The sequence below is a fragment of the Salarias fasciatus genome, chromosome 5 (assembly GCF_902148845.1).
Source record: "Salarias fasciatus chromosome 5, fSalaFa1.1, whole genome shotgun sequence".
In the NCBI taxonomy this organism is placed as follows: Eukaryota; Metazoa; Chordata; class Actinopteri; order Blenniiformes; family Blenniidae; genus Salarias; species Salarias fasciatus.
In genome coordinates, this window is record NC_043749.1 from 18,120,349 (window position 1) to 18,264,527 (window position 144,179).

Genomic DNA, 144,179 nt, shown 5'->3' on the forward strand with positions numbered 1-144,179 from the left:
GGGAGATGAATAGAAGGGGAGATGAGGGCTACTCTGAGTAAACGGCTGAACCTATTAAGCAGCTACCTTGTTGCTCTCAAAATAGCATTAGCATCATCATGAGTGTTTTCATGTGAAAACGTACCTGCTGAAGGCTGCAGAAATCATAGGTTCTAAGAGACAACAGACTTTTGTCCTCAGTAGTCGCAGACCTTCTCTCTAAAGGTTGCTCATAATCGGTTTGGAAAAAAAAAAGACATGTAAAAATGTTCTGGATGCACATGTCTTCTTTTTCACTAATAAAAACAGAAAACTTAGGATAGGCCTCTATTCTGCAGTAATTTTCCTGGATTGAAACCAATGGAAACCAAATTTTCCAGTGTGTGACCTTTGAACTGAATGAGTTCAACACAGTTGATGTTAAATGATTAGAGATGCGTTTTGGTTTTGAAGCATTAAGAAAAAAAAAAACAAACTTTGGGGCTGGAGAGATAAGTTCAGTTGTGCTGGTTTTAAACTGGATGAGTAGTTTTTTTTTTTTGTAATCATCCGTATCTGTCTTGTGGCTGTGATAGAACGCTTTGAAAAGGCCATTGGTTTAGTCTAAAGTACCAAAGATAAGTGACTCTTTTAAATTTCTTTTTCCTAAATCTTCAGACAGATTCTTCCATTTTCATTCTACTTTTAGCCAATAATGATCTGTTTTTGTCCTTGTCTTAACACTGTTGTTTGAAATCCATCTCTGTACCAATACTGCTGATATTTTTCTCTTTTTTTGGATGTGAAAAAGTTGTTGAAAAGTGATAAAATAAATGTACGCTCTATAATGGGGTGAACAGCCTCTTCTGTGTTTGTTTTCCTATAAAGACGGCCTTTTGTTTGAGGCTTATCTTTAAAGTCTCATCTTATTATAACAGTAGTAAAAAGACACACATTTGAACCCATGGTCTCTGAAGCTGCTCAGTGAAGTCCTTTGTCTTGGCTGGAGCACTTTGGCTGCTTTTAAAGCTCAATGTCTGCAGACTCACGCTGCCGCTCGCTCGTCGTCAGAGGCCAGTCTGGTACACAGCGGGAGGGAGGAACACGGTACATAAGCAACCAGTGTTCAGCTGCTTCACACACTCCCACACAGAAGACACACACGGGCCCGGCTCGGGAAGCTTTTCTCCACATTCTGGAGTCTTTGTTTAGTGGGTGTTGCGAGACATATTTTTTTTTTTTACTTTGTCGCTGCATTGGTCTTTGTGGCTGCTGCTCTATTAGTCTCACCATCATGTACTCCACAGTCGCGTGGCGTTATGCAAACTTTAACTTTGCTAGTGATCTGAATGTCCTTTACACTTTCCGGTACTTAAAAACCCATTTTTCCTTTATTCTTTTCGCACTTTGCTTGCTCATCGTTTTCATTCTGCCTCGCCGTCGCCGTCCTTCTCATGTGTCCATCCATACTCATATTTTACCTCTCCAGTCCAGCCAGCTTATTGAAACACTCGCACACACACCGCTTTGCAGAACGACCCTATGAAGTCCTCAAACTGAGTGCAGGCCGTCAGATTTTTCATCACACTTAAGCCTTGTGCATAAATGGCACAGGGCTTTTTAAAAAATAAAACTCATGTAGCAATTCTGACATAATACACTAATTCAAATGAGTGAGAGCTAAATCACAGCGTTAGAGAGGATATATGGAGTTGGCATTAAAAGCGTGAAAAAATAAAAAAATGTATCACACAAGCATCACGGAGGCTGATCTGAAAAAAAAAAAAAGGTGTTTCAATTTTTAGAAACACTATTTTGATCATCTACATGTCGTCCATTCCTACATCCCTCTATATCCATCTATAGGATCACATCAGTGAGCAATGCAGTGTCACCAAATAACATCAAACACATGGTTTTTGATAGTGGGAGGTAAAGGGTGTGCTCTCAGGAAATACATGCAAACTTCACACAGAAAGCTCCGGGCTTGTACGGGGGACAGCCTGGGTGTGAGACCGGAGTGCTAACCCACTGTGCAACCTCTCTATGTAGGCCATTAATTCTCAAAATCCTCTCATTGCATTGCTCTCTGCGGTGCTAATCGGTTGCCTAAATTTAGTAATCCTGTTGGCAGTGAGGGCAGAGGTTCTGCAAGTTTGGCTTCTGTGACACTTGTGGGAAGCCAACAGAAATGTTTCTGGTTTAGCTCAAATAATACACTGAAATAGAAATACAGATATAAAGATAGCGAGTGTTGATTTATGTTTTTGTTGATTTGTTGTTTATTACTTTGTGGCTGTAGTTTTGATGCTTGCATTTTTCTTTCTATCATCCCTGCACATAGCAGATAGATAGATAGATAGATAGATAGATAGATACTTTGCGGCGAATAAAACATCACCAAGCAATAATGCAAACTGTACGTGAGGCAAATTTTGTATTCATGAAGTCTAATTCTGTTTGACATGGTGTTACTGTTTGAGGTTTGCACAGTATGCTTTGGGACTACACTGCTGTTTATTCAGTGTGATCATTTTTTAGGAAGTGTTTGTTCGTGAGGGGTGGAAAACACCAGGAACAACTTGCAGCACATTGTGAAAACATAAGCTTTGAATTCATTTTGACTGTATGTGTCAATGACGGCACGGCGCTTATTAACACGAAGCAGCTCATTACAGCTGGAAGCGCTTTTTAACACGTTGCTGGTTAAATACGCGTCCAGTTCTTGGATTTCATGTGATTTAAATGAATTTCAACAAGCCAGTGTGTAGGATTGAGTGGATCTGTTGGCAGACGTCATGTTTTTATATGTGTATAATAACATGCGACGTGATTAGCAGAGTCAGTCGTACACATGTTGAGACTCCAGCTTTCCAGCTTTTGATCTAAAATAAAGTATTTACTGCTCCTGGAGAGTTTATTGTGCAAACTTTGTGGCTGTCTTACGTTATCATGCACACTTGACAGGAGATGATGACACGAGATTGTAATTTGTCGCTGTCATCTTCAAACTTTTCCACAGATAAAAAAGATTTTATTTTTCCTTCTCTGAACCTGTTTGTGTTTGTACCTGCCCTGCCGATCATTTTAATTCACCGTCTTTATCACTACTACCTTTCTCATGCTGCCATTCATGCTCTTATTCTAACTCTTTCTATTTCAACAAGATTGTAATTTGCCACTCCTCCAGTATATAGGAACTCATCCTGTAATTGTGTGCATGCAGCTCCGCGTCGTGTTTCCCTTATGGAGGTGAAATCGTGGTGATTCGTTTAATATCTCCTGCGCATCCGTGTGCAGAGCCTTCGCATTCTCCCATGTGAACCAAATCAAATGTTAATTTCCTAAAACGAGAAGGCTGTATATATCACCTCTCTGGTGTTTGCAACCCACCCCCACAAGTCTTCATCATTTTCCACAGCGCTCTAAACGCCTGTGTTTACCCTGGCGCCAATTAGTATAGAATATTATTTGCATATCCATCACGCAAAGTCTTATCTGCAGCACTGAAATATGGAAAAAGAGAAATGAATTGAGTTATCTCCCTCCGCAGTCGTTTCCCCATACAGCCAGTGAACTTGAGTCCCTGACCTCTCATTTGGACTCTTATTTAGCCCTATAGCCTCCATTAGCTTTTTAATGTTTTTTCTCGCCGTTGCTTCTATCCTCCTTCAGTTTTATGTGTAATGTTTTTTGTCTTTTCTTAGCATTACTGCAGTAATTAATCCTTTTCCATCTTGTTTTTTTTTTTTTCTTCTTTTCCTAATATTTTCGGGCCACCTCTCGGTGTCCCTGTGTCTCTGTCTCTCTTCCCTTGTCTTTGCCTCTGTTCCTCTTTTCTCCCTCAGCAATGTTTTGTGATTGGCAGCTGAAGCTTGACTGCAGCAGAGTTAATAGAGAATAGAGAGGAATACCTAGAGGATTTACAGCTGAGTGGAGACGCACAAATAAGATAATGACTTGGGAATAACAATTTCGCCGCACCGTTTGGGAAGGCAGAGCGGAGAGAGAGAGAGAGAGAGGGGGGGGGAGGAAAACGTGAAGAGAGAAAGACAAAGAAAGTCTCAAAGACAGTCGGGAAAAGACGGAAATGTAAAAGAACAAATTCCAGGGGCGTTCGACTTAACACGATTTTTGTAAATTGGAGAAAATAGTCAGAATCCCTTTGGGTTCTTCAGAAAAGATAAAGCTTTGTGTTTTTAGACGAGTCACACTGATGAACTAAAAGAGTTATTTTCCTTCCTGATACGTGAGTTGTGATAGGAATTCGGTTGATTGCTGACAATATCTTTTGTTTCCTAATGGAATACAAGAGACCTTTTGAATAACAGTACCTTTGTGAGTGTGTGTGTGTGCGTGTGCGTGTTTAGTGTGGGACGTCTCTGCATTCGTCTTTCATTTAGCTTTGTTTATGTTGTTTACATTCCTCATCCGACACAATGGCCGAGCCACAATATGAAGCCATTTCTTCCCACAACAGAGTGGTGCCTGGTGCAGGGAGATAACCCACTGGAATTCATAATGCCTCAGCATCCCTTTAACTTTGCCAGACAGGAGTGGGTCACCCATCAAAACCATAATCTATACTCATTTGGTTGTCAGAGTTGTTAGTTGAGTTATGGAGGCTGGCGGGACTCAGAAGGCCCTCTTAAGGGACCTCATCTCAGTCTGGAGACAAGGGCTCTCTGTGATATCATTTTCCCCCTCTTGCTTCACTGCTCTGTCCCTCCATCAGCTCTTTGACATCACTCAACGCTCAACAAAGTAGCTAATGAAGCAGAAGAGGAGAGAATATTTGCCCGGTAATTAAGAAAAATGAAAGGAAGTGGAGTTTGAAAGCTGACACGGATGCACGCTATAATTGTCCTCTCCTTGACGTGAGAGTACGGCGTGTGTTCGACTTTTTCACTCCCCCTTCCTCACAATACCGGTTTGCCTCATGAGTTTTTCTCCTCTGACCCCGTCTCAAGTCCCAAGTTTGCATTAATGTATGTCATTTTTTTAAACAAGTAATGCATCCAGTCGATTCCTGTTTCCATCGAGCTGTCAAGACTTTTTAATCAACATGAGTTTCATGTTAGCAGTAATTCAGAGGTGTAACTGTATCTATAGGAATCCTAAAAAGGGCTCTGTATTATCTCCTTAAACCAGCTCACGTTAAACTTGAAACATTTTGACCGCCGAATATTGGTAATATACCGCTGAGTGTATTTGATGTGAAATGCAGGAGCTTGGAGGTGCGCCTGATTGCTGGTTCACAGTATAGGAAACTTCCTCCACTCAAGGACGCAGCTGGAAGCTCGACAAATGTTAAGAAATGTGCTAAAGTGGACCCCAGGTACCAATTTTTTACCTTTTCTGAAAAAGTGTGGCTCCATTATACATGAATACTGACTCATTTTATATTTATCCACACCCACCAGCCTACAGAAACCTGATATAAAATGTGGCAATGCTAAAAATGTATTCAGCAACACCCAGCAGGACTGCTTTTGTTTAGATTGCAGTCATTTTTTTTTCCTCTCTTCTAATCAAAAGCTATCCTTTAGAAATCAACCTGACGTTTTAAAAAGCACAAAAGGCATGTCTTTATCTTATCTGGGATTCATTAGAAATATATTGGAAGCATTTTTCATAAAAGTAGAGTTAATGGAGCTGTAATATACATGTTAATGATTGCGGAACAAAACAAAGGGACTTGACATTTAAGCTTTTGTTTTCCTTTTGTGGCATTTTCTGAAGTCATCTGCAAACGGAAAACAACATTTTAAGATCTATTTTATTACCTTGACATTTTGTTGAGCCTATTTTTAATGTACATTAAATATACATCACACCCACAGATTACCGGTTCTTCACAACTCCAGTTCATTCCATTCAAATGTTCTTTTTTTTTTTTTTTTTGGCATTTTAAAGAGTCAGAACTAAACTGCTTTCTAAATAACATGGATCACATATTTTTGTTAGTTAAAGTAGTCTTGTTCTGTGTATGTAGTGCTTCTTTTGTGAATCGTCGGGGGAGAATGGTGCTATAACAAAGCTGCCATTAGTCGTTAGGTAATCACAGCAATTAATAGTAAAATCCTGAGCACATTATTATGTCCCAAAGGAAATCGTTTGGCGTTGTGAGCTCTGTTTTGAAGAGGTTTTAAAAGGATGACTAATTCTCCATGGAGTGCGGGTTTCGACCTTTGGTTTATACAGTGATTGAGCAATATGTTCACATCGTCGTTTAGTTTCAGTTTGCTCACTTCAGGCTGGCGGTTTGCAAATCATGTCTTTCTGTTTCCGAACCTGATGCGACCAGATGTACTTCGGTTATTTCAGCAGCTTGTCTCGTCCACGTTTTACACGTAATTTCATATTCTTCTCATCACACAGACCAGCGAAATGTAATATCTTAACTTGTGGATAAAGTCCAGGTACCTACCGCTGCTGAATTTAACCCCCCCCCCCCGTGAAGAGAGCCACCATCCTCATGCTGGTCCACTTCTGGCCACATACCGGGATTCTGATTGACTTCTGATGGACATTATTCTTTTTATGACGGTAATAATAACTTCAGTGGTGTCCTAATGATAGTGATCATGATGCCGGGAACCGGCTCGTCCCGATCGTGCGGCGATAGCCGCGCGGCCGCCTCCGCGGGGATCGAGCGGTCCGACTTCAAAGGTGTGATTTAGCTCACAGCGGAGCGCGGGACGCTGCGGTTCATGTGGGCAGCTGTCATTTCCATGCTGAACCTTTACTTTTTGATCCTGTTGTCCACTATTAGTGCTGCTCGCAGGCGCTTGAAGAACTGAGGGGGAAAAAAAAAAGCTACAGATCTTCATTGTTGTTGTTGTTGCCCCCCCCCCCCCACTCCCCTTTATTTCTGTAGGCTCTCCAATACCACCATTAGGCCAATCTTGGCCGTGCACTTTATTGCCAATTTGGATTAGACAGAGAAGGAAAGTTACACACAGCTCATCTTGACATTAATATTGATCATTTCGCCAGTAAACGCGGCTACTTTACTCAGCTGCAAATTGAACCCTAACACTCAGCCTGCTCCGCCCCGCCTCCCTCCACTCCTGCTTGGATTGCTTCCTGCGGCGTCCCCGGTCATTTTCATGCAAAAGATGGCCTTTTCTGCCATGAGAAGAATACAATGAATAGATTGATTAGGCAATATCGTAATGGGGATAGGGTAATGAGGCTGTCAATCATACAGTCTGTGAGAGAAAATACGCCCAGGCAGCAGAATTACTTTGCAAACAGTTCAGACAAGGGAGGGGGGAAGAAAAAAGAAAAAAAAAAGAGCTTTTAGGGTCTATCACGGACAATCCCTGAAACAATCACTCTGAAAAAAATGGGTTCTATTTTATTAAATTGTATTTATTCAATTAGAAAAGAACCTTATTAACTTAACCTAACGTTAACTTATTAAATAATTAAGATTGTGTCTTTATGAAATGGATTTCAATCGGTCTTTCATTCTTTTGAAACGTTAGTGTCCACACAAATATCCAAAGCTGCATATAAGAGCGTGCATATTTTGCATTTGATATTGGTGAAATGAGGAGCTTCTTCATGGGAACAAACAGAAACTGACACAAGTGAACAGCGGTGTGATTATTTACTGGCAGTAAACTCACAAGTAGGAGTGACATTATGTTGATTTTCATATCACTTGGCTTGTTTCTGAAATATGAAGCCGCCCGAAGGACTGGAGTTTTAAATTTTTGTCACAATAAAAAAACTAATATCCCAAGAATAAAAGAAAATTGCATGAATTTCTTAGTATTACAAAGGTAGATGGGATAGATTGGATCTATTTGCCTGTCAGTGAGATTACAGCGAGTGGATAAACTTCAGTCTCGCTCTTCACCAGTAGGCTGTGTTCTCAGTCTGAGCCAATAACAAGGAATGTTTTTACAATATTGTTAGCAATATTGCATTGATTGGTTTCGCTCTAACTGCCTCTTTCACTATGCCAGCGCCATGCTGACTCACAATTGTGTTCAGCATTTTAAAAATACAAGCATAGCAGGCTTGTGTATGATTTTATTGTGAGTTCAGACTTTCAACAATTTCTTGCTTTTCAATTTCAGTTTTTGTTGAATCCATCGGATTTGATTGACACAGTGACACCTATTGATTAATGAGGGGTCACGTGTTGCTTTTAATGACATCTCAGATGTGAAATATGAAAAGTTTCACAGACGGCAAACACACACGACCGGTATATTTGCTCTCTCATTGTGCCAAGTCATTTTACAGTGTGAACGAGTACGTTACAGAAACCTAAAGGGAGGGAAACCTTCACAGTGCCATCCTATTTGTTTTGCTGTTAGGCATGGAGAGTAAATTCCCTTGTATCTGAAGCGGAGGCAATTTGTTTTATTTGACTTCTCGCCCCATAAACTGTCAGCTCTGGTTCTGCTAACCTGGAAGAGTTTCGCTGCGGAAAACAAATGGCCGTCGTAATGGCCCTCACCAGCAGAGTTCACTTTTGGGGCTTGATCTATGTATTTATCCAAGAACGTTTGCTCAGTTTATCTATGACTAGGAGGATAACTAGCGAGTTTCTCCCTGTATGCCTCAGTGTTTGTCCTTATATATTTTCACGGATCCCATTATTTCCTTAGGGGATTGTTAGAAATTGGTTACAATGTAAAATATTTATTGGGATTTAGAAAAGCTATTAAGGAATTCAGGACACCTTCAAAGGTATGTGTGTTTTGTTTTCTTTCAGATAATAGTCTGGGTATTGGGGCGTATTTGTGTTTGTGTGTGCTGCGGAAAGACAAAAAAGAGAGAGAGAAAGGCATTTGTGCCCGTGTGCGTAACTATGAAGAAGTGAATGTTCAGCCAACTATTGATTTTGGAAAAGGCTCTTACTGAGATGATGAGGAGGTGTGTCCTGTGAAGTGGCTATTATGTGAAATCAGTTGCCGTTGGCTGATTTTGTGTGCTCTATATTCATTGCTTCCAGCCCTCCAAAACAGCTTAGGCTGCATCTCCTTAGCATGCACCCGATTGCAGACAAATTCCCCAGTTTAAAGAACAGCCAGCTACCTAAACGTGCAGCTCGCCGTTGCTTCCAAAACTATAATTGTTTCTGCTCTGAAACAGATTTGATTGTCCTGGTTATTTGTAGGTTTTTAAGTCAGATCAGTGTAAACACTCCATCGGTTTGTCTGTGTTCTATACTTTGTCATCCAACTTAAGGACACAGAGGCTGGAGTTGGCAGTTTTATAACAACAGTTAGCCGAGAACTCGCATTTTGGACATTAAGAGAAACACCATGGAGCAGCCAGAGAGCGCCACACACAGTGAACATGCAAACCTTGGTGCACTCTTATTGAATAAAGTGTCACAGCAGTCCACTGCGGGTCGCAGTCCTGACCTCAGAACGACAACGCAGAGCAGAAATTGGCTGCCATTTCTCAATAAAAGCAGCAGCAGCCATAGTAACCTGAAGTTGTAGTGTTTTAGCAAGATTAGCAGAGGATTCGGACTAGAAGTGGAAGTGAAAGCTCGCTCCCTTATTGCAGGCAAAACAGCATTACTACCCAGAGTGGGAGTTTGGCTGCTTGATTTCTTCAGTAATCTCGTTTGAGAAAGAAGCAACAGGCTTTAATCAAGATCAATCCAATGAGAATCACTGTGGTAACAATTGTCTCAGACTGCTCTGGAAATAAATGTCATGTTTCTTCTGTGAAGTTTCATAAAAGGTTCATTAGATGTGAACATTTTCAGGAAGTAATTCTCTGAACTAAAGCCAATGGTAACGGTAGCGTAATCAATATCATAATAATTTATGCTAATTTTTTATGTAATAAAGTTAATGATTAATATTTTGTTAACAGTGTCAAATTGAACTATTGTGCTCTTGCCTCACAGCAAGAAGGTCCTGGGTTCAAGTACCGGCTGGGGACTCGGGGCCTTTCTGTGTGGAGTTTGCAGGTTCTCCCTGTGTGTGCGTGGGTTCCCTCTGGGTACTCTGGCTTCCTCCCACAGTCCAAAAACATGCATGTCAGGTTAATTGGTCACCCTAAATTGCCCTTAGGTGTGAATGTGAGTATGAATGGTTGTATGTCTGTATATGTCAGCCCTGCGACAGACTGGCTACCTGTCCAGGACGTACCCCGCCCCCGCCCGCAGCAGCTGGGATTGGCTCCAGCCACCTGCGACCCTGAAAAGGAGTATGCGGTATAGAAAATGGATGGACGTTTGAAATAAATATATTATTTGGCTTTTTGTTTTTTACAATTTTCTTGTCAAAAATAGTGGTTGATTTTGTCATTCTTGATCAATTCTGGTTTTCTTTTCACTTTTTTATTACATTTTTGGGAAGGTGTTATGATTCTGGCCATTATCGCATTATTGGCTTCTTCCACAAAGCACAACTCATGGGATTTATTTCGTTATTTTTTTGGAATGAAAGGATTTTTAGGGTACTTAGCAGATCTGTAGTCGAAATACAGTGCCTTTGGGCCGCGAACATATTTGTAGCTGTCAGAAAAATCCTCAGTGGATCTTTGTCAGTCCAGCAATGCTTCAGAAAACAACAAACAAACAAATAAAACTAGCAAGAAAAGCACTCATGTTTGCCTAAATATCTTTTTTTTTTTTTTTGGTAATGTCATCAATGTTTAAATGTAAAAAGTCTGACTGTATTACATAAAAATTCACACAAAACACACTGGAAAAATATTCTGATTCTGAAAATATAACAAAGTAATTTATTATGAATAGAACACAATGCAATTATTTTAATCATGCATTACAAGTTTTAATGTAGCACAAGCAGATTCTTACTCAAACCTGTTCAGCGACCAGACATATTTCATTTTTATATTTTTGAATATGATATACAAATGACGGACAAACACTGGTCTGGCTTTCATGAAATGAAAAACCCGATTGCCCAATGGAGTAATCCCTTTTAATGAATTACTTTTGGTGAGTAACTTTCTGAGCGCTGACATTTGAAACCTGGTAGATAAAGATTCAGACCGTCTGTGTCCTGGCTGTTGACATTTGACATGAAGTTCCCTCTAATTCCTGAGAAGCTACATAATAATTACAGCAGTTACACAACCTGTCCCCAGGCTTGGAGGCTTGACCTTTCTGCAAATAACACGTTCATTTCCCTTAATGTGAAAACAGGAATGTCAGTTTCTATTGTGCACTCCGAACACCGCGGCGCAGATGCCATCTCGCATCAGCCGCATGAACCAAGAATCTGCATTACACTGCGAGGGCGTGCATGTCTTCAGATGTTTGTGAAATGTTCTACATCAGACAGCAGTAATTCCACTTTCTTCACCTCAAGTGTGTTTTTCATTTAATGCTTTCTATTTTGAACAATAATTTTCTGTGATTTTGAATGAGAGCTATTTGAGGAGGTCTTCACACACACAAGGCACACACAAAAACACTCACACACACACTACAAATCCAAACAACCATCAGAGTCACAGAGGGTGAGAAGAAACAGAGGCAGGTTTTGGTCCGTTCTGACCACATTGGGTCCTAATGGGAATGGCATGGCTGAGTGCACCACACAGCACACGCAGCCAGGATGTATGGCCGGCCAGAGAAAGCATTTCCTCTGCAAAAATGAACTTTACTAAGAAGAAATACCACATTATGATCGAATGTCAGGCTGGTGATAAAACGATCAAGTGTGTTTCTTTTCTTTTTATAAGCCTAAAGAGTTTATGACCCAAGTTTTTCTTCTCACAACCATTTTTACTTTTTTTTTTTGTTTTAACTCCTTACCCGGGGTCTGCAAACCGTGCAAGACACGGCTGTGAAACATCATGCTCCTCTTTATTGGTCCCCTTGTAGCTTTATCTGAATTATATGACAAGATTTTTTCTATCAGGCATAGCTTTTATGTTTATCTTCACTTTTTGATGTAAAATGTCACTTTTCCCAAAAAATAAATGGTTATTTATAGTAATAATAGTAATTATAATATGAAATCTGCACCACATGCTACAAGTCACCAAACAACAATTGTTAATCGTGAACGTGCTTCAAAGCTAAAATGATTGAAAATGCTTAAAGAACTAAGACACCTCCAAAAACCAGTTGAAATGACTGAATAGCTTAAGCTACATCCAAGAACACAAAAGGCAATAATGGATAAAACAGCTTGTCACAATCAGTAACAAAACAATTGCAATGAGGACAATAAATAAAGAAATAATAAAATATCACCATCATTGACCGAGTATGTTGCTTGTATCCTCGTTAAACTAATATGATGAGTAATCCATCCATTTGGCTTATTTTTGAAAATACACAATAAATAAGTTTACAAGCTGTGTTATGTTCATTTGGGGATTTAAACATGTTTTTTTCCTTCAAATTTATTTGAAGTCAGTAAAATGTGTCTGTGTGGGGAAGCTTCTGCTCAGTATAATCATGGCCAGCGGTTTGAAGCCACATACTGACATTTGTCTTGTATATTTTTGGCACAGATCATTATTTTAGATTTGGTTTGCACGCTAAGTTTCAGTGCACAGCGGAGGGGGAAAGCTGCATACAGTGTGTTTCTTGTTCTCCCTTTGTACATATTTGCTCCCCGCTTTGAGGTTTGAGACCGGCTGTTGTCACAACATGCAGTATCGCCTCTCCCGATTCATCAAGTGATAACGAGGAAAGTAAAATAAACATGTCCTCGCTTCTGAAGTCCTCTCGAAAACGTGTATTCCTCTGAATATATTAAAGGATTTACTGATTGTATGTAGCATGATTACAAACGAAGAGGCTGAAGTGTGATCAAAGTGAGCAAGGCAGTCAACACAAACCACACGCTCGCTCTGACAGCCACAGGAGACGGAGAAGGTGAGGGATAGACAGAAGTTATGAGGCGGATTAAGAGATTACTCCAATGCACGATTTATTTTTTTTCCCATTAATGAAAACAAAACATTAGCGACGTGCTTTGTGACGGCAGACACGTAGAACCCGGAGAAACATGTCTCCCTTTTTTTTTTGGAGGGGGGATTTTTCAGCGACGAGCGCTCCGCTTCATAAATTAGCAGCAGACTCCTACTGATACAGCGTGTTTTCAGTCTGCGGTGCAAGCATTCATTTAAGTGTCAAAACATGATATGCTTGACAAACCGTAATTAACTGTGTTGTTTCTCTTTTATCAGTGTGTGTCATTCCCAGAATTAGTGTACTGCTATATGTAAAATACCATATGCTTAAAAAAGATTACATTTAAATACTAAAGCGAAATGATCAAATTGCTTCATGCAGTGGTTCCCAGAGTTTTTCTAACGGACGCCCACTTTCGGAAATGCCACCGTATTCACATCCACTAAAAGTGAGAACATGCAAACCCCACACATAAAGTACACACACTGCAGTTCAAGCTGGGCTCAGTGCTTCTTTTTGTATGTGTGCGTGTGTGCGTGTGTGTGTGTTCTGTTTTTTGTTGCCATGGGGAAACCATTATCTGGGAGAGGTTTCATTTAAAGTAGAAAAATCTATTAGAATCGAATCCCATCGTTGTAGACTAATTACGAACATTGTCGGCGAATTGTTTTGATCTCTCGAATTCCTTCATGTATTATTTACACAGTAAATCCTGTAAGACTATTCATATTGTTAATCAAATACTATAATTTGCTTTATTTTATGTTAAGACTACAGATGAAGTGAAGTCTCCATTGATGCATTGCCAGACAGTCGGGAGCAGAGAGCTGGATTAGTCTCATCAAGGCCGTTAAAAAAAGTATTTTATCTTAAACTTCTCCAGGCTTATCCACACTGAGTAAACTGAAGACTGATTACGGGACTTCAGTTAAATCCCTAAATGGTTTTTTTTACAAACAGTGTGTCTAAATAATCGGAAAAATGTGCTCTGTGATTTCTTGAACACGGTAAATGTACCAAATGCTGTTGACAAATTCTGATTGCTCAAAGAAGGAATAAGGAATAACAAACTGCAAAAAAGGGAGCCAGTGGGATAAAATACTGAGTAACGCTGCATTTGCACTCCTTTACTGGCATGTTTATTTTTAGTACAGTCAGGAAATGGGCTAAGAAAATTACCTACGCATGTTGTGGAGTATTTGTATTACAGGGCTTTGAACGCTACAACAGATTGCTTGGGACACCGCTGCCCATGGCACAATGTAACTGTTTACAGGGAGTCCGAGCCAAGTAGACCCAAGGCAAGAGTACAATAACGCACCACTCCGTTGCTCTGAATCACTCTTGATCCATTATGCATCAAGACTCCTTTCATAAAAAAAGAGCAAAGAAAGCTGTCATACAAGATGCTCAGCTAGATGGCGTCGCGGCAGGTCCATCAAACTTACTCAGGTTTCAATTCTCATTGTCTGAAAGGCACCAGTGGTCTCCGGCCGTCCTGAGAGGGTCCTGAGTGTAGTGGGCGTGAGGCTGAGGGCAGAGTCGGAGCGGCGTGTTGACAGACAGCGGCGCTCCTCCGCCGTCCCGGCTCCATCTGCACTGACAGCTGTCAGTTACCTTGGCCATCACCTGTCTCTTATCAGGAAAACACACACACACACACACACACGCGCACCTATAGATGCACTCGCGCTGACATGCATAATATGAGCCCTGCACACACACGTATGTAAATACAAACACACAGAGTCACGGCAGGCTGAGCTGGCTCAGACCCTGGAGTCTAGTCGACCCGTTCATTTTATTTGTTTCATTCATATGCTACTTCTCTCTCACTCCACTTTTTTTTTCTCTCTCTTTCTCTCTCTCCCTCCCTCTCACTCTACTTGCCAAAGCCGGGGATACTGAGCGCCAGCCACCCGTGAGATGAGCGATTTAGTAATTGTGCAGCTGGCAGCCTTAGCATGGAGGCCTGTGCAGCGGTAGTGGACACTGTGGCATTTATGGGCACAAAGAGTTGTCCAATGGGGGCGAGGAGAAAGAGAGAGAGAGAGAACCGCAGGAAAACAAAGCCAGGTAAGCACAGGTAGACAGTCATAGGCAGAGCGATTTCAATGGAGCGGGGTCGTTTTTTGAAAAATGAATTGAAGAAAAATAGCGGATGTAAGTACAAAGTGAGAGAGGAGCGAGTGGGTGCATGCTCATCTTGGTGGTGGGTGGAAGCTTTTTGAGTTTTGAAGAGTAGCAGCAGTACTGCCAAGGGAAAGAGGGTACAAGGAGGATGGGTGGGGGGGTTGCGGGGGGGCAGAGGTTTGAAGAGAAAGGGAGGGAGTGAGGAACGGGGGTGGAAAAGCAGCAATTAGTGTAATTAGGAGACCAGCTTTAGCGAAGGCACTGACAATATGTCACCTCTCATTATAACCCCTAAGCAAACACAGCGGCGTAATTCAAGGCAGCACCCATTCTCCAGACAGTTCCCTGTGTCAATGCAGATTTTGTTTTCCCCCAGTCACGCTCGGCTGCATATCATTGGCTTGCCAATATAACATGGGGGCTCGGATTCCTGAGCGGAGAGTCCGCCGGAGGAGAGAGACCTAAACAATAGCAAAGGTTCATCTGGCGTGCCGCTGAGGTAAAAGATGTTTGGCAGCCAGAGAGGAGGGAGTCCCGACCAATCGCCGCACTACAGTGGGAATGATTAATTCAGATCGATGCCATGTGTTAGATGTTTATGCAGCGGTGGCGTGAATAGAAGATAAGTTTGGATGACTTGGAATTAATGGTGCGCAATTACGACATGCAAAACGGATTGTACTTTAACTCATTCCTTTTATTCATCGTTTTATTTTCATGTGAAAAGTACAAGGGGAGCACAGAACTTTAAAGTTTAATCTAATAGGAAAAGTCTGCATGCCGGCGAAGCTTCTGTCACTATAGATGGTTTAACATGAGTAGCAGGCTCGTCACTTCAGTCATCTTCTGAATATTTATATAACTTTCATTACCCTTGTTTTCATGGCAACCGCACCGCGGTCCAAGGCAAGCTGTTTTATCCCATCTACTTATTTATTTTTTTCTTTTTATTGTTTTCCTCGTTTGTCAATCTCTTAGCTAACGGCCCATTAAAACTTTACCATCGCTGCATAAACTCTTCACAGAAACAGACATGTTTTCTGTTGTGTCTCTGGTTCTTTTTTTTTTTTTTTTTTTTTTTTTTTTCCCCGGCCCTCTGTGACATGACACGAGGCTGCCGAGCCAAGTGACTGTGACAAATTGGGATTGGAAATGACAAAATAGGCTATTTAATAAGCATGGCGGAGGGGATTGGACTCTGGTGTCGGGTTCACTCGAATAAGCAGACTGTCTGAACTCCTCCTGGGCCCGGCTTTGATGGCAGCTTTCATCCATCTGATGGGGAGATTCTGGCAATGGAAGATGGAGCTGCGTATGTCTCGCTATCTACTCTCCGTGTGTATTTGTGCCCAAGTGTGTGTGTGTGTTTGTGTGAGTGTGTTAAGCTGTGCGTTTGCAGAGGGACGGTTTTGAGTAAATGCAAAATCAGTGCACACATCAATCTCCGCCACAGATATAGTGTGGCGAGTGAGTCGGCCCGGGGGGAGCCAATGTGGCCATGTGTTAACCTCAGGCTATTAACTTCCAAATATAAACTCCTTCCCTCAGATAGTAATCACTTGTGCCGCCTTTTTTTTTTGTCACCGTGGTTCCTGAAATGAGAAGCTGTTATTAGAGGGAGATGCAGCGATGCTCCCTAATGATACTGGGCTCAGTTGAGATGTCTTTTTTTTGCAGTTGAATGCTGGTGCACAGATAAATATGTGCATCTGTAGGAGAGGAGAAAAAAAAGGGACCATGTGCTTTTGTGTTTACAAAACAAGCTTCAGTATGCAACATGAAAAAATTGGGGAGATGAAGAAATATTGCAAAAGAAAAGCTTGCAGATGGAGTTATGGTGAGACTAATGCAGTTAGAAGAAACAAACCAGACAAAAACCAGAGAAGTATTGCGAAGCGAGATCAACAAGGCTAAGCCAGGTCAAGGTCAGGGTTACTTTATTTGTGTTTGGGCCATTGCAAAACAGACATTGACACTGACAGTCAGGATCGTGCGACAAAAGACAAACAAACAAGTGCTCAGTGTTCTGAAAAACAAAAGCCTTGGAAAGGTGTAAGGACAGTGACAGAGGTAAAGTCAATTGGAGCAAAAAAAAAAAAAAGAAGAAAAAAAGCTCAACAAAATGGAAGAACAGTGAATGAAAGACTGAAAAGCAGTAGTTTTCAGAACTTGTTGACAGCGGGTTAGACGTAGAGGCACAAAAACTGAGAAGGCGAAGAGGTGCGTGGAATATAGAATATGATGGTGCAGGAAGAGTGAGGGAGAGAAGCCATGGCAGGATATGTGATTGGAAAGAAACTGAGTTTTTGTGTATGTTGCATACAGAAGCTGAATAAATTTCAAATAACGATTATGCTTCTGTGTGCGTGTACATTGTTTGTATTGTTCGTGTCGTAGCATGCATGTTTTCTCTTGCTGGCCTCCCAGGAAGCATAAAAAGTTTGAACCCAGCAGGAGCGTGCTCCCTTTTTGACCGACGTCTAATATCTGCAGAAACATGAATTATGAATTAAAGCGTGACATTTTTCTCACTCGTACACAAATTCAGTCCTGTGAGGAATTTTATTTCCGCGCTTCAAAACAGTGCGCGCGGTTCAAAATTTGGTTGTAGGCTATAACTCACAGCTGCGCTGCACTCTCGGACACATCCAGCTGAGCTGTTAGCGACTGTCATGTAGGAACTCAGACCCCCGCCTTCATGTAACGGAGGAGCTGACTGCAGACTCGGTGCTTTTGTTAAAAACGGGGTACAGATGGGCTGCCAGGTTTGCTCGCCAGTGAAACTCGTTAGACTCATGCGGATGCAACAGGATCGCGATTCAAGCCGCAGCCCTTAATCCTGGAGCGACACCACACCTGCAGCGTGTTTTCCTCAGCAGTGGGTGGATATAATGGATAGTTTGGACTCATTCACCTTCATCCCTCACTCTAATCGCTCTGGTTGTGATATCCTTTGGACTTTATGATATCCTTTATCTGTTGCTGTTAAAGCAACCTCCATTTTTATGAAGTCATTTATGATTATGATAAAGGACGGCTGAAGCGGAATATATACGGCCGAACTATAGAGTAGGAATTTACTTTATCTTAAAGGAAACTCTGCGAAGGCTTTGGTAGAATGGTTTGTGGTAACTATTAAGTCAGCATCATTTGCTCAATTGCAAAAACACTGAATGCATTTGCAGTTTTTTCATTCAACCAATTTCTAGACATAAAAAAAACAAAAACAAACATGTATTTAGTTTTTTTTATTTTTATTATTTTATTTGGGAAATGAGTTAGCAGAAAAAAAAAAAAAACGTTTAGTGTGTGTTTGCCCCTCAACAGATATAGAGTCGTTTCATGCAGATTCCAGAAAAAAGTTAGAAGATCACTCGTCTTTCACCTCCACATCTGAATCTTTACACTGTTATTCCAACCCATTGAATGGGTTTTGAATATTGCATCTAAAGCTAAAACTCTCTGAGTTATGATGAAGGAAGAGATATAAGGTTTTAATTTATTTTGAACACACAAAAAAAATACAATACAGATAACTGATCAGGTAAGTCTTTCTATTTTTGTCAGAGTTCAGAAAGATGATTTATTGGACAGACTATTAAACATAGAACAAAATCAAAGTTCCTTCAGTGTTCTGTACAAATTAAGAGAAAGTAAAAAAAGAGGCAGGGAAATCTCCGGTGCTCATAGGGCTTACTGCTCATCTATCCTGCCAGTGCATTAAAGGATCTGATGAGCCGTTGTCAACTGCCTGTTCTGCCAGCCTTTGCAGCAGCCACAGAGTGTGTGTTTGCAGTAATTGTGCCTGCCTTAAAAATAAGCCAGCCTGATCTGCTTCTCTGTGAAGTCCCCGACAAATACAAAATACAAATCACCGCGGAGAGTGATTCATCTTTCCCAGCCCAAGTTAAAAGGTGTTCTGGTGAGAAAAGAACAACAGTTTTTTGTTGTTGTTGTTGTTGTTGTTTTTTTCCCTCCACTTTTCTTTGTGTAATTCACAGTACTCATTTATGCACTCCACACAATTCTCTGTAGTGGCATCTAATCTGATTGGTCAGGGAAGACGCGATAGGGAGGGGAGAGGGCTAATGGCAGAGCACAGAGGCAAAGATAACAAGCTTATCACAGTGTGAGAGGGGGAAAAAAAGTGCTGCAAAACTTGTTTTGGACAAAAACTCAAATGAACAGCCTGCTGACTTGTCGGCCTCGCTGTGGCGTATTTCTACAGGTAAGCTGAACAGTTGAAATTACTCTTTGTTTCCCTCTCACGTCATCTTTCCCTTTGTGCATTGTGTTTCGTGATTTATTTATTTATAATGAATACATGATTCAGATTAATTTCATCATGAGTTTCTCACTTCATTACAGGCTTTATTAAGAGCGCACAGCCTCATTAGGGGCCCGTAAAGGAAAAAGTAAATAAATATGAAATTCAAAATGAGATATTAATTTTATAATATCTCTTCGTTTTAAACTGTTGCTAATATCAATTACAAACAATACCTCACAACCAACATGGGAGTTAATTTGTGAAGCTTCATTAACCTTACTGAAATATGGTCACCGATGTGCTTATCACAGCTAAATTCCATCAACAAACAGCCAGGAATGTGTCTCGGTAGATTAGTCAGAGATCTAACGTGTCCAACATCATGTGATAAAACCAGTAATCTGAAGCACACAAATAAGAAGGATGTCACGATGGGGGAAATCAGGTGGACTGAAACCATTTAGAAATACATTTTTTCATCCCTTAGAAATATGATTGACCTGCAAAATCACATAAAGGAACATATTTCACTTCATATTGACCTCCGAGCTTGCCAAATGAGAGGCTGACATGCTAATATACAGTTATTAGAATAAATATCAGCATTTTTCTTAGATTAATGTCTCATATTTCCATTGTATTTATTATATATTTTAGACTTTTGATCCACCATCTCCCTCATCAGACGTGATGCAACAGACACGCGCATTTTTGCATGATTGTGAACGTGCGCGCGCGCGGGGGGAAAAGCGCGCGTCACGGAGACGGAGAGGGCTGTCTGCCGGTCATTGGCTCCACGCCTATCAGTTTGCAGTGATCAGTCTTGCCTGGCTGTCGTCTGTCCGCTGCCAGCTGTCAGAGGGGCTTGCTCTGGGCATGCCCACTGATGAGAGGCTGCAGCCATGCTCTAGAATCAATCCAGCGCTCTAATAGGTCACGAATGGCTGCACAATGCTTGCCAATAGCTTTGGACTGGAGAATGAGTAGACGAGGGAGTAGATAGGGGGAAAAAATAAAAGTGGGAGATATTCAGGGTAAGATAGAAACATCAGCCATGTTTTTTTTTTCTTCTTTTCTTTTTTTTTTTTATCATGAACAACAAGTTTCACTTCCTGCTGCTAGAAAAGAGGAAGGGCAGTAATTGACGGGCTGCTAATTTGCCTCTGCGAGTAAAGGCGTGTGACTCGGCTCCTGTAGCGATGGCCAAGTTTGAGCGAAACCAGAGCACACTAACATAAATCTCTTTGTCTGTTTCTCTCTCCAACTCATTAGAGTTACCCACTTTTAGACCTAATTATAAGTAAATGTGTACACACTTAATGAAATTCCCTGAGCAGAGAAACAACAGAAGGAGAAGGAGATTCATGGAGGAGCGTAGTTTTTTTTTTTTTTTTTTTTTTTATTTTGTTTTAGATGCCAAGCAGTTGGTGCTGAGCAAATGTTTCAGTTTGCAAAGCAACTTCTGGGCTACTGGTGCACGCGGGAAAATATTTGATACAAATGCTCCCTAATTAAACAAATTCAAACTGCCTGTCATACTGTTAAGTCATCGACTGTAAGGGAGCAGGGGGAAGAGAAGAGAGGCAAAAAAAAGGAATTAATTCCATCTTCCCACTGCAGTTTGCCTTTGAGGCACTGAGGAATAAACAGTATGTTTTATTTCTTTGAAGTTATCACTTCATAGCTCAAACATAACTAATTGGAAACTTGAAAATACATGTTTTTGATCAATTTGAGTCAAGTGACTTGAAATGCGTTTCTTTACTGTCACTCAAAGACTATGCCACGCAAAAACATTATTCCTTTTTATTTCACTAAACATATAGGCGATAATTGAGCATCATTGAATTCTGGATTGCAGAGGAGTGTACGGTGTTCGGAAGCATTTAATTTAAGCTATGATCCCTCACGAGTCTCAAGTCTGACCTGCTATGGATTAAATGCAACATGGGGAATTTTTGTGGGAATGTTTTGAGAAGCTGGGAAAATTATTCTGACCTGTGAAAAGGGAACATTTACAGTAATGTCTATGATGGCCACCGTGGTTTGATCTCGCCTCTTGTTGGTAGGAGGCTTTGATAAATGAAATCTTTTAAAGGCAGCAGTTTAAATATTCCCCTACAGTTCAGTACCGTTTAGTCAAGTTCTGTTTTACTTGTCTTAACTTCATAATACATTTAAGTTGCTAAAAAGTTTCATCAAGGGTACCAAAAGTGTTGAATGTTACTCTGTTGTAGCCTTTATGACTCGTTTCTGTGGCACTCTGTAACTCTGTGAATAATGACAGATTTTGACATTGCACCCAAACAGATGGTAGAGGAACAGAGCATTCCGTATATATCTGCAAGTTTCTGAGCTTGAGCATTTTTTACATCTTCTTGTGGGAGGCAGCGGAGCAAACAGGTTGTGACCAGAAGATCAAACTTCGGCCACAATGATGACTTACGTGAGTTATCAAACTTAAACATCGGAATAAGTTTTTTTTTTTTTTTTTTTTTAAACATAACAGTATTGACTTTCACATAGTCACACTCTGCTTCAGCACATGATAAAAAAGAAAAAAAAAAGAAGAACATTTTATGTCAAACCTTTGCCAGTCAGCAGGGGTTGGTTGTCATCATGTGCAGGGCAAGTGGTGGAATTTAAAGGGGCACAGGGCAGAGGCAGACAAGCTTGGTCACATTCTGCCTCACTGCTGTCTGAGCAATGCTCCATCTGAGGAGAATGCTGGAAAATAAGCCTATCACTGCCAACAACCACACTCCTACTGTTAATGAATGCAGGCAGCCACATGCACGGTGCCAAGGCACTCAGTGTTGGACTACCATGCCAATCAGTCCGGGGCTCGAAGGGGAAAATCTGTTTGAGTTGAGACAAAGTTATCATTGACTGCTGCATCCTCTCTCTGGATTTTAGTCTTACGCCTAATGGCCAGGAAAAACTTATTGGGCTAAATTAACATTATTTCACCCGTATGGTTTGTGGCAGACTCACTATTGATCAGTGTGATTCTGCAAATTTCTGTTTATGATCGCTGTGGTCCGCTGTGGTTATCAGGCAGGTATTGAGGCTTTTAATGAAGCCCGCCTGAGTAACTTTTAGGTGTTAATTGTCATCTTAATGATGATAGGGTCGCCTGCGAATTCAGTTTGAATGGTACTCCATTGTACCTGCATTTAAATTATCTGAAAAAAAGAAAAGACATTATATTATTTAGAAAATAACCATAATTTAATTTGGATTTAAAGGCAAGATTTTTTTTCAGAAAATGCTGGCAGGATTTTTTATTATTATTCATTCATTTATTTATTTATTTATGTTTGTGGGGTGGAGTAATGGTTTATTCCCAGAGTAACACAGTCCAACATTTTAATCTACATTTTATACATTTCCCCAACTGTTTGGGATTTGGGTCATATTTCGGTTACATATAATGATTATGTAACCAAAAAATATGTCATTAAAGATTCATTATGCTCCCATGTTCTGCTAGAGGACGACATGTTTCTGGAGGAAAGCCTCACTCACACAAGGGGGCTTCGCTGGGGAGACATGTGGGTGCTCTAATTAAACGGATGCTCTAATGATGTTATCAGATTACATCATTGCACAGTGGGATCCATTAGTGTGTTAACATGCTAACACTCTAAGCTAAGACGCTGAGCATGGCGGGCATTACCTACTTAATAGGATATTTAACTAGAGTCATTCTTGTGCCTGAGAACGGCATAACAGATGTAACATTGTTCTTGCAGTTTGCTGAACTGAGGCACAAGTTGACAATTAAAATACTTTTTTCAAGGATTTTTCAAGAATCAAAACTCAACCCATCGCTATTTGAAATGACACAAGTAGCTAAATTGCAATATTGTGTTGTGAAAAATTATGTGGGAAAAGTGTGAAAGTTACCAATTATGTTTGAATGGAAAATATTCTTCACTGTAATACTGTGAGAATGTATAAAAAGTCTTTCAGAACCACTATCCTGTACTCTGAGGATTTTTTTTTTGTTTTTTTTTTTTGTTTTTTAACAAGGTTAAACCTGACCCCTATGTGTATATTGTCACTTTGTTCATATATGGTAGAACTATTCTTTATATGTAACAAGCAAGAGCAACAGATGTGAGAAGGAGGTGATTTTTAAAGGTGCAAAAAGACATTAGTGTTGAAGTACAAGTGTCATGTGTTTTCGAAGCGTCTACCAACTCATTATTGTTGTAATCATAGTTAGTTTCAAAGAAAGAGGAAGAAATGTGGTCTTTTCCAAGTGTTCATCTGTCAAATAAAGAGTTAGGTCTTGATCAGTAAAGTGCTACATTATGGTACATGCTCCGTAGCATTTCAGTTCCTGAATCACATGACTGAGTACACAGTAAAGGTAGAATCAGAATCTCAGTCGTGGAATCGCCCATATGGTTCCCCCATTAACGGTGTGGACAGCGTGCAAGCAAATGAAGAGGTACGAGCAGTTGAAGTTGCCCCTGGACTGTTTGCTCTGGAGATTGGACACCCTCAGAGCGGTTGGTTTCCAATACCACGGACATTGCCTTGACCAACAGTCTGAGAAGGAATTATTTCCGGAAGCTCCAAGCTTGCTACTGGGCAGAAGGAGAGCGAGATTAGAAGTCTTCTCCCAGCAAGCAGAAATACAATAGGTTAAACCACCTGCCGGCTCCAGGAGCTTTTCTTTAGCGACTGTTGCAATCTTCCTTTCTGGAGGTTGTAAGGCCAGAGACATACTAAATGTTATTGTTTCTCCACTTTTTTGTCATCCACCTTTTGTTGTGAATGTTTCAAAGGGGCCATTAATCACAGCCGCAGTCACACGCGGCACGGCGGTTTGTTTCATTCTGCCTTTTCACTCTTTGACTCATTTCATTTTTCAGGACTTCCTCTCTCTTCCTGTCATGCTCCCTCTCTCTCCTTCACACCCCTCTTCCCCCTCTCTGCTCCGTCGGCGCCGTCTCTCCGCCTAACCTCTGAGCGTGTTTCGCAGCAGCCAGAGAGCGTGTCCGCTACCCCCTCGCTCTCTCTCCACTGTTTGTCTGAAGTATTAGGGGGGTGTTGCCTCATTGGATGGAATTAATTGATTAATACTTTTATCCAATTAGTGTTCCCTCATGCAATTAATCAGCTCGCCGAGGTTCGGGCTGCTCCATCAGTCGGACGAAAGGCAGACAGATGCTTTGGGTCTGGTGTGTGATGAACAATGACCTCTCTCTCTCTCTCTCTCTCCCTTGTTTCGCCTCTTTCGTGTTCTCCTGGTTTGCGGTCCTGTTTTCCTCATTCTGTCATCACTCTCCAATGCAGGCAGGTTGTTACAATCTATTCTGAACACAAGAATCTGCTGTGGGAAACAGTTTTGAGCCCTGCAATGACATTTAGTGCTATTTCCTATCATCTATTCACTGATCTCCTCCACTAGCTTTTTATCCAGGGTGGGATCGTAGGAGCCTATATCTGTATCTGTTATCATGTAAACTGTATCATACAAGTACAGCAAACATGTTGAGATCCAGACTGAAACGAATCTAACTGCATTTGTCCTTTCTGTCTTCCAGGTTTGTCCTTTTCCCAGTCCATGAGTCAGTGATGGATCTGTCACGATGCCGGAACAAAAAAGAAAAACACTGTAAGGCCTTCGGAAGAATGAACTTTCCAAACCAATGGATTGTTCTGAAGAGGAAAGTGACCAAAGATCAGGCATAATCTCCAACAGTGAAATAAGTTGGCCTTTTCTCCGTTCAAGTTTTCTGCTTCAGGAGGTAATACCGGTTGTGACTTTTCAAGGAGCTGGACCACAAATACGCTTTCCCGTCGGAAAAGTTTAATTGAGTCATTTCTGGACGGCTTAGTAAGAAACTGCCTGAAACACACACCGGCCACTGTGGGTGACATGGCCAGAAGAGGAATTGGAAGCACAGCCAGTGGAAAAAAACGACGAAATCAGAAACGGATGGACATTCTTCATAAGCACTTCTTGAATAGCCACTATATCCGTTTCATCCCCCAATTTCCTTGCTGATCACTGAACCAGTCTAGTAAAATCTGTTGTTTTTGTTGCCTTCAGAAACCTTGAAAGACATTTTGTAAAGTCGGTTGTTTTCTCACTTTCAGGTCATACTTTGAAAAAACAATCAGAAACTCTGCAAGGCAGGGTGGATACTATGAAGAATCCGAATTACTGACCATGTTACAATACAAGCAGGTACTCTCCAGGTGGTACAAATCCAATACGCTCCATGACCTGCCCTGTATTCAGAAGATAACTTCAGATTGATTTGTGATCCCATGGATTAACTTTCAAGTTATTTCACAAGGACCTTTTAAGTTTGCCCTGCTGAAGTTGTATTTGATTTGAAAGTACGGCTGAAAAGGTCTTCCAGTCTGCGTGTTCCTGTGATACTACATGTAGACGCAGGCGGGATTTGGTTCCTTTTTTTCCTTTTTTTTTTTTTTTCTTTCTTCATCAAAATGGCTCCTATTTGGACAACAGAGGCTTTGACAGTCTTGGCAGCGATGAGTCTTCTGAGCTGCTGTAGTTTCACCTGGTGTGAAGCTTCAAGGACTAGTGACACAACCTCAGGAACCAGCAGGCAAGAACAAGGACCCTCGTCGCTCGAACGAGTGAAGAGAGGATGGGTGTGGAACCAGTTCTTTGTGGTGGAGGAGTACACGGGCACGGAACCATTATACGTTGGAAAGGTGAGATATGGATTCTTTTTATAGAATGAATGGCTCATCCTTAAACTTTTTGTTTTCCTGCTATTGTGTTGTGAATATGTACCTAACCTATCATATTCGACATTCATCTAAAAGATGCTGTAACACAAATTTTAAAATTGCGATTCTGAAAATATAAATGCTTTACTAGAGGATTATTTGAAGGGTTTTTTTCCCAATAGCTCCATGTAGCATCTGACATTTCTGTAATGAGCAGTTCATATCATTTCTGTTCTCGTCCTTGAGGAAAATACAACTCCCGAATCTGAATTTACATCTGCTTATGCGGAGTTAGATAACTAGTTACACACAAGTTGTTTTCATATTTTCATATTTCATCACATTTCATAATCTCATCTAATGAAGACATTCAAAAACTGACATAGCTCATTGCTCAAAACATATTTGGACTTCAGCTTAGATTTAGGAAGTCAATAAAAATAATGACAGATTATACCGAGTAGCACCAAATTTCGAACTAGCTGCAGATGAACATAATTACTGATTGTAAATAGAAACCTTGACGAGTTAGACCAATCAGGTTTTATGAGAGCCTTACACATTCTGAGTTCCATGTCCATTAATTCATAGTGAATTCTTGGTACTGTTCGTAATACAGGTGTCCAAACTTTTGCTCATACCACTCATATATTAGCAATTTCATCATAACTCATAAATTTGAGGGCAGTGTTTTGTTGAGTGGGGTTTGTCTTCACGAGGAGACAACAGACAACTTTTGGGGATGGCACAGCAAGGAAAAACTAGCTGCTTGCTTCTGAACCAGGTGGACGACAAGTGTCCACCGCTAAAATGAACAAATCAAGGAATTAATCAGACTCCTGTAATCAAACATGTCAGCATAGCTGACACATCATTAATTGCACACGGCCTTGTACATTTTATAAGAGAGTAAACCCCACAACATTTGTTTTTTTTTTTTCCTCCCTGCTCGTAAAGATTTGCAAATGCATGTAAAATTCTTAGAAAATTATTGAAAATTTAGTTGTAAAAGGTGCTGTAGGCAGGATTTTGCTAGTCAATGCTAATTTTTCTGTGTTTTCTTTGGATTAAATGTTAGAGTATCCATTGATAATCCTTTAGGAGTGTAGCATAACTGCACTACCACGAGGGTGCTGCGTTTCCATCTGTCTCTGTTCTGAGCTGAAAAGGAATCTCGACAGCTCCAGGTATCTTTGACCAATCAGAAGAGCCCCTGAGGCTCTAACCGTGATTGGTCGAGGGGCGTTCGTTGCACGTTCTTGTGGGAGGAGCTTAACTTGCGTAAGGGCGTGATGCCAGAGAAAACAGGACAGGATTGGCTGTGCTGGGTTTCAAATCGCCATCTTAGATGGGTCAAATCGCCATCTTGCTTAGGTAAACCTAAGCAAGATGGCGGAGATACGGAATCCTGCCTACAGCACCTTTAACTGGGTTCATTTTAATTTTTTTTTTTTATCATTTTCTTTTTTTTGTCTATTTATGATTTTCAGTAATGTATCTGGTTAAAAAAATTGCAAAACTCTTGATATAAAAAATATATATGTAGTTTAATTTTCTTTTTTTTCAGTTTTCGTCACATAACTCAAATTCATGAGAAAAAAATTCAAAACAAAGCCATTTATTTTTAATGCATTGAATTCAGTTGGAAATTTGGGTTAAACAATTAGAAAACAAATTCTAATGTCATGCATGTGCCTATATTTGCACACCGACTGTGAAAATAGCAGCGACACAGGATGTCAGGCATGTCAGACATGTTGTAGTTTAGACAAGAAAAAAACAATTGCACCGTAATGTGATGAATGTGTTTTTCTTTTGTTTTGTCAACTTGATTATTTGTTATTGATTGTGATGGTTACAAACATATGAGAGGATGGTCAATGTTGTTTGCATATAGGTGAAAAGCTCTTCAGCTATTTTGTCATTTTTGAATTTTCTAGATGCTAAGTGGAAGTTGTGGTAATATCAAACACACTCCTAAATCTGGCTTTGAATTGTTTCGATTAACACAATTAAATTGACTTATAAGCATAAACTGTACTTTAGATTTATGTGAACGTACAGATGAACAGATCTGCATGCGAATCACATAATAATGAGTCTGTGATGCAGTTTTGAAGGACATATTTCTATTAATCGGTCTTGAAAAATTTTAGTCATCAAGGTTAGGGTTAATCAAGACGAGATGAAGGCAGCTGGACCAGTTGAGAAGTTTAGCTGATATTGACAAGGGTCCAAATTGAAGCTTGCTTCTGTTACAGCACTAGGTAGAAAGGCTATTGATGTGTTTTCTGTAGTCATTACCCACTAATAATGCTCTAGGCATCTCTGCCTTGCCACTGAAGTTGAAAGATACAAAATGTCTAAAACTGTTAGCTTTTTTTTTTTCCACCATTCGGAACTGCTGAAACGCCGAGCAGGCACTGGCACTAAACAAATACTCATAATTACCAATAATTGTATTGCAGTGTCCTCTGTGGCCCGGCCAGCTTTTTCCCAGAATACAATAATAGTGACAAGATCAAGACATCGCAGGTTGAATAAGTAGGAAATAAAGATAACAACTTCCATTGTTATTCTGTTAGGAGCTGCCAGTGAAAGGAGGTGTATCACCGGTAAACAAGCACTTTTTTTTTCCCTTTTTGCTGGAAAGACACCGAGCATTTATTTTCGCTAACACAGTGCCGTTGCTTGTATTCTCCTGCTGTGGTAGGCATGCCATGCTTTGCAAATGACCTTCAGCAATCTGAGAAAAAAAAACTGGCAACTTTGAAAGAGCATACCTTGAGCTGTCAGTGGCTTTAGTGGGAGTGATTCTGAGCATTTCCTTCCAGTCCTACGCTTAAGTATTTGTTTTCAACCAATGATCTGAGCTTCATTGTTCTGTCTCGTAAAAATGGAAACAGCTGGATAAAAATTAGTTGCTTTCAGCTCATGGTTCACATGAAACACTTTTCAAGGATGAGCCATTCTAATACTTTGTTGTGCTTGGGAAAGAAGATTTAGTTTGTGAAACTAGTCTTGTGGCTATATCTGGACATCTGCGCGACAGATTTTATTTGAAAACAAATTAATTTCAATAAAATGCAGTCAGCACTAGAGAATAAGTTACTGTTGATATACCTTTCAAGGCATACTTAACTGCAATTATGGTGTTAAAATTTGCAGAAGTTGAACATTTTAGTAACAGGTGATGATTTAGTAACAGACACATGCTTGAAGAAACTTGAGTACAAACGGTTAAAGAAACTCATTAACCTTAACTGCTTCACTACCAGATGGTATAAATCTATTATATCTACCGGTTTCTCTACTTAAAAGTTTTTTGCTAAAGGGCTCGTGCGTTTGGATCACCATGGAAAAGATTTACAGCGCAGAAAGATGCTCATTTGTCAAAAGACTTGCCTCCAGGCTGCTAACTTATGGACAATTTCCCTCTAACTGCAGGCAGCGAACATAAATAAGACGTACGATTCTTTAGTACCGAAGTGTGATTACCTACTAACCCACACATAACTAGTCATAAACACTCAGCAGATTGCCACAGACACTCCAAACTTTTCACATTTCTTCAACTCCAGCCTGCACTTCTTTCCCTTTTGTGAAAAACAGCGGATGAAAAATTACAATTGCCCCCTTTATCAGCTAATATCTCAGATCATAACACTTCTTCAAACGCTCTGAAAATTTGTTGTTGTTCCCTCAACTCTTTAATTTTTACTCTCTTGTCACAAGGCGGCTTTATTTAGTCGCACCACCCTCAGCAGCCCCCTTCCGCTGGCTAATGATGACGGTTTCTTGACACCAGAGATGTGATCATTAAATGTTATTTTTCAAATGCAAAATACAGATGATGAGTTCATGTCAAGTCAAGTCTGTTTGGTATCGTCTCTGTGCCGTGGGAACATTTGGGAGAATTTTCACCCTCCCTTTTTTTTTTTTTTTGCCCATCTCCTCGCTCACATCCAATTCATCAGCTGTTTTCTCAAATGAACCTCGGTGAGCTGATGAGAGTGGACAGCGCGTAGGATCCGATAGCCCTATGTAGGACGTGATATGAAAAGACGGAACATTAATGCGGACAGGACGGGATTCAGCGATGAGTCACACATCAATCATGTGATCTCCCCGTTTCGAATCATTCCGACATGGCAATTGACCAGCTAATATTGCATATGCATATATCGATTTTTCTATTCCTACAAATGAATGAGGATGTTCTAGGTGGCGGCGCCCGTTGTTGGAGAATAATTGTCCTTTAATCGTGATTTGTCTCCAGTTGTGACCGTGATGCATCCCTCCTGGCGAGACCGGCAACATGGCCGACGGGCAGCTCTGTCTGTCTGCTGTGACAGCGTAACAAAAAAAAAAAAAAAAAATACAAACAAATGGGATGATACATGAGAGAAGGAAGGAAGAAAGAGAGAAAGCCGCAAAGGGAGATCTGGAAAGAGGATGATGCCTCATACACTGAGTTGTGATTCATTGCAGGACCGTGTGTCTGGGAAGGCTCTGGACTGATGGGAGAGTGCTTAGGGGAGTTTGAGAGAGTGGCACAGCGGCGGGGTGGGGGGGGGGGTGGGGGGGGGGGTTGATGAGAGATGGTTTTATTAGCAAAGTTATCTCAAGTTATTGGTCTTCATGTGACGAGGGCAGCGGGCACGGCTATCAGTGGTTTTAATGGCGTGTGTTCGTGTGGATGTGATTGTCCGGGTGTTACTCGCACACACACACACGCACACGAACTCTGGAGCCGGATTTTTTGCTATCAACACTTTACTTTGAGCAACAGAGGATTAAAGCCAGGCACTGTGCTTCCATGCTGGATAATTGCAACAAGCAGTTTTTCTTCCTTTTTTTTTTTTTTTTTTTTTCCAGTATTACTTTACCTCAACTCAGCACAGCTTGCCAAGTTTGAACTGTCTCATCCTGTGGATGCCACTACGCCGCCGCTACTCCAGATCAGTAAATCAATAACATGATTGCCCGTATTGATCTGGAACATTTAGTGAGGAGATGGACTTAAAGACTGGGCTTTTGAGAGCCTTTCAAGTTTGCATGTTCTCCATGGGGGCTTTCTCAAATCTTTCACTCATAGTTCATTGGTGACTTGAAGTGAACATGTGCGACTGCCAGTCTCTCTTTAATTTGCTATTACATGACCCACAGATGGATAAGTATGCGGAATAGTTCTATTTTTTTTATGTTTTCGTACTTAACTTTTTTATCTGAGACACAGTTTATTTTGCTGAGAGAAAGCCTTGAAGGGTTGTTGTGTGAGTAAAGTAAGGGAAGCGAAAATGACACACACATTCTCCTCCTGTCACATATCGTTTTCTTACATTTTGACGTCGGTCGTCAGATATTGTGAGGCTGTGCGCACGAGAGCTCTCTATTCTGGGACATGCACTAATTCTTTCATGTTGTGACAACAAAAAAAAGTCGACTTTGGAGTACCGTTACGGAGCCCCATCCTTACTGTTTTGTGCCACTGTAGCAATTTCTTGGTTCACCAGCATTTCTGTATACTTTTGTGAAGGATGTCATTTTGATTTATAGATTTGGTAAGATTGAACCTGCACGAAGTTGTAAAAAAATAAATAAAAAGTACTTAGTGATCTCTGAAAAATGATTAAATCTGCTAAATGTAGAGCGATTTCAATGGTTAGCCACCATTGATTTTTGTTTGTTTGTTTGTTTGGTTGGTTGTTTGTTATTGTGGCCAAGCATTCTTGAAGACCATTTGGGAAATTAGTCTGGAGCGTGTTCCCTATGCACGCCAGTCAGACCTGTCAGAAGGAATAAGAGGGAACACTTTCTCAAAATTAGCAACAAATTGAGCAATTCTATGCAATCGGTTACAACATAACGCCCCAGTTGATAGAGAGACCAGCTGTGCTTTGTGATAAACTTCTTAAGATGATGGTGGCGCCCGTCCTCCACTTAGGATCAGTGCCCCCTTTTGTTTTTCTTCTAAGAATTTGATATTTTTAAGATGTATAACTGGCAAATTCGATAAATAAGAAGTAAATCTTTCAAAATATGAGTGAAGTAAATTTATGTGGCGCTCAAGTGGTCAAAAGGGACTCTGGTGAGGTGTGCTGCGTGTTTGTGCGAGGTAAAAAGTGCTTGATGTGTTTTCAATCAGACAACAGAAAGGGGGGAAAAAAAGTCTTTAAAGTCTGTTATTGAAATTCTCTTTGTCATAATGATCCAGGATATAGTTACCTAAATTTGTGTCCACATGAAACAACACCAAAACACTCTCATCAAAGAGGAATAAAGCCGCTTAAGTCTTATGGAGTATATATACGAAAGGAAAAATATTCAGCCAGTGGCCTTGTGTGTTTTCAGAGCTACGCGTTTCCTTTCTCAGAGGATGAAGAAGAAAATTATTGCGTTTTAATGGAATATCTTAAAAGAATTAATGACCTTCCATGATGTATTCTTCTTTTTCTTTCTTTGGGTTTTTGACTTCTCTGCCTGTCTGAGCTTTCACAGGTCTGCCTCTTATTCTTCACCGTTCAGAACCATCACTTTCATTTTAATTTGTTCCTTTGACTTCTTTCTCTTTCTTCTCCCACTCCTCGTGCCGCGCTGCCATTTATCCCCCCCCCCCCCCCCCCCCCCCCCCCCCCCCCCCACCACCTCTCATCTCTGGCTCTGTCTCCCATAGCCTCTTCCATTCCTTCCCCATAGCTGTCTCCACCTAGGCTGTCTCTGATACAGTCACCTTGTTAACACTTTGAAGCTGTTAAGATCAGAGAGCTTGACAAGCTGCAGTGAAATGTGGCAGGTCTACTCCTGATTACACAGACTTAAATATAAGACAGCCAATTTGCTCCCGCTTTGAAACCCTCAACAAACTGAAGATCCAGTGCAGCTCACATTCTGCTATCTCCACTGCAAATGACAAAATATGCCCCACTCTGTTCTATTCTATTCTATTCTATTCTATTCTATTCTATTCTATTCTATTCTATTCTATTCTATTCTATTCCATTCTCTACATTATTACTTGTCCAATTTAGTTATTTTTTTCAGTTCCATTCAGTTTTGTTCCATCCATCCATCCATCTCCCCACCCTCATTGCTTATCCTGTTCAGGGTTGCTGGATTCAATCCCAGCCTACAATGGGCAAGGACAGGGTACACCAGGGTACACCTTACTCTGCTCTATACCCTAACCTATTCTATAGCGACTGTACTCTATCATCACCTATCCCAGAACGTGTGTTTGTTCCAGGTTATTCAGACTGCATTAAGTATGGAAATGCACCCAGTCAAAAAGAGCTGACTGCCAAATTTGAAGGAAACTTTGTGTCACCGCGTGAGTCATATGTCATCCCCCTCAGTAGGTGTAGCCTATAGTGACAGCTAGACACATTGTTATGACCCAAAGGTGATTCTGACAGGGCATCAACAACCTCGCTCTCCCCTGAGTCACCCCACAGCCTTCCACTGTAAACCCCAGGGCAGAACTGACTACCACTTGCATCAAGTTTAACTTAAAGCCAGACACTGAGTCATAATAACTGTTAGCTGCAATGACAAATTAACACTTTTTCAGTATGTTTAAAGGACAGGGTGAGATCATTTCTCAAATGTCTTGTGTACTTCCAGCCATCTTCTGACTGCTTTATATACATCTACCTTGCCTTGCATTATCCAACTCAGCGCTGAGGGGTGCTGGAGATGATTCCAGCTGACTGGGGGTCAGTCCCTACCTGGGTGTCAGTCCATCACAGAACAAACACAGATCAACAGACAGTCACACATATTCTCAAATATGAGCTACTTAAAGTCACAATTTAACCTTAAAGACATATTTCTTTAAGACTGTGTGAGAAAACAAAAGTATCGTCAAACGTAGAGAAAGGCCCTGAAGCCCGACTGGATCCAGAGGTATTCACACTGCGGAAGGTGCACAAACCAGTCCACAGTAGGGACTACATTGAGCTATTTATTCATTTGTTATTGGAAAATTGGTAAACTAAAGGTGATTTAGGGAACATCCGGCCAATAATCATAAGAACTGAACGTATAAAGAATGTGTGCAAACAGTAAGTTTATATTGTCAAAATATACCAGCTTGATATGAGTCACTCCTTTTTTTTTAATACTCCTTCCAAACACTGCACTTTGTGTAGCAATTAGTAAAGCATTTTATTTGTTTGTTTTTAGATGGCGATTAGTGATGCACATAAAAGAAATAATGGCACTGACAGAAAGCATGACTCACACTGAAGTTAAAACTCTGCGCACCTCGTTGCTCTATTAAGGTTTGAGTTGAGCTGTGGCTCAAAGGAATAGGGATTTTTTTTTTTTTTTTTAACAAATTAGTTTCAGAAGGCTTTGAAAGTACAGTTTATGCCATCACCATATCCCTCATCTGTGTGGTACGCCAAACCCGAGTCTGAAGAACAGCAGTTCTTCCATTTTCAGTTGTCTCATGACTCTCTCCTCATTTTGTATCTCTTCTAAAAACACTGACTCTTTGTTATTCTCACAACAGGGTACCTAAATCCTGTAAAATAGCTTCAATATCAGACTTTGTTTTGTTAATTTAAGAGATTTTACAGAAGATTCATACAGAGCAACACTGACGAACTGCATGCATGAAACAGATCCATGAAAAAAGGAATTGTCTGTTCTGTATAAAAACTTCCTTCCTGCTGTCCTGAGAGGTGGTTGTAAAACGTTTGTAGTTTTCTCAAAGACTTAGATCAGTGGCAGTGGTCGGCTTGAGTTCAGCCTTCGACAATAGACTCCCATGATGACCCATTTTCACTGTGGGGGAAGAAAAAAAAGTATCACACAACCCATAGAAGAGTCTCAAACTACAATTCCTACATTTCCTCCAGCACAATCCCTTTCTCCACTAACTATGTTCTCAGTATGTCCTGCACGCTCTTAGCTGTGTTAGTTTTGTCCTAACTGATAGAAGTGAATTATTTTACTGGAGTGGTTTTTGGAGGTCCTGTGGGCATTTTGATACTTTTTTTCCTGACTGGGAAAATAGGTCACAAACTGAATTTTGTGTTAGTGTCTGAACTTCAGCTGCCCAAAAGTGTGTTTCTTCAGAGCTGGGGGTTTGATCACCTGATTTTTCTTTCTCCTTTATTGCTGCTAAAGTAGTCCACCACGATCCAAATGGATTAAATCTACATTATATTTTCACAGATCTGCAATCTTGATCATATGAATATTGGCTATGCCCGGTGGTAATGGAGAATTTGCTTTCCTGTCTTCTTACAGTACAAACTCGTCAAAGATGGTTGCATGATAATTTTTCCTTCTTTCTCCTTTTTTTTTTCCCCCTTGCCAAGCAAGTGACGTCCTGGCTGTGACCTTTCATGTGCCGAGAACAACCTAGCTAGGCGTAGTGTGTGTGTTTTTCAAGCTGCCAACTTGAATCACTCCAGTGAGGGTAGACTGACAGAAGGATGGGCATAGCCAGCCGGAGGGGGGGAGGAAACGCATCATCCCAGCAGAATGATGAACTCACTATGCACTGTATGTATGAGTGTGTGTGTGAGAGCGTGTGCGGCTTAATGTGTGTGTGCGTGCAGGAATACTCAGTAGGTATATATGTGAGCTGTGTTGCATCCATGTGCGAGAGGCAGGAGCTCACATGCATGGTGCCAGCATTTGTGCAATTGAATTAACACATGATGACAACTTTACACACATACACACACACACACACACAGCCACACACACACACTTGTCTGCAGAATCTAATTTAGAAATACAGAGAGCGCGTAAGGGGGAGAGCGTCTGGGGGAAACACATCCAGCGGTGAAAGAGTGCGCTCGCTTTTATTGGATAACTCTTCACAGCCTGGACCAATGAAACTTTTTTTTATTATAACTGAAATATTGATACCACCAAAGTATCTGGCAGTATATTTTCTCCGACTCTTCGTGTATTTGTCTTCAGGAGGATTCAGAATAGAGAGAGAAGGCAAAAAACAGACAGATAAAAAAAAAAGGGAGGAGAGAATGGATGGGGGAAGCAATATCAAGGCACAGGCTTGCATTATTCCACGGTTTTACGACAAATACTTAATGAAAATCCCCGCGAGGGTGATAGAAGCCTCTATTTAATTAAGCCTTTATAAAATATTAACCAGGGAGGCCAGGGCGATTTCCCCTCTCCCCTGGTCTGTTCAGTAGATTGAACCACAGTTACACGGCATAGACGGCTCTGAATTATAATTTCACATAGAAGGTGAGCGAGTGAGCGAGAGGAAGAGAAAGAGAGAGAGCAGGTCTAGTGCTCACTAAAGAGCCAAAGGGGAGGCTGGGATGAGGGACCAATGCTGCGCCTATTGCTACCCCTTGAATGTCTTCTAATCACATTAGAGGAAAGTATAGCTCTGATTTATAAGGGCTCTTTTAAGTTCACTTTTCAGCCCCGGCACCTCTATGTCTCTACCTTTAACAATCTTTGAAATGACTTTGATCCCCTAATTTGGGCGTCACATCCTGTGAAGGGCACAATGTGCAGAAAAGGTGTAAATCATCACTGGAACTGTGGTGTCTTCCTTAACCTCAGTGATGACGGCTGGTCTGGAGGTAGGCTGTCAGGAGGCTTCACACTGCAGTCGAGGAATTAGACGAGGGAATGCATGGACCAATAATACCCGGTTTTTGGGTTATTGATGAAAATGAAATGTAATTTTGAGAAGGCTTTATGGCACAATCCATCATTCTCCACAATGGTCGAAACTAAATAGGAAATTACCTCCAAAGTGCCTGAAAAACAAAATTCCGATGAAAAGCTTTGCAACAAGGTTTTTCTCAGCTTTTCACAACCGCTAATATTATCAGTGTAAAATCAATCTCGTGCTAACGTGTGACCATGCAGCACTGATTTCTGTCTTGGTTGAAGGACACGTTTGATTTAATTGGCATTGATCTGTCTGCACGCTTTCCGTAGTCAATGACTTTGACCCTTTCTCCGTTGTGCTGTAGGCACTTGTCACCTTTGTTTCAGAGACATTTTATGACAAGCAAGTCAGATGGTTCATAGAAAAAACTTTGATCTTAGCCTGCTTTGATATGTGCTTATTAATTTCCATGATTGAAACTGTAGTGAGGTGTCAAAGTGGAAACACTGAATCATGTCACTAACCTCTGTGTATTTCCTAATCGTCACCCAAGTTAGTTTTTCTGTTTTCGTTTTTGATATATAATTCACCACAGACCTCCCAAAAAAAAAAAAAATAAGCAAAATCCCTCTGCTTTCTTTTCTACAAACCCTGATCACAAGGAACGCCTCAAGCTACAGTCCAGTTCACAAAATGAGGAAACACGTCAACAAATGCATCACTAATTAAACAGAAGTTCTTAATTTCATCTCCTGCTGTTCATCTTGTGAATCTGCACCAGTGTATGTACCTCAGCACACAATACCTCAACCTTCCCATCAGAGATAAATGTGCTTGTTTTTCAGGGGGACGCAGCGTGGTGCAGTGGTTTTGATTTGTAGCTTTCTTTGTGGAGTTTGCACGTTGTCCCTGAGTGCATGTGGGCCTCCACCCACAATCCAGAGATGTTTGTCATGTAAAAATCAGATTATCACAGCAGTTTGCAGCATTCAGAGATTTTTTTTTATAATCACCCAACATTCAATTAATTAAAAAAAACAGAATAAACACAATACATACACTGCAGATCTAAAACAACTCGGTTAAGTGAGGATAATTGATAGCATCTCATGGCTTGTATTGATCAGTGAAGGGTTGTCGGTTGCAACACATTTTCTTGTTTAGTTTTCTTTTGTTGAAGAATATGACATTCGCCATACATCTGTTGCAGATAATTAAAAAGAAATATTGCTTTTGTTTCACATTAGGAGACAAAAAAACAGAAGGACATCCTCTTTAATGAATTCACTGTATTTATGTTTTGCTCACATATATTTCCAGATCCATACAGACTCTGACGAAGGCGAAGGCAACATCAAGTACACGATCTCCGGAGAAGGAGCGGGTTCCATTTTCATCATTGACGAGCTTACAGGAGACATTCATGCCACAGAGCGGCTGGATCGAGAGGAGAAGGCCTTTTACACACTGAGGGCTCAGGCCCGGGACCGTCTCTCCAATGACCCTCTGGAACCAGAGTCAGAGTTTGTCATCAAGGTCCAGGACATCAACGACAGCGAGCCAAAGTTCTTGGAAGGCCCCTATATCGGCAGCGTGGCGGAGCTGTCACCCATCGGTAAGCTGACAAACGCGTTGCCGTGGATCGTCGGGCTTGCTGTTTTAGGCTTTGAGCTCAGGAGGGCCCAAATGTACCTGTGTAGCGTATGAAATCATTGGCCATTTTACCGCTATTTTCATGATGCATAAATAGGGTGTATAGGATGATGCTTTGCCGAGAGCTCAGGGGAAGCTAAAGCCCTGCCTCGCCGCAGAAATGGAGCATTCATTGTGGATTGTGGGAAGCAGAATGGTGGCACATCTACAGCTTGTTGCTCGGAATGAGATGGGAAATGAAGGAGACGGCGCAGGCATATAAAGAAAGGCAAGGAAAACAAATTGTATTACTCTCATATGAGTTTTGTGGCTGTGTGCTGACATACTGTTTTGAGACAAATGATACAGGGGGAATAAGAGGGAAGAGGAAGCGCAGAGGCGCTTCAGGAGAGTAGATAATAGTGAGGCTACAGCACACATCCAGCTAGGCTTTTGACAGTGACACCACGGTGCATTTAATCTCGACAAACATGTTTTTATTGTGAAGAACGGCACGAGCAGCACCCCAAGGCTGCTTAAAATTCCTTGCGAAACAGAAAAGACAGGTGAATGAGGGTGTCAGAGGCTTCATTAGCATGGTATTAATGTCAATGACACAGCTGATGTTTAATAAACAAAATTCTGTTTGGCTGCCAAGTGCTATCACAATACCACAACGGTGTGCGTGTGCGCGACTCTGCGCGCGCGTGTGTGTGTGTGTTCGTGCATATGCAGCCGAGGCGGGGGTGCTTCTTGTTTGAGTGACTCCAGGAGTGGTGCAAAATGGAATGGCTCTTCCCTGTTCAAGCCTGATTGGAATTAATTCCTGCTTCCTCAGCATGATCCAAACCATGGGCAGTTCTGCCTACAGTGCTCTCTAAAACTGAATGAGGGCCGTGTGGGTGTGTGTGTGTGTCCCTCTGTGTGTGTGTGAGACTGAGAGAAAGAAAGGTAGCGAAAGCAGGAGGGGGATAAAGAGGGTAGAAATAATGCAGCATTTTCGGATATGATACCAAACCTCAGGAAGCACGAGGGCTATTATCTCCTCAAGAATTTTAGACGGAGTCACAGAAGCCATGCTTAGTTAATGTTAGTTAATGCAATCTTAATGATCATGACCCGCCCCCACCTTGGCTGCTACCCCTTGTTCGACCCTGTCGCGCCTCAGTCAAATTACGCACTAAATGAGTGTGCAGTTCATGTTTTAAACATCGTTGTCGAGCACTACCTCTAATGAGATAATCTACCGCTTAGTCAAGCATTCTCCTGCCCTAGTCCTGTTTCTTTTCTTTCAGCGCTTCTCCTGTTTAACATCGGCCAACGTTGTGTTTCTTCAGTTATTTATTTATTTAGGCACGTGTAGAATAAGGTCAGCAACCGAAGGGACTGAAAGGATTTTTTTAAAGAAACTTAAATTGTGAAATTAGCTTTTCTTTGGAGATACCCCCTCATTTAAAGCATCGTTTAGTAATTAACTTAATCACAGCACAATATCACTTTTTTATTGTCATCAATTTGCAAGCTAATTTAAGCAATGTGTTTTTATCATTAGTCGAGTGTTGTATTGCTACAACTGGTGACATGCGGCTTAATTACAACTAGCATTGGTGTAGCACTACTGCTGTGACACTACTGCTTCATAGAAAGACCTTTCTGATTGAAAATTGCATGTTCTTCCTTGCACAAGTCTTTGTGTGCTCCAGTTTCTTCAGATCTTCAGCTCCAACCCCCACCCACGATTTTAGAAAGTGTTTCTGAAGAAGAACGAAGTGTTCATTTAACTCTATCTTATAACAAAGTGATGTTTCGGCCTCTCGTGTCTGAAACTATTTTAACCATAACATTGATTTAATAATAAAGAGAAAAAATAAAAGTATTAAGAGACAGCCAAAATGTTGATTTTAATATTCTTATTAGGTTGAACAATAAAGTGTTCACCTGTATAAATACCTTTCCCTTCTCTCAGCGTCCCTTGAGCCGTGTCAACCCCCTCTGCTGTTTATTCCAGTTTAGCCCAGCTGTGAGAAGCTCCACCGTTTCCTTCCACGGCTCCTCTGTGTATTGCATTGTCAGATGATTTTTGAAATGATGACTCAGGAAGTTTTTTAAAAGCACGCTGACATCTGCTGTATACTTAATTTAGTCTTCTTTTTCCCCCCCTTTCTTTCCTTGAATACGCCATATACCTGGGATCTGTTTAGAATCAGCACTTTTTTATATATATCGTAATTTGGACAAAGCTCTTGAGATGTGAAGTGCGTTTTATGCCGCGATACAAACGGGTTACGAGCATTAGACACACCAGTGATGTTCTCACTGTGCTGTTTTACAGCCGCCCGTACGGGGAAATCGCCTGAAAACACGTGAGGCCATAATAGTAAGAAAGTAATCAGTAGTCTGCTGCCTGAGGCGTATTCATCTTTACTTATCACTCCTGTCATGTCTTCCAGTGCCTGTCTTTGTCATCCCCTTACTGCCTGAATCCCCGCCTTCCTCCTCTCCCGTCTCCCAGTCGATCGCTCTGCCGCCTCAGCACATTAAAAAAAAAAAAAAAAAAAGTATCTGTGCTTTTGTGAATTGTCTGTTTGGTGAAGGTGGGGATGGGGGGGTAAATAACCGGACTGGCGAACTTGATGATGGAGTGTGTCAGCCGGAGCTCCGGTGTTGTCCTGTGAAAAATGTGTGGCTAATGAAATTGCAGTCCTAAATCAAATTTGTAGTGCATGGGTGACTGAACGGCGCTTTGAAATTCACGCATGTCTTTATGTTGGGACAGAAGAGGGAGCGCGGCGGCGCTCCGTGTAACACTTGCTCTGTCCTCTGACTCGTGATGATAAAGACTGTGAAAGATGGATTTAATCCAGAGTCTAGTTAGAGGACAATCAAAAAAGAAATATGAAGCTGACGAGAAAACGGCTCTTCATCCTCAGTGGTATTAATTACAGCCTGACCATGCTTTCAAGTTGTATTTTACTGAATACAAATTCAAAGATAAAGGACGCAGTGCCTACTTTACTTCGAGGAAACTTTGAAAACAATGCTTTTTTGTTGTTTCTTTCAGGTAGAGAGCTTTTATGATGAATGATAGTTTACTGTCTCACTTATCATCAACAGCGGCAGTGTATTTCCAACCCGATCTTAATGAATTAAAGAGATAAACTGATATTTTGAAAAATGCTTTGAAGGTAGATTTAATTAACATTTTGCATCATCAATCTTGTGCCCTGGATATTTTTAACTTCTACCCAGTTTTCCACATTTTACATTGCTGTATGGGAAGGCGGCGAGTTGTCGCCAAGCACTTTCTGCACAAGTTGAAAAGGTCTTTGGTGCGAACTTGAACGAGGGCATCTGAGACTTTGCCCTCCAGGCAGCCGTTTGCATTTTAAACTGGCCACCTGTCCAGCCCAGTCCCCAGTAACCCAGCTTGCATCATCTGCAAGTTACGGAAGCGTCTTTGCTGCTGTACTGTCGGACAAACAACTTTGAAAAGTGTTCATTTTATTTGCATGGTTTGGTGTAGGAGCACCAAAACCTCCATCTGCTATTTGTTTACCTCCTTTCTTTCCGTGGTGTTAAATACTAACACTGGTGAATTTATTATTATCTTTTCTGCTGAATTTCTGTGTGACGGATGAACGAGGGTCAGAAATAATGAACAGTTGCAGTTCAGAAGCGAACTCACTCTAAAGTAATCGCTCACTGCTATTAGTCTGTGACTGTAATTGCAGGGGAGTGACATTCCTCTTCTCTAAATAATAAAGCCCTGTATGAGCTACGCTGTCAGGCATTTCTTGACTTTTACATTAATGCTGTGCCGCGGTACTTCAAATTGCATGGATCAAAATAGGCTTTATGCTCTTCCTCAGGATGGTTTGAAGAGCAGGTTGAATTTTGTGCCTGAACTGTACAAACTGAGGAGTTCATTCCAGCCTCGTGAGCCTCAGTTTGAAGTTCTGTGCATCTGCATCCCCACCACATATTGCAGCTTCAGATGGCTCATCTTAGTAGTTTTCACCTGGCTTATAAGAGATAAAGTTGTATTGTAAACCTGTCCATTACAGGTCTATGTGATGAATGAATTCTCTCTTACAATACAAGAGGTCATATTTCTCTTCATGGCTTACCCTCCTCTTCATATTCTGAATAAAAAATGGATCCATTATTGATGTAAATCACCTGCAATGTTAAAAGCTAATGTTGCCTCGTTTCCATTTGCGAGGTAATGTTAGAGTTACAGGTCTGTCCATTTAAAACATCCATCCCTCAACTATAAAGTGCATTGTATTCGTATTTGCTGCAAAGCTCTGTGTGTCGTCCGAAACGTCCCGATAACAGGACTTGTTACATAAAAGGTTAAGCCACAAAAAACAAGAAGGTAGGCTGGAAAACCTTTGCAACCTATTAGTGATCTTTGTTATTTAAAGAACATAATGTAGAGTGCCACTATGGTGTGTATGATATATGTAAAATGTGTTATAATGTTCTAATATTAAAAGCTCCACCCCAACATATAAGATTTTTTTTTTTCCAGGAACAAATTCATGGCTTGACAAAAAATATGTTTATGTTAAAGATTTAAAAATCATAGTGTTAAGCTTTTATTGTGTGCAGTCATCTATTCTGAAGCAAGGTAAATGATCTCTACATCTACAGACTGCGTCACAAGTCAGTCTTGTTTGTACATTAATTTTTTTGCCATATAACAGACTCTTACACATGTAAGCCAAATGTTTGATCACAAATGAATGAGTTTGCAATAATGGCAACCTTTTTCTTGAAATTTCTGCCCTTTCCGGTTTTCGGTGAAACCTTTCCGCTTTTAAATCATACGGTAATGTTTGCTGAATAAGCTCAATCTGTCTTTTCACAGACTTTGGTGGATGTGCAGACATACTGCCGTTTTTTTTCATTGTGTAAATGACATATCCAAAATACCCCCATCACTGTCCCACTCCACCACACAGACTCACCGCTGCTGTGTTTTACAAACGTTTTGATAGACATTTAGCAGAGAACGGTGTAAAAAAATTACAACAGAATTAGCGCTGCACCAAAACAGGAGAGGAGGAAAATAGCTGGGACGTGTCCACGTTGTCCACCTCCCTTCACGCTGAGCTTCAGAACAGTGATACTCTTAGATAGCTTAAAGAATGGCCTTGTTATTTTTAAGTTGTCATCTGTGGTTGAGTCAAGAGCAACATGCAAAGCAAAGTTGTGTCGTACTTAAGTGTTTGAAATATAAGCTGATAATTTCTTTGTAAAGACAAAAGAAGATTTTGTAGAAAAAGTAATTCTCTGCAAACACAAATCCCTGATTTCAGTTCAAGATAAATAGAGCACATGTTCATGCTTTTGTCTGTAAAAGGGAATTAAAAAAAAACACTTAAGATACAACTCAGAGTCTTTGTAGTACATCAAAAGAAGCGTTGTTCTGACTTTACTGATATTTGTGTCATGGTTACTTTTTGTTTGCTTTCTTTTCCTTTCTGAAAGTCTATTAAAAAAACAAAAAGCTGTGTTACAGGAATGTTAATAGGAATCAGAGGAAAGCCATGGCGCCCTGGTGTTATTGTGCAGATGAAAGATATACAGTGAGGTTCAGCAGATGCGAGTTATGTTTTGATTCTGGTTACTTTTATAGAAGAATGTCACCAACCTCAATATCAATTGTGTTTATCTTTCGTATTGCTTTCATTCATCTTTCATTGTTCAAATAGGTCACGCTTGATCTGTGGGATAAGTGAGTAAAATCGTTCATTCTTCTGGCCTATTTTTCAATAAACGATAACAGTGCATTGTCTTAATAAAGATATTGTTGGACAGATTTAATGTTTAGAGAAATGTGAGTAGATGGGGCTCTACATTCAGTTCTATATGTGTAATTGGGTGTAAACAGAAATATATTGGATGTCCCATCTGTGGCTCTATTTTTAGCCATTGTTTTCCTCAGGCGGTTTGTGTCTCACAGCAGTAATAGATAAGATTTCAGTCTAAATATTTATTTTTCTATATAATCCTTTGCTCATATATCAACTGACGCATGGTAGTGTGCCGGACTAATATTTATGTTTTGAAAAGCCTCGTCATTAATATTTGAATCATATCCATCTCTTACTTTGGGTTCCCCAGCCACTGTAAGTTTTAAATATTTATGTAGCTTTGAGCTGTGCCTGAGAAAAAAAAAAAACTTTTAACAACCCAAAGGCTAAAGTAATGTCAACCCAGTATATGATGAGGACTGCATTTTTTTTTTTTTTTTTTTTTTTTTTTTTAGTTTTGTTTCCTCTACAGTTATGCAGGGAACAATAGGCTTCAAGATTCAGTCCGTGCACCTCACAGACGTTATTGACGTTGGCACCTCAAGCTTATGCTCATGCTCCACACGCCCAACCAATATTGGAGTAATAAAGACAGGCCTTTTCCAATTTGAATTGAGTATTACACCGTGTTACAACATGCATAGCAGGACGTCTGCGGTTCTGTTTTTAACTCCTGATGTGAGCAGAATGCCAAACAAGCTCATTTTGTTGCGTATGGAAGCATTTAGTCGCTAAAGACAGCCATCTTTCACTTTCAATCAGAGGCTGGATGGAAATGTGGCCAGGAGGGGCTGTTCTCCGTGGCGAGATCTCAACAGGGTGGTTTCCACGTAGGTTATCTGGTGATTGATGCGGTTCCATTAGAGAGGACCCGAGGACCTCTGAGTGGCATGGATGTGGCACGACATGACGCCTGTGCCGCAGCCTCTAACCTCAGGTAACGCTGACTGACAAGTGGCAGCGTTCAAAGAACAACAGGCAGGCGGGCAGCCGTCTGATAACAGACATTAAGCTGACCACTATCGTAGGCTTTTGTCTTTCAGTGACACAAACCGGCGGAGTGTAGAATTACCAAATATAAAGAACCACAGGGGGGAGTTTAAATAGTATAATAGCATCTTTAAGCTGACATTTATCCCACTCTCTATCAACGACACCATCCAATATAGGAGGCCAGGCAGGGGAAATTGACAAAACACAAAAACCATCCAAAAAAAAAGGATTTAAGACAATGCCCTGCATTTTCATCTGCCACTGCCTTGGTCTCCCTTTCATTTCTCCATCCTTCAAGGCATGCTGGCTCTGTTATTGCCCCAGCACATCTCAATGAGAATTTAAATCCTGTCTTGTCTTGTTGTTTGTTTTTCGCCCAAGCATTCATTCTGAAATAAACTTTTTGAGTTCAGCCATCAAGTGTATGGATTTTGTGAACATCGTGACTGATGCCAAGTTCATAACAGAAACAATATGTGTCTGTCTCGCTGTGTAGACAGATTTGTTGCCAACATCTGGGAGGCAGGTGTTCCATGAAGAGGCTGAACTGAGGCAATGAAGGAGAAGCATTGTGGGATATATTTCTTCAGTGACTCCTTGAGGGTCAGTGCCCTCCCTATTGTTGTGAACAGAAATAAAACAGTGAAGGTAGAATTACAGAAAATGCACAAAACAGCTGACTTGTCGAGGATGTCTGTGTTGACTGACGCGGTAGGTGATTAATATGTAAAACAAAATAACTTTAAACAGAAGTAAGAACAATCTTCAATATCCAAAATCGGCATCGCTGTTACTGCTGAGGAGGCTTTATGTGTGAAGAAATGGGCTGGGCACAGAAAAGCAACAAAACATTTCGATCGGATGCAAAAACTGGAAATGTCCTCAAATACAGGATGAGTCATCAGATATTTTACACTGCATTTTAAGAGGAGAGAAGGCAAGAGGAAATCATTTAATATTGAAAAACCTCCATTGACGACAGTGATTTATCAGTGATGGATGAATGAGATATTAACCCACAGAACTGAGACAATAGCTGTAAATGTCCCTTTTATTCATAAAGTCTTAAACCTTTTTTTCCTCTTGATCTATTGACCTTCATCTTTATTTCCTTTTTTTTATGTTTCCCACATATTTACACAGTTAGTGGAACAGATAAAGCCTCCACTTGTTTTGTATGTGATGCAGGAACTCCACAGGGGGATTAAAATAATAATCACCCTTCCTATTACTCTGGTCCGGAGAGATTGCCCAGGAGGCTGCAAATTGCTGCAGTCACCATTAGGATGCCTGAGCCCGGCACGCTCACAGTGGATGAAGCTTTTGAAGCTGCGGGATCAACAGCAGAGGAGGATGCGACAAGGTGGTGGCAACTTCCGATCAATACTTTCTGCCAATCACCTATATGTATATAACCACTAACATCAACCATTATGCGCTCAACCACAGAGCTTGACATAATTGATTTTGGTTGTTCTCTGTGTGTATGTGTGTGTGTGTGTGTGTCTGGTCTGAATCAATACATCCACAGGAAGTAGGTAGACCAGGAAAGGAGGGGTGATTCAGTTTGTGAAAAGCCGTGAAAGATATATTCGATGATAAAAGCATAAAACATCCCTGATTGTAGAATTGATGAAACTTTTCGCTTTTAACATTTAGTTGATAACAGGCCTGCAGGTATATCTTGTATTCTAAATTGACTTATATAGCGCATTTTGCTTTAAATGGTCCATCACATTCAACCAGTCACAAATATATTCTAATGCTGACAGTGACTGCAATGCAAGGAAGTTGCACACCATTGAGAGCAGCTTGGGGTTTAAAGTCTTGCTCAAGGACACTCTAACATATAGACATTGTGAAAAAGACTATCGAACTCTCAAGCATTCAATTAGAAGCCAACACACTCTACCAGCTGAGCCACAGCCGCCCTAATATAATCTAATTGTAATATAATCATCAAATCCTCTTCTATAGCGCTTGATCCTACGTAGGATCAATTGGCGGTGGAGCTTATCATAGCTTATTGAAAATTTGAGACTGTTCACACAGAGAAAATGATCACATTGATCATTTTTTCATGCCCCGAATTTCAACCAAGAGGTACAGATCGAGTTGCTCTTAAAAGAAGTTACATTTGACCACAAATACTGCTGTCTGCATTGAATAATGATTTCAGGTTAATTTTCCAAACAACAAAATCTTAAAAATATTTTCTGAAACAGATCAAAGGATTTTATAGAATATTTCAATGTCTGTATTGTAATTTACACACTTCTCTCATGACAAATGTACACTTCATCTTCATAGTACCCACTCGTTGTATGTATGAGACATGTAGCTTTTTCATTTTGATGTGCATTCTTGAAGCTTTCTCAACACAGCTGAGACTTAAGATGCTGTGAACAGCATTTTTTTATGATTTTTTTTTTTTTTTTTTTTTAACAGATCAAGTGTGATTTTGTAATTGCCAGAGGCCTCACAGTTCAAGTTTCAGGTCCGTATCTACGGTAGAGGCCAAGTGAGTGTAAAAGAGCAACAGAGGTCAAAAGGTCGTGATGTGTGGCATGGAAAAAATGGCCGATGCAGTCGTTGGACTTGGAGGGCTTGCTGGAAAATTCAGATGAGAAATCACTGAGCCCAGTCGTGTACCGCTGATATTCTTGCTGTGCAGCTGGAGTGCTAAACACTACGCCACAGTGCAGGCCTGTATATAGTTATTTATCTATAGAGAAATATTTTTTGTTCAATAATATAGCTGATTCTTTTGCTGTAACTTTAGTTCTTTTTTTTCCCCATGAGTATTATCATATCCAGAAACACTTTTGTGAAAGTTAATGACTAAAGCTACAGTGATCTCCGATATTGTCTACATGGCAAATAATGATCCCATCTATTTAAAGGCTAACAAAGATTGAATTTACAGTTTCTGTCATGACAGATGAAAAATATCTCTAAATCCTTGTTGAGATCTGGAAGAGGATCAATGTAAGCAGGCCATTGGCTTTTATGACACGGCAGATTTTTCTTCCCTTTATACTTCATTCTCTCTCTCCTGTCTTTCTTTGCCTCGCTCTCCCTCCCAGCCTTTCTCTTGGGGCATTTATGTGGATGAGAGAGGAATGAATCACAGTAGAAGTAGTGAAGAAATAACTTTTCATGTGAAAACACCTCAGCTTTTATGGCTTTACTAAATGATCCATAATGCGGGCAGGGAGCACTCAGTCCTACAGATTAAGGCGGGTCGGCGCGAGGAAGAGGCTCAGTGCCGCAGCCGTTAGACCCCTTCGCTGAGGCTCGCACCAGTACGGCACCAGCTGAGATAGGCACAAATCTCTTTTACGAGGCTGCCTCTTAAATAGCTGTCAGTCTAGTGTCTCACACGTGGCACACTCCTCCAGCTCCCCTCACAGTAATTGAACCATCTCTCCCAGAGTGCTGAAATGGTGTGGGAAGCCATTCCGACAGCCTGTGTTGATACCATTAAACCAAACTCATGCATAAATCTAACTATATAGCCATCGTCACCCACCCTCCCCCCAATCCTCCACGCCCCAGAAACAGCCCTCCTCTTCACTCCATTCCTCCAGATGTGCTTCCAGGGTTAGTTTTTATCTGAATAATATTTATCGTACACATCCAGGGATATTGTTCACTGCCTAATTGCCAGTCTCAACACAGACCGGAGCAACTGTTGCTTCTTTCATGTTGTGAATGTGAGGAGCACAGTGTGTTGAAGTTAAAAACAGTTGAATTAAAAGAGAGAAAGAATTGCTATACCGCTGGCACAATAATTAATATAACCGTCACCTTATTTACTTTACTTAATTAGCCGTTAATCCTACCTACCCTGTGGGATTTGAAGTACTTCAAAGAAGACAACAATGGTGCTATGGAAATATATTAACGATTAAAAAGAATAATAAAACGTGGCAAATAATGTGTAATAAATGGCTGCCATTCAACCTCAATTACTTTCGCAGCCTGCTGGAGGATTAAATGAATAACAACACTGTATCCTCTTTATTGTCCACTGCAGTGAGATGTTACAACTCTGCCTGCTCCTCCAACTGCTGATGCTTTCATGAACGGTCCAGTGAACTTTGAGGATAAAAAAAAAAAAAAAAAACGTTGATTTACTTTTGGAAACTTGCAGAGTAACATTTGATCTGTAATGTAAATGTCTGCAGGATGCAAACTTCTTAAAAGCACAGGCTCTAAAATGGCTACGGATAGTTTGATGCACGGGTTAGCAGACAAGCAGCAAATAACAAAGCTTGAAAGTGCCTTTCTTGGAAGTGATTGTGTATTTCAATGGACCTTTGCTCTTGACCTTGCCACATGCTCAGCGTGACCTGGAGCTTTCAGCTCCGATGTGAGAGCGTTCAGCAGCGATGTCTGGCTTGTGAATACCAACTCCTGAAAGAGAAAAGAAACCGATTCTCTTTAAATGCTGAGTTTTTTTTAAGATGGAAAAACAAACTAAAGTACTAGCGCTGGGTATAATTAAATGTGTCATTCAATTTCATCTCTGTTGGTGTAATTGCAAAAATATGTGAAAAGCACAATATAGAAAGTTTTGTAATACAACCCAACAAAGTCAAAGCAAACAAATGTGCCCACGAGGAGAGACCTGCATATTTTGGTAATTAAAATTGTTATTGCAACAGCGCATGCTGTCTCATCTGAGAGCAATTTGTGATTGAGGTTTTTATTGGTGAGAGAAAAACAACTCTTTAGATAATGAATATCTGGCGCTTCTCTCCATTAGACATACTTATTCTGATACTGCTATATGCATTACATATCAATCTGCAAAAGTCAATTTCTATTGTATTCCCACTAGTCCATCAACAGTCGATTCTGCTCAAGAGAAGCCAACATGTACTGTAAGTAATGACTTCCAACACTGAAAGTACTGGTGCAAGCCGGTGCTTTAATAAGAACTCACGTGCCAGACTCGCGGCTTCACTTTTTAATATAAACACAATAAAGAAGCATTTGCATTTATATAGTTCTTCCAAACCATCTGACGGCGCTGCCAGCCTGTATCCAGAAACAGCTGAGAGTCAAACTGATTGTCACCTGGGGAGAATTAAGATAAGGGAGTAATCCCAAGGATGAAAATGGCTTTGTTGGACCCACAGCAGTTGGGCCAGCCAGGTAGGATGAATTAACAAACCCCTGCCTGCTGCCAGTAATAAAAAAATAAAATAAAAAATATATCCTAGCCTCTGTGGACATTTATGTTTTCAATATGATAAGAAGAATATCGTATTCATCCCCCAACTGGAAACCAGCATATCTTGATTATCCAGAGATCAGACCGGGGTGGACTTTTGCATATTCGCAACAGGTAAATTGCTTGATATGAGTCAGAATATGAATTAAAAGCGAACTCCGTCCCAGTTAATATGCAGTGCTTTGAATTCACATGCGGTTGGAATACATCCAGATTTACCTGTGGAGCTTACAACGTCGATAGCGGAACAAGAATAAAACATGGACAGTCGGCATAACGTCAGCCTGCTGAATCTGTTCATGTTTATTCTTGTTTACACCCACCTTTTTTTGTTGTTGTTGTTGTTGTTTTTGAGATAACATATACATAGATACAAGACTGCACAAGCTAATTTGTTTTGGTCGTCTTCTAGACGTGATGGGATGACGCTTCATCCCACCGTGCGGTAGCTATATGCAAACGGGGCCGCTCCTATTGCCATACAGGGAGAACAAAAGAGTGTTACAGATGACACCGGCAGAATGGTGATCTGAGCATCTGATTTAATGGCTGGGTGACTTTAATGATAATCCTCCACCAGCAGCCCGCCAGGAGTTCCACTGGTTGACAGGAAACAAACAGGGCTCTGACACTTCCCGCTAATTAGCATCATTAGCATACGGTCATTATGTAGCTGGACAGTAGCATGACAGGGCTCCGAGAAAGGCTACGGCGGTGACCTTTAGTGGACAACGCCAGCTGTCAGTAATTACCCGTAGTACCGGCCAAAGAGATGGGGACAAAGACCGACTCCTCGTCCTTGAGGACCTGTGGTGCCTGAGAATGTTTTCCTTTTTCATCTTTTCCTTTCTGTAGGAGAATGTATTTGTAGTGGAGGAGGGGGGAAAATGCGGGAACAAGTATGTAGAGAAGTATGTAAAACCCCAAAATTAATCATCTTAAAGCTCCAGGGCCTTAGGCTGAGCTTTACCTAAAACGTGTGACTAAAGGGAGAGAGAGATGCTCCTGCGTGCTTGCTGCCAGAGGCTGGTGTGTGCACACTGTTGACAAACACTGAGTCAGAATTAATGACTTCAACACAGTTGCTCCACAAATCTCAGTATGAAGACTTCATGTGGAAATCAACTCTATTCTTTCTATTCTCTGCCTAAGTGCCAGTAATCACATGTAATTGTTTCTTTGGTTTCTGATGGTCTTTGAAGATATAGTGTTGTGTTTGACTCAGTGTCTCCTTTCATGATGATGAGAGGCAAAACACGCTAGGAATGTGCTGCAGTGAAAAAGGTAATTTAAAATATAAAAAAAAAAAAATCAGTTTTGAAATTCATTTCAATAGAGATGAAATAACTGCTTAATGCTTTGGTACCTGAGTGCATTCATCCCTTTCCACCAAGTCAGATCTCTGTCAGATAAAGCCACACACACACACACACACACACACTCAGATTATTGATAATAGGTTCCTACTCATTGTGTGACTTTTGCCTTTGCCTAACCGTCAGTGCTCTCCCTGACGTCAACATAAATGTGCAACCTTTTAACAGCAACGTGGTGGCAGGGAAACATGTTCCTTTGTGTCCGTAAATGTCCTCAGTCTCAAGGTTTAATACTTACATTTGTCCTGTCAAAGACGAAAACAGCACTGGTTCCTTGCAGACAAAGAAAATGCCTACATCCTTGAATGTGATTCAAACTCACGTTGTAGAATTTGAACACTTGTCTGAGGTATCCTTGGTGGGCCACCGACTCAGATGTCTTTGTACTATTTTTTTTTTTTTTTTGACTTTACGATCTCTCATTTTCACAGGAACGTCTGTTATGAAGGTTACCGCTTCAGATGCTGACGACCCGACGTACGGCAGCAGTGCCAGGGTGGTGTACAGTGTTCTGGATGGAGAAAAGTTTTTCACTGTGGATAGACACACAGGTAAACTCTTTGTGCTCTTTCTTTCAGATCTATTCTAAATAATGTCAATTAGATAAATGTACTGTTATAATTAGATGCATGTTAAAGAGCCATTTATTTGACTGTCTTTCCATAATTGCTTTGCCCTATCTGTTTTATTAATGGTTTGGATTCTGTTCATGGCTATCCGGGAAAACAACACTACATTTGCCACACAACATCATTAAAACACAGTTCTAGGTTATGTTTTAACCACATTCAGATCCAACCTATGGAGGACCTCCTCCAGCTATGCATTTGGAAATGTTCTATTCCCCCACCGCTTCGGAGGCTGTAGGACCAGCAAGGTCTGACCCACAGGCTTTCAGGAGTAGCTTAGCATTCGTGTTGCCTTCAAATGCTCCCCTCGGGAAAAGCACTAAAGTTTTAATGATTCCTTTTTTGGTCTCCACCACTTTGATTTGGTCAGCCGGAGTGCCTGGATGATAAATGGCTCTGCCTTGGTGGGACTAGCCAGGAGACTGTGGATGGTTCATTCCAGCTTCTGGCTCACGCTCCCGTTGCGCCCACCCCCTCTCCCCGTCTTGTGGGCCGACAGGCCGGCCTAATAGGTGCGAGTCAAGAAGGTCAAAATAAAGAGGAGACAGACCAGCTGTGAAATCTGCCTCATTAATATCACTCTCACTCACCTTGACAACAAACTCAATAGCGAGTGATTGTGTTCTGTGTCGCTTTTCGCCATGATGGAATTGTCCGTGTGGGTGTTTCTGAGTTTCTGAGTCAAAGTAACAATTTTTACAAGGAGTGACCCATATGTAGCAAAACACCAGGCACCATCACAATAATACAGCTCATTGAATTCGATGATGATAATAATAAAAAAATGTGTGATTTAAAAAAAAATACTGATTGCTTATTTTCTTCCTATCTATCTACCTATTCAAATACTTACCCATGTTTTTACTTATTAACTCATGTCTTATATATTTTATTAAATGCTTACTGACTTGTAAACTCACTAAACTGCATAGTGACCTATTATATCACATTCTCAGCTTGTTACTTGTGTACATACTGTACGTATTCATGGTCATCATTAATATTTAGTTCCCCTGTTTGTTTTCTCAGTCTCAACAGAGACAAATTCTACATTCCATCCTACTAAATTTAGGCAGATTTGTAGGAGACTGAAGAAGAAAAAAAAAAAACCTGACCGGTTCACTGCGTATGATGGCAGGTAATGGCTGGCTGAAAATAGAGATGATTTCTTGTTTTTTATTCTCAACCCAGATGCATAATTTTTTTTCCACTCCGAAGGCAATATGTTGTCGCTTTCGTTGTGATGGCGTATGTGAATCATCAGTCTCTCACAAATGTGGAGAACACATCCTTCACCATAGCACAAACACTCAAACTTAAGTACAAGTTCAGCTTTACCCAAGAGACAGCACGGCCGTACAGGCTGTTTGTAGTAACCGTTTGGAGGACGTTTCTACCAGCTGCCTCCGTTCCTCCACCTTTGAACTTCTCATTAAAAGAAAAGTCCTTGAATAGAGAATGTCTTCCTCCGTCATCTGGGTCATGTGGTTCATTTTCTTTTTCATGACTCGCTCCCACATAATTCTCTGATAGACTCACAACAGGATCGTGTGTTTTCTGCCACTTCTATCCATCTTGGTTGAACTCAATCTTGATGATGAAAATCCAGGCAATGACAATAAAAAGTTGTAATTCCTTTTAAATGATATTGAGATGAAAATGAAAGTAAAAAGTTGTCAGAGAAAGAAGCTCTCAAGCAAAGTGTCAACATTTGAAAACTCCTCTTCGGTATGGGAATGATGTTTTTTTTTATTCTTTGTTACTCCTCTGCAGTGAGCACACACCCAGCGGAGGAACTCACAAAGTGGAAGTGATACCTCGTCCTACCAAAACAACCCCTTTTTTGGTTTTTATAGCAGCTATAAAGGTCCAGGAGTTTTAAAGTACACGGTAGAATAAGGCTTCCATTACCTCCCGGTATGGAAGCAGAATGACAATTGATGTTTGAAAGATAAAGAAATTATTGGGACGTCACCATTTATTTTATATTCACGTAATGAATTGCCGCGCTGGATCTCTATTTCACAGTTGGTATACACGGTCCCATTACCCAGTTAAATTGGTTAATGTTAAGGCTACGTGACGTGCATGAGAATATCCAGTGCATACATTTAGGTGATTACATTCACAATGATCCATGTGGTCTCATCTGCACACGCCGTGATGTTGAAGCAGCGGAGCTCGATACTTGTAGAATTCGTCTTATTTTAGATGCTTTCTGCTCGTGTTTTGAATCAGGAGCGTGTCACTCGTCTCCTTTCTTACCGCTACCGCTGTGTGTCCTGTGTTTTGGCTTCTTATGAAACATGGCCCAGGGCTAAGTGTGACAGGAATCAGTGAGTTGTATGCCCAACACAATGCAAACCTCTGGGAGTGGGACCGGGTGTCACTAGTGGGATATTCATCAATGCATCCTGATGTGAAAAATCCCACGTGGGAAAGAATCACTACTGCAGAGTGAGGCGACCAGATGCTGACACTGCTGCTGCTGGGCCACAGAGGAGAGGCTCTCTTTTATACCAAGAAGGACCCTGCGCTGGGTTCTGAGTGTGTGAGAGACCGATATAGAATAAAATAAGAGCTCACTGAGTGGAGTCACATCAAGAACACTGTTTTACAAGCCCTGGTCAGCTCGTTTTAAGATCATTTTAGAAAACAGATATATGTTCTTTAAGTTTTTGTGTTTTTGGTGATTTTTCAGCTGACTCCTCAAATTGGAAGACGAGAATGGGATTGACTATTGATTTTAAAAAGCCACTGAAATACAACCAAATGTGTGCAGTTCTACAAATTAAAGCTATGCAGTGGTTTTACCTTCATTCTATCTCTACATCATAGTGTTTCCTCTGTGCCCCTTGCTGGCTTTTTGGAAAATCCACCTGTCCAGCATGAGTGCAGTTTCACCACAGTGGAAGAGTTGTAATGCTGTTCTGGGGGGGCCATGATACGCCTTCATTCCACCTCTATATATTATTCATTTTAATACGGCTCGGCCATAAAATGGTGTATGTGCAGAGAGGCGCGAATATGTCACGATCTCTCCAATCCAGCTTGTCTGAGGGGACGAAATGGAATATGCTGCACTTGCGCCTCCATAATACAGTGCTTTGCAGAAGTTGATTTTCAGACCGAGGGAGGAAATATAGTTGGTTGTTGTGTTAGTGTAGAACACTAATGTGACCTTTCCAATGGCCTCACTTTCCAACTACTCTTCTTCTCTCTTTCTCTCTGGTTGCCTCCTTTTAAACTCACCTCCTTTCCTCAATCATTAGGAATCATCATGACAGCGGTGGCAGATTTGGACCGTGAGACGCAGGATCGTTACGAGTTGGTCGTCAAGGCAACAGACATGGCAGGACAAATGGGTGGTCTCTCCGGCTCCACCACAGTGACCATAGTGATCACAGACGTTAATGACAACCCGCCGCGCTTCCCGCAGAGTGTGTGTCGTCCGGCACATTCTCTCGCTGCTCAACTCAAAATGGGAGATTTTCTTCTGGGTGCAGAAACTGTTAGCTAAGACAAAAAAGAAAAATGAAAAGAAAGAAAAAAAGGCCCAAAACGTGATAAAAGACGGTATATAATGCACCGTGCAGGCCACTCAAGCCGATAAGCGGTGGCATCAATGGCCTGTGTGCAGTCCAAGAAAATTGACTAAATTAAATTTATGGGCCAATCAAAACCGCAGCCCATAACAGAGTACTCTATCAAATGTGGAGAATTGATGCGTTCCATTGCACATTTGATTACTGTTTTCAAGCAAAGCTCAAAAGAGAACCGAATCGATACTGCTCTTTGTGCTTCGTATTGCTATAGATCTACGATGTTGAGTTGCCTTTTAGGCGAGCCGACTTTCACGTGTCTGCTTGCAACAGGTACGTTTAAAAGATGCACATATAAATGAGGTTTCACCCTCAACCACCAACACATTGAATTTATTTGATTGAAAAAAAAATGAATAAAAAGGAAAACAAGTCGGTAAAGCAAAACAACATTTATTTGCAGATGTTGAACCTTTGAGATTTTTAGCACCACGAGTATTCGGTTTTTCACCCATTTTAAAAGTTCCATTCATCTAACACATAGTGTGTTATCATGCTGAATAGTCGTCAAAACTGAATAATTTGATGTTCGAACAGAATAGTGCTCCCTGTGTTGCTTTCATTTTATCTCCTCCTTCTTTCCTTATTCATCATTTAGGGTTGAAACACCACATTATACAATTCCTGTTCTTAAAGTAAAACTACAGTTTCTGCACCCTGGATGATTGTATGCTTATGTTTAATATGTCTTGACAACACACCTGTTTTTTGTTTTGTTTTTTTTCATTTGATTTTCATTTGATTTATTTATTTTCTTTAATGTCAGTGTGAATTCCTTTCTCGTCTCACTAAATCATGTTTGCAAAGTCATGGGAATAAACCCTGCAGAGTTATTGTATTTCTATTGTATCATGTGGATAATGAATATAGATTTCCAAAGCAGCTTTATGAGTCAATTGTAAAGGAAGGTGACAGATGATGCATGCCAAAGCTTTCGTATTTATATGTAATTTCCTTCTGGGGAAACATTGAGTTAAATATTTCTTTTGCGGTATATATTGTTTTCTAGTTCATAATGATCTCTGCCAAGTCATATTAATTTAGCTTGGCTTGTTTTGTTATTTGAAAATAAACTTAATCTCTGCATCATTACACCTTTTAAAGTGATTGTAAAAACGAACGTGTCACCTGCCAAATTACAGCATGATGCGTTTAGGCACAAGGCACGGCTGAAATGACCTGCAAAACCTCAATCTGAACGTCAGAATGAGAAAAAGTAATTAAATCACTTTGAATATAGTGGCGTTGGTTGCTGGTGCTCATCAGACCCCTTGTAGTAATTCAGAAATGACTCATCTGCTGAGATTTTCATCAACAACAGTTTCTTTGATTTGGATTATAATAGCCAGAAAAAGAGAAAATATCTTTTTTCTTGAGTTTGCAGAGGTCAGATGAGAAAAAGCAACGACGAGGTAAAGTTTAAAGAACAAGTTAAAACAAAAAAAACCCTCAGAAGGCTGCAGCTGAATGCACGCCATGTTGTTCAACTGTAGCCTGACCGTGGTGAAGTTGGGTCTGAAGACACTTTAAACCAGATGAAAACATGGATTCATCCTGCGGTGTTTTAATGCCGCAGGCTGTTGTTTGGTGGTGTGATTGGAAATCAGATCATCTTGGCTCATCATGGAACAGCTTAAACCAGTATGCTTGCAAACTTCACCAACCCCTTTAACACAACAGCTGTAACATCTTAGACAATGTCTTCACCACACTCAAATGTTGGCTCACAGGTGAAGAACCGGGTTAAAAAAAAAGTAGCTTTAACACGACAAAATCGACTCTAATTTGGTCCTCGTGAGGCGTCCCAGCTGTTCTGACCAGTGGGTATAGATGTAAAGTTTCAGATTGACAACTGTTCAGCTGAGAATGAAAAACAGCAGCAGTGTTGTTCATCTGAAGGTGGCTGTAAACGGTGAAGGGTGAAGGTTCCCTGGGTGACATTCTTAAGTCAAACTTACTGTCATACACAAGCGTGACCCACAGTGAACTGAGAAGACTGACAGAGATGTACCTTTAAACTGTGCTTTATAGAATCCTCCAGTTGTAATTTAAGGAGAAAGCTGGTTGCAATAAAACTGAAAGGGATTGAACGTGTGTACTTTGCCCCCGACACCCGAACACTAACTTTGTAAAGGCGACCAGTTGCTATTCGTTCATTACATTTCCTCCCCAACTTGAGTTTCCCATTACCCATGTCTTTACTTGCTGTCTACTCTGTCTTTATTATCTCCTCCTGCCCCTCTTTCCACTTTCCTCTCTTTACTTCCAATCCATCTCTTGTACCAATACCCTGACTTCCCACTCCGCTCTCCCACCTAGACATCCATCTGTCTTTTCCCACACATGGTGTTTGTTTTGTCTTTTTAGCCGTGATACGTCTTTGTCTTTTTTCTCTGTTTTAAACCCGTGTCTTTGTCATGGTTTAACTGTGTCTGTTTTCTATGGGTGGCCAGAGATGTACCAGTTTTCGGTGTCGGAGGGGGCTGCCGTGGGGACGCCGGTGGGACGCGTCATTGCCACCGACGCAGACATGGGAGAGAACACAGACATGAGCTATCTGATCAAAGAGGGAGGGGATCTCTTCAAGGTCACCACGGATGTGGAGTCGCAGGAAGCCGTTGTCTCCATCAAGAAGGTACAGATAAGTTAAAGCACTCTTGTCTTCCACCATTGATTTTCAACTAGTGAGATATTCAGAAAAGTAATGGAATATAAATGCTCAATATTAAACCCAAGGTTTGGTGATTCAGTTTCACACACAGCGATCACTAACTGGCTGAATTAGTTCGCCAATGTCTCTTTTCTTCTTGTGCCACAAATAAACCATCAACACAAATGCATATTTGGGTCCAGCCTTGTAGAAATCCAAGAAAACTGCAGACAAGCACGAACAATTGCCACATTTCTAGAAGGCAATTATTCCTTTTCTTTTGCCCTTTCCTCAACGTTTCTTAAGTCTTCAAGGCATCATTATCACAGACAATGGGCCCTGTCACCTCTGGCAATTTTACTAAAAGTGACAGGGCTGGCAATCAACCGAGATTCCTTCGGTTACTCTTCCTCACATTGTCTGTCGACCATTTGCCAAAAAAATATTCTTTATTTTGGCTGCATCCAACTCTTTGTTCCTTTGTGAGCTATATCTGATCAATAGACAAAGAAAGATCAATGGTCTTCATCATTACTAGTCTCAGTGGGGCTTCAGAAGTGCTATCAGTTCTTCTTTCTTTTTTTTCTTGAGACGTTAAAAGTTGTTTCAGCTTTTAACTTTAAAGCGTACGTTGCAGTCGTGACGTTTGATTCAGATACAGACATTCCAGCTTTCACATCAATACCGCGCCGCCATCGTTAACTGCCGTCTGTGTTTCAGTGTTCGTCATTCTCACTCTAAAAGATTACAGCCTGATGCCTCTGCTGACGATAAAACAGTGCTTTCTTTACTAGCTCCGTTCTGGTTACAGTCTGCACACACGTCACAGCAGCTGATGTTAATGCATGAGTATTGAGATTTAATTTTTGCCCGTCCGTGTCAGTACTGAGCTCTGCGTCCCTTTAAGTGATGGATGGCTTTCTGTCGAGCGAAACAGTTCAATTAGAGCCTTGTTTTGGGTGTTTTTCAGCCTTTGGACTTCGAGAGCAGGAGGACGCACAATGTTGTTGTGGAGGCGGCGAACAAGCATCTTGACCCTCGCTTTGCGGATCTCGGCTCCTTCAAAGATCAGACGATCGTCCGCGTCAGCGTCTCGGACGTGGACGAGCCGCCGATTTTTCAGCCAGCGGAAGGCGCCGTCATGGAGGTGCAGGAGGACGCCAAAGTCGGGGCGCTGGTTGGTGTCGTCACTGCGAGAGATCCGGATGGGTTAAACAAGCCTGTAAGGTACGATATTGATTTAAGGTAAATCGATTCAAAAACTAAACTGTGCTGCCCTCTCGAAACACACTCTATATTAATTTTTGGATAAATACTTAATTTATTGCTCATCAATCATCATTATGATATCATTTGCTAATGGACTGCAGTAAATTACACTTCATTATTTGAGCATTAAACCATGTCTTGTGACAACAGGTCAAAGGTCAGGATGACAAAAATTAAGGAAAAATAACTAAAAACAATAATGCCACTGCTGTAGTCATGTGGTTAAAGGGGAAAGTTGTAAAACAATGCCAAGGAGTTGCTGAAGCACTGTTTTTTTAAGCTAAAAACCAGAAAGAAAAATAATATTTCTATCATATGTGTGTATTTATATCAAGTGTGTATTTATAGCAATTAATGTTGTGATCAAATTACTCAACATAGTCATATGTTTAACAAATGTCATGTGGCCTGGTTAAATACTGCTGCTCTCTTTTAATATCATTAATTTGTAACATTGCACAAAGTTATAATCGGGGTATTTGTTTGAATACACAGTTAACAATATAATGACTCTCACTGGATTTCAAATTAAAATGGAAAAGGCTTAATTTTAAACTTTTTTCCTGAACTTATGTGAAAGTATCAGTCATGGTGATGTTGTGTTTAGCACTCTTCACGGTGAGATCACTCCCAGTTCAAGTCCGGTTGGGGGCGCTCTGTGTGGTGTTTGCATGTTCTCGCCGTGCCTGGAGTCAGGGTTAGGGACGGTGACGTTAAACCGACATGTAATTGTGCGGATCTCACTGTGTTTGCTCAGTGATGGACTGGTGACCTCTCTGGAATCCACACTGCGTTTCCCAGTAGTTAAAAAGGATCGGCTCCTGCACCCTGTGACCCCGAACTGTTAGAGAAGTGGTATCAAAGATGGATAAGCGCTGATAAAAACCTTTTATCTGTTTTAAAAAAAGCAACATATGAAAGTAGATGGGGACAAATAGATAAAACTAAAGCAGCGTTCGGCTGCTGCAGGAGCAGAAATGTTTCTATATACAATAAATGGTTTGGAAAAATATAACGTCAAAAACACTGACAGCAATACATTGCCTTTTATGTTTTCAGTATCTGCTCCATTATTCTACCCCAGCTGACACACTTTATTGGAACAAAATTTCTACTTTGAAAAATGTCATTTCTGAGACCTAAAACCGTCTCGCTGATAGACTTAAGAGCAACATATTTTCTTTTGTCAGGAATTTTTCTTGAAGATGAAGTTAAAGCCCAAGCGCTACTGCAACCTGTGTTGGATGAAGGTGTACTGAACATCTTCATTTTTTTATTTTTTTTTTTTTCTGAGATCACTGTGTGTGATAAAACAGTATCATCCGGTAATCTTGTGTATCAAGGTCTTTGGTTTATATGTCCTCAGAAGAGCAATTGCAGTGTGAGGAGGGAATGTAGATAAGGGCCACGACGGTCTCGCTGACAGAGTATACACCGACGCACGCAGGGCCTGTGCAAATTACCTCGATTAAAAATGCATGAGACTCAGCGTTCCAGGTGTAATAAAGTACAACACAATGGCAGCGCTGTCGTTCACCGCTGGCTTGGCAGCCTGCAGCTGAAACTATGTGTGTGTGATGCGTGTGTGAGCATATACAACTATGCCTTTGTTTATTTATGTGTGGGAGTGTCCTGTGAGTGTGGGGGGGGGGGCTTGGCCAGAAGCCACCTACTCGGTACAATTAGCAAGCTCATGGCCTTTTGGTCTTTTTTTTTTTTTTTTTTTCCCCCGCATAAGGCAACACCTTCGTAGAGCTGTGTTCAATCACTCGCCCGGTGTGTTCGTGTTTAGGTTGTAAGTGTGTGTACGTTGGATCAGCAACACCCCCTTTTGTAGAGGAGGTGTTGATTATGCTTCAATTAAAACAATCAGTAAACTGCAGGAGTATCGTACTTTCATACATGTATAGTTTTCACTCACTTGAGCGGTTTTCTTTGACATTATCTCTTTTTCACTAATGTTTTGCATAAATTCATTACGCTCCAAATCATGCAGTGGTTTTCTCTTGATAGATGAATAAATGCTTGAACAATCGGGATAACGGATACAGATATATATATATATATATATATATATATATATATATATATTTTTTTTTTTTTTAATGGGATTGGCAGATGCACAAATAAATAGTCATTGCTGCCTTAATGGGAAGTTAAGGATAAATTCACCAGGATTTCACGCTGGCCCTCCTGCTGCATGGCGGCTGTTTCTCTGACTTCATTCCAGAGCTGTTTTCTGCAAATGTTCATTTGAACAGGCACAATTTCATCCCGAGCGCTGGTTTTCTTCGAGGCATGCATGCTACGACACAAGGTCTGATGAGTAGTAGAAGAAATGTTTGTCCTCCCAGCTGCGGCATGACTAAAATATAAAATATTATTCACCCTCTCTAAAAATGAATGCAAAATTCAAAACCTGTTTAAATTTTCCCTGCTTGACATGCTCCTTTTTATAATTACATAATGTAACCGTCATACTCGTGCAGTCTTGTGATCAGTGGCTGCCACGTTTGTTAAAGAGGTCTGAAGAGCTGGCACTGCAGATTTTTCTTTATTGTAGTTGATGTGTCCACCTGTGTGTGTGTGTGTGTGTGTGTGTGTGTGTGTGTGTGTGTGTGTGTGTGTGTGTGCACGCGCTTGCGTATATGGTGAGATGGAGAGTAACTTAGAACAAAGAAAGCTTTCAGTGGATTGTGTTGACTCACCAATCTTTTAAGAGCACCAAATAACCCAAAGAACGAAAGATGCATTTCTCTTTTTTTTTTCCCAGAGTGCACAATGAAATTTTAATGTTTATGCTCTGAATCAGCAAAAAAAAACAAAAAAGGGGTCACTATATATCCACATGCAGCTAAAGGACGCAGCACTATCCTAAGACCTGTGCTGTTCCTCCAGTGAATGCTTTCAGAATGTTCCCTTTCAGTCCTGTTTCTGTATAAACTTCTGGATTGCAGTGGCAACAAATAATGACTTTTAGAGTCTCTGGTCAGACTTTAAAATGCAACGCAGACTCCATAATTGTGTTAACTGAAAATTAGGATATAATTATTGATATTTTGTGATTTACTAATCTATGCTAAACATGGTGTTTATTTTAACCAAAATATTTGGGGTTTCCATTCGATCGACATACAAAATAACGCACACAGTCAAAAAAGTAGATTGATTATTAGGTTTGTTTAACAGATTGTGCTTAATATAGAGAATCAGGCTAATAGATTTGTATACCAATGCGTCAATATGAATTTAGCTGCTTCTCTTTATACGCTTCGGTTTCTACCCACTGTCCAAAAACAACCATGTGAGGTTATTGGCGACCCTAAATTTCTCCTGTTCTCCCGTGTTAGTGAGTGTGTGTGTGTGTGTGTGTGTGTGTGTTTGTCTCTTTGTTTGCCGTGTGATGGACTGACCTCTACAGAATTTAAGTAAATCAGACTCTTTAAGTAGGTTTTTTTTTTTCCTTTCTTTTTGTTATCGTCTACATCGTCTGTTGCCTTTCTGCTCTTTCAGATTCTCCATCGATCGGACCACAGACCAGGAGATGATCTTTCATATTGATCCCGACTCGGGCGCCATCACACTGGGAAAGATTTTGGACCGGGAGACGGCAGGCTGGCACAACATCACTGTCAAGGCTGTAGAAGCAGGTACTTCACTTGCTTTTCCAAACTCAGTTACAGCAGGTTTGAACGTCTTCGCTCTGTTCGGAAGAGTTCAAGGTTATTCATAAAGTATTGACATTTTCAACTCGACAAAACCGTCACATGATTGCTGAGAATGCTGCGTAAATTTAGTGCCAGAGAATTTGTATAATTATCCCCACCAGCTGCAACCTCAGTAAAAATAGTTTGTTTTGACATGTGCTTTTGACTTATGAATTGTAACATGTCAAAACAAAAGCGTTGAAGAAACGAGCCTCCGTGGCAAGACCACCGGAGACACAAATGAAAATGAATAATTAAGTGCAGTACTTTGTTTTAATGTTTCAGAAATACAGTTGATGTTACAGCGCTTCATTCTAACCTGTCTCATATTTCTAAAGTAAACACAAACAAAACATCAGTGAAAAATAAAGTTAGAAACAATATGTCAGTGAAGGCAAAAGAGAAATTATTAATGCTAACTATTATAACGTTAATACATTAAACTTTGCTCCAAGAAGGGTTTTTTTTTTTCCTGAGGAATATAAAATTCATCATCAACAACTTCAGTAATAAAAATGTATGATTTGATAAATTAAGCAATAATTTTACCCACAACCTATTCTTTTTTTTTTTTTAAACACTTCTCCTGTAAATATAAAAGGAAGGACTCATGCTGACAAAAACTATTCCCCCTGAACCCCCGATCTTTCATGTTGCTGCAGCGTTTGTGGCTCTAAAGAGAGGCCTGCCTGAACCCCAGTCATTCCAGTCTGGTGGAGTTTATTTACATCCTCCAGTTATTTTTTTCCCTCTTATGTGATAGATGGTTTTTCATGACAATTCATCAAACATTATAAATTTACAATTTCCCTGAGACAACACTGCACGCTGCAAAACTGACACAATACATGTGCCACACCATATTTATAAGAAGATCACTCCATATATTAGAATGACAGAAAAAGATATACAAATATAGATTTTTTTTTTTCTCTCCGTCCAGAGATCATCAGTTCTAATCAGTCAGTTGATAGTTCATTTCCACACAGTCTTTGGACATATCCTGGTACTGGAGCGTTGACTTTACCAAAACCAAAAGACAATATCTGGAGCTTTTGAAAATCGTGTTTTTCAGATGTTTTTACTTCATCCACTAAAATGTATTCTAGTTAATCCTAAAACGGGCACCATGAAGTCAAAATGTGGCCATACTCCTTCAGAATAAGACGGTCATCTTAAATCTGAAAGGTATTTGCAAGAAAGACTTACAGAATAAAATTAAAAAGGTTTATGAAGTCCAGATGATGCTCCTTTAATGGTTAGTCACGATGCTAAATGCCACTTTGCACTTCTCAAAAGCCATTTCTGGATTTAAAATTACAACCTAAGTCATTATCAATGACAGCAGTTACAAGACAACAGAAATCGCTAACCTTTCCAGCAAGGTTTAAATGTCATGAACGAGTCCCTTTTTGTCACCGTTTCAAAGTACAAGACAAGACAGGATTACATGCAGAGATATGCCGTGAATACATTACATTTAAACAGAACATAACAGAGTGTGGAGGTCAGTAATAAGACGAAAGTGATCAGTTAATTCATGTTTTTGAAGTGGTGTGAAGCTTTCTAGCACAAACAAATGATGCTAAGTAAAAGGTCTTTCAAGGCCCAGATGAGCTCTATTAGCCATGAGGCCGAAGACGGAAGTCTCAACCTTTTCCCGACCTCCACACCAGAAAATACAGATGATACAGAATACTGTAATCAGACAGCAGCAGCTTGCTGGGACTTTTAAATGTAAAAACTCAAATGTCGCAGCTAAGAAAACATAAGAATGCTACTTTAATGTCTTCAAATTGTTGACAGGTTTGTAAACCTTCAAATAATTGGGATTATCATCAAAATATTTGCAAGGCTGAAGCTTCATAAAGTGTGAACTTGTGGTTTGATATGAACAATCATGATACATTTATTTTATAAGTTCGTAAAGGGCTTTTCTAGGTTCCGAAACACTTTTCAAGACAAAAGTTAAAAAAAACAAAAACCAAATTGATTAAAAACCAGAGAGAAGAGCAATAATTACAGTGTTAAAATCTGTTGTATAATTTCGATTCAGCTTCATGTTTCAGTAGAAACTATTGTCATACATAAAATTTTAGACTTCAGGCAAAAACAAATGTATACATGATGATTTTATTTTATTTGTTTTTATTTAATTTCAAAGCAAAACCCTACAATAGATCTCAGTGTTGTTTGGTTGCCATTGAGAATGTTATATTTAACTTTGAAATACGAGAAATATTCACCTGACAACGAGCTTTTACTGAAATTTATGCAAACAAGCGGCAAGCTTGTGTTCAGCTTTGGATGAATTACTGTAAATGTCCCACTCACGTGAATGTGTGAGCTGGTGACTGCCTTGTTTCTCCGTGTTCGCTCTGTAACGGCGACCTTTCCGACTCTCCACCTCTCATCCAGTGTCAGCTGGCAACGGCTCAAGCTTCTGCGACTTTACTCCAGACACAACTGACATTAAAGACGAAATATATAACACAGAGACGGTCTTTCTTTATCTTGAGCCTTAAAGAATGATAGAGAGGTGACCGCCGGGTCCGGGTCGGGCGCAGTGATGCACTGTGACGTAAATGATCCTCATGTCTCTTGGTAACCAAGGACATACGTGGAATCAAGTTTGTGCCGTTTTCCCCCCTGTAAAGTCACACTGGACCTTTCACAAGTCCGTGTGTGTCACCATGGGGAGACGTTTTGATGTTCTCTCCTAAAATAATACAAAGTGTTCTCACGTTTGGGTTTAGAACAGCAAGCACAGGAAGGCCATAAGGAATCGGTACAGCAAATCACTGAACCCGTGTGTTTTTTTTTGACAAACGGTGTCTTTTTGTGCTGAGTGAAACTGCTTTCTTGTCTCCGTTCACGATGCTTCACCCTCCTTCGACAACACAATCAAGGTTTTCGCCAACGTGCTGATGAGCTTCACCGTAAAAACCATTGGTCACTCTTCAGGGATATGATCGTACAGCGAGATACTCATCCATGCATCTTCAGCTTAATGATACAATGGAGAGAACATAGTCATTATTTTATGGTGCTTGACAAACACATTGCAGAAAATGAAGGAAGAGCGTGCATTTTTTTTTTCATCTCATTGGTTCCTTTTGGCATTGCAAAGAAAATGAAGAATGTAATAACTTGGGGAAGCCGGAAGGTTATTACTATACCATTAGAAGTAAACTTGAGGATGGAGGAGGCCTGGTGTTCCTCCTCACTTTTTCAATCTTATACAGATGAAGTGATTTTGGGATTGCAGTGAAAGCAGAGGAGATTGGATTCTGCATCTAACCACCACTGCACAGACAAGAAGGAAGAAAACAATGCCATAAACAAAGCTGATTTTAAAAGTCTTCATATTTGTTCCTCTCTCATATTTCCCCAGACTGTGATTACTTCAATAATCAATACAGCCTACACTGAATAGCAAGCAGTCTCATCCAACACAAACATTAACACAAAATTAGACTTTTTCGCAGTCCTCCCAGAGCGACTGAGGCCCTTTTGTGCTCCGCTTCTTTGTTCTCGGCATTATGTCAACGGCACATTTTAATGTTAATTGAAGATTTAATGTGGCCCCTACACCTTTAAATATCAGACATAAACACACGCCTGCGCTTGAAAGATAAAGACTCTCGCATTGCCGTCAACAAAGCGTCCTCGCAGACATAGTCAGTGGTCAATGTCGACAGAATGAACATCCACAATGTCTCTTTATCGCCTGTTTAGCGCTCCGAGTGGAAATGCAGACAGGACAGAGAGAAAGAGAGAGAGAGAGAGAGAGAAAGCCGCCACATTTATGATGTGAAAGAGTGAAGCAGAGGCTTAATTTCCTCTTTTTGGGGGCACCTCTGCTCATTAACTCTTGAGGACCACGGGGTCAGCCTGTCAGAGGACATTGTTAAATCTACAGTGTTGTGGCACAACCCTTAATTATCCAAGTCCATTACTAAACTTTTAATCTGTTTTATTGTCTGTGTATCAGTCTGAGACAAAACGACAACAGCTGCCTGACAGCGCTCGCTTTTTTTTGTGCCCTGGGATCACCGCCTGCTACAAAAATTGCAAAAACAAGCTAAAATGTCAATTACTGCATATATGTCTAGTTATGAACTAAGATGTTTTTAGCTGAAGTGTAAATACCGCTGCGTTCCCCCACCAATCAAACGCGTGCACGCCCTCAAATTCACCCAGTTCACCAATTACTCCTGCAGACGCTGTCACTGTAAGTAAACAAGCTCTAATCTGTACAGTATCCGTCGCTCTTCCAGAGAACGCAGAACCCCCCCGAGTACAGCAGCGGTGTTTAAAGCACCGGCACTCCCCACACTTCCTGACAGTCCTCTACATAGAAACCTATCACGTTAAGTTAGAGTGACATATAATTTTGGAGAACTGATGGTATCACTGCTTTTTTTTTTCTCACCAAGACAGGTAGGTAGGGGAAAAAAAAAAAGCATCACCCCGAGGGCAAAAAGATACCGAAGTAGCTGAAAGTCTTTATCTCTCGCGCTGTCGCAGGGTAAAGATGTATCCTATCCTATAACTTTTCTTACTGACTGTCTGGCAAACAAATGCGTAGTGTTTGTGATGCTTTTTTTTTTTTTTTAAATAGAGTTTGAACGTTGTTCCCAGCATCTCTAAATAAATCCCATGCTTGTTGTAACATAGTGATGAGAGATAAGCGTTTCCTTTCAGTCAAAATCAGAAAACGTGACGGAAAAAAATGTGAAGCAATAAACAAATTACAGTATATGAATCGGATAAATGAATCAAAAAGAGATGTGATTCACTAGCAGATTGCTGTAATAAGGTATAAATTGGCAAGTTGTCCAGGATTACTTACACAAAAGAATCTCAATTTTTGTTTGCGTAGACATAATAGATGTTATTGCTGAGCGAAGCACATCCATCACAACACTTTGTGATCGGGGACGAGTGTTGGTAACTTGGCTGATTTTATCTATTTTTTTCTTTTTTATGGTCCTTTATATAATCATTCACATGTCTGTGAGGTTACAGTGGTGGACGGAGAGAATGTGAATACTCAAACTGTTGTGTTTTGTTTCCCTGCACTTGGTCGGTTGACATGATTAATTTGTCAAACAGCAGCCATGCATAGTCGTGGTGCTCGTGGGGAATTTCAGGCGCTCAAGGCCAAAGAGACGCTCGCCTGTAATGTATTATTCTCACATTATTGTAAATGCGGGGATCTTCATGCATATGCAACCCCTGGTGTGGTCATCGCAGAGTTTGGATTCTCCGTTTTCATGAATACTGAGCAAACATTTGTTTTTTTATTTAGCATGAACCCTCAACCTCTCCTGAAAAAATACTGAACATTTACACATTTATACAATGGATATGGCCGCATTATTGGAGTGGCTGCCTTCAGTGATCAGTCACTTTGAATTATTTTTGGAGCCGTGTTTGCTGGTCAGGGGATTTGACTGGTGAGCAACAGTTTAAAGAATTGATCAAGCAGAGACAGATCCTTCATGAAAACAAAGAATTCTTAAACAAGCAGGATCTCACTTATCAAAGACGTAAAGTCACCGGAACACCAGCACAACGTGGCCCGGGAAGATTAGAAACGGCACTCTGCGGAAGACTTTGCTGAACTTGAACTGAAGCTTTGTTGCCAAGTCCCCCCAAAAAAAAGCCCCACATTGATTGAGTGTCGAAGCCGCTTCGCAGTTTCCAGCCACCAGCAGAGGCGCGTTGGCAGAAACACTGAGAGGAAATGACCAGTGCCAGTTGACTTCTCAGTCCTCAACTAAAAGGTTTATGTCTGAAAAAGGGCAACTCTGTGAGTGATGTTGACAAAGATTTTCTTGTTTTACAGTAAGCTCCAAATATCGGTGAATTGCAGGCTTCCCCCGTGTCTCGTTCAAACTCCGCGATGCATATCTGAGCAGAAGAGTGAGGACAGAGATGAAACTCTTTTGTTTTACTTTATTTTACTCTTCTCCTCTCAGTGGGTGTTTGTTCGGATGGAACGTCTGATTTCATGTATTTGTTTGGTCAAATAGGTTCAGGAAGATTTTTCCTGGATTGTTTGCTTTCATTTCTTCCATCCATTTTTTTTTTCCATCTCATGAAAATCATTTCTGAAGCCGTTCGCACGAGCAAACAAAAATCTATGCATTTAGAAGCACGATTTGAATCTCCTTGGTGTATCATGTGTGCATTTCCACTTGTTAAAGCTGTATAATCTCGATCGTGCTGAACGTTTTTTTCTTTCTTTTTATATGTTTGGAAATGAGCTCCTGTTACTGTGCAGGAAGATTTTTCCTCTTCACTTGCTTGATTCCAGTCTTTGATAACCTAAATCTGCACCTGAATCATTGAGCTTTGTGAACATTTTGTGCATAAATGGTGATACTAATTCCACCATGATAATTAGATTATTGATATATAGTAAATCTGCACAATACCCATAATAGTTAATACCAAAGTCTGATTATAAACATGTCTTGACACATTCTCGTTTGTACATGCTGCTTCTTTGACTTTGAACCTTCCATCTTTCTTCTATGCATGTCTGTGTGGTTCGGGGTTGCTGGAGCCAATCTCAGTTCACTATGTGTGAGGGCAGAGTACATCCTGGAAAGGTCGTCAGTCCATCACAGAGCAAACAGAGAGAGACGCACTACAACACACACTTACATCACAATTTATAAAGGAAGAGGCAAAAAAAAAACATTCACAATAAGAGCTATTGAGTGAAGGTGAGAACAGTAACTACTGCACCATCTTGCAGTTCAAAATCTGGTCTGTAAATTGTCAGTTTTGCTCTGTGATGGACATTAGATGAGACTAATTCTCTAGGGTGCAGACTGCGTTTGCCTGGACCAGCCAGCAGCACCATGCGCACTCCAAGGTGGACAGATTGATATATTTTGCAAAGTGAATGTTGGTATATATAACTGAGTTAAACTGGTCACAATATTTTCATCTTCCCCCCCCTCCCTTCCCCCCACCCCACCCCCGGATGGACTCGAGCAGAGGGAGGCCAAGAACAGATGCTGCTGAGTACATTTGTATCCTCATTTCCCCCCTTATGGCAAAAGCGACATTTTAAAGCAGTTTCCTCCAGCAAAGAAGTTGAACCATTTGGTCTTAAGCTGTATAACACTCCTGACGCACACCTACACAAACACACACAAGCGTCCATGTGTGTGCGTGTGTGTGTGCGTGCAGACAGAAGTACACACACACACACGCAGATATTTTCGCCCCGTCTCCCCTGAAGTTATGTCAGTATAATTCAGTGCCTGAGAGACAGTCCCTTCTGTGGGATTCTCGACAGCTGGTGTGTGCCGCACAGATGCAGAGCATGCCAATAATCTGTTGAAATCCTTTTATTCTTCTTCTCTATCTGAAGGCAGATTTAGAACAGCGCCACTTGGTCCACATGAATGAACCTGTCGCACTGAATAACTCCTCTTTTTTTTCTTCTTCTTCTTTCCGCGGATAGAGTTTGCGGTGGGGAGGGGGAGGGGGGGGGGGGGGCGGATCTCACATTGTTTCATCTGTTTTGAATCGTAGGAATTGAAATGTAAAATGTGTGACATCTGATGATTTCTGCGGGTTTTCATTCTGGCACGGCGAGGACAGCGATATAATGCGGCGACGAAATTAGAAGTGGAAGAAGAGACGAGATATCTAGCTGTAGTGGAGCTCTCTATGCATTTATGTTCTTGCTGCTCTGGCAGAAAGCAGTCAATTAAAGCCCTGCATTGATGTGAGGATTATGCTATTAGTTGAGAGCAGCATTCTCATTAGCTGCTGTGCCACTGTCAGACGGAACTGTGTGTGAGAGAGAGGGAAGGGAGGGGGAGTTTGAGAAATATTCTGCTGTAGCGTGATGATCATCAATTTGCTTAGCTGTCTCTGGTCTCTTTCTTCTGCTTGGTCCGCGGCTCATCGGTACATCAGCTGTGAACACATCCCTCATCCCTCCACTGACTCGTGACATAAACATAGTGCCTCTTCGTAGGTCTTCGTTTTAAATTATACTTACTGATGCCTGAAGTTTGGGTTGATCCTCGGCATTATCAGAATCAGTTGTGGAGATGAGGTGCCTCTCACTGTGGTGCAGGTGTTTAGTTTAAGCAAGAGCACCCCCATCGACATTGAAGGCTTTAATCATTTTCACCCATCCATACATCCATCAAGCCATAGGATGGGCTGGATCTCATCCCAGCTGATGTTTAGTGAAAGGACTGATTAAAGAGGAAAACAACAAAAACAAAATGTATGCTTTTTAGAGATTCAACGACTAGAAACAGCAGATCTTTCCATTATGCTCTCCTCCACCCTCAGCCAGATTTGCTGCAGTATATTTCTGTGGCATGAAGGAGCAGGATGGACCCTGAAAAATGTCACCAGGCCACCACAAAAAGTCAATTACACACAGACACACACACACACACACACACACACACACACACACACACACACACACCCAACACAGATACCCTCCGGCGGTTTAGAGTTATCAAGCTTGCCTTTGGGTCGTAGCAGTTAACAAGAATACCTCGAGGAAGAGGAAACAAAAAAAATTGAAAAAAAAAAAAAAATCAGTGGCTCAATAAGATCATGCAAACTGAACACATAGAGGCTCTTTCAGCCAACAAGATCAAATTTCAAACCTTTCTGCTGAGTGACGACAGTTTAACCAAGGCCACTCAAAGCATTAGAAAATTGGTGTAATTATATCTACACATTTTTTGTTTACAATTTTTCAACAAACTGTATGTGCCACTTTTTGAGAGTGGGAGTTTAATGCCATAGCAAATTTTTTAAGGCTCACAAGATTAAGTATTGCGCAGTATACAAATAGGTAGCGTGATTATGCTGACCAAAAATGGGAGTCCATTTCTGACCTTAATAATAAAAGTAAGATGTATTTGGAAATGCCAGTGCACTTGTTGAATAAAAAATTTTAAAAAAAGAAAATACCAGCGTATATAAAATAGTCTGAAGCTCAAAATGCTCTCAGATCATTTGATAGGAAATGATTTATATCTCAAATGTCTTAAAGATAAGGCAAAATAGCTTCACATTCCATGCAGACTTCCAGAAAACAAAGAAGATGTTTGATCTCAATTGGACATGAACGTATCAATGCTGTCCATCCATCCGCTGTCCAGCTTTATCCAATGTCTCCCTGCAGGGCCTGGAGGGAGGCAGAGTCCGTCCCAGGGCTAACAGTCAGTCACCCTGTTTTAACACAGGAAAAAAATGCAAGTGCATCGTCAAAAAGTTGGCATTTAAGCACTTGTTTTACTAAGTCCCAACAAGCTGAAGTTTCACTGCTGATCTCTGTGCTGCATGAACTTTTTTTTACACTTTACAAAGTCATCTCAGGGGGAAAAACACCCACAAGAGGGTTTGAACAGGTCTGCAGACTGCATCTTTGACACCCCTGCTTTCAAAAGACTTTTTTAGATGTAAAGTTATAAACTTATGAGTCATTTTGTGTTTTCAAGGAACAACAATGTCAATACTGCAGTTTTTGATCCACTCATGACATGACTGTGCAAATACTATACCATTATTATTCACAAAAGCCTTAGATTCGTATTGATATAGATTAATATACACTGCCTTGTCTCTCAGTAAATATAATATAGATTTTTGTTGCCTTTAGTGTATTCAAGCTCAAATCCCAGCTGAGATTTGTTTGTCTCCTGTTCTGTTAGCATCTGCAACTGAAGTACGAATGTTAACCCTGATCTCTTAAGAGTGCTAATGTAGTGTTAACATGATGCTGTACTGCATCATTAATTCTTAAAAGTGACTTTATTTAATTGCACTTAACCGTGTGCCATATTTGGTTAATTACATGACTTTAAACTCAGCCAATGAAAGACTTTTAACTGCAAGGATTTGTGTTTATTTTTCTGCCACTGGCTAATTGTCGGTAGCAGCATGGTGGTGTTTTTTTTTTTTTTTTTTGCCTTCTTCTTCTTTTTTTTCTGTAGGGTGCTACTCAAATTGGTTAACTGGATGGTGACAGCTGCGTATGCTGATTTATTCATAAACAGTGTAATTAACCAGGATATCCAGGCCAGCACTTTCAGCAACCAGATCACTCATTTAACACCCAGATAATTTTCTCTCTTTTTTTTTTTCTCTCTTTCTAGTTCCTCCCTCTGACTCTCATCTCACACACACTTACACACACTCACACACACACACGCACACACACACACACATACAGATGCGCGCCAGCAGCCTCAGGCTCTCTTCTGTACTGTACATAGTGTTTTATGAGTAAAATGGAAACTCCATCAGACATTATCATATGATTAAGAGTGGGAATTAAAATTCAAGGAGAAGTCTGGCTAATATGAAGTGGGTTTTGATTGTGCTAATTATATAATCGTCTCCACTCCCACGTTTACATCCAGGCCCATTAAGGAAAATGTCTTGAGAGTGCATTGTGGTGTTATGCTTCCTTGGTATATTGAGATTGAAAGAACACAAGAGCAAAAATCACAGGACTGCTTTCGCACGCAGGTTTGTCAAAAGCATTTATTAGTCATTATCATTTAGTGAGGTGTGCCACTTGCACTCAGACTATTAAACAGCTGTATACAGTAGTGTCATTATCAGATAGTGGGGACCTAGAGACAAAAATGAAATCTTTGGTACCCTTTTTATGTCGCTCACCGGTGCCAGGAAGCGTTATTCAGGTAATGGGTGCAATTTGAGGAAGCATTAGATTAAAACCCTTCAGCACTTAGCCACAGCGCCATACCCAGTATCTGCTCCCTTCATGGAAAATTGCATACATTTGCGTCTTCTCTCTGTCAAAATCGACGGCAGTCAGGAAGCTCTGCAAGAGTCTCTTCCATAGAGTCTCACACCTTGTGTAGAGCAGCCTGTTATAGAGAAAAGTCAGCACGTCATCAAGATTTTAGCAGCAGCTGCATGTCCACGCGGGTGCATCGAGCTGAAGGACTGCTGTGTTCACAGGCAAAAAAAAAAAAAAAAACCTGCAGACCAGCACACAATCTCTGTACTTACACACAAGTCTGAAGATAATAGGCTTAAATGTAAAAATATGCTTTGCTTTGCAGTAATGTGTATAAAGTGCAAGTGAGATTTGAGCCATTATGAAGGCTTTATAGAGTTTTTTTTTTTTTTTTTTCACTGGGTAGAGTGAAGTCAGATCTCTGTTGCTGGATGACTGGAAAACTGTGGGAGAAATGGTTGAAACATAGAGAAAGGTTTGAATGGATCTCAGTGTGTTAATCTGTGGCTTTTTTTATGAAAAATTACCGCTCGTCTCATTGTGATAGAGCCAATACTTTCTATTTTTTTTTTCCCATTTGGAACGGGACACAAATGTATTGTGACACACATCTGCGCTCTGTTTCTCTAGATAACCACACAATGGCTTCACACTCAGCTGTCAGCATCCGGATTCTGGATGTAAATGACAATCCTCCTGAACTGGCTACGCCGTACGAAGCCTCCATATGTGAAGATGCCAAGCCGGGCCAGGTGAGTTATTTGTTACACCGAATTCAATTTGTTTGTGCATGCAAAGAATTTAATCTTCATGTCTGGGAAGTCAAAATGAAAAGGTGCTGGTTCATAATCACGATTACTGCTTTGCTGAGCAAGAGGCTAAAGATTAGAATGTGATCTTGTTTGCGTCGCCTCACATAGAGAGGCTCGATTTCATTGGAGATAATTACAGTAACAACACAGGATAAGAGATCTGAAAAGTGGAAAATATTGAAGTGCTGAGTGGATGGTCAGATCAGTGAGAGAAAGATATTAAAGCTTGTTGGAGCCCACAGCAAAGGCAACTTTGATTTTCTATTTGAACAGTTTCATTACAAAATCAGGTCCATCAGGCTGGCTTCATATGTTTCACATTAGATCACAGACGAGCCTGAAAAAAACTCCAATCGTTACATTTCGTTTCAGTTTCTGTCACTTTTCACATTCTTGCTCCCACTTGCTTGCGTCATTATGGATTCCGTTGGCAGCAGACAATCACATAGCAAGAGAAACCAAAATACAAGTTTATGTTATCAGAAAAGAACTAGAGATTCCAGTCGATTAAAATTTTTCAACTAATTCATTACAAATTTTACCACAGTTAATCACAATTAATCACAGTATTTGTGAACTGGTAATCAATACAAACTTACCAGTTTAATACACAAAGATGTCTTTTAAATCTTTTAACTTAAGAGGAGCATGTATTTCAGTTGTGAACAGCTTCAGATCCAATTTTCTTTGTGCTAAATCGAATCCTAATTCTGTGATTAATCGTGATTGAAAAAATAATAATCGTTGACAGCCGATTAATGTGGTTAAAACGGACAGCCTTACATCGAACACAGTATTTTGTTGGTTTGTGTTTGTGTTTGGTTGGTATTAGGGCTGAACGATATGGGCAAAATTTCATATCTCGATATCCATGCCAGATATCTCGATATCGATACGATATATTACAATGGATTCAGTGAAAGTTAAGCATTTTTCAGAAAAATAAAAACATACAGGGCATGAAATTCGTCAAAATTTTAACAGGCCCTCTAAATTTTTTCAGCAGGTCCTCAGAAAATTTTAACAGGTCCTCACAAGTTTTAACAGGTCCTTAATTTTCAATTTTGTAAAATGCTGATCAAAAACAGGATCCAACAATAATTTTTTAATTAACTGTTGTATTTTGTTGTGCTTGTTTAGTTCTGTTTATATCTATTTGCTGCACTGTGTCTGGGATGGTCTATCTTCTTATGCTATATGGCCCACCATAAGTTGCAAATTTATAAAATGATTTTTATTTATTTTGGTGCAGGTATGCATGTTGCTAATTGCTGACTGAAGAATCCCAGCTTTGACAAGTTCCTTTGGTGGTGGTGGCACATTAACCCTAGAATCCATACCAGCACAAATCACATTTCATATAATGTACTTGCACCCAATTGAAACTTAATATTTAGCTAAGATCCTGCTGATGGCTGTGAATGTTAGTGTAGATTCTGATTCTATTCAGTTCTTAATCTGACCAGGTTTTGTCTCTGTATGTATCAGACCCTAGAGGACCTCTCTCACTGATGTTCATTGATGTTGTTCTGCAGCTGTGACGGCCTCATTCAGGGGTGGAGAACTGTAGTATCGCAGTAAATCAATAACTGTTTCGGCAGATTTGCATATTTACAGTTACTACTGTTTACACCCATTGCTGTCATCGTGTTCTGAATTATTTGTTGTTTGGAGTTCACAGCAGCGCCTGAATGCAGCAGTACCTCCTTCAATCCAGCAGAGGGCGCATTGTTATCGTTAGATGCATAGTGCAGCGTGAAGCACAGAGAAGAAGAATGCAAAAATGGAATCCCAGAGTTACGAGGCGTGTTGGTTCTGATTGATTCATTAAAAGAGACGCAACGCAATTTCATGATAAAAAAAAGCCAACAGGCGGTAAGGACCTACTTATATGGCACCTAAACCGGTGGAGATTCCATCTCAATTGGTCCCCGCCGCCATTTTATAGGGAATTTCGTGCCTTGATAATACAAAAGAATGTAAAAAAATGCAGTTTTTTAAAAAAAAAAGAGAACTCACTGCCACTACCACCAAATTCGTTTGTGCAGATTCTGCAGCCGCCCTCTCTTCAGCTCTCATGTTGTTGTTTTGCTTTCTCCGCCGCGTGTAGCACATGCGAGTGTGCGTCTCCGTCTCCCTCCTGCCCCTCCCTCTGATGTTTCTCATTGGCTGCCATCAGCTGTCAACCAGTAAACGAGGTTTGTGGTTGGCTGGCCTGACCTGTGCACAGACAAGCTTACGTGCAGGGCAAGCAGGGGAAATCTTGATATCGTTGATTTTGAGAAACTAATGTCCTGAATGTTCATATCCCGATATCGATATGATAACGATATATCGTTCAGCCCTAGTTGGTATCATTACACCAAGAAACTAATGGAATCGTCTTCAAGGTCATTTCCCTGTGATGAAAACAGCACAGGCCCAACACTCAAGGCAACAGGTTCATTTGTGTAAATATCTCTGAGCTAATTATTGGAGGGAAGGTAACTGAGGTGTATTCACGCATCAGTAATTCCTTCTGTAATTTTATTCCAAGGTGTGCTGTATAATAGGTAGACACACTTCCATTTAATTCAACAGCCAACCTTAAGAAAAAAAAAGAAAAAAAAACAAGATGGCTGCATGGCTTCATTTTGTTGGATTGCCACATTGCAGTAACATCAAAAAAGAAGTATTTATATATTTACCTTTTATAACAAAGATACAAATTGTGATGAATAATATTCAACAGTTTAAAAAAAAAAGGCAGATAGAGGAACTCTGGATCAACATCAAGGTGTCTGATGCTAATATTGGTGTCCTCTGTTCTACAGCCTCATTTGATTTAGACTAAATTAATGAGTCACAAACACATGAATGGTTTAAGGCCAGATTTTAAATTAGTAGCTGTTGCTGTTTCACACATATCTTGTATGGTAATTATTGACAGTGGATGACATTAAAAGTCTTTTTTTATCTACATTACTCTTGATTTAAACATCGACATCGTGTTCTCTGGGTGATTCGAGTGTGACAAAGGTGCACGGAAGGAATCTGTCCAACATACAATTACACATCTACTCTCATTTACAATAGGTCATAGTGCATGAAAAGAAAAGTGGGACCAAAAGCTAAACTTAAAACACTTCAGTTATGTGTAACAATCAGAACGTTGTACCAACAACATACTGACACACAGTAGTATGACACATGTTGGATGGAATCCTGCATGAAAAAGAACACCTGACTGAAACAAACATTCGGCAATAAGGTATCAATAATTAAAGGAAGATGACAGTAGCTATTTAAATTTTTATCTGTAACATTTATTTTGAGTGTCAGCCTTTAGTTGTGTTTATTTTGCTTTGTATCATAAATTATTTGTTTTACTATATTAAAGTTTTATGTCATTTAAAAAAAAAATGCTCATATAAGAACACTTAAATGTATTTGTGCATGTTGCACATATTGTAAATCAGCAGAATTGTTCGGAAAGTGCTCCATCTGTCCATCTGAAATTCAAAAGATTATTGCATTCCTTTGTGAATCTCGCATTTACCTCCCTGTAGCTCAATTAAATAGGCAGTGCTCTTCTTTAACCTTGTCATTAGATAAGTGACCTCCTTGCAAAGCGGCATTATAACACAGTTGCCATGAGAAATGCCGCGTGTTCCTTTCCTCATGTGTCCTTAATTCAGGAGGATGAAACGTCTCAATAAAATGTTGATCTATCATTCATTATCTAAAAGGCAAACAGGTGGACCCTCGGAGAACAGCAGGAGAAACAAAAGAACAAACTGTAGACACAGTTAAATCCAAGAATGAGTTTTATGTGCACTATTAACCAGCGCTAATCAAACAGTTGGAGCCCGTGTGAAAAATGGAGACAAAAGGCTCTGCTGTTGTTATTTCTGATCCAATGGGAGGCCGGGCCTTTCCACTGATCACTTTTAAAAAATGGACAAAGTCATTAGGGTATTTTATTCACCTTACTTAGCCAACAGGCCCTGGGCTGAGTTAGACCCAATTATCATGTGCAGAGCAAAGGAATAATTAAAACAGCAAGGCTTTAAAGTGGGGCCTCCATGCTGGAAGCTGCATTTACATGTGTAATGAGGCTCAGGCCTCTCCTCCCCTTGATCCGCAGACACTTAACCACTTATAGCCCCCGTGTGCCTCTGCAGCGCCGCCAGTCTGCGTCTTTCCAGAGCGATGTCTGGTCTGATCTCCCTCACTCCCACCTCACTCCTGCTCCCATCTGCGAGAGCCCACATTAACCTTCAGCTCCTAATCACACAGAGATGATTAGTCTTCCAGCAAAAGAGATCATTGCTCGCTCCCAGCTTTGCAAAAGAAAAAGGTTTTAATGTTCTCATTAGAGAGAAAGGCGGTAAAATATTTCACACTGTAATTACAAACCAAAAGTACATCAGTGTAATATGATGTTTTATCACTGTTGCTATCACCACATCTACATACAGTTTCCTGTAACTTGGATTGTTCCTAACTCGGACTGTCTAATGAGAAGAAAACAAAATCTCACAATATTTCTTATTTTTATTCATTTTTCAGAATAATATCAGTGTCCTTTCTTGGAGTGACTTGTTGTATAAGTTGTTGTGGGCAGGACTCCCTGAGGCGGATGTCAAGATTGAATTAAAGTGTTTTCACCTGAGGTCAAAGGTTTTCAGACGCTCATTTTTATCCTCGGGGGTAAACCGCCGGCGGCGAGGGCGGGAACAGTGTTCTCCTCCTTGTGATTTTCATACTCTGTGGGGTTTGTTTTGTTTTTCCAAAATGGAACCATTTTCTTCACAATATCCTGAAGGAAAACAACTTTAATGCTACAAAGTTCTAGTTTTCTTAAAACTAGATAAATTAATAAAAAAAGAAACTGATTCTTATTCCACACTGATAAATTGATGCAGGTTTTCTTCACTCCACACTGTCTCAGCAATACAATATTTGTTCGTGATTTACTAATATCCTGCATGAAGAGTGCAAAATTGCACTCAGACACAAATAGAAGTTGAACTTTATCTCTCGTGTTTGAGTCATAAATGTCTCAGGAGTTTTCAGATTGTAAAAAAAAAATGCAATTATTAGGTTTTCAAGTCAAGTAAATCACACTTCTCTCATTCTGTGAGCATGAACTGCTAATATAAGATCTATAATATGATTTATTTGTCTTTCTGATGTGGTTCTCAGTGCATCCTGTTAGTAAATCAACTTCAATCTATATGTGCAAGCAATACTATGTTTGCACCAGTTTCTTACCAGTTTCTATACACCCGAAACCTTTAGAAAATCAGGACTTATTGCAGAAGAAATGCAACATGTTCATATAAGGCTGCAGCAGCCTAATCATAAACCTTCTGATGCAGGATTTATGGGATCAAATGCTTTATTAAAGTTATACATTAAGTTAGCGTTATCACACTTTAAATGTTCAATAATTTATGCAAGAAAAACTTTATACAAGTCAATTAATTATGCACCATGATTTAAGTAGAACACATTAATCTGGTCGGTGCAGTCATATTATTTATTTACAGGCTAGATGTGAACCGAAGTGGACATTTAAAGAGAACTTTAGAGCCAACGTCAAGCCAAACTGAACAGCTGGGCTGTTTTTAAACATACTAGGAGGAAAAAAATGCATTCATGTTTATTATTGTCATTAAGAAAAATCAAGTAAAACACAGTTGGAGACCATTGCATCAAAAAGTTGTGTCTTCCACATTCCTTTCTAACAGTGAGGCAGCAGTTTTCCCTTGCTCCATTTATCCAGCTAGGTATGTTAAAGAATTAAAGTCGCCATGTTCGCCAACTAGCTTTGGCTATTTATGGGCGCATAATGTCTGCAGTTGCTTTCTCAACGCGAGGAGCGTCAGAGGAGTATAGTGTTCTTGATCAAGGAGGAGGGAACTCTTACTGGACAAAAATCAATCCACTTTTAGGCTTCCGACCGGAGAGTCGGGAAAATAATAGAATGTAAACTCAGGAAATGTATGGACAGTCATCTTCTCTACTTGGAGGCATTTCTATGAAACTCTCAGATCCTGTTATATTAATATGTACAAATCAAGTCTACATGGTTTTGCTGAAGCAGAAGGGTTGTTGCCTGTTATGTTAAAGCACTTTGATGTCTCCTGCTTCCCAGCATCCTCTTACTTATTCAGTAAAATATGTTGCCAAAAGAGGAGCCCAGGGGTACGAGCATCAGTCGACAGATGTTTGCGTGTAAATGAGCCTCAATTTTGTTCCAGCTCTCCAGAATGTTGTTAATCAATTTGGAGACTTGGACAGGCCAACGGCTCTCGGAAATGGGCATAATTAAGTCCATTTTTCTTTCACCTGGAATACGGAGATGTCAGACGCCGCCGCGCTGTCCTCCTTCGCCTGATGCATCTGCCTCTGGACGGAGATAATGTGCTCTTTGCTCACTTCATCTGCCCTCTGTGAAATCCGGGGCTGAAGTTAGAAGAGGCGATTGTTGCTTTGTTCGACATCTGGCCTGTTCCACCTTCCTTATTCAGCCCTGCTGTACAGACAGAATTAATTAGAGCCCACATAGTACCTGTTATTGCCCAAGTGAATTGCCTGTCAAGTTGTTTGCTTTAGATTAAAAACTTTCCACTTAGGAGTTGTGTTTAAGTTCCACTTTACAAAAGAAAAACTCAAACCCACTTCGGGCTATTATCAAAACTTCATCATTAATAAATGGTATATAAAATAACCTGCATGCATTTGAAGTGATCAGCGGTGTAATGTCTTCCTATCCATTTGTATCAGTCGTCTTCATACATACTGCATGACACCCCAGTACTTGCCCACCCCCTGCACACACACGTTACTTTCAAACGAAGGCAAGCGTCCACACACCCACACACACGCGCTGCACACACAGCCTTCACTGTCACACGCCTAATGTGTCAGATCAACCCGCGGTTTACTAAGCTAATGAGGAGCGTGCCATTGTTCCCCGCGCCGTGTTATCGCCCTGTCTCGTTCACGGAGTGTCAGCTCGCTGGCTCGGGTCTGGCTTTTTGGTGGAACCACAGAGAAAATCAGATTTACCTAAGCCTTTTAACCGCGGTTGGGTTTGATCCCATTTAGGAATTGGCAACACAACCTATTTTGTTTGTGTTTAGAGGGAGAATGCGAGTGGAGGGAGGGGGAAGGGTTGGCTGAGGAGTAAATAAAAAAAAAAAAAAGAAATGGGTGACACGGACTAAGCAGCTTTTGCTTGGGGACACAGTTCAAGCCAGGGCCATGACACAAATTGTTAAATAGCTTCTTACCTTTTATTTACAGAGGCCTCTTTGGGATTTGTACAGGTTGATATTTGGAGATAAAAAAAGATTCAAAATAAGTAAGTTACCGTAAGCCGGGAAATAGAAAGCCAAAGAGCAGAAGACACATGGCGAACGCAGATTGGATTCACACTTCTATCATGTAGCACACATGGGCACAGCCATGCCAAGAAGGAAATGCATGCTTAATCTGTTCCTAAAGTATTAGTTGCAGGTTCAGCTGCAGAAGAAATACGCCTGTATGCATCATTTTATGTACTTTTCAGACAGGCACTGCTGTTGAGAAAACATTTAGCTTCTGCTTTATCTGGGAAGATTAATTCAGAATACCTTCAATAAACACAAGAAAAATTAGTATATTTTTAGATAATTTTCTTTTTATATGTGCATATAATCAGAGTGAGAAATGAGTCTTGTCTTCTTTGTTATCTATGACTCAGTCAGTGATTGTTGCACATTCAACGTTTTAATAGGGATAACTTTCATTTAGTAAATTATCACCAAGTAAGGTCAAGTTTTTCATACATTTGGCTCAAAGTGCTTTCTTTTCTCATTTCACATGCAGTGAATGTGTGAGAGAAGAAACTCTTCTAGGAACTGATGTTTTCATCGCTTTAGCTCTCATGCTTCAAGGTAGAAAACTTAAAAACAAGGTTTAGTTTTTGTTTTGTTTTTTTCTTTTTAATCAAAAAGGATTCTTTTGTTGGCCCAAAAGCAAATGTTTCCTATGAGCCCATTATTGACTGTGTGCAATATTCTCATTTCAAAGACATTAAAAAAATGAAACCTTAATTTAACAAGAGATTAAACAAATCAGGATTGTGTGAACCAAGTCACACAGAACTTATTCAAATCAAAATCAAGGCAGAATGTATATTGCAGTTTCATTTGCATAAATAAGGTCAGCAGTGGAGCAATTTAGTATGTTAAAGTTGACTATTTTAAAATCAAAACACCCCTGAAGGTGCTTAGGATATAATTTCAGTCAGACAAATACAGCAGGAATATTAGCGTAGGTATTCTGATTGTTCCGTGTAAGATTCAAGTCCCATCTTCATTCCAACTATTTTGAATCCACGTCTCGATTTGCCCATTTTCCCAATCTGCAGCAACTCTCTTGAGTGACACGTGAACACAATCTTTGCCTCTCAGCCCATTCCTCGCCCACCTCGTGGTATTTATGTGACTGAATGCAGAGGGACAGATATCATATAGTGCCATGTATGCAGAAAAAAGGCTGGGTGGAAAGCCAAATACTAAGCATGGCCCGGGGTAACGGAGGCCTGTCAGCTCTGCCGTGCCGTCTCACAGCTGGCTGAGTAGGTCACAGCGACAGATCACCTCAGTTTGGCCACGGCACCGTCAACCTCCAACCCTCGGGAGAGTCGCTTTGAAAAAAGCTAAATGTTAAGCCTTCCTGAAACGCACACTGGGATCACACACACGCGCGCACGTGAGCGCACGCTGACTCACCTCAAGCATGCAACGGAAGGATACGGACACACACAAACACACACACACACACACACACAAAGTCGTACGGAGGTAGTGCACAAATGAAGCAGACCAACACAGACAAGGAAGAAGACCCAGACGGACTCACACTTTAGCCAGACAGTAGGAGACGGAGTGAGTCATCTGTCCTACTCACCAAATGCTTCTTCCTTTTGTCTCACAAATGTTCATGTTGAATCAGATAAACCCACAGACGAGACAGGCATGGAAATTTTGAAGCATTTCCAATTTTGTAAGTTTAAACCAGCGTCTGCAGCACAAGCTTTGAAGGAGAATTACTGAAACATTAGGTTTTAGTGGTTCTCTATTGACCTGTTTATTATTGTCTATCAATTTTTAAAAACCTCAAAGAACTTTTTTTTTTTAAAATGTCTGCCATTAAAAGAACAACCTCTAAATATGCCTTTTGCTGTAATCACACAATCTGGCGAACACGCCTCTGGAAGATGGATGGATTTTTTGCGGTGCGGCAGATGACCTAATATGAATGGGGAAGCCATTCAAAAGTTTCAATGGATATAAGATGAAAAACTTTCTTTCCAAGTAGCATTTCCCATTTCAGCATTGCTTTTAACTCCGTGTCCCTTAAAAAAAAAAAAGAAAAGAAAATCACAAAAAAACAGTGGCGTTCGCCCCTCTTACCTTGAATGCAGTTAGGGGCAATAATACACGGAGACATTGTAATTCTCCACTGGATGCCATGAGGACGCTTTTCACCACTCAAAATAATGGATGCATTTGAAAACACACCTCTGACGCTCACAGTGCATTCCAGGCTCCAGAGATGAACCGCTCACTGCACATTTTAAGTAGTTTCCCATTTTTATTTATTTATTTATTTTTTTTATTTATTTTATCTGTTTATCCATTACCTCCCCGGCGCCTGACTGAGACGGTTGATTTCTGCTGCGAACGAGGAAGCCGCCTCCCTCTCACAACCTTCACCTCTCAGGCACCTCGAGTGGAGATGGGCTGTACTTTTGGGAAAGTCTCCCCTCCTAGCTTTCCAGAGATGCGAGAGATTTAAGGGGGTCAGGAGAGGGGACTGCTAGATAGAAATCTAATTAGGTGATTGTGCTTGAGGGAGCTTCGCTCGCTGCTCGATAAACTCCCACACACTCGCTCTCCTCCTCCCTCTCTCTCTCTCTCTCTCTCTCTCTCTCTCTCTCTCTCTCTCTCTCTCTCTCTCTCTCTCTCCCTCTCCTGCTCGGCTCTCGGTTTGCACTCACCCTGAGAGCTGCCTGAGAAAGTCCCCCCGCTGAGGGCACAGTCGCAGAAGGCAGATCATGGCTCACTTACTATTTCTTCACTTCTTCTTCACTTTCTTCAAAGAAAAGGAGTAGTTTCAATCATCCACTGATAATAAGGCCGTTGCATTCGGTGTATCCTCATCTGCTTGTTATTGTCTTGACATTCAGACTGAAATAAATCTGACAGGGCCTCGAGGAGTGATGACGAGAAAAGATTACTCCTGTTTTGGCGTACAACACACTCAGCTGTATTTTATTATAGATCACCGTGGATGACGGGATGTGTCGCGGCTTCTGCTTTATGACATTGTGTCTGTGTGATTGTGTGAGAGCACACACACATGTCAAGGATGTTGGATCCTGCTCAACATAGCTGACGGCTGTGAAAATCTTTTTTTATTATTATTATTATTCTTTGCACAAATTAGCTTTTTCTACCTTATTATATTGGTTTGGACTATCCTGATTCATTATTAGACAAACCAGTGTTTTGTTTTGTTTTGTTTTGTTTTTTTATAGTGTAGGATTTGTTATGGACCGTATTCACTTGTATAATAATAATAATAATTAAAAAAAAATCTCAAAAAACTTGGCTTTTATTAAAATATTAAAACATTCTATTTATCAGTGCCTTTCATGACGGCCAAGGTCAGTGGTGGAAAGGTGGAGCTGGGTGTCGTCCACATCGCAGTGACACTGTAACATTGTATTTTCTGAAAATGTGGACAATCAGGAGAAGATAGAAAATGGAGAGGATGGGATGTAGAACAGAGCCCTGGGGTCCAGAGGACGGGAGGGGAGATGGCTTGGATGTGAAAGATAATGTGCATCTTATATAATGCATATAATGTAAAATGCAATAATAAATATCGAGATGACTCATCGGGTTACGTCTTATGTGTGGAGGCTCTGGGTTCAAATCTCACTTGCAGAGGCATATATTAGATGCATATATCAAAATGAGGCTGTGGTCTAAAAGTTGAAGAAGCATGGTAATACCCAGGAGTTTTTTGTTTTTTTTTTAATCACTGCCTTGAAATTTAACCATTAAGTACTCAAGGTGCCTCAGGAAGTGCATCCAACACTAAATTTAATCGAAGTCCAATCAGATGAGTCATTGTGACAGCTCATGAAGGAAATATATATATATATATATATACACATATAAAAATGTCATTCTGTTTGGTGACCGGTTTTATGTCGTCCTTAAAGGGATATTTCAACATTTTGGCAAATTGGCCCATTTAGCGCAATTCCTTAGTCATTTCGAACAGCATACTTACTTTTTTTGTGAGGGCGAGCTATTGTTTATTTAGAGGTGAGTCGGGGAAGGTTTTCAGGACGGACACAATGGAAGTGAATGGTATTTTTGGTTCCCCTTCGTCAAACTCATCAAATACACAATCCAACAACCCCAAAACACTTTGGTGAACACGTTATAATCCGCACATTCACTACGCTGTGAAATATTAATGCAAAATTACCAGATTGAGTTGTTTATGCGAAGATAGCTAAGACGGAACTACTTACTAAACATGGCGTCTGGGCGTAGTGATTTCAAAAGAAAAAGTAGTTCCCAGTATTTGCTTCAGTGTATTAACGCTACAATATTATTTGTTGGTGTTCCACAGCGTAGTGAATGTGCGGATTATAACGTGTCCACCAAAGTGTTTTGGGGTTGTTGGATTTTGTATTTGATGAGTTTGATGAGGGGAACCAAAAATACCATCTACTTCCATTGTGTCCGTCCCGAAAACCTTCCCCGACTCACCTCTGAATAAACAATAACTCGCCCTCACAAAAAAAAGTAAGTATGCTGTTCGAAATGACTAAGGAATTGCGCAAAATGGGCCAATTTGCCAAAATGTTGAAGTATCCCTTTAAAATGTCAGGAAATACATTAATTTCAGAAACTTGAATATTACTAGCATCATTCAGTGGCAAGGAGAGGTTAAATATAAAGATGTGCTTTATTATCATATTCAACACTTTCAACTTTACATTCTTAACACCTTTCAAAGCATTTGGTGATAACAGGAACAGGACTGTGCCACTGTTGTTGATTTTAAGAGTAATCATGTTAAATGTATACTTTTTCAAGATTTTGCCAAGACTTCTGTTTACGTATTTAATATTCCTCCAAAATAATGATTCCCAGTTAATTTCAAAGGGTTGCGAATTACGTTCACCAAGCTAATACCTGTTTTTTTTTCTCTTTTTAATCATGTAATTGAATTACTGCTGCGATACAAGTTAAACAGCCATCGGTTTCACTGTTCATTAATGCACTGCTTTGTCCCTGCTGACAAACACACAGACCATGTGTGAGCGTACATCTCTTATAACAAAGCTCTCTTAGTAATCCTGATTGGAAAAACACTTGTGGACGCACAGCTGGATAACAGACCTGTCATTAGAACACGTTCCACTTGATTGAATCACATCCAGCTGCTGTTCGTCCACATTAAACTGGAGGTTTACACGCATGCAGGATACAATGAGGTCAGATCACCTGCAGAGGTGGCTGTAATGCTGTCAGGTTTAACACAACTGTAAGCATAATAAAGTTTTTAATCCACTGTCAACAGTAGTTTCCAGTCACCGACTCGTCTAAAACTAAAACTTTAGGTTGATACTGGATCAACTTATTTATGCCTTAAAATAAAGAGGCAAAAGCTCACATTCAGATATGCCCTGAAATGCATGACGTGCATTTTAATACTAGGTGTAAACAGACAGGAAAATAATCCTGTACAGCCTGGAAATGTGAGGAAATTGCTTATTTTCAGAGGCAATGACAAAACGTATACGTTTAAAACAAGACACTGTCATATATTTCAATTTTTGAGCTCTTTGAATTGCAAAGTGTGAAATTCAAGCGATGACACTTTGCAACTTACGGTAATTTGAGACATGCAAATCCTGACATCCCACAGAATGGTTCGTATAATTCATCTGAACGAGGATACAAGCAATGTGTTGTTCATTTCTGTGTTTTTTTTGCGATTGTCATGTGCGGCTCATGATGGAAGAAGCATGTGATTTACCCTGAAATCATTCAGAAGCAATTCGTAATTATGGAGTAAGCCATATCATCCTAAACAGCCTCCCTGAGCCGTGGCTATGACTAAGCCTGTTCTCTCAATGTGATGTAACTTCACTGCTGAGGAGCCGTTTATTGTAAAGGTTCCCTTTTTTTCACATTATAAGCTCAAATGCCACACAATAAAGGAAGATGCTGTTATGTCTGTAAAATATAGAGTGCATATACAGTGGGACTGTCTGAATAATTAATAAGTACACACTTTTTGAAAGGGCATGATTGAGAAAGATGTTTTGGACAAGATGTTTATGAAAAGTGGGGATTCACTGGAAAGGGCTGGCTTGAAAAAAACAAACAAACAAACAAACAAACTGCAGAGACATATAGACAGTGACAAGAAACAAACAAAAGGAGATTTTCCTCGACTTAAACCAGGCTGCATTTAGTATTTTTAAGCATCCAGTACCTGAAAGAGGGGATGGCTGCTTTAAAAGCTGAGTAATGGCTTGATATATTTGCCTTGATCTTATCTGCTACTTTGAGCTTTTGTGAGATCAGACAAAGGAAGTACAGCCATTGAACAGCCTACTTTAATCATTCTGAGAAATGCCGCACCGAGTCGTCGCTCTGGAGGTTGTTTGTCACGTGTGTCTCCACTGATTCTGAATAGTGCCTGTGAGCGATTCTCCCGTGTGTGAGAGTATGCATGCGTGTAGCTGCAAGATTCGAGATAAAAACCAATGCTCTTGAATGGAAAAACAGAAACACACTTTATTTGTCATTTTCCCAGCTACTTGTAACTTAAACACAGTAGCCATGTTGCAGCATAATTTAGTGATAAAAATGCAAAGTGTGGCGTGAGTGGGTCTGGCAACTCTCTGAGGAGTGTTGTTTATTTAAACTGAATATTAAGAATATAGATTTGTTAAAAGGAAGGCTCTTTTGCCAAGACTGAAAGCCCTTAAGTACATACTAATGAGACTAGCTGATTACAGTGGGAGTAATGCTGCCAATACAAGCAAGAGCTGACGGGAGTGCAATAAACTGAAATAAATACCTGAGCTTTTGAAATAGGCAAGCAAGCGCGAGAAATTATTGAAAACTGACACCGTGGAAAGTCATCTGCAGGTTTGAATCGTAAAAATACATTATTGGGTTTTTGGCGAAATGACATTTGCCATCTGTGCCGCATGCCTGCTGCCTTATATGATAGACCAGGAAACAGCAGTGGATGATGAGGACGAGAGAGACGAGAGCAACACTGCCGTGCAAAACCGCATGTTCACTTTAGAAGTTGAGCTTTAGATTAGATTTTTGTGTTAAGAGTGACATTTGATCGTATTGTACCTACATTAGGTGTAACACCCTCCCGAAAACTGTTCTTTAATACTAAATCTCTGTCTGCATTGTATATAAAAGCTATATGAAGTTCAAACTACAAAAAGAACATCAGCTCTTTTTTCTCAAAAACATAAAAAAACATTTTATGATCAGCACAAACATTGCCTGAGATTTAATCTTTTTTTTTATTTTTTTATTTTTTTTTTTTTTTTTGCAGAAGCAGCAGCAGCTGCTGCGTTTGTTGCAGAAAAAGTTGTGAAAAAAGTTTGTTACTAACAAAAGTTGTACAATCTGAATAAATCTACTATTTAAAATGGAAAAAAAATGTTTTAAACACCTTAAGGCAATGTCTCTTCATTAAATATTTTTTCAAATTCTAAATCTGGTTCATTGCTCTAGATCAGAGCAACCTCACTTACCTCAAGGCAGCGTCCATTGCTCTGGTTCATCACTGTAAATAGTCTCTTTCTATGTATTTAAATCATTGCTGGTGCTCCAATTTTAAATTTGTATACTTGATAAAGATGCATAAAGACTAAGATTAAATTCTACACGATAGACTCTTTTTAATGGCGGTGTTGAAACCAGGTGTAAATGTCATTGGTCAAGCCTGTCACGTGACTGCATCACGTGGACAGGGGAGGTGCTGGGATGGGGCGATTTATGCAAAACTTTAACTCAGAAAATCAACAGATGATTCACGTGAAAATCGGGCTCTGGTCAACACCCGTCGTCCAAACACATGCTGTTTAGGTGAACTGGTCACTCCAAATTGCCTGTAAACGTGAGTATGGCTGTCAGTCTTTGTTTGTGTTTGACTGATGACCTGTCCAGGCTGTACCCTGCCTGTCACCGATCGTCCAGTGTCGTCCGCTTCAGCCACAACAACCAGATGAAGTGAGGTTGAAGATGCATTTTGTACTGTTTGCTTTTTTTCTGTTGTTAGATTGTATTCCTTTTGTCCAGGATTTTCAGAAAATTCTGACTTTTAAACTACTTTTAAAACATATTTTGAGACATCTGGCATTTCTGCTGCACGCTATTGTCTGCAGCTTTTTCCTTTTTTTTCTTTCTTCATTTTTTATTCAGCTCCACTGCTTTTGTTTTCTAGTGCGAGTAAACAAAGGTGAAGGAAATCACAATAATAAGAATGTGGACTCGTACGCCGTGTGCTTGCAGAGGAAACAGAGCCGACGGATGTGATGTGAAAATATCATTTATCAGCTTGTGGTTTGATGCTGACTGCAGAGTAATAGGATGAGAGGAGGATGAATTGTCACCGAGAGCCCCGTGTTAAGGTGAAAGGATCTCCAGGGGCTGTTTGATGTCTGTTCGGCTCACTGTGAATCCTATCTCACCTTATTGTGTCCACACAGAGTTCTCAAAATTGGATCACAGTTGATTTTTATCTTTGAATGTGGATCACTATTATTGCATTAGAGAGGAGGATGACAATCCCATCCGGCCCGGGTGACTCTCTCTCTCTCTGTTTCACTGCACATTTTCATTTTGACTTTGCTCCCCGTCTCACGACAAATAAGTCACATTCACACAATGTCTCCGTCCTTTTCTTTTTGGACTGAGACTTTTCATGATAGTTTTGCATTTCGAACATTAACATTCTTCATATTGCAGTGTCAACCTTCAGGAAAGAGAAGGTTTTTTTTCTTTTTATATCTTTGTGACTGTAGCGCCTTTGAACCGCTCTTTCACAGGAAACCTCAGTGTGTTGTATCCGGGTACAAGCGCTCCACCTCGGTCTCTCCTTTATGAAAGAGACATTTGAAATGCAAAATGCTTTTTTTATATTCATTTCCTTGTTCCCATTGAGTACATCTGAGGAGATAACCTGTTTCTTTGCCGGCGTCGCCCCCATTTTCCCCTCACTTTCTCTCTTGCTTTTGACTCTGTCTTTTTCAGTTAATCCACACCATCAGCGTGGTGGACAGAGACGAGCCGCAATCTGGACACCGCTTCTTCTTCACGCTGGCTCCCGAAGCCTCCAGCAATCGACACTTCACCTTGTGGGACGTCAAAGGTGAGAGTCCATAGATCCGGTTCATCAAATTGTGGTTGAAGAGGAGTTTTTGAGTGGCTGTGTGTTATTGTCAGGATGTAATGGTAAAAAACAGTTTCCTTTATTTTTTTTATGTTGATGTTTGCATTTTTTGTGCATACAGATACAAACAGCTGCTGGACTGACAAATAAATGCACAAATGTTTGACATTATGATGAAACATAAAAGTGAAAGACTTCAGAATGAGATCAAATGTGTGTTTAGTTTAAAGAAATGAAAAGAATGCTCCAGGGCTTTTTTTTTTTTTTTTTTTTTTTTTACTGTAAACCTCAAGGCTGCAGTCTCAAAAACTTTTTTACATATCAACAAAATAAAAAAAAAAAAGAAAAAAAGAAAAAACTAAATATGAAAAATAAAATATGCGGATCGTATTCAGGTGCCAGATGGCTGTATTTTTTTTTTTTTTTTTATCATAACACAAGTGATAAAGTTCACTTCCAGGAGAGTTTAAAAATTGCCAGCGACGGTTTTAAAGTGAGCCAATTTAGTGCGGTTTGCCTTTGATTTAGCATTTACTTCATAATCATGCAGATTTCTTTTAATTTATTACATTGTTTGGATAAACACCACCTGTTGCCAAAGTGAAATTACTCGAAAGTATTACTTTCCAGTGAATGTCTGATTTTCTGAGCTTGCAAATGAACATTTTTTTGTGCATCGTCTTGCTGTTGATGTTATAGTGAAATATACTGTGTCCCTGGTTTGATTGCACTTTTGGAGGTTTTTCTGTGTGAACATGTGTGGTCTTCCATTTCTCTGTTTGCCATGTAACGAGTCAGGGAGGCTTAGATTGGCCTGAACCCCCCATGAACCCTTTATTATGAAATAAGACTATAGAAGATATTTTGAGAAGCTTACTTCACTCTGTTCTGTAGTTTCTGTTTGAACCATTTGTTGTTTCAGATTCACAGAAATGCATGAAATGCAACCTAAATGCACACCTACAAATTGTGTGGAAGCATTTACAACCCCGTGTTCCCCGGTGATGACTTTGCGTTGTTAGGAAAGATGACTTTTTCCATGCTCGCCTGTGTTTTTGCAAGCAAGCTTGCAGATCCCTCGTTTAGAGATGTGTACCTAAGTGGATGTGACATCTGGCTAAATCAAGATTGATCTGACACCAGGAAAATGTCAGGGGAGCAGCCCGAACCAGGGAAATGTCACCATGTGAAGGCTGCAGCCCCGCTCACATGCACAACGCAAACCTTGTATAATGTACACAAACACGCGCGCACGCGCGCGTGTGCGTGGATGGGCAAAAAGTATGACAGAAGTGTCCCTCTGGCTCTGCGTTTCTCATTTCCACAATGGTTCCACAAACCTGCACATGCACAAACATCATCAAACATGCAACACGACATAATAAAGACCACCAGTATTCTCTCTGCTTCCTTTTCCACCGTTACTTCTGTGGAATTAATTGTCTGTCTTGAGAAGCACATGTGAACAGGAGTGTGAATGCCGTGTGTGGGTGAGTTGAGAATGACAAATGAGCACACACAATATATGGATATTTCAGATTTAATGTCACACTTCCCACCCATTGCAACACTACACACACACATGCACACGGAGGGAGGGAAAAAAGTAAAAAAAAAAAAAAAAGATGTACATAGCCATGCCTGCACATCCTCTGGTGAAAAGAAAAGAAAACACCACCTAGACTTTTTTTTTTTTTTTTATCCTCCTACCCCTCACTTTTTTTCTTTTCTTTTTTTTTTTTTTTCCCACTCTGGTGTCTGTTTTCATGGACACATTTGTCAACCTGTCACTTTCAATCTGTCACTTCTTCTTCTCCTCATCATGGCCTCACATTGTGTTCCGTCTCCAAGCCTTGACACACAATGATGAAAAGGCATTTTTCCCCATGTTGCTAAACTCTTTGAAGTTGTTGCTGGCAGTCTCTAAAACAAAAACCCCATCGAAACTGCGGAAAGTTTGCTTCGTCTTGACAAACTTCCATCAGTTCACCATCGAAATGCACCACAGCATGACAAATAAATATATATATTTTGCAAATTTGAAAAAAGAAAATTGTCTATATTTTTTAAAGCATTTAAAAGGAAGAATTTTATTTTTATTTTACATAATAAATACAGGTATGTGGAGTGATGGGCCTCAGGTGGTGAACCAGCGCCTTCCCCTGTATCTCCTGCACATGTCAAGTGTTTTCAAGAGCCCTGCTTTTCCAGTTACTTGATTTCATGCCATACTTATTTAGAGTTAGTTATTGCTCAATAAAAGCACACTGTATAGGGCATCAGAATTGCTGGAATATGTTTTTATTCTCTAGAAATTTTCAAGACTGCACCACCCCCTCAAACTCTGACTTTCCTTTTTAACACAATGATGTAAATTAAGAATCTGCAGAGCAGCGTAAGGACTCCGTGACCTGTGTTTACCTTCATCGGCCGCTTTGTTTTGTTTGTTTGTTTATTGTTTGTGTCATAACTCTAAATTAAGAAAATCTAAATTCAGACTGTAGTTTAGACCTAAAATTCAACTTGTTACATGAAAATGACAGCATACCTTATATGTTCAGACTTATTTAATATATAAATCATTAGGATATGTGCCTCCACTTGAGTCACATGCCTTTTTTATTAACACAACAGGTCTGTACCTCTTCACATAATGTTCCTCTGTTTTCACAGGAATCTTCACAAAGACATAATCTGGGCAAATAACACACTGCTCATAAAATGCTATCACTGTTCCTATTTATCAGTTTTATAGTGCACTTGTTTGTTAAGACCACTTGACATCATTCACATTTAGGTTGTGATATGTATTTACCTAAAATATTAAAAGAAAATATTTAATTATTTAAAACTATTCTGATGAATTTTCTAGAAAAGATTTGCACATTAAGTGGTGGCATTAATGCTGACAATGTGGACAGGCAATAATCAAAAACGAACAAAACCGCCTTTGCTAATTTCCTAATTATTGTGGCGAATCATTGAGATTTATGTGAGATGACCACGCACTACTGATCAAATTCATTTTAATTTGTGATTCTTCAAAAAATTACTTGAAAAATGTAGTTGAAAAACTGTGAGTCAATAAATAAAAACAGCAGCAATAGATCTGCTCTTTCATTACGTTAAATTCTTCTAAAAGAAGAAGAAAAGTTTACGGTTTCATTCATTCTGACTGCTCCCTTCCAGGGTCGCCACAGCTGATCCGCATGTTTGACTTGGAGCAGATTTTCCGCTGCATGTCCCTCCTGATGTTAACCATCGCTGGGGTTCAAATCCCGACCCTCCAGTTACAAGTTCACTGCTTTAACCTCAAGGCCACCGCTGTTCCTCAATTTGACTGAAAACCACATTACATGTGACGGCATGAAGACGGCAGGACAGATTTTCTTCTCCTTTTTTTTTTTTCTGAAGCAAAGAAGCACAGAAAACAATGCCGTGTTAAAGTCAAAAGGACAAACTGAGGGGTGTAACATAAACAGTAATATGAAAATTGTTCTACATGTGCCAGGGGGACTGTTAAGTGACATGGATAACAGTGATATATGTTCAGGGAGATGGATTACTCGCCATCCTCCGTGTAACTCTACCCACGAAGCCACTCTGACTCTATTTGTCAAAGTCTCGTCCTGGATTCTGCTTTGCATTTATCCGTGTCTCTGGCAGAGGTTGCAGATATACCGGCGAAGTTTAATTTCCAACAGTGGCTCTCAGACTCATCCTCTCTCTCTCGCTATTCTTTGCTTTAGAAAAAGAAAAGCATAAATGTTGAAAGGATTTTTCTTTTTAGTGTGATATCATTTAACCTCACGGGAAACCTGACGACCCTGTCAGTCTAAGTTTGGAGTCCTTGAACTGCACAACGCAGAAAACATTTCTATTTCACTTGCTATGTATAACAGTGGTGATTCTTAGTCTGTTACGCTTTAACACTTCTTGAGGAAGTTATTTTTATTGGAATGAAAACGTGACCATCTTTCATTGCCATTTATATATATATATATATATATATATATATATATATATATATATATATATATATATATATATATATATGTTCTCAAAAAAAGCAAAAATAAAATTATAGAAGTACATTCTGCCTGTCTTTTCATGGAGTTGTTTCAAGCCAGACTTGAGGATAATTTATTGTTTTGGAGAAACAAAGTCAGCCATGTGTAATTCTCTGCTTTACCTTGTCTCTCTGACCCCAACCCCCAACCACCGCACACCGCCCACCCAGACAACACAGCCGGCATCCGGACCCAGCGGTCAGGCTTTAACCGCCACGAGCAGAACGTGTACCTCCTGCCCATTCTCGTGGTTGACAGCGGGCCTCCCTCCCTCAGCTCCACGGGGACCCTGACCATCCGTGTGTGTGGCTGCGACACAGGTGAGAGCTGCTGCGCCATTACTAACATTATCGTCACTGTCACCTCCCGTATTAGAGGCAGCAGTACTGAAAGGTCATCTACATTACATTCTTTTGGTCAGCAAACAGATCATCTCAGGATATATTTATCTAAAACAAATAAAAAAGCCCCAAAGATTCAAGGTCACAAATATAAAAATAAGACGGAAGCACTTCTATGTAACACATTGTTTTTAGTTCTTGATGAGACTTTGCAAGGTGAACTGACTCAATCGAGACGCTGTTCTGAATCTGTGCAGTAATCATATTTTTTTTCTTTCGATAACACAGACGGAGAGATCCAGTCGTGCAACGCTACAGCCTATGCCATGAGCGCGGCTCTCAGCCCCGGGGCGCTTATAGCACTGCTGGTCTGCATGCTCATCCTCATAGGTAAGCAGCTGGATGCACTCATGTATTTATGTATGAAGGGCTGTACAAGGGGTAAATGGATGGATGTATGATGGATAGATAAGCACTGTTCATTAGTGTTACTTTTCTGGGGTCATTACTAAGTTGAGCCACTCCGTCAGGACCACCGAGAAATGGGAATGCACTGGTAAAAAGGTAAGACCCCAACACACTACTCCATGTCTTCTACTCATAAAATACCATGCAGCCAAGCTAGTTGTCTCTTAATGGATTGACCGCTTTGAGAAGTTATCCATATTTCAGGGTTGAAACTGCACATGTGGCGGCAGAAAAACGAAGACAAATGACATTAAAACGGAATAAATTTTTCATCTGTCTGTCAAGCTCTGGTCGGAAATGTTGTTTCTGCTCCTCTGGTTTTTATGAGGAGAAGGAACAGGAGCTCAGGTGATGCCTGGCTTAATAAATTATATCAAGTCACTTGCATCCATGAAACAGACAAAGATGGAATGAATAGAAGTGAAATGGAGGTGGGTCGGATGAAGCAAACAGGCAAAAGAGCTACCTCAGCACTCACATCCCCGCGGAACAGCGGGCTTTAAATAGGCAAGGCTTTCCAGACATTCTTGGGCTTTTTTCCACACAGACACATGCACTCACAAACATACACATGCATGCACACGCTTACCCTCTCAGAGACTAATGTTTGGTATTGTCACATTTGAAAATTTTATGAGTTAGCTTCTCGTTCTCCTCTCCCTGTACATCTCAGCATCCCACTCCTCGGTGACAGCGAGAAACGACAATGCTGTCACAGTGTTTTGTCTCCCCGGCTCGCGCCTTTGCACATTTTACATTGTGCAGGCAGTGAATGATGGATGATGTGACACTGTGCCGCGTTAACTGTGACCAACATCGCTATCTTTTTTTTTTTTCTTTAAAAGCTTTTCTAATGAGAGCTGTTAAAACTCTGTCTCCATTAACCATGCCATCCACTGCAGTGAACTTCAAAAGCAAAGCATCATTTATTCATCACAGTTTTAAAAGCTTGAAAAAAAAAAATGTTATTTACAAATCTAAGGCAACCCCTGATGGCTATAAAAACACAGTGTTTGTTGTATATCGTGGTTTCTGTGTTCTTAGCTTGATGGCATCCCTTCAAAAGCCTTTGAGTTGAAAACAATTCTTTAGCCTTTATATCAAAAGAAAGCCAGACCCTGCGCAGGAGAAATAGAATTACAGCAGATAAAGAAAATTTTTCATGGTAGCTTTAGTGAAAGAAATTCTACATTATGCATTTTTTTTTTTTTTCTTGAGGCTGTGGAAAAAGAAAATGATCCCAAGCTTGATTTTCTCTGGTTTCAGTGAATATTGTGGGCTACGGACATGCCACTGTGATTGAGTGATTGGTAGGAAATGAACTCAACATGCCTCATCAAGGCAGTGGAGGACAGGCCAAGTCGGGGCACCCACCTTCTGCTAGTCATCATGAGGATGGCGAAGTCTGCGGGCTGCAGGGGGAGCAGGGAGATGAACAGTGTTTTCACAACTATCATTTGGTGTGAATAACAACACAGGGGTGAGGATTCTGACAGCAATCTTATCATCGCCCCTGCGCAATGCCTGACCCTTTCCCCCGCTACCCAGTGGTACTTAATATACCACATATGCACACACTCAGATTGCCCCTGCGTGTTACACACATCGACTCGCTTAGTCTGATCACTCCACACCTCCAAACTGCAATGCAATCTTTGTGACATTACTGTGTGTGCAATATCTCTCTGTCTCTTTTGCTCCCTTTCTCACGTGCGTGCGCACACACACACACACACACACACACACACACACACACACACACACACACACACACACACACAACCACACAGAGAATGACTACCTAACTGGCCGCTCTCTCTCTCTCCCGAGGATGGACCACCTCTATTACATCAATTGTTGGATGATGAGAAAAATGAAAACAAATTTCTGCCTAATTACCTAACAAACAAACAGTCCCTCCATCAGTTCATTTATAGGCCTGATGTGATGAATCCATTCTGCAGCATCTGCATGCATCCATTCCAATTACCTCCCATCTGCTTGTGATGAACTCCCGCGTGGGGGCAACCAGCGCCGCCCAAGGGTAAATTAACCGTCTTGTCAGGAACGCTTATCGCAACATCTGTACACACGGGGAACAGCTTTGTATGTATAGGAGCCGGCTATATACAGGTACATATGCTTCCAGCAAAAGTAAATTCTTTACACATTGTTGTATTAGCCTCTCTGAAGGCATGCTAATCTCCAAGTTAAATAGATTTTTAATGGCTCACAATTGAAGCATCTGCATTCCTGAAGTGTTATCAGCGAGGAAGGGTTTGTCAGAGGGGAGGTTATCTGATCGTCTTTGCTTCCGAACGTCACATAATGGCACACGCTCTCCTTAGCACAATTTACTGAAGAAGCCCCTGATCTGCATACACGAGGCAGCTCATAGCATTAAGTTTTCTACCTTCCTCTAATTAGTGGGAATTTAGTGTAATTGTCTCAGGGCCTGCTTAGTATGCATGACGGTGTGTGCCACACTTTGCCACAAAACCATGACTTTTCCTTCAAACCCCCGTGGCAATTCATTCGCCCCATTCATGGAGGAGAAGAATTAGCACAATAGTTACAGACACCGCTTCCCCAGTGGAGCCCAACAAACAATATGAGAGAAGAACTGTACAATGCCAGTCGGAGATGCTGCGTGAAATCCAAATCGAAGATGTGCAGAGCTTTTTTTTTCAGTGGAGTGGCACAGCTCGTTAGGCTTGGAGCTGACATGCTGTTTTCAGTCAGCAAAGTTATTTTTAGCTATCTCGTTTTCAAATGATGGCGGTCGCCAGGAAAAGCAACAGGTCATTTGCATGGATCGCATAAACGTAAGGCACTAAATGTATTCTCTTAGAATTTGCCACAAAGAAAGAAAAGGTCGCATACAGTGCTTTATAGGAACACCCACTCACAAGGTCACTTTGACGGCAGACATTTGTCAGTGGATCCATGCATGCTAATGTCTGAGGTTGAACATCTGTGAATGTCTTGTATACGGCCCATAATGTCCTAACACTGGTCTTCACTGTGAAACACTGAGGCCATACCTCATTTTCACTATGGACGCGAATTCTGGTGGCTTCAGCAAATCAAACAGTGTCTGCCATCCCAGACAGCGCAGGCTCCATTGTAATTGATGGTCTTTTTATGTCTGTGGGCTTGTAGGCATTTGTTTTAGCGAAGAGGCTATCGGTTCCAGAAGATGCATGGTTCCTACTCGTTAATGATCTATCTAAATGTCCCCTCACTGGCTCCCTTTGGAGCAGTTGCTCATTGTGTCGGCTATAACCAAGAAAGGGTCGTCTACTTGGAGTAACGTAAGCCATGTGTGGCTGCAGGAAAGCAAGAAATGAAGAATGTTTTTAACATGCTGATGAACTTTTGACTTATTCAGATTTTGAAATGCCCAAATGTAGCGTTGGAGCAGGAGTGGACGTTATCTGTTTGTTTAGGAATCCAAAATCTTTCCCCTTCAGTTTGATTTGTTCAGATTTCAGCCGAACACATAATTGATATGATACAGATTCAGGTATTATACCAGGTCAGTGGGTCTCAACCTTCGGTGCAGCTGAAGATCACAAGGCAACTCAACTTTCAATTTCACATTGCAACAAGGCCTTTCAGAGTGCTTTGCGTCAACAAACAAGAGCAAATATTATAGAACAACAAGAAATGGAAACTTATACAAGGAGAAAAAACATGAAGGCATTGTTTGAAATGCATAAATATATAAAAAAAAAAAACGCTATTCAAATGAATAAAAAAACTAATTTCAATACAAGTTACAGATACATTGCAATATAAAATGAGAGAGTGAGTCACTGAAAGGCTGCAACAATATGCTTTTTCTTTTATTTGTTTGTTATTAAAGAGCTCAGAGTTGGAGCTCTCTGCGAGGTTGTTCCAAATATTTGGCCCATAAAAACAGTAACTGGCTTCTGTTGGTTTGCTTCTGATTCTAGGAACAGAAAACAGGTCTGAACCGGGTTTGGATGGTTCCCACATAACATAACCTGTGCAGAGACCTGAGAACTAGACTGAAGCTGTCAGTTTTCCTGGTTTTTGGGAAGATAGCAGCTTTCTGAATGTCTGTCTGATTTTGTTTTTTGTAAGACGTCTGCATCAGTCCTATCTACTCAAGATAAATATATGGAATTGTTTCTCCAAATGTAAAACACATTAGGAGGCAACTCAAGCAGTGGAAAACCATTATTTAAGTGAAATCTGCTTGATGTATTATTTTTTTTTCAATCAGAAGTTTCTAAGGGGATTGAAAGCCTTCCATGGCATCATTGTGTGGGTCTCCAAAGAAGATAGAAGAAGATCACAAGATTATTACTGTTCATTTCCAGTAGCTGTTATAGTTATAATTAATTATACATGTTAGCATTGTATCTTTAAAGTACCCTATATTTGTGCTTTTCCTCACTATAGTTCTGAAAAAAATGAGGCTCTAAACAGTTTTAGAGAAGTCACACTGTAGTCGGGAGGTGCAGCACTCAGGAAGAAGTCAGGTTACAGACTTGTATTGAAAAAAAAAAAAAAGAAAAACTTGTCTTGGGTTCTGACAGCGGTTGCTTGCTTGAGCAGGTTCAACCTCCACAACATGGCCTACACACAAACAATGACAGCAGGAAGAGTGTCCGACTCAGGAAGAAGTTTTTTGACCGAGCAATATTCTGCTCTTAGAAGTTTGTGCAGCACAGTGACTGCGGTAACCACTGTTCATCAACTCGGCTGTGAGCCTCCAGCCACAGCCTGACTCAGGACAACGTGAGGGTGCTGCTGCTCCTCAGTCTGATTAGTGGAATCAAGATGGGAAATCTTCAGCATTTTTCACTGATAAGTCTGCTTTGACAATTTGCCTTGAAAACAATTTACTATGTATGAGTACACACAATACTATGTAGATGTGTGTTATCTACAAATGCTTCGTACCAAAAATCACCAGTATGTTAGATCATCACTCATAAACGTACTTCCTGTATGAGATAATGAGCTGGAAAGCACAAGGTTAATTGTTGAATCTCTGAACATTGTGTTTCCATCATCAACCAATCAACAACCAATTTGTCCTTTGTCATGATTTAATAAAGTGTCCTTGAGCAAGACTCTGAACCCCAATTTGCTCTCAGTGAATAAACTGGGCCTCTTGTCTTTGTCAGTGGTGTTTGAATGGGTGAATAGAATTGAAAATTAAAATTTGTGATTGCTAAAGCAGCTCTCAACAAGTCAAAACCACTTTTCTGTGGACAATAGAACATCAAATGTAAGGAAAGTGCTCATTTTGCAGACTGTGAAGATGTGCTTTGCTGTTAATATAAAATAATGACAAAACATTTATTTTCATTGTCATAGTTTCACTTTTTTTTTTTTACATGTATTTTTTTTTTCAAGAGGTTTTTTTGTCCCAAGGTTAGTGTGATCTCACATCAGTGTTATCAAACCCTTTAGCTGATACCTTCATTCAAAGATAGTTAATGGAACTTGAAAAGTACCACCTGTGTATATTTCCAGTTTCTTTCCATGGTCAAAAAACATACATGTAAAGTTAACTGGTGACCCTAAATTGTCCATAGATGTGAATGTGATTCACAGCTGGAAGCTGGGTTTGGCTCCAGTGACTCTGCACAGGATTAAGTGTTATGAGAGATGGACGGATGGATGAGGAAAGGGTGCCATAATGGCTATCATGAAGGAAGGGTGGGTTGGAGTTTGCTGTTGAAATTCTAAACTTTATCTTGGCCCGATTCACAGTCTGAACAGCTTTAAATAATGAATAGCACAGATACAAGTTTTCACACCTAAGAAGTACCATGGCACAGGATCAACAAGTGAAAATAGATTGATAGAATGGTAAGCTCAAGAACGGACAAACGGCATGTACGATTATTATAGCACATAGTCAGAAATAATACCTCTGATATCATAAGAATAACAAGCTCAGTGTTGAATGATAATCGTATATTTTGCATACTTGTTTATTAGCCTTTCTCTTGCCTCCTGTTGCTTCCCGCAGTCCTCTTCAGTTGAACTGGAAATGAGTTTTCAATGACTTCCTCCTCTGACCTGATCTCACCTGAGTGATCGTGTTGTGGTGCAGTGGCTGCTCACTATTCAGCCAATTATGCCATTTTTCTTTTTTTTCTTTTCTGTGAGATAAATCTCAATTGTGTGTCACTTACATCAAAGGGCGATTAGCTGGAAACACGTCGCATGAGGACAGAAGCCTGCAGGGCTCAGAAAATAACCCTCCAGCAGAATATATCATGCTGCTCATCACGACGCAATCGAAGAATCAAATTTGTGCACATTTATTGAACTAACAGTGTTTAAATAGACTTCCATGTAGCAGCTGATGATAATCTTGGGAGAAAAAAAAAACTTGAGTGTTGATCAGTTTTATCAGGTTTGTTGCGTCAATCCCTGAACACTAATTCATGATTTAATGATAAAGCCTTTTGCTCTTCATCTCATTATTCAAAGTGTATTTTTTTTTTACTCTCCCCAGTGCACATAATTCATAAAAAACTCACTTTAGTGTGTGCTTATCATCCATGGAAATGACATTTGACGTTTTGGTGAATCAGAAGAGAATGAGTTGAAAGTTTCAGAGGGAAGGATGCAGCCCTGTGGAGGGGCGGTGAAGTTCGCCCCCGGGTGTCTGAGCGAAGGGAGACTCGTCTATTTGCAAACGTGGGCAGTTATTAAAATAACTGAGGTGAAATTGAAGCCTTATCGACTGATCTGCCCATACAGCCTTTGTTGTCCTCTTGTCTCATTAGTCTATAGCATTATCAATCCCAATTATTTTATTGTTTTTTAATCTGGATTTAATTTTCCAAGGCGTTTTGCTCTCTTTTCCCTGGCTAGCCTACTTTTCACTTTTCAAGTGTTACTTGATTTGACTTGGATGATTATTGATATACAGATTGGCTTCCATTAAGTCTTTTGAATCATATTTCTCAGCGCGGCAACCATGATTGTGAAAAATCAATGCTCATGCATTTGAAATGTAAAACTTGATAATATATTACCCTCCCCTGCATTGCCTCCAGAGGTGAAATCCAAGTTTCTTTTAATGTACTTCTAAACTTTCCCACAGGAGGTAGGAGCAGATTCATCATGCACAACGCATATTTGACGTGTACATTTATTGCAATTATTTTCTTGAGAGCATCTGTTTTCCTTTGTGCTGAATGCCATAAATCTGAGTTTTTGTCTGCTCTTTACTCCTTATTAAGTGAAAAGGGAAATTTCACTTTTGCATCCAGTGTTTTCAAGCTAATCCTGACAAATCCTAATCCGTGTTAAAGCCACAGATTCCAAAGCACTCGCTGTAATGACGGTTCAAAGCAACTTTTAATTGGTAGCTTGTCTTTTTTTATGTGTCATGACTCTTATTGCATCATTTCATTAATGTTAATCTGACAGATTTGTATTCATCCCGCTTAATGTAAAAACTGTGCCGCCCCTTCTGATTATCAAGGTTTTTCTGTGTAACTCTGTGATTGTAAACACTGGACCACTACTGCTGATTTATAGCTGTGATCTCTTTCTCTCTGCAGTCCTCGTGTTGCTGATCCTCACCCTGAAACGCCACAGGAAGGGCCAGCGGATGGCGGAGGACGAGGAGGACATGAGGGATAACGTCATCAAGTACAACGACGAAGGCGGAGGGGAGCAGGACACTCAGGCGTATGACATGAGCGCCCTGAGGAACCTTTACGACTTCCCGGAGGCCAAGAGCTGCGACTCCGGGCCGGACATCCGCTCGCTGCCGCAGTGGATACAAGCCAACCGGGTGGGCGGAGGCTCGGAGGGGGCCGCTGCGGTGGCGGCGGCGGCGGCAGCGGCGACAGACTTCTCCCTTTTCAAAGGCTACATCAGAAAGAAGGTAGAGCAGGCCGACGCCGACCTGTCGGTGCCGCCGTATGACTCCTTCCAGACATACGCCTTTGAAGGCACCAGCTCGCCCGCGCTCTCGCTGAGCTCCATCCACACGCTGTCCACCACCTCGGAGCAGGATTTCTCCTACCTCAGCGACTGGGGGCCTCGCTTCAGGCAACTGGCAGGTTATTACGCTCCGGGAAATCCTGAGGAGGAAGGGTCCTAGCACAGCTTCTCCTATGCAGAGACGGTCAAAAAAAAAAAAAAAAAAAAAAAAAAAAAGAATTTAGGAAAAAAAAAACAAAACCTCCCTGGTCCTCTTCCTCCTCACTCCTCTTTTTACCCACCGGCGCTGATCTGAGACCATCAGAGCCAGCACTGTGTACTCATTAGAGACCGAGTACCACCCCTTCATCTCTTTAGGAAAACTCCCAGTTTCAGACTTTGAACTCTTTGGAGACAACTTTGAGGAGTTTTGCGTTTTCTTTTTTTCTTCTTCTTCTTCTCTTTTTTTTTTTTTTTCTACACATCTCTGTTTGCTTTTTGGGGGGTGTTCTCAGACTTGAAAGCTCTTGTGGTGTTTCGAGACAAAAGGAGAAAATGAGAGCTGTCCAAAACTGCCATTTAAACACGTGTGAAGGAAGAATTAGTTTCTCTCTCAAACAGGGACCTTCAGACCGATTCCAGAGTTCAGCTGATTACCAGTAGGTGGGGTTTAACCATGCCACGGCCGTCTGACCAACATGTATTTATTTAAGGAGGAAATATTTATGTATTTATTTGTTTTATGTATTTATTTATTTATTTATTGCCACGATCGCTATGGTAACTGCGACAGTGAACTCTGCTGAAGTGGAACGGGAAACGCGAGGGGAGGAGGACGTTATGAAAGGACCGAGAGACGAGAAGAAAATAAGCGTGAAAGGACAACAGCGTTAGAGGACGACACACACAATACCGGCGCAGAGGTGACAAATGACTCATATAAAAATTACATTTTGGAAAATATTTGTATTTATTTTCTATGAACAGTTTTGTAAAATAACCAATGTAAGGGTGATCTGTGAAAAAGCAAAGGTGAACTGAAGCGAAGGGGAAAGCCTCCAGTTTAACACCAACAGCTGAGACTGACACACTTTTGCTGTATTTTAGTCGTTTCTGAAAAGGTTTTTTTTTTTTCTTCTCTTTTTTCTTTTTTGAAGGTCATAAACTGAGGACAATTGTGTGTTAACGATTTCTTTTCTTATCCTCTCCACAGCCATTTTTAAGGCAATAAGGCACAAACCGCAACCGTGATTTAAGACTAAACAAAAGGACTGTTTCGTGGAATTGGCTTGTGGCGAGCTTTGTCCCACGGGAAGCCAATCTTCATTCTCGATTTGAGTGTGAATGTGTACAATATGTTCAAGTTTATTTTATATTCCAAGATATTTCATTTAACTTTTCTTTTCTTTTCTTTTTTTCCCTCTGGGGAGGGAACAGAGACACACAAGATGGTTGTGTGATGAATGGACTTTCCACATCCACCTGATACCCATACCCTGTTCCGTGTTGACCTTAACTTGCAAATGTATGGAAAAGTTTTAAAAAAAAAAGAGATAAAAACTAATAAATATTTAATTTTTTTGGTAAAAAAAAAAAATCTTCATTTCACTGTGTGCAATAAACTAAATTACTCAGCGAATTGCTCTGTAAATGAGATCAAGGAGATAAAGTAAATAGAGCATTTGTGTTACTAATTATTGTTTGCGACTTGTTTGCTGAAGCTGTCTCCTGAATTATGAATAATTGCGGAGCGGGCTTTTGTTTACACCAGGGGTAGATGCAGGGAATCGTCATAGACGGAAACAAACAGACCATATGACAGACCACAGCCAAACAAAGCTCTCCTCGCATCACGTCTCCCTCCTGGCTGCCTTCTGCCAAACCGCTGTAATTGTCGTATTCGCCAGAGGATGCTGAGGCGTATGAAGCCGCTTTCATCTCTGTGATCTGCTGCTAAAAAACGTCCAGTCGCACGTTGACTGGGATTCAGATCCCACCACTCTCCTAACCAAGTTTCAAAGAAATGTCTGATTTCTTTTGCTTTTTTCCCCCGTCTCTTTTTGTCGGTCAGTAGTAGGTCTTCTGTTCCCGCTGACTGTCGAGAACTGACATTGAACCCTGTTTCAAACATAAATTATGTATCACGGATTGAAGAAAAAAAAAAACTTTATACAGATTTTTTGTGTGGTACAAAACTGAAGTGGCAGCAATTTGGAAAAAAATATTGCAAAAGTATTGCAACTGCAACTTTCCTTCTTTTTTTTTTTTTTTTTAACCATATTTTGAAGTGATACTACAATTGGTTGCCCCAAATTGACTGAATGGTGTTGCGGTATGGGTAGAAATCTTGAATATGTTCATTACCTTTTCAAATCACCTGATAAAAACTGCGTATTCAGGAACGGTGTGTTTGGATGGGCTCCATCCAGTAACAGCCTCATTTTTAACATCACTGCCTTTTATACATTGTACCCTTACCACACAGTATCAAACTATATACTACAAGAGTGTATTAGTCGTATGTTTTTTCTTTTTCTTTTCGCCAAGAGGTGGTTTGACTCTTCATCGTTAATCATAACTCTTAGTCTAACGTCGTTTGTTCACCGGCAAGGCAAATGTCACCGTCTGGATGGACGCACACACATGTAGGTCAGCATGAGCTCCGTGGTCATACAGTCACACATAAAGGTTGGATACAAACGAACTCCTTTCGTCAAACAAAGCTCATTGTAGACGGGATGGCCACAGGTCGTGTGACTAATCCTGAAAGAGCGAGCACACATTGAGGGGAGAGAGAAAGCTCCCCGGTCACTCTGACGCTCCGGCACTTTCCCGGCAAATGGGCCTCTCATTTGTTTTCCATCAATGTCAGAGGAAATGTCACTCCTTAATGATGACCCTCACATGTGAACATATGACTGTGTTGCCATAAATCAGAAACACCCCCCCCCCCCCCCCCCCCCCCCCCCCAAACTCCAAGGGCAAGGCGAGGCCCATCATTAGTTATGCAGATGGACGTTTTGGTGATTGACAGTTCTCCTGGGGGAAAGCGGTCCACACACCAAATATCCTCTTCTCTTCTCTTCTCTCTCTACTTAGCTGGGTAATGACAATTGATTAAACATTGAGGGGAAATATGAACATGGCCTGTAGAAAATATCAATCATTTATAGCCTAATAGCTGAATATCATTACTTATTTTGCTATCACACACACTCAAAACAAAGCGATCTCCTTCAGTGGGGTAACAACAAATCCATTTAGCTAAAATACGCCGTGTGAACAAGCCTGACTTACGCTGCATAGCAAACACAGCGCTCTGACAAGCTGATTTAAAAAATGAGTAGGCTATTATGGTGAGATGGTCATTGACTCTTTACAGAAACTGCACTCAGGTGGAGAATTTCACGGAGTGTGTTTTATTCACAAAACGAGGAGCATTGTATTCAAAGCTTGGATAATGACCATGACTTTTTTTGGTGTTGTGTTTGCACCACCTGGGCCGGCGAAGATTATTCAATTTGCCCCCGTACTTTTATAAATAAAAAGGAAAAAAAAAAAAGAAAGAATCCTACCATTTGTTTATGTCGTACATTTAAAAGTCAGCCTTGAATGAAATGAAACGGCTTCGTGAGCTGAAACATAAAAGAGAGAAGTGTCTCAGAATGAGTTTGTAAAGGATAAAAGTGTCAAAGAACCACGTGCATACGTTTTGGAGACAGCAGAGCTGGAACATTTCCCAGCATGCAGCGGGTGCGAGACAAAAGCGCTCACCACTACACGACTCCCACACGCTTTTGGTTGACAACAATTTACTGGCTTTGGTATCTTCTTTTCCAAAAATGTAACTTTTAAAATCTCTTTTGGATTCTGGATATTTGTGCACATAAAAACTATCTGCAGATATTGTAAGATGATTTTAGGGGTTTTTGTAAACTTATGCATTCATGCACTGAACATCTCCATTTTTTTTTTTTTTTTTCATCTGTACAGCATTCCTCATTTTACTTCCTTGAATCCAAAATGTCCAAATAATTTGAACAGGAAGTCTGGCTGCTTCAGATTCCGAGGAGAGCAGCACAGTGTGCAGTGTAGTACAGAAATATCAAAGATCATTAAAGAAATGTTTGCACCTACTCCTGACACATCTCCCCATCTCTCTTCTGGACCTGCTCTGCTTCATGCATTAAGATGAGTGAATGTCTACCTTAGCCACAAATTGAACAGGTGATTTCATGGTTTTAAAAAGTGATATTTTTCATTCCCAGGTGGAAGTTTTGGTTTTGTTTCACAATCATGAAAATAAAACATAAATTCTCACTTAAATTTGTCAATTTTGAAAATGTAGTTTTGACGGTTGTTTTTAATAATAAATCCTAATTGTCTGAGCCTCTGCTTTGGATTGTCGGGGGAAACAGGGACCTGTTTAACATCCAGTTTCCACAGAGGAAAAGCAGAAGCAAAGCAAAACCCTTTTACACTTTGAGGTAGCATTGCCACCTTCAAATAAAAATACATCTAAAAACAGGGTTTAAGGCATTAAGCTGATATTGATTCAAGTGTTGCCTGAGCTCCTCGGGCAGATCGTTGCGAATCACACAGGCCCAGATTGAAAAAGTCCTGTCAACCCCCTCGTTTAATTCAAAATATTGGATCAGCCAACAGGCCCTGCTGCAGAATCAGAGGTCAGCGAACGGCTCATAGTGGCATAAAATGTGCACACTACAGCCTGCGGCCAATACTAACCAGGCTTTAAAGTGTTCAGTGAAATATGTAGAGCTTTGGCTTTTGGCATTTTTAAGTTCGTTATAAATTGATTGGTAGTCCACATGGAACTGCATTGTTAAAATTATTTCACAATTTTGACAACCAGTTTGTTTCTGATATCATGAAGAGATACAAAAAAAAAAAAAAACTGCAAGTTTCTCTTGTATTCTGTTTTTTTTTTTTAATAGAAAGCTGATTTGTTTCTCTTGTAATGTGATGGATCAACACATCTTATTGGCCCAGGAGAGCATCATTAGTGTGTTTCTTGTCACTTTGCTTCTCACCACAAAACTCCAAGCTTCATAGTATCAAGGAGGACACTTCCTTTTCAAGATGGCCTGGCCCCAGGTGTTAAGCCCTATAGGTGTTCTCCCAGATAACTGAACATTGCCGCTTCCCAATGCAATCTTCTGACCATCTCTCTTCTAAACCACTTTATCCAATTCAGGGTTGCAGTAGGGTTTGGTCCCCAGCTGGCTGTGAGCGAATAAGTGGGGGGGGCACCATGGACAGATCGCCAGTCCATCACTGAGCAAACAGCTGATAAACTCATACTCACATTCACTGAAGAGTAATTTCAGAGTGATCAGTGAACATCAAACACATGTTTCTGTTTTGGAGTGTGAGAGAACCGGCACACAGGATGAGAAAAATGCCCCAATCCAGAACCATCCATACATCACTGTGCACCCTCACCACAACAATGTAAAACAAAAAAGAAGGTTCTCATTAAGATTGGTGCGGTACACAGGTGCACATGAATGCCCTGCGCTCAACCAGGTGTTGACAATTTGGATCAAATCAACATGGATGTGAGGAGAGTTGAAGAGGTGAGTCCATTTCCTTCTATTTTGAGTTGCTCTTTTCTTCTTCATGCAAGTGAAACTGTCTGAAAGCGATGGTGCCAGCGGGTTCTGTAGCTGCAGTTTGAATGAGATTCTAGTGGCAGTCAGCTGATTTAGTTGTTTCACTGTAAAGTATTTAAGGTCTGTGTTTCATTTGCTCTCTTTTTGGTCTGTGGGCTGAGGGAACACCTTTTAACTGCCTGTTTTCCATCGAGGCAAAATAAACAAGTGAAAACACTGAGCCCATCAACTTATTACTGCTACTATCAACCTGTTTAACCAGTAGTTTAAAAGTTCGTATCTTCCTCATTTTAAGTGTAAAAACAGGAAAATTTACAGACTGAAAGAGTCAGTGAGAAGACACTTTGAGTTTTATATGGAGAAAATCTATGGCCGCCGGCTTTGATTTGCTTCATGTAAAAGCAACAAGCGTCTCTCTTCACAGATAACCGTGTTTGATTGAGATTTAACTAAAAGCTGCACCTGCTGCTGCCGTCAGTTTGAAGTGTGCAGACCTTTATTTAAGTGCAGTGGTGACTCCTCCATAACTCGTTGCACACTGGCAGACAATTGATTTGACGCTGTCTCTGCATTACTGCATTTGAGTCTGCTTCTGCAGCATCTCTGTCACTTTAAATAAAAGAGGACATCTCACTGAGGCTTCACGACTCACTGTGGGGAACATTAGTGCTGTACAGCCTATTGACGTGCAGCTGTAATGTGCACTCTTCAGTGTGAGTTCCATTTGGAGAAAGGCATAAAAATGAACATTTGAAAAGGTGTTACTAAAGAACAGGAGAAACGCAGAAAAATGCTACATCATTTCTCTCAAACTCTTTCTTTTAAGAGGGATAAGAAAATAAGATTGGTATTTTATGTGTCTATCAATCCTATTCCTAAATATAAACCAGAAAAATAACTTTTGAGTCACATTCTTTATTGGTATAAATTCATGTGATTTGAATTTGTTATGACTTTCAAAAAGTTGGAGCAAATGTGATCAGTTCATGTTAACCAGCGAGTTGGAGGCTCTGCAATCTTATTGGTATTAGCGCTGTCTGAAAATTAACAAAAGATTCATTGTGAAATACCAAATATCACTTTCCTTGATTAATTCCCCTTTATTGAAAACCGCAGAGCTCCAAACTTCAGTGTCTCTCCTCGAAGGAAATTGTGCTAATAATCTCAACAGACTCATTTACCTATTTTAATCTCATCTGAAACCATAAATGAACTCCATAAAGATATAGTCCTATAATTAGGGATATTCTTACTTCTACTTCACCATCATTGCATTTTTTTCTAAAGAAAAGTTTTTTTCCCCCCCGTGGATCCGATCAATATTATTCCCTCACTGCACATGTTACTTTGAACTGTAATGGAAAGATTCTGTCCAGCCATCAGTCTGAAACCCTCATCTTGCCCTTTTGACGTTTTCCAATCATCTCTGTTTAAAATCGCTTTAGGCGATTTGTGCTGGCATTCTCTCAGTGATTAGCACTTGATATCTGGATGGGTATCTACTTCTTCAAGTCATTCATGCATTCAGCAATAAAAAAAAAATAAAAATAATGCTGTAAAAACAGTCTTCCAACCATAAACAGCCTTCACTTTCAAAAGGAGAGATCGGGTGAAAAAAGGGAATAACATCTATTGAATTTTGATGATAAGGCTCCAGTGGAAAACGGCAGCATGAAGGCAATGAGCGAGGTGAACGGTGAAATCAAACGGGACCCGTCTGGAGGTCAGTGATGGAGAAGCACAGAGATGGAGGCCTCTGTCTTCCACTGATGGGGCCTCAATAGGGAAGAGGGAGGTTGTTCAACAGGCCAGAATGAAATGATATGTCGATTTGTTTAAAGGACACGATGCTGAGTCGATTCTCTCAGGATTTTCAGTACCAGTTTTTCCTTGTTTCTTTAAAACTAACCACTCTAGGTAGCATCACTTTTCTAATAAAAATGTGTTTTGCAGGATACAAGTACATTATGGTGATTAAAATAACACAGGACTGTGAAAACTTTTAAAAGACATTTAGTTGCACCTTAGCGTATTTTAAAGTCTGTTTTGTATCTAAATAGTCAAATACAATGCCAGTTTAGTCAGTTTTAAGTCTTGAATGATGAATAAAATGTGTTTCCTGACTCGAAAAATTGTACATGAAAAAGTACGTCTTGAAGATATTTCAGCAAATGTCTCATATAGGATTAAGTTTTATCAGCCAAACCTAATGGACATTCAGTTTACAGTGTGTACATTTGGTCTACTCAACTATAATCACTGGCATCTCAGAGGACATAGTCCATGGTGATATAGGAGAGTGCTGCGTTGGTACTGCTGGATATCAGCATGACCTTTGACACCAGTGAATCACAATATCCTAACAAACATACGTTGGCAGTGTGTGGATATCCGCTGGTCAGCCCTGAGGTCACCATAATGCAGTTTTTTTACTTTTACGCCAATGGAAACTGAGTATATCGGCAGAATTAATGCTATATTGTGACAAAATGTTTGACTAAAATATATATTGTGCTAAATACCTCACATTTTGTGTTTTTTTTTTCTTCTTCTTCTTCTTCTGCTTCTTGCGGACATCTCACATTAATGTGTAAAGATCTATCAGGGATTCTCTTGCTGTTTCACACCAGTATAAATTCTGCCTGAAGACACTCCTGTCATATCTCTTCTTTGGTCCTTGAAGACGTCTTTGGTTTAAAACTTGACTCATTCTTTCATCTAACCAGTAGTGAGCCACACTTTTCAAAGTCTTATTCTGCTTTCTTGATGTGTATCATTTTTCCAACATTGCATTGAAGAACAAAAGCCAGCCAGTGTCAGTTCCACCCAAACTGAAGCTCCTGCAATTAAACCCTTGAAAGAATTACTTTTCTACCTTTTTAATTGTCAAATTCCATTAAGAAATGTCTTCTTTCTGTGTGTCACTTTTATCTTTAAAGTGCAGAGAAGCCTTGGTTCACACCATGGTAGTCATCTATAAATGTATTTATTTAATTATACATATCTGAAAGTGCTTGCATCTTTCACGTTTTAACAACAAAGAGGTAAGGTTAAGTGGGATGGAGGAGATTATTCAGGCTTTAATCTCATTTCATCTTACTGTGAAAGAGGTCACGTCGTCCCACTCGTGGTGAAAGGCTCCTGTTCAAGATCAGAATTCATCTCAAGAGCCTTCTGATGACTTTTTGCGGTATTCACGGCTGATGGAACCTCCTGCAGGTTAACTCCACAACTTCATCCATCAGCAGGCCTCAGTTCTGCTCATATATTGTGGTTTTTAAGAAATAGTCTTTGAAGATTTTGGAAAAAATTTGATGGGAATTATAATAGATGCAAAATCCTTATGAGAACTATATTTGTTTGGGCCTTTTGGTTTACTGTGAAGCACGTTTATAGTTGTTTCTGATTCATTAAGTTGCTAAATAAACTTTCTCACTTATCTAAATTCATGAAAGTTTTAGGTATTGTATGACAGTGTATTGGTCAGAACATACTCAGAACCTCCCAGCAGACTGCGCATTCTCCCATTGCATGTTGGGTAATTTGGTGCTTTCAACAGCCGGCAGTACGTGTTCACCCTGTGACGGACTGGGGACCTCCCCGTGGTTTAACCTGTCGCTTAACGAGAACCCCGGTGAGGTGTCAACCTTTAAAAACACAATGAAATAAAGCGGCGTATTGGAAGAGTTGAAGACAGCCATGTTTGATGCCGTCTTATGCCCCACAACGCAAAGCTACTTTTATTTGCCCTTCAAGCCCCGTGCAGCAGGGTCCTGCAGATTCTGATCCGGAGCCTGCAACGCAGAGTGAATACTAATATCACTTAATCCAGCTATTTAACCACCACCTTGCAAAGGCTTATCCAAGGAGACATAGTGAAGAGGTCCATACCTACCTGTCAAAAGTTATCTTACTGAACATGTAGCACTTCATCTAAGGTGTCCACGTGGAAGATTTATTGCTCTAGTAATGGGCGTCCAGGCAGTTGATCTCTCTACTGGGAGGTGTTTCAAGCATGTGCTTCTTTCCCCGCAGGGAGGTAGACTGAGTCTCTTAAGCCTCATGCCACACTGTATTAGTCTCCATGTAATAGTTGGAAGACACAGATGGAGCATATATCACTGCATGCAGAGCTGTTCTCCCACTTTCCTCCACGATTTCTTGCCATGGTTGGATCAGTTGTCCTCTGAATAGAGAGCGCAATTCAGCACAGGCTGGAAAAACTACCAAACTTGTCAAGGGCAAGGGTAGAGCACGCCAAATGTGTTTTTCAAATGTCTTTAATGTCAGGGCTTTATTTTGAATTGCTCTGTAAATCACTGAGTTTTCACCATTTTGAGCCTAATTTCCCAATGTGATTTATATTTATGTGTGAATGCTTTAATGGGCCCCTTCATTTGTCCTTCCTGATTAACTATTCAAACAGTTCGTGGTCCCACTAACAATAACTATCAAACAACAATGACCAATCACTTCAACCGGCATTCAGCGTGAACTCTCGGTGCTCATGAATGGTAACCCGACAGTGATAAATAGTGCTTGCCAGGACTTAGGTTTTGCTTTTGTGCCAAAAATATGGCCTCATATATGTGTGTTTGGCACAACTGCCTTGATAATAAAGGAAAACCTGTTGGGCAGGGATTATGATTCAACTTTTTTCCTCACATAAATGAGAAAAATTTGCCACGACTTTGTAAATAGAAATGCCATTAATGCTATCCGGATTCATTGTAATTCATGAGCAAGAAGATGTTATAAGGTCGTCTGAATAGAACCGACCTGAGACTCTGAAGAAGCTACTCCAGCATCGGATTTAAGAGAGTGGTCCGCCTGATCCTCACTCTTTGATTAGAATCACGTGTGCTTGCATTAATGAGACACGATCTAGGTGTAGTCATTCCTGAGGCTGAACAATATACACAATATTTAATTTGAAAAAGAAAAAAAAAACTTATAAATGAAAATATGTTTGTGAAACAGCTGCATAGGTGTAGAACGTCATCTCTTACTCATGCTTTGCCTGTGTTCGTGTGACGTTACCCCTGGTTTCAAAACATGCCGGTGAATGATTTGTGTGTCAAAGAGATTGTGAGTGCGGATGTGGCCGTGAACTGTTTGCTCTGCTATTGTCCGGTGACCTCGGAACACGGTACAGTACACAGCAGAGTGGAAATTAACGTTTGGGGAAACCGCAGCTTGAATTTCTTTAAAAGATTCTGCCGCTCGGTGTTGAAGTCATTACACAAGAAAAACGTGTCACGCAGCGCTGATTTTTTTTAAATGAAAATTATGAGTTACTACCTCTGTTCCGACATATCGGATCTCTCTGGAGCTACCGTGTGTAATGACTGCCAATTCTTAATATGTTAAAGCAATTCATATGCCCGAAAATCTGCACAAATCCTTTTCCTAATAAGAGAACACATACAAGATCAATTTTATGCTCTTTATTATGTAATGGACTAATAATGTTGGCAGAAAATTTGCTGGAGACCAGCCCAACAAACACCAAGCCGCAATCTTCATGGCTCAGATGCATCCACAGTGTAAACATTGCCGTTGTGTCCTTCTGATCATCAGTCACTGTTAGACAGTCGGTTCTGACAAATAGTTGCACCACAAAGAAAGTAGCCTGCTAGAAAAATCACGTTCTGAGACCCAGTCTAATGGCTGATTATTAACTGATTAAAGGTAGAATGCAAGTCAGTTTAAAACATTCGAAATAGTTTATAGAAAATCAGGGAAAAACACACCAGTCACCAGTCGTATGCAGCCCCTCAGCTCAAATGACTGTGAGCCTGATGTGATGTAACCTTCCAAGCAGTTGGATACACTCCAGCAACCACATACTGGATCAGTAAACGATAAGAGAAGTGGAGGACAGCATAAACAATCAGTTTGCTCTTTGTAAATGTCAATAAATTTACAATGTTGGATTCACTTTTTAAACAGAGCACCAAAATGTCCCTTTATTAAAGCACATCCTATAAAAAAAAAAAAAAATCTCGTTTATTTCTACAAATACTTTCCGTCTAATAAGTCATGGTATTTTTTAAGAATTACATACAATTAAGCTGGAGACCCCTTCTAATTTGAAGAAAATAACTTATTTAACTGGTTCACACCTTTATCAGTGACATGACTGTCCCGGTACCTTTCAATGTGTTTATCACAACAATGCGTGTTCGTAAATAGTTTCTTTTCACTGTTTTCAGCAAAGACTTGCACAAAGTCAAAACGACCTACCTTGTTAAACTGGTCAGTTTTAAAGCTGTATTTTGAATAGTTAGCATTTTATTCAAAATTGTTAAGGACTCCTTGAAAATTCAAGGTACGCTCAAATGTGCTCGGAATCGAGATACGCAGCTTACTTCCCCGTCTGGAACAGAGTGTTATGTTATAAGAAAATGTATTGTTCACACCGGCTCTCCACTCACCTCTGACATTTCAGCTCGGAAGAGAGGAAGCAGACATGAAGACTTAGCCTTCATCCATTATTAACTGTGCGGCAGCAGAAAGGAGAAGCCCCGGCGCAGAGAAATCGCTGCTCGTCTCTCGACGCCAATCCTCTGGGTTGCTTTGATGTTGAGATTCATTGACTTGAGTAGACACAGATTGCACTAAACAAGAAAAGATGCATAGTTGTTCCCCACGTTGAGAGTATGATCAATGAACAAACACACACAAAAAAATATATATATCAGAAAACATTACAGTGCTACATGTCTTTTCTTTGTCTTTCCATGAAGAAATGAAATCCCCCAACACGTACGAATCCTCAAAAAGATTTGTACATCTAATTTACTGGTACAAATAGTTATTCACGATGCATTGTTTCTTTTGGCTTTGATGTTTTCAGTCAACATTTGGTCGTCACTGGACCCAAATGTATCAAAAATCAAAGCAATCCCACACCTCAGTCTGGGACTCACAACAGAAACGCAGCAACTAACGGGATAATCAGACGAGATTCCTTGTTCAGACTTGCCAAGTATTGCAATGAAAATAGAAATGTAATTAGTATTAACACCTAGAAAGTGGAGGCTGTCAACGGGTTAGCGACATTGTAATTACTCCCCCCCATTTTTAATTTTTTTTTTTAAACCAGCGATTAGACAATTTGTGGCGTTGTAAGGCCCACTGCGGCTATGAATGAGCCTTTATAGCTTTGTCGAATGAAATAATGTGAACCGCCTATCTGGGTATTTTCATACATGCTGGAATTATGGGTTTATTGAAGCTGTATAATTGCATTTTATTGTTTCTTTCTTTCACCTCCCCCTTTCTCTTGTGGCTCATACCCTATCCGCCCTCAGAGGAAAGTCCTTTTTATTTCTATTTTACTTCTGTATGGCAAAATTTGATCTCCTTTCATTATGCAAATCAATTTAATTTCAGCTAAAACCTGAAGAGAGCAAGTGAGGGAGACTTTGGGAGAGAGAGGAAGATGAATTAGTGAAAGATGAAAAGGAAATGCACCAAAAATTCATTTAGAATGAACCATTAGATTTTCCCTGGATCTAATTTTAAAAGAGTAAACCATCCATTTTTTTCTTTCCAGTTTGGACTTTTTTACCCATCGAGCACTGATTGAGGCTGACACCTGTTTTGCCCTAAAACAATTGCACTCTTTGCCCAATGTCGGAGGGTGAGAGACAGATAGAGCTTTAGGATAAACTGTCTCAGTGATTACCCTCCCTGTCTTGTACTGTAAGTCAACATTATAAATCTCGGCAGAGACACGAGAGCAGTATCAGCCAACTCTAAAAGCCAATTACTTTTTCAATGACCTGGCTCATGTAATATTTACAGCGATATAGTGGCTTCTACTTACTTCAAGTCTCTGAAATTGTGATGTGGAAATAATAAAATTATTACTTTCCATTTTCAGTATTGCTCTGTATCAAATGAGGCTGCCACTCCAAGGTGACAGAAAGTGTTTTTCAGCCACACTAAGATGAAGCGTGTTTTCCTTTTTCATCGCTTCATTCTTGAATATGAGGTTTCTTCAACTGAGAATCATCTTTGATGTTTATTTAACGCGGATTACACGTCCGTACACAGCCTGACATGTTTATCACTTGGATTTCTTTTAAATTTCCACTCTTTTCGCCCACACTTCACAAATTTAATTACCATTACCAAAGAGTTCCCAATCAAACAGTTTATTAAACAACATGAAGGCAGAAGGCCACGCCGCATGGTGAGAGAGGTTGCGGTTCCTCGCCGCATGGGCCCATCGAGCGAGCGCGTTACACACTTTGATGTGTGCGCGAGTGTGTGTTTAAGTGTGTCCGCATGGGGCCTCACAGAAAGTGTGGAGTGGACAAGCTGTCTCAGCTGGGCCATTTTCCGGCCATGTCAACCAAATGACTGCCCCCCCCGACACACACACACACGCACACACACACGTTCTGAAAACATGCATACACACGCATGCCACTGGCAAGGTTATTACTCTGTCTGTCTCTCATGCGTCCTTACAGTCCCCTCTGTTCTCCACTTTCTGATCTATTCTCTTTTTGTGTAAAAAATAATGAGGACGTCATTGCAAATACATCAAAGCGGCCCAGTGCCACTGTCATGAGTGTGGGACCATTTCTATCATAGCAGAATCAACTCAGCGGGAAAAGTGCATGGAGTGCTACCCACAGCACTCACTCTACTCTATTTATGACAATTACAAGTTCTTATCTGACCAATGAAATGCTCAGGGATATTGTTATATTTTTTTTTTCATATCTTTTCTATGGAGCAGCTCTAACTCTAGTGGTGACTGTTTACTGCTCAACCAAACCCAACATGAACTCTGTGGGTTCACAACCTTTCTCACTCACGTCTGCTCCACCACCAGTGGACCCCTCCCTCCTCCCGCAGTTCTTCTTCACCCTCAATCAGATGTCATCAGGAAGTCCAAATCATCTTCCCATCAGCTTGACCCAATGCCAGCGAGCTTTAGTTCAATCATGCTTCTCCTCCGTCTCACCTTTATTAAGTGCCATCATGTTCTTCGCTCAGTTCCACCACTTTTCAATAGGTGCTATAATTCCAGTGCTTAAGAAACCTGGGTCTGACCCCAACAATCTCAATAAGCTCCATCCTATTCCTATTCAGCCATTTCTTTTTTAGATGCTTGAAAAAAAAAAAAGAATCTCAAATCCGCACTCACCTTCCCAACAATAACCTCTATGAACAGCTTCAGTGTGGTTTCAGCCCTCATCAAAGTCACCCATTACCTCCTGAAAGCAGCTGACTCTGGACTTTTATCCATCCTCCTCCCTTGATCTGAGTGCAGCGTTTGACACCATCTCCCACTCCATCATCCTCCACAGACTGGCTTCCATCGGAACATCAAAACACCCCTGGACTGGTTCAAGTCTTATCTCTCTGGTTGTACTCACTCCAATCATTTAAAATTGTTTACATCCAAGTCATCCCCCGACTCCTCTGGTCTCCGCTTAGTCCCATCCCTTTTGTTGTCTTTCTCCTTCCTCTTGGCCAGAAAATATAGTATTTAATTGCTACGGCGATGACACCGGCTCTACCTTTCAATCAAACCCACCTCCCTCCATGAAACTAGTTCATAAAAGTTCATGGTTTTATCCACACCATCACCTGCCTCTTTGTTTTCCCCTCCACTCAGGTTAAGAGTCTGGGTGTCATCCTGAACAACACTCCATCATTTCAAGCCCACATCAATAACGTCACTCAGTCAGCATACTTCTACCAACACAACATCAACAGCTGTTGCTCCTCCCTCTCCCCCAGCAGCACCGCCACACTCGTCCACTCGTCCTGGTCACGTCCTGTGTGGTCTACTGTAACTCCCTTCTCTAGTCTACCTCTCAAATTCATCCATGAATTCCAACCATTTCAAAATGTTTCAGTCCGGATCCTCATCAGAACACCTTCTATTCGTCACATAACTCCAGTTTTCATAAACTCCTCTGGCTCCCAATGCGACAATCATTAATTTCAAAATTCCCCTGCTGACATTCAAAGAACTCTAGAACTTTGCTCCTCCGCGCCTCAGCAAAGGTACCTCTGCAAAAATGGGCAATTTTTTTTTCCAAATTAAAATGTTAGATATTTGAATATGACGAATTAGATTTATTAAAACCTTGTCAAGACTTTCCAATTAAAAACCTTGACTTCATCAGACTGTTGAGATCAAACTTGATCTTGATCTTGATGATGTTGACAGAATTCTGACAGCATCTATGATTCTGACACAGATTAAATGTTTCACACTGGTAGAGATGAGGGCAGCTTCAGTCCCTCACTCTTGTTCATACTGATGGCTGTGGCTGACCAACAGGTAGACTCCGGGGTGTCATTTTTACTTCTACCTGGGTGGAGACATCTGCTTCAAACCGCTCACCGCTGCGATAATTAGTCTTCACAAGTGTGGTGTACTGTAAATGGGATACAATTAATATGCATTATCCACTTCAGAGTATATGGCTTCGAACCCTACTGCCACTCAACACGGAGCCGACAAATGTTGAATTAGCTTTTAAAATAATCCACCTCCATTCCCAGTGGCAATCAAAATGAACACTAATGGTTGTCATATTATAGCCGTTGCATGAAATTATAACTTTTTGTGAAATCCAGTGTCTTAGCGTTTCTCAGGCTAATGCTATTATGATTTTTTTATTCGCTGAACAATGACAGGTTGCTTCTCCAATCATTGAGTGAGGCATGCTGCTACATTTACAAAGCAGAATTCAGGAAATTCAGTTTAAGCTGAAGGATTTTCTCAGAAAAGGCTACTTTTGGTTATTTTTTGGTATTTGAACCTTCGCTTATAATCCGTTACCATCTATACCAGTGGTGCTCAATCAAAGGCAGGACCATCATTCTGTATTTGAGGTTATATCCACACCACAGACCAATCGTCTGTTCTTATAAAGATCTTAGATCTTACCTGAACACTTTGGACTGTGAAAGAAAGCCAAAGCAAGTGGAAAACACAATGCAGGCACAAGAACATGCTCACTTGAGATGTTTTAATTTACATTTCGCAAGGTTCAATTTACTGTTCAATCATTTAGTTTTTCTATGATGAGAAAGATATGTTTTAATAATTCCCAGGGAAATTCAAGTATTCAGTAGCTCAAATACAACAACAGAAGAACGGACAGACAGAAACAGGCAGGTTAGTTGTCAGATTAGCATAGGTTGGCACTTTCAAACTATCTAAATGTCAATTGAATTTCTATAAATGCAACCCTTCTAATTCAAAATCAATAGAAATATGAAGCGTAATTAGCAAGTTGATATACAATATTTACTCATATCAAGGCACAGCTATTTAAAGTGACCCAAAGTGACCTGGAGTATCAGCAGGCAGTAAAGTTATATAAGATGCATAGACATTCTACAGTCATGTTGGATCTGACCCAATGTGATCAAAAAACAGTGGATTTATCAGACTGGCAAAACCTCAGCAGCAGTCTCTTGCAGAAGTTAACCTCAGCTGGATTCCAGTCTCTTCAGGAAATACAGACGACTCTGTCTTTTCCTGTAGATTCTTTCCGTGTTATTTGACCAACAGAGTAGTTACAGTTTAGATGAACTTCAACCCACGATGCATTAATCTTCTATAACCTTCTGCAGATTTTTTTTTTTTTAATCTTTTTTTCTCGATCAGAATTCCCTTTGTTGTTGGAACCTACACTTTAATTTAGTGTAAATTTAACAAGGCAATTTCATTATACATACAACTTTGCCCTTTGCTGAGTAAGCCGCAGGAAGGCAGATATGCCACACAATTAATTATCAGTGTTTGTACATCATTAATTTTTATTAAAGCCAGCAGTGAATGTGCGTGCACTGATTTTTGCTCCGTGCTCTGATAACAGATAAACAGATCATTAGTTTTCTTTCTGAGCTCAGCGAGAGAAAATATCCCATATTCTTGCAGCACAAGTAAAAATAAAATAATGATCTCTGATCGATGCTTTGTGATGTAAAAACATCCTGGGAGTGATTACAGATTGAAGCATAATGAATCATTTAAACTGACTCAGACAGAGTGGACCCCTTCGACTCAGATTATGCAGTCAATACTATGCTTGTCAAAGCGGAAGGGTTGGTTAAATTATGGACAAGTACCGATCATCACCGTTAATTGCGTGCTTCATTAGCCGGCATTCTCCATGTCATTCTATTACAACTGAATGTATCCAGTGTACATAATGCATGTGTGTCTTGCCTGTGTGTGACCACTGATCAGCGGCCTGTCTCCCACTTGAGCCTCCCGAGTTTCAGTATGGAAGACGTTGAGCTCTGCAGATACTGCAATTACAGTTTGTGCTGCCGACTGACCACCAATGCACGGGCAATGCATCAGTAGTTTACTACTGTTCTCAAATTGTTGGAGAAGCTGTTGCTTTATAATGTAAATGGGTTTTTTATGGCGTGCCGAGGGAATCATCTGCTGCCGAGCAGGAATTCATCGGAGTGGGACATCCAAGGTATGACCAAGATTAAATCTTTTGAATAATTGTATCATAACCACCAGTTTATGAAATACTGCCAACTCCATCTTTTACCACCATAGCGCCCCAGAAATGTACCTCGTGAATTCACTTCCACAGCCGCTGGATTCGTATTCACAGGGGCCTGTAATTGCCATGATAAGTGCAAATAAGTGCAATTAACAAAGCATGGTAATTGCCTCTCGTCTGTCACCCCCCTCCCCGAATACCCCCCCCCCCCCCCCCCCCCCCCCTGTCTGTTTTGTTGATTTTTTTTTCCCCTCTCTCCTTTTTTTTCTTCCCTCCCTAATGATCCCCTCATATTGGTGGACAGATCTGCTGCAGATTAAAATCTGGGACCGGGACGGCAGCGGAAATAAATAATAGTCATTAGAACATGTTCCACCGACGCCGCGCCGAGAAGTAACTCGCTCATTTCCTGTCTCACTGTGGGCTCCCCGGCCACTCCGTTTTTGTGTTGGATTTCTTTTTTTTTTTTTTTTTTTTTTTTTCAATGAGATTTATAGATGAGTAAAAATAGGGTTGTGAGTCTGATTTATCACAACAAAGCTCTTTGGCTGGATGTCTCTGCCACGGTGCCCATGGCCCTCTCAGGAGAGCTTCACCTGGCACCCAGCCACCAGCCACTCCATCTCTCCCTCCACTCCGCCCTCCCCCCCTCCGTGTTTTTATGGTTCTGTGGCGCATAGCTAATTTCAGTCGATTTCTGCAAAGCATTCTGGTACACAGTGAAATGGGTCTTCAAAGAGGTCATCAGGGAGAAAGTTTCCGGTTGATAGGATGTTGTTCTATGTCACAACATTTGCGAGGTCGTCTGTGTTTGGCAGCAAACACTCGTTCACCTTCCAGTTTTAATAATGTCAACCGGCGAGATTTCACATTACGCTGCTTCCCACAAGCATCAGAAAAGTAATTAATAAGGCATGAGATGGGAATTGTCAGAAACATGTTGTCAACAAATCACTGTCCCTGTCGTGTTTTACCTAAAACCTCGACACTGTTTTTTGCATGTTTCGATGAAGAGAAAATATGGTAACACGCACTATTAAAATCCTAATCTTTTATACCGCGACTGGCTAATGGTCAGTGATTTAAATGGTGGGTTCACAATGCTCTAATGAAGCTTTCAGTATCACGCACACCACAAAAACAGTTCGGCTAAAGCCGTGGAGAGTTACATATATCTCAGTTTCATTGCAGTGGTGTTGGACAAATTGCATCACGTTGCACAGGTGTGTCTTTATAAGCAGGTAGAAATAAGAACATAGCTGTCCTTTTGTGGCTGCTTCAAAGTCTGAGCATGACGGGGATATTTGGGTCCACCCGAGCCAGGAGTTCAGAAGAGAAAGTGTCTAAAGCGTCGACCTATCATTCCTATTGGCCGTCTCATTCAAACTGAAGAACTAAGTTCCTGTCAGCAGCGCTTCGGCATGCATAAAAATCTTAATAAATGATGCTGATGATGCACAACACTTTATGGAACTGCCGGTTTTGTCACTGTGATCAAGAAGCAGAGCTTGAACTGGTTTGACTTTCAAATGTTTACAACGGAATCTGGACCTGTTGAGAAAATGGACTTAATTATCACCTGTACCAACTCAACACAGCTGATGACTGATTGTCAAGATGAGATATATGCATTGTCAGGGTTTAACATTAGTTACTTTGAAAATGGTTTAATCCTGTGGTCAAACGATCACAATCCAGTTCCTGTAAAAGCGAGTGACTCTTCACCTCATGAGAGGAACAGCTTAAATGAAGAGCTCTGGATTGTTTCCTTGTTTATCAGTAATGAATACACATGCTGGACGTGTTTCACTTATTAGACCCTCTGCCATTGCAAGAAATTGTGACGATTTTGGGAAATGTAGCAGGCACAACATCATGCCAGTTGTAAAAAAAAAAAAAAGTTCATTCTCCAAAAGGCAAGAGCAGCAAATATAAAGACAGATAATCAGCAATTACTTGTCCTCTAAATGATGCTGCTGTTTATGTTGAGTACATCCACACAGCACCATTCATCTTTACATACCATGATTGTCCTATTAGGCCGCAACGATATTGCACTAATTTATTTATTAGATGTAATTTATCATTTCACAAACTTGAAAGGACAAGCTGCCTGTCGCTCTGGAACAAACTATGTGTGCATAGCACGCCACTCACATACTGACCCAGGAGAGCGCTGCAAGGATGAATGACTGTGATAACACAAGTGGTCTCCCACCAACAAGGAGGCAGCTCCTTTTCACTAGACAGAAGCAAGGGGATGGAAATGTATTAAGTAAATTAATTGAAAAGGCCCCCAAAAAACAGGGAATAGAGAGATATGTGCAGAGCCTCCTGTGGGGGAGATGCTCTGAGAAAACAAGCGCCAGGAAAACTAATTTGCTCTCAATTATGTGTCAGGCCATTGTTCCGTTGACAGTTTGATATAAGGTTGGCAGCTTGGGAATCACTTGTACGTGGGATCTCTTCAAGTTGTGTGTTTTTTTTTAACCATATCATCCAGCTTAACTGTTCTCGTAAATAAATAAACAAATAAATTAATCTTCCTTTTCGGATACATGTTTTTGATTTGTTAATATATTGATACAGCATCATCAACAATAGCGAATTAGGTTTGATTGAAACAGCATTGTGCCTGTCATACTGAACAAGTCAACAACATCAATTACATTTTCAGTCTCAGTAGCATAAATCTTTGATATTATTAAACCTGTCGAACATAATTTTCAGACTGTTTGAATTACCTCCAGGAACAAATAGATGGAATTAAATGTACTGCTGTGTCAGACTGCGTCTCTCAGCCTGTGTGCATCAATGGCTGATATTTGAAATTGGCGAATCAATAAGAGAACAATTTTTGGGATGTAGTAGGTGAGCAGTGGGCAAGCATCCAGTTAGAGCGGCGAGTGGGCTGTGCTGTGTGGGTGTGGTGCGAATAGGTCCGGCTTTGGTCACCTTCTTATTTCGCACAGATCGTCGTAGGTCCTGAGCTGGTGGGATTTCATTGTGCTAACCATCTACCAGTGCAGGGTGCAAGTTTACTACTCTTCAAGCTTAAAGCAAGGCAGACTTTGTGCGTTTGCTCTTCTCACTTGACAGTCCATCCATCCATTTGCTTAGTTATATTTGCAGGTGTGCACCCTTTGCAATGTAGTAAATACCCATTTAAATGTGTTGTACTAAATAATACCATCATCTCAACCAACAACTTGAAGTTATGAAGGTAAAAGTTTTTTTTTTTCTAAAGAAGCTCTTAGACAAAAACTATTTTTCCATGTCTGCTTCTTCCTATTAAGACAACCCTCGCAGATAAAACCTACCATTCAAAATGTCAATCTTTGTTTAGCTGCTATTTGTTTGAAGCCTTTGCATCACTGTGGCTGTGTCCATGTTGATTGATAGAAATCTAATTTGTCGTGGAAGAGCCATGAGTGCTGTGCATTACTGTGATTTCTACCGCAAAAGACAGACTGACCTTTCTTGGTTTTTCTCTGAAAGAAAACAGAACTTTGAAAAAGGTATATTTCTTCAAACATACATTGTGGTGTTTTTCACAAAGCTGGATGAGTCATCTTCTATGGCGTCTGACACAGCTATACTTACTCCTCCTGCCTTAGAATTTCTCCTAATCACTGTAAAACCTCGCCCTTTTCCCAAATTGTCTTCATTTCTAAGTTGCACCCATCCTCTTGTAACACTCTTCATACTTTCTCATTTTCTTGAACAACCAACTGACATGAATCTCATTAAACCAAATGCAGTGCATGCCACAGGAGTTGAAATATCAGCGTTGAGCTCTATTATAGTTTTTCAATCACAGTGAAGATTGATATGTTGGAGGAACGCTCTCTCTCTCTCTCGCTCTCTCTCTCTCTCTCTCCATTTCACTTTTGCCTCTCCAGGTCTGACTGACTTCTCAGGCCCATGGAGAGATTGGGTGGCCCCTCATTAAGCACATTCTGGATTACCGCTCCTGGCTAGAGCTATTTCCAACAACATGCTAGTGCATTGTAATGAGCCTCTTCGTGTGCAGCGCAAACACACTCAATCTCCCACTTTAATCACTGAGGAGGTGATAGGCTACTCCTCAAGCCCTCAACAGGAGCAGCGTAAGGAAGGAGGGATTTGCAAGTTCCTCCATCCTCTGATGACACATAATCTCCTTGGGAGATGAGTGTTCTGTCTCAGAGCTCTGATTGACATGTCTAGCATTATGATGGAGTGAGTTTGGAGCAGAAGCTGGAAGGAAATGCTCCCAGCTCAGGAAAGATAAGGCTGAAACAGTTCAGAGGATGAACAGTGATCCTTTGGCTGTCTGGTCATTCTGTCGGCCATGTAGCGGCAGATCATCTGTATGTCAAACAACTTCGGAGGACATTCAGGACATCTGGTGCGGTTCGTACAGTTCCATCCTGTCCCAATATTAGACTAATACATTTGCAGCATTCAGTTTGTCTATTTGAATGTGTCTCTCAACCGTCTCTATTTTAATATGCAATAATAAAGTTAATTTGTAAAACATAAAAAGTTTAATAAGCATAAGATATAGGAAATAGAGGACAATTATAATGCACAACTGCTGCAAATTCACATAATTAATATCGCTTGACTCTTAGTTGAATCACAGGTTAAAAATGGAGTGAATTCAAGTTGTGAATTTAAAAATTCACAAAAGTAGACTCATTAAAAAACACAGCCCGAAGGCACCGTGTCTGCAGGCTGCCGTGAGACAAGCATCGAGTGTTTCTCAGCACCTGAACAAATCGCTCAGCAACAGCACTCCTGCATTCATTCAGCACCGACTGCCAGGATGAGGAAGATTTTTAGGATGCAGGTTAAGTGACAACACTAAGTGCTATTGCCACAGTGGAGCAGAGTTAATAAACAGCAGGAAATAGTAGAAAACTAGGTGGAAGATTCAGTGCTGCACACAGTCCTTCCTTTCCAGAGTGCAGTTGTAAATCTACTAAAAACACTTTTTTTTTTTTTAAGTGATAAGTTATCAAACTTATCCGTGTGAAACATTGTAAAATGAAAGCACTCATTGTGATAGCAGCCACACGGTGGAGTAATGGTTCGCTCTGTTTTCCTCCTAATGTCTAAATAAAAAAGTGCTTTTGAGGGTTTTTGATGAGTCTCCATTGGCATTAACCGACGCTGGTGACCTGTACATGCTGCCGTCATCTGGACTTGGTTAAGCCTTATGTACGGTTGGTGGATTATTAGAGATAGTACTGATGTCAAAAAGATGCCATTTCTTCTTTTTGGAGTCTCACAAAATAAAAACACTATTTTGAAATTTTTCTCCAAAATAATATTTTTTAATTCTTTGAACTGTGATTGTAATTCAATCAAAATTTCACTCGACTTTTTCCCTTCATTTAAAGGCTGTTTGTACAATTAGCACAGCTGACTTGGAATCAGCCGTCGTGCAAACACCTGCTATCGGCATTTGTTGTGATCAAGGACCTGTTGCCGTCTCTCGAAGGCTGAAAGCTGCCATGGCTGCTGGGAGTCTGCTGTAATATGCACAGCAATAAGCAAAAAGGGGTCCTTCTGCTCTGTATTGTGACGGTTTATCCGAGAGGCAGATTCATGGCAAAACGTGGCGTGATCATCTTTTCATCATTGATAAAAGTGAGGTGATGTGAATGATGTTCCCATAACTCTGCTCTCACTGGCAGCATGTTTGCTGGGATCATTTACGGTATCATAAATATGTGGCTGGTGGATATAAAAGAGGAAGAGTTGTGGTAGTTTTATTAAAATGGTAAATCCAACTATTTGCCTGTGGTTGTTGGAAAAAGCAGCGGAGGGGGATTGTGCTCACGTCCGTTGCCAGTGCGCTCCTCGGTTGACGGCGGCGTTTGAGTTCATTTACAGCTTGTTATGATACGGCTGAGAGTTGTGGGTTTGTGTGTTGAGAGGAGGCCAATATAATCTGTCTTTCAAACAGGGAATGACACGGGGAGGAGAGCAGAGGGGAGAGCCGGCAGAAGCAGGTAAGCAGCCCGCCTAACTGGTGGCTGTATTGCATTCCACACGGGCAGCGCTGGTGATGGATTGACGCCAGCTGGAGAGAGGCAGTCCTGAATCAATTAAGGTGAGTTCATGAAATTGAACAGAGTTAAAACCTGGAGGGGGGTTGTCTTTTTTTTTTTTTTTTTTTTTTTTTTTTTTTTCCGGGTAATTTGATCAAACCTATGTTAACTCTCTAACCCCAAGACCTAATGGGCGATAATGGATTGCCTTTGCATTACTTTGTGGTGACACAAAAATATGCATTCCAAAGGTTACTATTTCAACTCATTACGAGTTTGTCGTCCATTACTGAAAGCCAACGGACCCTGAAGAGCCCCTGCTATATTTCCTCACTAAGTACTGATAATGCGAGTCATTAAATGTGTGAACGGTGTAAAGTAAAAAGGTACCGAGAGTGTAGATTCTGCTTTTTCTCTCATTAATCTGCCCCCCTCACCTCCGTTCTCTTCGCCCTTTGATCAGAAGATAACATTTTTGATTGACATTTACGAAGGTCAGTGGTTAACTGTCGGTAACTCTTCGCCTTTAATTACGCATCAGTGGTATTATGTCCATGCGTATTTGCTCGGGACCCCAATTGGTTCGACAACATTTCTTATGCAAATTAGGGGACAATTATCTTCCCCATCAATGATGCAGGACTTGTTTGTTCCTAACGACATTGTTTGCGATATTGAACGTGTCATTAAGCCCTTCCCTGCAAGGATGGCGTCAAAGTGACCACCCTCTCGTTGCCCTGTGTGCCCTCCTGCCCCGTGCACGGTGCTAAAGAACAAAGCCACCGCGAGCTCGACCTCGGTCGCTCTAATAAGCAGTTGAGCACAGAAATAAGCACACACGTCAGTACTGTATTTACATGCCTCGTTTTGCACATGCAAGTAAAGTCTTCCATGCGAGAAAAGGAGCCGAAGTAGTTTGGAAAATCTGATGCCTGCATTAAAGTGGGCTCCAAAAGTGAAAAATTTAATGAAAATCCGTGAGAAACGATTGTGCTTCCCTCCACTCACATCAGCAGAGGGGCTGTGCTTGAATTATAAGGTATTCTCCATCATCGCGCGCTGACAAAAATATAAATTCTTCTCAGGCTAATTGGTTTCACAGAAATACTCATGGCTTGCTTTCTAATTTTAGGCGATGTAGTTTGATATGTTATGCTTGGTGTACGAAGTGAGGAAGGCTCGTGCTCCTTCAGACTGTGAAGAATTTGAGTTCTATAAGTGAAATATGAACATTTGCATTGTGCGATTCGAAAGAATTGAAGCAGTATTCCTGACTGACTCCTGCCCTGCCGCCCCAACCCAGACACACTTATCTGCATCAGCAGCAATTTTTTTTTAACTTTTTTTTTTTCGAAGAAAAATAAAAATGACACAGTGTTCTGTATGCAGTAAGGCCGAGAGCTTTTATTGTTTGGATAATCATAACAATAATGATTTTAATAATAAAATACATAGTCTGTCTCCCACAGGCAGTGGATGTCGATGGCTAATTATAAATGCCAGTGTAGAAGCCCACAGAGCTTGCCAAGTTTATGAGAGTTCACTGAGCCCTCAGCAGAGCCAGAGCAGCTCACATTCTGCTCTGAATATAAAATGTTAATTCATGCTGCGGGGAATCCAGAACTGAGTGAGAGAGCAGTGGTATTACCATCATTTCTCCCTCTCGCTCTCTTTCTTCATCTCCCCGTCTCTCTCTCTCTCTCTCTCTCGACTCCATAACTGACTGCATCCACTCCTATCATGGCAGCCTGTGCATATTCTCCCGCTCTGATACATTTCCTGTTTACTTCCACGCTGGCACTGACCCCATCTACTCCCCCTCTGTCTGACCGCTGGCTTGGCCGCTGAACCACAACCCCTTGAGTCCTTACTGGAGTTCCACAAAAAAATCCATATAATTTACTGAGCATATCCATATAATACACCAGCAAATGGCCCAACCTCTCAGCAGAGCAAGAGAGGTCCGGCGATTGAGGCAGTGCTTGTCAGAAGTCATTAACATTCAAAGTAAAACATATCCTAATTGGGACTAAAAGGGAGAGAAAAAGGAATACTGGTATGAAGTTTTGTTATGGGCTTGTTATCACCACAGCGTAGTGTGTATCTACTGCCTCAAGCTTCGCTATGAGTCAGTCAGAGATTTTACTCATTAGTAGTGTGAGTCCATCAGTACAATGCGTTTCTGTTTACTCAGGCAAATATTGAATGCTTTTAATGCGCTTTAGGCGAGACTTATGGTTTGTTTTTATTTTGTTCTGCTTTTTTCTTTCTACTCTTTATGAAGCCCTTAATTGGACGCCGGTAAATATGTTTTTTCAATCAGCATCATGCTCCGATACGACTTGTGACGCAGAGGATTTTAGCTTGGTCCAAAACGTTGTTCTAATGTCAGGATTCAATCTGGACTTGATTATTACTTGTAAACTAGGATTACAAGCCAGGACTCTGTGCCCTCTCATCCTGCCAGACTCTCACACACACACTGTATGTGACATGGGTGTGTGTGTGTGTGTGTGTGTGTGTGTGTGTGTAAAGGATTCAACTCAATCCCTCTGGAAAATTGCAGCCTGCTAAACGTCAGAGAAAGTGAATTTCATGGTTAACTGTCTGCCAATCTCACACCTCTTTCTCCTTCACGCAGCTTTCAAGAGTGATTGATAGGATTCAAGTCATCCATCCTGGGACTATATGTCTCTTTGTGGGCAACATTAATCTTTGTTGCAATTACTACACGAAGGGCAAGGTCATGTAAATTTAATCAAACACACATGTAAACACCACAAACCTTATGTCAGAGCTGTGGCCATCACAGCCCACATAGCAAAATGAGTCTGGCCCAGTAGTGGCCCACACTTCTCACTCACACTTGGCCCACATACCGCAATGAATTACGGCACTTGGGAGGGCCACCTCTGGTTGCCACATATTGCCCATGATTGTGCCGTGTCTCAGCCACCTATTTAGCCATATGTGGCCCTGTCCTGGCCCAGTGTTGGGCGAGGTCAGTTTTAGTTTTTCTCCCAGATGTCAACCACCTGTATGACCACAACTGGCCCGAAGGAGGACCAGACAAGTTTCAGAACTGGTTCCAGATGTCAGCCTCAACTAATCCGTAACCGGGCCACTTCTTTAATACACTCTCTTGCCGTATTTGGCCCAGAAAACAAAATGCTCCAACAATGACAGTTTCAAATATTTATTTATTGATACAATTACAATATCATCTTAAAACAGTATATAAAATTAACAAGTTTAATACTATACATTTTTAAAAGCAAAGCAAAAGTTTTATACAACATATATACCACACTGAATACAAATGCCCCCCAAAAGTGAGATATGTAGTTGAAAACAGTAATGAAACAGCAGAAATAAAGTTTGGGGTAAGTGGAAAACTTGTGAAGGACTGGACAAAGCAGAAGTTACTCTTACTGAAATGAATACAACAGAACAATTCGATGTAGTATAGTGTATAGTGGTAGTATAGAGTATAGTGGATGTTGAGCACATACAGGAGTCCAAACAGCAGAGCAGTGTGAGTAGTCCTTGATGCCATTGTAACCCCCGGTTTAAATAAAGTTTTAGAATTGAAGAAAAAGAAACAGCTTTTAATTTGAATAAATATTTTATTTAATTCATTGACTTGAACCTTAAAAAACAATTCATTTTTTTATCTTTGCAATTTGAAGAATTTAAATAATTGATTTAATATATTTTTTTTGGGGTTATGATGCAACTTCCGTTTGAAAAAAGACGCTGAAACTCCGTGCTGCTTAACGAGCGAGGAGAGCTGCAGGATTGCGCAGCGAGAAAAGGAAAAAATAGCGTTAAAAGAGATAAAAACACACTTTGTGAAACGGGGATCGTTTCACATGCCTCTGGATCACCGGTTTTGGTGAGTTTGTGATGTTTTCTGTTGTGTTTAAGTCCTCATGTTTGTGCATGCGTGCTGAGCAGAGACGCTGCAGCGCCATTTCTTTTTATTTTATTTACTTCATGATGCAACTTAAAGAACTGCTCAATTTAAGATTTGGTTTAAAAGACTTTATTTTGTGTACGGCCTGTCGTGCAGGCCAGGTTTTTTGTCCCGCCCGGGAGAACTTGGGAGCGTGGTAAAGCTGCAGACGATCTGTGCCGTGTGCACAGCAGCACCACGAGGAAGCGGCGCATGCACGTGGATGACGTCCGGAATGGCGAGCCTGACCCAGGATTCAGCACCTACGAGGATTTGAACTGTCGTCTCCGTGCAACACCATCACTGCATCAGTCCAACTCAGCTCGGTTGAGCTGAGCTTCTGCGGTAGGATCTGGAACGTTCTCTCACTCACTGAGTGAAGACTCAGACTGAGACAGCATTTGGACTCAGTATAAACTTGGAACTGTGGATTTGACACTGATCCATTTGATATTTGTTTTTGTATTGTGATGTCAATTGGTGACATATTTTGTGTTCTGTAAAGGAAGCAAAAGTGAAAAAAGGGGAACTAAATTAACTTGAAAAGGAGGTGATTTATAAGATTCCATTTACTTGCAATACAAAGATCTAAAATAAGAGTTAACTCAAAGAAAATCGAATTAAGTAGGCATTATTTATTTCATTTGAGACAAAATAGAATAATTTATTTTGACCGGTCCAAAAATAGAAGGAAAAGTAGGAATTAACATCGTTTCTATTAGAAACCAAATTAGAATTCAAGAATCTTTTCAAATAATACTGAGTTAAAACTTTGTTCATTCTTCAAAGGAAAAAAGACGTGTTTATTTCATGATTGTGTGATTGTTCATTTGTTTTGTGAAAGCTTAAGTAAAGTTGCCGGCTTTAGTCATCAGTGATTCCTGGTGTGTTATTTCCATTTTCCCCACTCAATTCGAACCTAGAACTGGTCCAGTGATCGTGGTTACTCGGGAATTAGTGACACGAGTGCTACATAAACCTTGGCGAGCCAGCCAGGAGTGGGTTCCTAAAGGAACAGACACCAGAAATCCTTGTGACATTGAAATGGAAGTCATTCAAAGAAAGAATGTTCAAGTCCCTAACTCGGTCATTGTGGGCGGGTTAGCTGGCACTGAAACAGACGAAGAACTATTTGACTTTTTGAAACAGTATGGCTCTATTCAGAGGATCATCCCAGTAGATCCATCAGAGGGACAGGAAGATGAGCAGGTTATTGTGGAGTTTACATATGGTACAGCTATGCAGACTCTCTCACCTCTCTTACCATACAAACTTCCCTCCAAGACTGAGACTGACACAATCTATCACATAAGAGCTCTGATGACTGTCTACACACCTGTAGCCAGTAAGACTGCTACACGGACTTACCTCTCAGAGTTAAAGGAGATTGCAAGACAGACTGGTAAAGATTTTGCAGTCGTTCTCAAAGAAGAACTTTCTGCCATCAGCGAGACTATTGATCAGGGTGAATCGGAAGCTCAACATGACAATGTGGGACCAAACTCACCTGATGCTCAAAAGCAGCATGCTCCAGAAGCTGTTGCACAGGTTAGTCCTTCCAACAACAGCACCCCCGAACATCTCCAACCAGAGTCAAACTGGTCTCCACGTCAGACACAATATCAGGAAAGAGCACAACCAGCTCTTCAATTCCCAGATATTAACCCACCAGGAATACAAAAAGTGATCGTTGAGCACATTGTCAGGAATGAGGAGTCCATGATGCAGTCTCACTTAACCATGAGACTCCGCCCATTTTCTGGTCGTTGTCCTCACCCCAACAGTGAGGTTGATTATGAGACATGGCGCTCTAATGTAGAATTCCTCATTCAGGACACAAAGCAGTCAGACCTGTATAAGTCCAGGAAACTTCTCGAAAGCCTTTTGTCTCCAGCCCTCGACATTGTGAAGCACTTACCTCTTGAATCTCCTCCAAAGTTGTACTTAGAAATCTTGGATTCTGCATACAGTACTGTAGAGGATGGAGATGACCTCTTTGCAAAATATCTCAACACAATGCAGAACAGTGGTGAAAGTCCTTCAGCTTACCTGCAAAGACTACAAGTGATTTTGAACACCACCCTCAGGAGGGGAGGTGTAAGTGCAGGCGAACTTGATCACCAGCTGCTAAGGCAGTTTGTCAGAGGATGCTGGGACAATCTCCTTATATCTGAACTACAACTTGAACATAAAAAGAAAACCCCACCCACCTTTGCGGAGCTTCTTTTGTTAATCAGAACAGCAGAAGACAAGAGAGCCTCTAAGGCAACACGAATGAAACAGCACCTCGGTGTTTTAAAACCAAAAGTGTCCTCCCATTACCAAGGTGTTTGTGTTCAGTGTGATGAAAAACACACATTGCCACAACCAACCACAGACTCCAACAAAGAAATCCAAGACTTAAAAACACAGATCGCTGATTTACAGTCCCAGCTCACAAGAATTTCACAAACCCAAAGCAAGAAGGCTCAAACCAAACCAGTGCAAACAAAGACAACAGCACAAGCTTCCAGAGTCCCATCTGCTAATGCTGCCATGCCCAAAACTTTGCAGTTTAGCAATCAAGGCGCCACTAGTGGGAGCAACAACAGACCAAATCCTTGGTATTGTTTCAGATGTGGAGAAGATGGCCACATTAAACCTCAATGTGAGAATGAGCCAAATTCACCTTTGGTGGCACTGAAAAGAAAGCAGCTGAAACAAAAACAGCAGGAATGGGACACTAAAAATGGCATCACCAAGCCTACTAATTTAAACTAGAATTGGTTCCTGTTGAGGGACAGACAGGGACTAAAGAACGAGAAGTGCGTCCCAAAAGAAAGAAGCACACCCCTAAAATGCGATTCAATCAGAAAACTCATTCAGTAACCCTGCCAAAAGGATTAATTGGAGCAAAGTGCACTGCACAGGTGTCCATAAATGGAAAAGACTGCAGTTGCTTGTTGGACTCAGGCTCTCAAGTAACAACAATCCCAAATTCTTTTTACAAAGAAAATCTGTCTCACATACAGATAAAGTCCTTAAATGACTTGCTGGAAATAGAGGGTGCTAATGGTCAGGATGTTCCATACCTTGGCTACATTGAAACCACCATCAAATTCCCAAGAAATTCATTTGGATTTGACATTGAAATACCAACATTGGTTTTGATTGTGCCGGACTTGCGTTCAACACTGTCCTCAGTGTTAATTGGCACAAATGTTCTTGACATTCTTTATCAGCAGTATGAGAACACTGCATCTCAGAACTATCACTCACTCCCTCGTGGCTACCAGGTAGTGTTAAAAACCCTTGAACTCAGGAAAAATCAATCACTGGACTCCAGGATTGGAGAAGTGAAATTACTCAGTGAAAACTCAGAAACCGTAACTGCTGGGCAAACCAGAGTTTTTGAGGGTTATGTGAGTTGCAGAGTACCAAATACTGAGAAATGGGTCATGGTGGAGGCACCAAAGTCAGCTTCTTTACCAGGAGGCATACTAGTGACTGATGCTATAGCAAGTCTATCAACCAAAACAACACATAGCATACCAGTCATCCTAAAAAACGAGTCAGACCATGACATTACTCTCACTCCAAAAGCCGTGATAGCAGAAATACATGCCATCACGAGCATCAAGTCCCTCGAAACCAACAACTCTGATCTACCTACCAAACCTAATTTCAAAATAAATCTTGATTTTGGGGAATCTCCAGTACCAAATGAATGGAAAGAAAGGATATCAGAAAAACTGGGGTCTATCCCAGAGGTCTTTGCACAGCATGATCTTGATTTTGGGCGGACTGACAAAATTAAACATCAGATAAATCTCAGTGATCAGACTCCCTTCAAACACAGGCCGAGGCCCATTCACCCAAATGACATAGAAGCTGTGCGGAGCCACCTTCAACAGCTTCTTGGTGCAGGAGTCATACGTGAATCTCAGTCACCTTTCTCCTCACCGATCGTTGTTGTTAAGAAAAAGAATGGTGACATCAGACTCTGTATCGATTACAGAAAACTAAACCTCCAGACAGTCAAAGATTCCTATGCTTTACCTAATTTGGAAGAAACCTTTTCAGCATTGACAGGATCAAAATGGTTCTCTGTACTGGATCTGAAATCGGGGTTCTACCAAATTGAAATGGAAGAAACAGACAAGCATAAAACAGCATTTGTCTGCCCACTTGGATTCTTTGAATTTAATCGGATGCCCCAGGGAATAACAAATGCTCCCAGTACATTTCAAAGGCTCATGGAACGATGTCTCGGAGACTTAAACTTGAAACAAGCTTTAGTTTTCTTAGATGATCTTATCATTTTTTCTTCAACACTGGAGGAGCATGAGGAAAGACTGTGGCGTGTACTCAATCGGCTGAAAGAGTACGGTCTCAAGCTCTCACCTGAAAAATGCAGATTCTTTCAAACCTCTGTAAAATACCTTGGTCACATTGTATCTGAGAAAGGTGTCGAGACAGATCCTGGGAAAATAGCAGCCCTTAAAACCTGGCCGAAACCCAAAAACCTGAAAGAGATGAGAACCTTTTTAGGATTTTGTGGTTATTACCGCAGATTTATCAAGGATTATTCAAAGATCGTTAAACCTCTTAATGAACTTACTTCCGGATACCCTCCCTTGAGGAAAAATTCCAACAACCAAGCAAGCTTTGGAAGGTACCATCACCCAAAGGAAGATTTTGGTGATAGATGGACTCATGCTTGCCAGGAAGCCTTTGACACTGTGATAGAAAAACTAACCACAGCTCCTGTTCTTGGTTTTTCAGATCCCAAATTGCCCTACATTCTACACACTGACGCAAGCACCACAGGTCTTGGTGCTGCCCTTTATCAGGAGCAGGAAGGGCATAAGCGAGTCATAGCTTATGCAAGTCGGGGCTTGTCAAAGTGTGAATCCAGGTATCCAGCCCATAAATTGGAGTTCCTTGCACTTAAATGGGCAGTCACTGAAAAGTTTCAAGACTACCTGTATGGAACCCAATTTCTTGTCATCACAGACAGCAACCCTTTAACATACGTTCTGACATCTGCAAAACTTGACGCTACGAGTTACAGGTGGCTAGCTGCTCTGTCAACATTTGATTTCCAGCTGCAGTACAGAGCTGGAAAACTAAACCAGGATGCAGACGGACTGTCTAGACGTCCACACAGCAAGTTACCTGATGACTCAACATCACAGAAAGAAGTTGAAAGAATAGAACAATTCACAAAAAGACACCTTTTGGAGTCCGAACAGGCTAACCTTTCTGACGACATCATTAAAGCAGTGTGTGAGAAACATTTGGTGCAGGAAGTCACGAGCGATTCTACTGAGGAAACACCCTCGGGTGCTGCCTTGGTTGTTTCTCTTGCCCATCATTCAGATGCTATCCCAGATAGCTTCACAGAGGAAGAGCAGTTTGGTGGTTTGCCTGTAATCCCTTCAATCACATCAGCTGAATTGAGAGAAAAACAGAGAACTGATACATGCATTCGAGAAATCCTTAACCAGATAGAGACAGGGGTCACACCTTCTCCATCTTTGAGAAAAGAACTTCCTGAGCTCACTCTTTTACTGAGAGAGTCAAACAGACTTGAAGTTCTTGACGGTATCCTTTATCGGAAAAGACACGAGGGTACACAGATTCATCACCAGCTTGTGTTGCCCTCAGAGTTCCGACCCATGATTTTAAAGAGCCTCCATGATGATATGGGCCACATGGGTGTGGAACGAACACTGGATCTTATCAGAAAGCGATTTTATTGGCCCAAAATGGCAACTGAAATTGAGGCAAAAATCAAAAGTTGTGACCGCTGCATAAGACGCAAATCCACTCAAGAAAAAGCCGCGCCTCTGGTGAACATCACAGCTACTCGACCTCTTGAACTCTTATGCATGGATTTTCTAACTCTCGAACCAGACTCGAGCAACACAAAAGACATTTTAGTGATCACTGATCACTTCACAAAGTATGCTGTTGCGATACCTACCCCAAACCAAAAAGCACGCACAGTTGCGAAATGTCTATGGGACCATTTCATCGTCCATTATGGTATTCCTGAGAGACTTCACAGCGACCAAGGGCCAGACTTTGAGTCGCATACCATAAAAGAACTATGTGAGCTGGCAGGCATCAAAAAGATCAGGACCACCCCGTATCACCCGAGAGGAAATCCAGTTGAGCGGTTCAACAGGACGTTGTTGAATATGCTTGGTACACTGGAAAACCAAAAGAAATGTCACTGGCGTGAGCATGTGAAACCCTTGGTACATGCTTACAACTGTACTAAAAGCGACGTCACAGGTTTCACTCCTTATGAATTAATGTTTGGCCGACAACCAAGATTGCCAGTTGACTTAGCTTTTGGCTTACCGGTCAACCATCAGTCAAGCTCACATTCTCAATATGTTAAAAACCTCAAATCACAACTTTCAGAAAGCTACAGAGTAGCAGTGGAGAATGCAAAGAAAATTGCAGATCGCAATAAAACACGATTTGATAAACGTGTTGTTGATTCCACTCTGAGAGAAGGCGACAGAGTTTTGGTGAGAAATGTCCGCCTCAGAGGTAAACATAAATTGGCAGACAAGTGGGAATCAGACATTTATGTTGTAGTAAAGCAGTCTGAAAATGTCCCAGTTTATGTTGTCAAACCTGAAACAAAAGAAGGTCCTTTACGAACTCTTCATAGGGACCTGTTGTTGCCATGTGGGTTTCTCCCTGCAACTCCAGTTGAAGTTGAAATCCAAAAGAAACCTAGACGCCCAAAAACTCGTCAGAACCCGAGAGATGGGGGTTTTGATGAAGCTGAAGAGAGAGACCCTGATTCTGATGATTTCATGTTCACAAATGTGGTTGTTGAAACCCTAAATTCTGATCATGCTGGCAAAGAAGTGACATTGAGAGCAAACAACTCACAATTTCAGATCCCACCAGTGTCCACTGTTGAGCAAAACTACTCCAACTTATCAAAAGATTCTTTGGATGATGTTCCGGTGGTACCTGTTGACTCCGTTTTACTGGATGGAAGTAACTTACCTGTTGAAAATCCTTCTAAAGATGACTTACCTGATCAAGACCCTGTGGAAAGTACTTCACCTACTGTTCACAATGACGAGAATAACCAATCCACAATACATGTTGATCTTCCGAACACTGACGAAGACTCAGCTGACAGACCTGGCCTCGTTCCTGATGTTTCACTGACAGAGCGCAGTACAGATATTAGTGACCATGATAGTGGCGAGGCTGACGGACAAACAAGGAAATCAACCAGACAAAAGCAACCTTCAAAGAGACTGACCTATCCTGAGCTGGGTAACCCGTTGGTAACCATTGTTCAGTCATTATTTCAAAGTTTGAGTACTGTTATCACAGACTCATTGAATGAATCCAGTGTACAAAACTACGATCTGTATTTCAATTCTATGGTATAAAGATGTACAGGGACGTACATCAGGAAAGGAGGGGAGGATGTAACCCCCGGTTTAAATAAAGTTTTAGAATTGAAGAAAAAGAAACAGCTTTTAATTTGAATAAATATTTTATTTAATTCATTGACTTGAACCTTAAAAAACAATTCATTTTTTTATTTTTGCAATTTGAAGAATTTAAATAATTGATTTAATATATTTTTTTTGGGGTTATGATGCAACTTCCGTTTGAAAAAAGACGCTGAAACTCCGTGCTGCTTAACGAGCGAGGAGAGCTGCAGGATTGCGCAGCGAGGAAAAGGAAAAAATAGCGTTAAAAGAGATAAAAACACACTTTGTGAAACGGGGATCGTTTCACATGCCTCTGGATCACCGGTTTTGGTGAGTTTGTGATGTTTTCTGTTGTGTTTAAGTCCTCATGTTTGTGCATGCGTGCTGAGCAGAGACGCTGCAGCGCCATTTCTTTTTATTTTATTTACTTCATGATGCAACTTAAAGAACTGCTCAATTTAAGATTTGGTTTAAAAGACTTTATTTTGTGTACGGCCTGTCGTGCAGGCCAGGTTTTTTGTCCCGCCCGGGAGAACTTGGGAGCGTGGTAAAGCTGCAGACGATCTGTGCCGTGTGCACAGCAGCACCACGAGGAAGCGGCGCATGCACGTGGATGACGTCCGGAATGGCGAGCCTGACCCAGGATTCAGCACCTACGAGGATTTGAACTGTCGTCTCCGTGCAACACCATCACTGCATCAGTCCAACTCAGCTCGGTTGAGCTGAGCTTCTGCGGTAGGATCTGGAACGTTCTCTCACTCACTGAGTGAAGACTCAGACTGAGACAGCATTTGGACTCAGTATAAACTTGGAACTGTGGATTTGACACTGATCCATTTGATATTTGTTTTTGTATTGTGATGTCAATTGGTGACATATTTTGTGTTCTGTAAAGGAAGCAAAAGTGAAAAAAGGGGAACTAAATTAACTTGAAAAGGAGGTGATTTATAAGATTCCATTTACTTGCAATACAAAGATCTAAAATAAGAGTTAACTCAAAGAAAATCGAATTAAGTAGGCATTATTTATTTCATTTGAGACAAAATAGAATAATTTATTTTGACCGGTCCAAAAATAGAAGGAAAAGTAGGAATTAACATCGTTTCTATTAGAAACCAAATTAGAATTCAAGAATCTTTTCAAATAATACTGAGTTAAAACTTTGTTCATTCTTCAAAGGAAAAAAGACGTGTTTATTTCATGATTGTGTGATTGTTCATTTGTTTTGTGAAAGCTTAAGTAAAGTTGCCGGCTTTAGTCATCAGTGATTCCTGGTGTGTTATTTCCATTTTCCCCACTCAATTCGAACCTAGAACTGGTCCAGTGATCGTGGTTACTCGGGAATTAGTGACACGAGTGCTACACCATGCAGGATGATCTGATCCTCCAGCACCACAGCCAGGTCCGTCAGATCCTCCCCTTCTGGTATTCTGAGGATTCCCACGTTCAGTCCCCTCGTCACGTCGTCCTCCATGTCTGTGGGCTCCTCAAAGATAAAAAGAAAAACAAAAAAAGCACTGTTAGAGTTTTTACTTGTCTGCAAGTTCCAAAAAAGACATTTAACTCTAAAGTCCACTGGTTTGCTTCTGCTAAATCCATGTTGTCTCACATGGGTTTGGAGAGACTTTTGAGACTTGAAAAAACACACAATCACTGTAAATGCAAAGGAGAGCTAAACTTCTTCCATCATGACCACGGCTGGTTCTGTAGTGTTCAAGTGTTCTTCTGGGTTTCCTGTGACAGAAGTGCAAAACTTACCTGTCCATCTCATCCAAGACGCAGCCAGGTGGAGCAAATACGATGAGCTACAACAGAAAATCCCATATTAGTATAGTGACAATGGTTACAACACACTCAACAATCATAACTGTTTTGATTTTCTAGAGGCGTGCACATACACTAATACTAATGCACTGATAATATAGTTTTTGTGTCAAATTCAACAATTTGCAGAATTTAAAAGCTGAAAAATATTTTAGGTGGGCTGAGGGCAGCAGCATTGTACTGTATATTCCTCAACTAAACTGAAGACTTGGACCTTTAATTTAATAAAAATAGTGAACACCATTTTCACTTAAAACTGAAAAATGCTTGTTATTGAATTAGCCTTTTAATGTCAGAAACATGCATGGAATCTGTTCTGACAGATGTACAAGACTGACAGATTTAATCCTCCCGCCCGCACACTCTGCTCCTGCACCCCCACCCGCCTGCCCCACGTGACCCCCCATCCGCGCACTCCTCTCCGTGCACACCCCAAGCACACAAACCGACCGTCTGCCACGCCATCTCCCCCGCACCCACAAACGTCGTCAAACGTTGTCTGCTTTAATTCAACTGGCGTTTTCATGGTGCAGTCTGCACAGAGCAGGCTGGATTCATGTCATTCACTGGGACAAGTTGTGAATTAACATGTTTAAAAACGCAGAGTGTCCCGCTCGTTGTCTTGAGAAGCTCCAGTTAGCATAGCTAAACGTTAGCTAAAAGTCTCACGTTTAGCCTTCTAATAACTTAACAATTTAAAGGCAAGAAAAAAGACCAAGGTACGTTTTATCAGTTTGATTTCCTGTTAAATTGACATCATCAGATTCCAAAAAACGGGTCATTTTCTCGTTTTTTCGTTTTTTCACAAAACAAAAAAACGAGAATTCAACTCGTTTTTTCGTTTTTCCGTTCTGACTGACAAAATGGATTTTCGACTTGTTTTTTTCTTTTTTGACAGGTGGGCGGGGCTTAACACTTCTCGCTCCTGATTGGCTCATGTTTGCACCGTGCTCTTCAGAGTAAAAGTCTTTACACGATTCTTTCTGACTGCAGCTGCTCCAGCCTCCTGTCAGGACTGCAAATATCTCATCGTAGCTATATTACTACTACGCAAATATGATGACTCAGTGCTTTGCTGCTCTTTGGTTGTAATTGTTGGACTCTGAACTGCATGTTTTCGACTCCTGACTTCATGAAAGTAGTTACAAAAAATGACCAGCAGGAGTCGCCATGTATTGATCTGCTCATCTCTCAGTGTTCCGTGCTCAATGTCTTAATCAATCGAAATGTGAAAAAAAATAAATGTTATACGGTTGTTTATTAGTCAAGCTCTCAGTGGACTGTAGCGTCAATCATCTGTGATCAGTGGAGGAACACAGTGGAGTTCTGCAAGTTGTAGGACTGTTTTCATGTGTTGCCACGTAAATATAAATCCAGGACAACAGCTCGCTTCAATACACGTTTCAAACGGTACTTCTGACAGAGAAGCATCATAATTCATTCCCACATATGACATGATCACTGAAACTGGAGCCATTACAGTCAGAATGGTCTTATTGTTGTTATACAGTGTACAATGAAATTGGCTAGTTTCTCTTTTCCAGTGCAGGCACAACAAATATAACAGTGTTTGACCACACTTTCCTTGTTCTGGACAATAATAATGTAAAATCTGAGATGAACATCAGTCCTCTTTATCTGTGCTTGGGAATGGTCAGTATCCTTTCTGGTCGTCTCATGTCAGCAGTGTGATCCCATGCTCTCAGAATGTTGTCATACTGGGTAAAAGTCGGCCTGTGGCTTTATGTTGATAAATATAGTACAATAACAAAAAGACCATTCTGACTGTAATGGCTCCAGTTTCAGTGATCATGTCACATATGGTAATGAACTGAGATTCTTCTCTATCAGAGGAACCATTTGAAATGTGTTTTGAAGCCTGCTGTTGTCCTGGTTTTATGATATTTACATGGTAAAAATATGAAAATAATATAACAATAATCTGCATAACTCCACTGAGTTAATCCACTAATCACAGATGATGAGGCTACAGTCCAGTGAAGGCTGTAATAACTAGAAATAACCACATGAGATGTTTTTATTTTTCAGTAAATCCACATTTCTATTGATTATTTAAGACATTAAGGGTATAAATTCGGAGTGATGATGAGATCAATACAGGGTGACCCCTGCTGGTCATTTTTTGTAACTACTGGCCCATATGCACGCAACATTTCCGCGTTCTGTCTCAGCTGGCATAGCAACTTCCGGTGCGGCTCGGAAACGGCTAACCCAAGCCTGCGAGCCAGCCTTCTGTTAGGATCTGTTCGAGTGAGCGGCTGCTCTCTGTTGGCTCCAGACCCCAGTCAGCACCGCGCAAAATGCAAGAAACTGAGGA

At 40.6% G+C, this 144,179-nt stretch overlaps 1 protein-coding gene across 1 annotated transcript; it reads left to right on the forward strand.

The window, feature by feature from the left end:
* Positions 1-24,821: 24,821 nt before the first annotated feature.
* Positions 24,822-105,970, forward strand: cdh22 (cadherin 22). The gene is made up of 12 exons (XM_030091565.1): positions 24,822-25,952; positions 37,906-38,200; positions 52,082-52,201; positions 55,552-55,719; positions 58,335-58,516; positions 59,502-59,758; positions 63,314-63,450; positions 74,915-75,036; positions 91,461-91,578; positions 95,840-95,989; positions 96,299-96,400; positions 104,044-105,970. Exons 1-12 carry the CDS (start codon positions 25,722-25,724, stop codon positions 104,589-104,591), a joined length of 2,430 nt encoding a protein of 809 aa, XP_029947425.1. The 5' UTR covers positions 24,822-25,721; the 3' UTR covers positions 104,592-105,970.
* Positions 105,971-144,179: the final 38,209 nt, after the last annotated feature.

Bases quoted from the DNA above. Each gene is read 5' to 3' on its own strand.
- cdh22 (XM_030091565.1), top strand. From the start codon at position 25,722: ATGGCTCCTATTTGGACAACAGAGGCTTTGACAGTCTTGGCAGCGATG. The intron at 58,517-59,501 runs GTACAGATAAGT...GGTGTTTTTCAG, and splicing joins CCGTTGTCTCCATCAAGAAG to CCTTTGGACTTCGAGAGCAG. The intron at 75,037-91,460 runs GTGAGTTATTTG...TGTCTTTTTCAG, and splicing joins AAGATGCCAAGCCGGGCCAG to TTAATCCACACCATCAGCGT.